The sequence below is a fragment of the Porcisia hertigi genome, chromosome 36, assembly GCF_017918235.1.
Source record: "Porcisia hertigi strain C119 chromosome 36, whole genome shotgun sequence".
Classification (NCBI taxonomy): Eukaryota; Euglenozoa; class Kinetoplastea; order Trypanosomatida; family Trypanosomatidae; genus Porcisia; species Porcisia hertigi.
Window position 1 is genome coordinate 1,655,890 of NC_090595.1, and position 107,540 is coordinate 1,763,429.

General features: G+C 52.9%; 28 protein-coding genes across 28 annotated transcripts; 22 read left to right on the forward strand and 6 right to left on the reverse strand.

Annotated features, from left to right (window-relative positions):
• Positions 1 to 3,118: 3,118 nt before the first annotated feature.
• On the reverse strand, positions 3,119 to 4,366 carry JKF63_00433 (uncharacterized protein; the record flags this gene model as incomplete). The annotated part of the gene is made up of 1 exon (XM_067896484.1): positions 3,119 to 4,366. The coding sequence occupies one exon, from the start codon at positions 4,364 to 4,366 to the stop codon at positions 3,119 to 3,121; it is 1,248 nt and encodes a 415-aa protein (XP_067752641.1).
• Positions 4,367 to 6,949: 2,583 nt separating this feature from the next.
• JKF63_00434 (uncharacterized protein) lies at positions 6,950 to 8,149 on the reverse strand (the record flags this gene model as incomplete). Its single annotated transcript, XM_067896485.1, has 1 exon — positions 6,950 to 8,149. The coding sequence occupies one exon, from the start codon at positions 8,147 to 8,149 to the stop codon at positions 6,950 to 6,952; it is 1,200 nt and encodes a 399-aa protein (XP_067752642.1).
• A 3,412-nt stretch (positions 8,150 to 11,561) lies between these two features.
• JKF63_00435 (uncharacterized protein) lies at positions 11,562 to 13,331 on the reverse strand (the record flags this gene model as incomplete). The annotated part of the gene is made up of 1 exon (XM_067896486.1): positions 11,562 to 13,331. The coding sequence occupies one exon, from the start codon at positions 13,329 to 13,331 to the stop codon at positions 11,562 to 11,564; it is 1,770 nt and encodes a 589-aa protein (XP_067752643.1).
• Positions 13,332 to 15,076: 1,745 nt separating this feature from the next.
• On the reverse strand, positions 15,077 to 16,837 carry JKF63_00436 (uncharacterized protein; the record flags this gene model as incomplete). The annotated part of the gene is made up of 1 exon (XM_067896487.1): positions 15,077 to 16,837. One exon carries the CDS (start codon positions 16,835 to 16,837, stop codon positions 15,077 to 15,079), a length of 1,761 nt encoding a protein of 586 aa, XP_067752644.1.
• A 498-nt stretch (positions 16,838 to 17,335) lies between these two features.
• Positions 17,336 to 17,491, reverse strand: JKF63_00437 (uncharacterized protein; the record flags this gene model as incomplete). The annotated part of the gene is made up of 1 exon (XM_067896488.1): positions 17,336 to 17,491. The coding sequence occupies one exon, from the start codon at positions 17,489 to 17,491 to the stop codon at positions 17,336 to 17,338; it is 156 nt and encodes a 51-aa protein (XP_067752645.1).
• A 934-nt stretch (positions 17,492 to 18,425) lies between these two features.
• Positions 18,426 to 19,787, reverse strand: JKF63_00438 (uncharacterized protein; the record flags this gene model as incomplete). Its single annotated transcript, XM_067896489.1, has 1 exon — positions 18,426 to 19,787. One exon carries the CDS (start codon positions 19,785 to 19,787, stop codon positions 18,426 to 18,428), a length of 1,362 nt encoding a protein of 453 aa, XP_067752646.1.
• Positions 19,788 to 21,324: 1,537 nt separating this feature from the next.
• Positions 21,325 to 21,945, forward strand: JKF63_00439 (uncharacterized protein; the record flags this gene model as incomplete). Its single annotated transcript, XM_067896490.1, has 1 exon — positions 21,325 to 21,945. One exon carries the CDS (start codon positions 21,325 to 21,327, stop codon positions 21,943 to 21,945), a length of 621 nt encoding a protein of 206 aa, XP_067752647.1.
• A 400-nt stretch (positions 21,946 to 22,345) lies between these two features.
• JKF63_00440 (uncharacterized protein) lies at positions 22,346 to 22,900 on the forward strand (the record flags this gene model as incomplete). The annotated part of the gene is made up of 1 exon (XM_067896491.1): positions 22,346 to 22,900. The coding sequence occupies one exon, from the start codon at positions 22,346 to 22,348 to the stop codon at positions 22,898 to 22,900; it is 555 nt and encodes a 184-aa protein (XP_067752648.1).
• A 407-nt stretch (positions 22,901 to 23,307) lies between these two features.
• Positions 23,308 to 24,399, forward strand: JKF63_00441 (uncharacterized protein; the record flags this gene model as incomplete). The annotated part of the gene is made up of 1 exon (XM_067896492.1): positions 23,308 to 24,399. One exon carries the CDS (start codon positions 23,308 to 23,310, stop codon positions 24,397 to 24,399), a length of 1,092 nt encoding a protein of 363 aa, XP_067752649.1.
• A 592-nt stretch (positions 24,400 to 24,991) lies between these two features.
• JKF63_00442 (uncharacterized protein) lies at positions 24,992 to 26,110 on the forward strand (the record flags this gene model as incomplete). Its single annotated transcript, XM_067896493.1, has 1 exon — positions 24,992 to 26,110. The coding sequence occupies one exon, from the start codon at positions 24,992 to 24,994 to the stop codon at positions 26,108 to 26,110; it is 1,119 nt and encodes a 372-aa protein (XP_067752650.1).
• Positions 26,111 to 28,740: 2,630 nt separating this feature from the next.
• Positions 28,741 to 29,544, forward strand: JKF63_00443 (uncharacterized protein; the record flags this gene model as incomplete). Its single annotated transcript, XM_067896494.1, has 1 exon — positions 28,741 to 29,544. The coding sequence occupies one exon, from the start codon at positions 28,741 to 28,743 to the stop codon at positions 29,542 to 29,544; it is 804 nt and encodes a 267-aa protein (XP_067752651.1).
• A 2,469-nt stretch (positions 29,545 to 32,013) lies between these two features.
• JKF63_00444 (uncharacterized protein) lies at positions 32,014 to 34,269 on the forward strand (the record flags this gene model as incomplete). Its single annotated transcript, XM_067896495.1, has 1 exon — positions 32,014 to 34,269. The coding sequence occupies one exon, from the start codon at positions 32,014 to 32,016 to the stop codon at positions 34,267 to 34,269; it is 2,256 nt and encodes a 751-aa protein (XP_067752652.1).
• Positions 34,270 to 37,972: 3,703 nt separating this feature from the next.
• On the forward strand, positions 37,973 to 39,211 carry JKF63_00445 (uncharacterized protein; the record flags this gene model as incomplete). The annotated part of the gene is made up of 1 exon (XM_067896496.1): positions 37,973 to 39,211. One exon carries the CDS (start codon positions 37,973 to 37,975, stop codon positions 39,209 to 39,211), a length of 1,239 nt encoding a protein of 412 aa, XP_067752653.1.
• Positions 39,212 to 45,379: 6,168 nt separating this feature from the next.
• Positions 45,380 to 46,312, forward strand: JKF63_00446 (uncharacterized protein; the record flags this gene model as incomplete). The annotated part of the gene is made up of 1 exon (XM_067896497.1): positions 45,380 to 46,312. The coding sequence occupies one exon, from the start codon at positions 45,380 to 45,382 to the stop codon at positions 46,310 to 46,312; it is 933 nt and encodes a 310-aa protein (XP_067752654.1).
• A 1,352-nt stretch (positions 46,313 to 47,664) lies between these two features.
• JKF63_00447 (uncharacterized protein) lies at positions 47,665 to 48,534 on the forward strand (the record flags this gene model as incomplete). The annotated part of the gene is made up of 1 exon (XM_067896498.1): positions 47,665 to 48,534. One exon carries the CDS (start codon positions 47,665 to 47,667, stop codon positions 48,532 to 48,534), a length of 870 nt encoding a protein of 289 aa, XP_067752655.1.
• A 3,496-nt stretch (positions 48,535 to 52,030) lies between these two features.
• On the forward strand, positions 52,031 to 52,999 carry JKF63_00448 (uncharacterized protein; the record flags this gene model as incomplete). The annotated part of the gene is made up of 1 exon (XM_067896499.1): positions 52,031 to 52,999. One exon carries the CDS (start codon positions 52,031 to 52,033, stop codon positions 52,997 to 52,999), a length of 969 nt encoding a protein of 322 aa, XP_067752656.1.
• A 1,098-nt stretch (positions 53,000 to 54,097) lies between these two features.
• Positions 54,098 to 56,230, forward strand: JKF63_00449 (uncharacterized protein; the record flags this gene model as incomplete). Its single annotated transcript, XM_067896500.1, has 1 exon — positions 54,098 to 56,230. The coding sequence occupies one exon, from the start codon at positions 54,098 to 54,100 to the stop codon at positions 56,228 to 56,230; it is 2,133 nt and encodes a 710-aa protein (XP_067752657.1).
• Positions 56,231 to 59,162: 2,932 nt separating this feature from the next.
• On the forward strand, positions 59,163 to 61,769 carry JKF63_00450 (uncharacterized protein; the record flags this gene model as incomplete). Its single annotated transcript, XM_067896501.1, has 1 exon — positions 59,163 to 61,769. One exon carries the CDS (start codon positions 59,163 to 59,165, stop codon positions 61,767 to 61,769), a length of 2,607 nt encoding a protein of 868 aa, XP_067752658.1.
• A 1,047-nt stretch (positions 61,770 to 62,816) lies between these two features.
• On the forward strand, positions 62,817 to 65,423 carry JKF63_00451 (uncharacterized protein; the record flags this gene model as incomplete). The annotated part of the gene is made up of 1 exon (XM_067896502.1): positions 62,817 to 65,423. The coding sequence occupies one exon, from the start codon at positions 62,817 to 62,819 to the stop codon at positions 65,421 to 65,423; it is 2,607 nt and encodes an 868-aa protein (XP_067752659.1).
• Positions 65,424 to 67,172: 1,749 nt separating this feature from the next.
• Positions 67,173 to 68,777, forward strand: JKF63_00452 (uncharacterized protein; the record flags this gene model as incomplete). The annotated part of the gene is made up of 1 exon (XM_067896503.1): positions 67,173 to 68,777. One exon carries the CDS (start codon positions 67,173 to 67,175, stop codon positions 68,775 to 68,777), a length of 1,605 nt encoding a protein of 534 aa, XP_067752660.1.
• A 1,173-nt stretch (positions 68,778 to 69,950) lies between these two features.
• On the forward strand, positions 69,951 to 70,994 carry JKF63_00453 (uncharacterized protein; the record flags this gene model as incomplete). Its single annotated transcript, XM_067896504.1, has 1 exon — positions 69,951 to 70,994. The coding sequence occupies one exon, from the start codon at positions 69,951 to 69,953 to the stop codon at positions 70,992 to 70,994; it is 1,044 nt and encodes a 347-aa protein (XP_067752661.1).
• Positions 70,995 to 74,867: 3,873 nt separating this feature from the next.
• On the forward strand, positions 74,868 to 76,343 carry JKF63_00454 (uncharacterized protein; the record flags this gene model as incomplete). Its single annotated transcript, XM_067896505.1, has 1 exon — positions 74,868 to 76,343. One exon carries the CDS (start codon positions 74,868 to 74,870, stop codon positions 76,341 to 76,343), a length of 1,476 nt encoding a protein of 491 aa, XP_067752662.1.
• Positions 76,344 to 78,022: 1,679 nt separating this feature from the next.
• On the forward strand, positions 78,023 to 80,056 carry JKF63_00455 (uncharacterized protein; the record flags this gene model as incomplete). Its single annotated transcript, XM_067896506.1, has 1 exon — positions 78,023 to 80,056. The coding sequence occupies one exon, from the start codon at positions 78,023 to 78,025 to the stop codon at positions 80,054 to 80,056; it is 2,034 nt and encodes a 677-aa protein (XP_067752663.1).
• A 3,382-nt stretch (positions 80,057 to 83,438) lies between these two features.
• Positions 83,439 to 88,001, forward strand: JKF63_00456 (uncharacterized protein; the record flags this gene model as incomplete). Its single annotated transcript, XM_067896507.1, has 1 exon — positions 83,439 to 88,001. One exon carries the CDS (start codon positions 83,439 to 83,441, stop codon positions 87,999 to 88,001), a length of 4,563 nt encoding a protein of 1,520 aa, XP_067752664.1.
• Positions 88,002 to 90,731: 2,730 nt separating this feature from the next.
• On the forward strand, positions 90,732 to 92,333 carry JKF63_00457 (uncharacterized protein; the record flags this gene model as incomplete). The annotated part of the gene is made up of 1 exon (XM_067896508.1): positions 90,732 to 92,333. The coding sequence occupies one exon, from the start codon at positions 90,732 to 90,734 to the stop codon at positions 92,331 to 92,333; it is 1,602 nt and encodes a 533-aa protein (XP_067752665.1).
• Positions 92,334 to 93,571: 1,238 nt separating this feature from the next.
• JKF63_00458 (uncharacterized protein) lies at positions 93,572 to 95,434 on the forward strand (the record flags this gene model as incomplete). The annotated part of the gene is made up of 1 exon (XM_067896509.1): positions 93,572 to 95,434. The coding sequence occupies one exon, from the start codon at positions 93,572 to 93,574 to the stop codon at positions 95,432 to 95,434; it is 1,863 nt and encodes a 620-aa protein (XP_067752666.1).
• Positions 95,435 to 96,225: 791 nt separating this feature from the next.
• On the forward strand, positions 96,226 to 97,563 carry JKF63_00459 (uncharacterized protein; the record flags this gene model as incomplete). The annotated part of the gene is made up of 1 exon (XM_067896510.1): positions 96,226 to 97,563. The coding sequence occupies one exon, from the start codon at positions 96,226 to 96,228 to the stop codon at positions 97,561 to 97,563; it is 1,338 nt and encodes a 445-aa protein (XP_067752667.1).
• A 4,070-nt stretch (positions 97,564 to 101,633) lies between these two features.
• Positions 101,634 to 103,397, forward strand: JKF63_00460 (uncharacterized protein; the record flags this gene model as incomplete). Its single annotated transcript, XM_067896511.1, has 1 exon — positions 101,634 to 103,397. The coding sequence occupies one exon, from the start codon at positions 101,634 to 101,636 to the stop codon at positions 103,395 to 103,397; it is 1,764 nt and encodes a 587-aa protein (XP_067752668.1).
• Between the last annotated feature and the right edge of the window lie 4,143 nt (positions 103,398 to 107,540).

The window sequence follows — 107,540 nt, forward strand, 5'->3', positions numbered from 1 at the left end:
AGACAAGATGTGTAGTGCCTCCATGCGGTGGGCGAGAACTCCCTCCCCCCCCCTCCTCCCACTTACAGGGTCATCAAAGGCCGCAGATGGCAACCCCCTCCGATGAGGCTAAGATATGGGCGATAGATGAATGCCGCGACGCGGACACAGGCGGCCGCGAACTGTGAATCGGCGAGGGTTCTCGGACCGCTGTACCAACCTCGTGCCCGCGGTGATCCACCTCTACCTGAATCCTGGCATGGAGTGAATCGGATGAGAGAGATGCGTGACTGTATCCATTGACAGAAACGCTTTGGCGCATACTAGACTCCTGTGCCCCCCCCCCTGTCGACTTGCGCGTGCGAGTTGTTGCCGAGCAAGGTGCTCCTCCGCGCCCCACGGAGTACCATTGCCCCTGTGGCGTCAAGCTCTGACGCGACAAAACGTAATCAGCCTCGGCAGCTCCAGAAAGGACGCCGGTGCCGCCCCTGCGCTGATATCGCGGAGCGGTGACAGCGGCTAGTGGGGTGACGAGCGGCTGGAACGGCGTTGGCCTCACGCCACGCCGCTTCGCGCTGCAAACGACGAATCGCTTCTTTGTAACTCTCCGCATGCAGCCGCTCGCCAACGCTGCCGGCGCGACGCATGTTGGCGGCCTGACGAGTGATGGAGGGACCAGCCTGCATCTGAATCTCTCGCTCAGCCTCAGCCGCCTGGCGAAGCTGCACTGGATGCTCTTTGCACTGGTCGACCCTTCTGAAGGGGCGCCTCGTAAATGGGGAGCGACGGCATGGTAGACGAGACAGCACTGCTCTTAGAGGAAGGCGCACCGCGAGGTGTGGCAGGTCACTTACCGAAATGCCACCCTCTTCACTGACAGACACGTAGCCCGCTCGAAACGACGAGTTGCCTCTTGATTCGACCTCGAAACAACGTGGCAGGGGTGCTGCAGGGAGAGCGGTGATGCGTTCTTGAAGGCGGCGGCAAGAGGAAAGGGTGGCAGTACCGCCAACAGCGCTATTCACTCCCTTTACATCCATAGAGCTTGCCATGGTGAGGACGAGGTGAAGAGATTTGTTGTGGTTCGTTGGGAGAGAGGCACCAGTGTGCCGTATCGTCGACCTGCATGTGCAGGCGCGTTAGTGCGTGAGAACAGCGTAGGTATCGTCCCACTTCGCCTACAACGAAAACGCAGTGCGAGAAAAGAGAGCAGCAGAGATGTACTGTGGGAAGAGTTTGAAAGAACATATGCGCACTGGGTTTTTCCCCACTCCCTCAAGCAAGCGAAGACAAGAAGAGGCAGGGGCAGCTGAACAAATTCGTGAGCTTGTTGCCCTGTATGCATCAGCCTCCCCCCCACACACACACACGCACACGCACACTCCCTCATCTGAAGAAATAAAAGACGTCCATACGGTAAACACGAATAGCACGAGATCCCTGTGCGCTTTCATGAATGTGGGTATGAGTGTGAGAGTCTCACGCGCCGCTTTTTCTCCCCACTGCTAAAGCCTCCAGCCCCCCCCCTATTCAGCCCCAGTCTCCTTACGTCTATTGCGCTCTCCTCTGCCTGGGGACGATCAGCGGCCAGAGTCGCAGTCACCCACCACGCTTTACGAAATCAGCGGTGATCAAATGTGAGACTATATGCGGTACTTCTTTGTATTACATCGTTTGTTCTCTGAAATCTCAGCTCCGTCTTTTGCCCGTTCACCCCATACTCAACATAGAAAAGCACACACGCACACACACACACCTCCCCCTGCCCCGTCCCGAGACTTGCATAATTTTTTCACTTCAATGAAATCTTCACTGCACGGTTTCCCCGGGTAAAAAAAAAAGAAACACACAGAGAAGCAAACAAAAGGTGCAAAGCTCCGTGTCAGCATCACGAGCAGCTGCAGTGAGACGAGCAGAATAGAGAGAGGGAGAGCGACGGAGGGGGGGGAGGGGGGGGACAAGAGAGAGAACCAAAGAGAAAATTACGTGAATGCTCATGTACGTACAGACGAGGAAAAACAGCAACAAAAAAAATGAAAAAAGTCTCACATGAAAATATTGGTTGTTCCACATGTCGATATAGGCGCATGAAATGTGTGGTATTTCACCGCCTTCATTAGACCCATCACGGCTGTATTGCGTCATCTCAAGCAGCAGCCAACATGCACAACCAGGTCCGGTCCATCAGTGCAGCACAGCCTGTCTCAAACCCCACCATCACACACCCTCTTAGCAGATCAACTTAAAGACCGACCCCCCCTCCCCCACCCACAGAACGCCTGCTGGGGCGTACTGAGGCTCTCGGGGTGAACCAGGTTCCACACTGATGGGGAGTGAGGCTAGGGCTCGATGCATCCGAGTCAAGTTGACACCTCGCTTATCATGCGCATGACGCAGACCCGCCCAATATCGTAGGCGGCTCCAACACGACACCGCCCAGGACCTGGCCGCTGACGCCTCCGCGTCGTAAGTCTTTGACCCTCTCATCACCACTAGTGGCTTGTCAATGACACGAAGATAGAGGGGGCGGACTGGACTCGCCGAGGAGAAGGCGGTGAACACACACACACACACACACACACACACGGGTGCTCTCCTCGTCATTGTGGTGCATAAACGTACGCATTCTTAAGTACAGCTGAAAGCGAAGAGCACTGCCCTTCAGGAAGAAGACGCATGCACGGGAGAAAATGTGTGTGTGGAGGACACCGGTGCACATTGAGAGCACGGAAAGGAAATTGATACGATACTTTTACCGAAGAGCGGCAGAGGTGGCATCGCTTGACATTGGCGCCAACTCCGCGTGTTAGAGACCAATTACGTCACAAGACCGGTATTGCAGCAAAGCGAGTACACATGCGTAAAAAGCAGCAGAATCTATGTCAATCGGGCGAGAAGAAGGGAGCAGAAAACGGAGAGGGAGCTCACTCACCACCACGAGCGAAAATCTTCTGAAGCACAGCAAAACCTCAGCGCTACGAGCATGCAGAGCGAGTTCGGATGGAGGAGGGGGGGAGGGCATGTATGTGCATCTACGGGGAGGTAAAAGGTATGTACAGCATCGAGCTGTGCTCAGACCTTGGAGTCACGCCCTTTCACTGCCCCACCCCCACATCAGACCCTCGACCTTGAAACTCTCTCAGTGAGTTTTCTTTCGCTCTGCGAAGCGGTCGAAGGCCTCCTTATAGTCACTGAACGATGCGTCGCTGATATTTTCTCTCAGCACTGTCGCCATCATTCTCTGGCAGTGACTGGCGTAGAGTTTGGGGTCTCGTTTCTCCTCTTCGGTTGGGTAATAAAGGGGGAGAATACGTACCTCAGCGTAGTTGACAAATTGGCAGCAAAGCCGCAGAATAATATCGAATGGATTGTGGCCACCGACACCGCGCCCCGTCCAGGCAGGATTGAAGTGCTTGTAGGGAAAGGTGATGCACACCATCTGCACCGGCACGGCAGCCTCAAACACACCCTTCTTGAACATGAACAGGGCGTTCTGATTTCCCGTCGTTCCCTCTGGAAAGATCATGAGCTGTGGCGCGGTCGGGTCACCGGCGCGCTGCAGAATCGCTGCCATGGCCTGCCCTCTCGAAGCTGCCGCGTCGCGGTCAACTATGATGCTCGAGCTTGCGCGGGCTATGTTCCCGAAGAAGGCAAAGGAGAGATTCTCCTTGCGTGAGACAAACGATGGAAAGTTGCCCATGAGGTATACCCAAACCACCTCCAGGACACAGTGATGGTTCACGACGAGAACCTTGCACTCAGAGCGGGTAGCAAACTGGCCGTACTGTTGAACACAGTGTATGCCGAGGACTGAAAAGACTACAATGGTGATAAACACCGTCAGACGGGACCAGAAGCCAAACCACCACGGATGAGAATAGCGGTCGAAGTAACCTGCCACGCTAGCCGTGAAGAGCCCTAAAAAGATACCTACTACTGCAGTGATAATGCGCACAAATGTCACGCCAGTCACCATAAAGCAGAACATCTTCACACGCTCGTATGTGTCAGCTGGAGTGTCATACTCGAAAGCAGCTATTTTTTCCACCTTGGCGGGGTTGCCTTTCTCGTAGTCCTCCGTCAAGGAGAGTCGCATAGGCTTTTGGCTAATGAGACACCGAATGTTCTCTCCAATAAACAACGTCACCATCAAAAGTCCATTGGCGTATAGATACGCATAAGCCCATGGAAGAAGGGGCGACCAAGCAAAGGGGTACGACCCCACAGCGACTTCGACTGTACTGCACAGAAACGGCGCGAGGGCGCCACGCATAAAAATGCACCACAGCAACGCCGCACAAGGAATGCGTAAATACTGCTCCGCCTTGCCGTGGATCATGTAGGGTGTGGCGACCCCTGCTGCTTTAGTCTGTTTGCGCTGCTTCATCGTATGGGGCTGTGAACCACAAAAAAAAAAAGCGCCCTGTAACTGTTGGCAGAGAGGAGAAGCAGTCAATGGGGGGAGAGCGTAGAGACGGGGGTACACAAAGCCGTAATCCATGGAGGAAAATGGGTGAAGTGCGCCGGTGTGACGAGGAGGGAGCCCCATTGCACCTCCGTAAGCGAGACTCAAAATCCGAGCAGTGCGCACATCTAGACGAGTAGTGGTACACCAATAGCGCTTTTTTTCCCCTTCTAACATCTTCAGAAGACTAAAAAACATATTTTCAAAACTCGAGAGTATACCCCCCCCTCCCCAAACGCTCGCAGACAAATCGCGCGGCACGACGCAGCAGCAGCAGTAAATACGACTTGGGGCACTGCCCCATGAGTCATCTCAGGATGACCTCCTTCCCGAAGTCTGCCCACACATATCGTAAGCCGCCCCAGCGGCCGCTCTTAGCAGGTGGCCGCAGCCTCGTGGTGCATCCCTCGGAGTGACTTAGACCCACCGTCGACAAGTAATGAGAATAGGGTGAGATACCCTCCAGTTACTTCAACACTTCGTCGAAGATACACCTCTCCTACCCCTTTCACCCTTGCATTGTGGAAAGTCACTCCGACACAACGGCATCCAAGACTAGACCGCAGACCTCAGCAGGGATGTCATCACCTTGACCTCCCCAAGTCGCAGGAGCTTCACTGTAGCACCATCGCGAGTGATTCACCACTGTAAGATAAAATAAGTACTCTTGGGAGCTCCCCGCCCCCGCCCCCCTCCCACACACACACACACACACACAAAAGCACACGCCCTCTCTCTCCCGCCCTGTCGTCAGGAAGAGGTCTCGAAACACGCTTGAAACGAAAGGGTAAATCACATCGACAAGGAAAAGAGGGGAGCGAAGAAAATAGGCAGCGGCAATCACTAGGCAAGTAAATAAAAAAAAACAAGGGGGAAAATTAATAAATTGAGGAGGGAAGAAACGAGGGGGGTTACGATTTCTGGCAGAGCTGTTTGCGCGCGCATGCGTCTGTTGTGCCACGACAACTACTCATCAAGATCCATCAAACGGCCCACCACCTACCTTTCTATTTTTTTTACATACGCGATTCCTCTGCTGAAAGACAAAGCGTAAGAGAGAGAGCCTGTAAACACCGAAGAGGAAGGGAAGATAGCGGGAGAACACGTCATGTGCAGAAGAAATTGGTGACAGAATAGGGAAGAGGGGGAGGAAAGGGAGAGCGGCTGCGTGGTACAACGTTGTCTGCTGTTAGCAGGCGTTCTCTTCGCCAACAAGGAAGTCCAAGCGCACACACCTACGCCTCCCTTTCTCTGATGTGCCTTTGTCGATAGCAACTCTGCTCTCCAACCCCTTCCCTAGTCTGCATCAAGTGGTGGCGACATCAAAAGAACGGCTCTCAGCATCCAGCAGAGACAAGCACACACACGCGCGCACACAGTCATATACATATATACAAAGAACTAGTATCCATGGTGAGAAAGAAATCAACCAACTAGATGAAAGGAGATGGGTAGCAGTGGTACCTTCGGCTCAGGCTCATCAAGAACCGAGAGCTCAAAGGAATCAGAGAAACGAACTGAGGGGAAGAGCAAAGGGAAAACTTTGAGAGAAAGGCAGAGAGAGGAGGGGGTGAGGGAGGGAGGGAGGGGAGTAAACGAAAAGACGACATAAGGGAAACTCTGCTTTTAGTACGTCAGAAATTAACCGGTGTTGAGACAAAGGAGAAGAGCAAACATCCCCGCGGAAGTAAAAAGCAAACAAGCGAGAGAGAGGGGGGAGGGGAGAGGAGAGGAGGGGGAGGGGGGGTGAAGGAAAAAAAGGAGGAGCAGAAAGACGGGTGTGGAGAACACAAAATTACATTTTGACGCAGCAGCAAGAGTCCTTGCAACAGGCCTCAGCAGAGAATGGAGAGGGTTAAACGAAGGGTGGAAGTAGAGAAGGGCTCGTGGTATGGGGCAAGACTGAGGAGAGAGAGACGGCCACTTTGAGAAGAAAGGGGAGCCATATATATATATATATGTTATAACAAACACTTTGGATGCAGATGATGGAACAAGTCCATATCGCAGGGGGGGGGGGACGAGGAGGGGGGAAAGAACACCGACAGGCGCAAAAGGGAGGGAGTGAGAACGTGGAGCCCCGGGGGAAAAATATCCCACCACACTACAAAAAAAAGAGGGGAAAGGCGACCGATGGGCGTTCAGTGAACACCCACAGTGAAGAACTATACGTCGGTGGGGAAGTGCAAGGGCAACTAGAGCCCACATCAGGAAACAAAACAGCACACCCCCCCCCTGCCAGCAGACAGTCAAGCTCACACCTATATACAAACATTGCATACGTGTACGCAGCGTGATGTGTGGAAAAAAATGAAGAAAGAAACCACGCAGGGAAGAACAAGGTAAGGCGTAAGCGGGCCAAAAAAAAAAACGAAAGGAAATACCCGATTCCGGGGGGAGAGAGACCATGGCGGACAGCACGGTCGCCCCCACACCCCCCTCCTTTCATTTTGTGAACTGCAAGCGCGCCGGTCACGCCGCCATGAACCACGCGATGATCACACTTCAAACGGCAGTGAGGACATTGAGCTCGAGAGAGCCGCCCCGCTCGAGTGGAATGAGTTGCTGGGAGATGTACTTGCTCGCTAACACGTCGGCGGTGCATGGGGCAGCAAAGCGGCTGAAAATATGCTCAAAGATTTCAGCCAAGACCAAAAGGGTATTCTCCTGTGTATTGGGCGCTTTCCAATACGGCACAATGAAGTCTTTGACTAGAAGGGAATTGTGTGGGTTTGCAAGGAAGACGCTGGGGGTATTGTCTATGAGGATAACTCGATCCATGGGGCGGCCTAGGAGACGAAGGTCCTTTGTGCAGCCCACGTCACCCGACCACCAAATGGAGTGACGATAGATGCAGTACTGCACGGCCTGGACTGAGTCGATAGTGCGAATTACCCCTAGCGCGTACTCCCGCGTGCCAGCTGTCCACACAATTAACTCACACTTTCCCTTGAGAACCTTCAGCAGCTCGAGCAAACCAGGGCGTTTGTAGACGGTGACGCTTCGACTATACACGAGCGTCTCATCGAGATCCAGTACAACAACGAGTTTGCCTACATCCTGAGGCTGGGGTGGTGGAATCAACGTACACGAGGGCGTTAGCTGTGGCGAAGACGGGCACGCTGTGGTGCCGGCACTCTTCGCGCGTTTGGGCCTGACCGGTGGGCCGCGCACCGCGATGGCGTCAAGATGCGTTGTTGAAAAAGACGCACCCTGCACGGTATACTTCAATCTGGCGGAACCCTTGATTGACCCTACGGGTGCCGTGTTAAGGAAACTGGACTTTGTATTTTCCCTTCCACCACCCTTGGTTGGATGCCTGTACCTGCCTGAGTGGGAAGCAACCTCCGGAGGGTCGCTGAGCGCTTTGCGTGCGGTTGGGGTATACTGACTATGCAGTATAAGTGGCGTTGGCAATTTGAGGTCTCTGGAATGAGGGGCGTTTGTAACGCCGTAGGCCGCAGCAGCCGCACGGAATCGAGTGACGATAGAACCATCCACCAATGCAGAATACGAATCCCTCTCTGTGGGCGGCGAGGTATCATTGAAAGGGGCTAAACAACGGCCACGAGGCTGTGTGAAGGGGGCCCTGCACACTGGCGTAGTTTTTTGTCGGCTCCAGCGCCAGCCAAGACTATAGAGAGACGCGTCTGTCTTGAGCTCCTCATCAAGCTTGCAAGAGAAAGAAGAAGTATAGGGACGCATTGCGTAGGGGGTACACGCCACAAAAAAAAGGGAGAGAGACAAAGTAAACAGCACTGCACTTACTCAAACAGAGCCATATCACGTACAGCCTTGTGAAATGCCTCTGCTCACGGAATAGTGCAACTCGGGTCTTGGGGAAGGGGAAAGAAAAAAAAAAGTGAGCGCTCAAAAACAAAAATAAATGAGTGGTCTCTTGTGGAGCACCCTTTAGTTGTCTCTACCCCTAAGCAATATAGATGCACTCGGAATTTTACTTGTCAACAAACATATATAAGCTGGCGTGCACAATCCGACAGTTGTTTTGCTGAACAGAAATGGAAGTTTAAAGAGCGGGGGGGAGAGAGAAAGAGAGAGATGGTGAGTACAAGACAAGGCCGGTGGGGTGGACGAGAAAGAAAACAAGAAGAACAGCGAAATGCAGCTGATGAGAGAGAGAAGAACAAGTCAGACCGGAAGGCGTCGATGATCTTGAAGCGAATCAGCAAACGAATGTGAATGCTGCCCAGAACCACCCACGCACACCTACTCTCGAATATGTTTGTATGCTTATCAAGATGCTTGCCTTGCCGGTTCGCTCCTTTTGTTGTTTTGTCGTGGTGAGGAAAAAACGGAGGTTTCGGGAGGAAAAAAATGCGAGATGGAACACAGGTGAAAACGCACACGCTCGCGAGACAAAAACGACGCGAGGAAGCAGAAAAACGACAACGAGAGAAATACAGAGAAAGTGGAAAGAAGGGCGGGGGGAGGGGAGGGGAGGGAGGGAGGACAGAACAAATGGAACCCTGATCTCACACGTGTGCTGGGACGTAACGGGAAGTAGACACAAAAAGTTAGGGGAAAAAATGGGGCGTTGTCCAACCACCGCCACAAAAACACAAGGTCTAGTGAGATACAATTTCAAAAGGAATATGAGCACAAAAAGGAGACCCACATAAATACACCAAAGAAGGTGGAGAGGAGTGTAGCCAAACTCCCCCTAGCAGAAGAGGTTATGGAGACGTTTCTCTGTATCGCAAAAAAAAGGGTGAGTAAATACTGTAAATTTGGAGAGAGGGAGAGGGGGGGGACAAAACGGCAGAGTCCAAGACAAGCGGCAGACAAAAAATATGTGAATGCAGCAGAAGAAGCACAGAAAACAAAAACAAAAAAAAGGAGCAGGGGAGGGGGGTATCGACAAACAAAACCAACGTGCAAATAAACACAAAAGTACACGAAAGTTGAGAAGAGAGCAGCTAAGCTGAGCAGCACTGTGTACAAAATCAAGAAAAATCCATCGAAACAAAAACTCGAATGGCCTATTTAAATGGTACTCTGCAGTACCGGTGAAGCAGTGTATATCTGTGCAACAGTAGAGGTGTGCTGTGCGTATTTGTGAAGACAATGTGCGCGCGCAAAGACACCTTACAGAGCCCGTTGCCTTCTCTCTCGCGCTGATGCACTCGTAATGATGCAGCGAAGAAGCTAGACAAGACTTCGGGGAGGGGGAAAAAACACAAGATCAGCCGATATGCAGGGAGGAAAATGAAAGTCGAGGCTTCGCACACACACACACACACACACACACACACACACAGACAGAGACTAGACAAAGCGGGGATATATATCCACAAGGAAAGACGCAGAAAAAAAGAACCAGAAAAGGGAAAGGGGGAGAATAGGCACAAAGGTGATATACCTCCTTGTTTTCTCCCCTTCCCTCTTGATGCAATGTGCTTACCCCTCAGTCGCTGTTTTTGTTGGCTTGAGCAGGACTTCCGAGGAAGTAAGAGATGATTTTCTGGGGGCGTGTGTGGGTGTTGTCTGTTCAGTGAGCCGGTACTACTCTTCTTTTTGTATCGGCTTTCTGACCTCTGTGGGGGTGTATGACTCCACTTTTTTATCGAGAATGCTGAAGTCCGTGTAAAGACTTTTCCGCTGTACCAATGCAATCCGAAGAAATAGTATACTTTTTTGTGTTTGTGTGTTTGTGTTTGTGTGGGAATGAAGGGGGCGGCCGAGTAGCAAGATTGTGTGCGACACACAAAAGGAAAGTCGTGTACATGTGGATATGAAGTGTGCACATGTGCGTGGCGAATTCCGTTTTGAAGGATGTTCAACGTAAAAGATTTACATGAAAGAAGTCAGAGGGAAAAAAGTGAGAAAGCAGACAGACAGACAGACAGGGTCCGTTAAATAAGAAAACATGTCACAAAGCCCAGGACGCTGTGTTGAAGCATACCGACAAATAGGAACGCTTAGCGCAGTATTTACACGGTGCCGCACGGCTTGCAATGAAATATGCGCTGCAGCCTCTCCTGTTTCGTTTTTGACATTCGGGGAGTGAGTACGAAAGATCAGGATTTCAAGAAAGTGGTGCCGCGAGACGACGCACACGCAAGAAAACCGCAATGCCCACTATTCAGTCGTAGCACGCACACACCTCCTCCATCACATGCCTTTACTGTCTGCCACTCCCTCGTGGAGATCTTTACTCGCTGAATCACCGGCACCAGCCACTCCTTTTTGTTTCCTTCTGTCTTTGTAAAAAAAAAAGTGAGCCAAAGGAAATGAAAGAAAAAAAGATATGTGCGAAAAAAAAAACGAAAAATGTACGAGTGAGAAGGGAACAAAATAACATCAAAAAAAAAAGCGTGCAGGACACCGATGAGATTAACGACACCCTCCCATGAAAGAAAAAAAAGCGCGCGTAGTTTTCGTGAATACTTTGTTCGCCGCCTCCTCCCCTCCATGCGAGGCGAACACCACTAAAAGACAAAGATGGGGGAACGGGTACACAAGGCGACAAACTCAACAAACAACACTAACATGTCGAGTAGTACAACATACGAATAAATAGAGGAGCAAGAGGGAGGGGAGGGGTGCATAAAAAGCGTGGAGCACGGAGCGAGGGAAACGCAAAGAAAAAGCGAGCAGGGGGCAGTGACTCGGTATTCTCCCCCCCCCCCCAAAGGGGCGAGGCAAGCAAGCTACAGTGAGAGACGGGCAGACAGAGGGGAGGGGGATAAAAGAAAAATCGACAACGAGCACCACAACACCACACGACAACACATCCGTCAAGAAACTACCCCACAAAGCAGGCGAAAATAGGGGAGAGTGGCGGATACAAAAGAGAAGGAAAATGTGGAAAGCGTCAGGAAAACGTCAAGAATGGGGGAGGGAGGGGCAGGGGCAGGGGCAGGGGGGGGGGTCTGGACAGGAGCTCGAGAGGCAATGCACTCAGGAAAAGATTCTCCAAAAGAAAAAAGCGCACTCACAGAAAGGACACGCACAATGATCCACACGAACAAAAGAAAAAAAAAGAGCGCACGATTTCCTTTGCCCTACGTAAAGTTAGTGCCAAGATGCAGTGCGGCTCGTGGTGCACATGTAGGTCCCCAACTTCGCTGTCTCTGACACACACGGCTTCCCTCTGCTACGTACTGAAGCCGAACACCTCAAAGGTGAACAGATGATGAGTGCTGAAATGCGCAATCACCTCAGGTGAAAGTTGTGGCAACTCAAACTGCTTTGTGAGGTTCCAACACGGGCTTGCTGTGTCCTCTGCGGTGCTCGTGGTAAAGTAGCGGTCATCCTGGTCGAATAGCAGAGAGAGTTTGCAGAAAGAATGTCGACAGAACTGCGGTGGAAGACCCTCTGCACCGACTATGCGCAAACAAAACTTGAGGCTGTGACCTACCAGCTCCATCGGATCCTCGCGCACCGTACAATCATCACCCAAAGAGAACAACTGAACATTCAAAATGGAAGACGTCAGCTGACCGTTCTCGGCCAGTAATGCGAGCCTGTATCCCCGCTTTTCACCCCGAAGCACGCTACGCAGCGAGAGAGCGCAGCGCCCTTTGTAGAAGAGAAACGAAGCTTTGTTGTCTAAAGCCCAAATCATCCGTCTTTCAGCAGCCTCCACTCGACGTCGGAGGGCTATGTTACCCAGCTGAATATGCTGCAGGGTACTTTGCAGTCGCTGTTCGGCCGCCTCCCGCGAGCGGGCAGTATGCACGGCAAGACGAAGTGCGTCGCGCTCCTCCTGCATCCCTGCCACCTCCACCTCCTTCGCATCCCGCGTCGCTGCTAAACCGCTCAGCTGCTTTTCTAAGCGTGCTACGACGTTCCTCAGGTCTTTTAGCCCCATTCGCTTGAAAGCACTGTTCACCTGCGCCTTGTTCGTGATTGCCATCGCGTTGGTGGCGTAGTCCAGAGTGGAGATGGACTCTGTCAGATTGAACGCCGTTGGCGACACCGTCGCCAGCATCCACGTCTTGCTGTTCCCGCCGAAGCTCTCGGACAACAACCGCGTCAACTTCGACTCGCGCAGAGAAATGAAGGTGTCGCTGCTCTTGCGTTCGCTGAGCGAGTTCAGCGCGCGCCCCAGCATCAGCAACGAGTGATTGATCTTTTTTGCCTCCTCGAAGTGTTGCCCGCTCGACTCCGTCTTCGTCTGCCGCTCGCTCCCCGCTAGGTCCACCACTGACACAACGCACTCCAGGTCCTTTTTCTCCGCAGACGCGAACTCCTGAGACAGCGTGATCTGCATAATCGCATGCGACCGCGAGCTCGTTTCATTCATCCGAGTCTCAGCCGTCTGCCTATTCGCATTGCCCTTCCGCAGCAGCTCCGTCATACGCTCAGCGCTCAGCACTTGATGCACGCTCGCGCCACGCACGTACACGCGCCGGTTCGGGTCCTCGTGGATCTCCAGCGATTCCGGCTCCTGCCCGCGCTGCCGCGGGGCAAGCAGGTCGCGCACCTTCTCCATGTACACCTCGATCATCGACAACGACACCTTGATCGTCAGGTCTGCGTCCTCGTCTACCATCCGCTGCGCCTCATCAAACAGGCACCGTACAAACCGCGGCGCAACGCCTGCGCGCTCCTCGCTCTCCAAATCTCCGAGCAGACTGTATGTCTTCCCGCTCCCCGTCTGTCCGTACGCTAACAGGCTCACGTTAAATCCCTTGTATGCCTCCTCCAGCATCGGCCGCCCAATCGTCTCGAACACCTCCGCCTGGTCACCGCTGAACACATGGTCGAACCGGTAAGTGCGCTTTGTCTTTTGCTCGTCATCTATGATAACGCCACCGCCCTCAGCACCGCACAGTACAATATTTTCATTGCTCTGATCACCTTTACCCAGGGGGCGGATGCGAACAGACACCTGCACGCGGGATTTTCCATCGTCAGGCATGGTTTGATTCAATCGAATTATTTTTGATTTCTTTTTCGATTTCGTGAGGAAGGAGGGGGAAAAGGGAGGGGGCGATTAAAACAAACTTTCCGGGATTGAAAGAGCGTGTGTGTGTGTACAGACACGTGCCTATTTTTTTTTCGAGTCTCACAAGAGGTCCACAAATGAAACGTGACAAATGTGTGGGGAATGTACAAGAAGCGAAAAACAGCAGCAGCAGCGGTAAAAGCCGAAGAGGGGAGGGAGAAGAGCGGAAGAAAAAAAAGTGTTGTACAGGCCTACGATGACAGACTCACTAGAATAGTGCGCATGCACCAAGGCCGCCAGGCGGAGAAGAAAAAAAAGAGATGTGGTGGTGGTGACAGGGTTTTTTGTGTGTGTGTGACGCGTGGAGACGTTTATCACCGATAGTTTAACATATGCCTGTCAAGTGCTAAGGCTCTTCGACGCGGTGGGAAAGACCAGGGTTTACTTGAATACCACAGCCGGATGTCTCGGAAACCACCAATGCACAGAGAGAGAATTTAATGAGAGAAGCACTCGTGTGGCTACCGGTGCAGAAGTCTAATGTGAAAAAGTGAAATCGTAGTGTTCCCCAAAAGAACAGTGTTGTATGGAAGAAAGAAAACAAGGTAGACAATACATATGCATGTTTGAAGACAAAGAAACAGCGGGGAAAAAAGTCGGGGAGGAGGGAAGGAGGGGGTGCCTGCCTCTCCCGCTCTAGCTTGAATATGCCACCTCGGTGGCAGTAAATGTGCGGTAGTGGTGATCAACTATGGCTGTGTGCTTGTATGTGGAAAAAAACGTCGAAGCTATTAGGGGAAAAAGCTGCAACTCGAAGTGGGTGCGTGTGCACAATTATATTTTTGTACAAAAAAAAGCGGTACAGTAGGCAAAAGAAATGAACGGGCGAAAGGGCGAAGAGACTCCACCTACACAAGGCCACAGCGCCATGAGGAGGGGAGGGTGGCAAACGTACGCATGACCCCTTGTGTGAGCTGCTCTCCACTGCTGTGCCCGCGCGTGGGTGACGTGCTGCTCAACAGAGAGGAGGGGAGGGGAGGGAGGAGAAGCGAGCAACACAACTTCAACAGAAACGAAACACCACAGTGCGTGGCGCCTTCTGTGTCGCATCGCCGCCTGACCCGACTACCGGAGAGTAGTACAAAAAGCGATGGGACACAACAGGGGGGCAAGCCTACCGAAAAGGAAGCCCAAATCGACTCCACTTATTATTCGCTCGGCTGAAATTCGTCTAGAGGCAAAACTGTACGTTGGCAGAGTGGTGTGCACAACAGTGAACGAGTGCGCAAGCATGAAAATGAGAGCAATCACAGGTGAAAAGGAAAATAAAGTCAGCTTCGAATGCCGCCTTGAGTACGCCAATCACACGAGCAGCGAGAGATCAGCGCCTTGCGCTGGGAAGAGGATTTGAAATATAGATACCGTGTTCTAGGTACTTGGAGTACTGGTATGCAGAGCAAAGCACCAAAGCAGCTGAAGAAGGCAGAGAGAGGACTCCTAACCCGGGCATAGCGGTCGTGTTATGCAAAAAAATAAAAATAATAATACACAGGAACAATGTGAAGCAGGCGCATTCCAGGGGCAATAAGAGGCCTCACGAGACTCTGGGAGTTGCAGGCAAGTTATTTGGAACGCAGGCTCAGCACAACGATCATGCAAGTTAGCTGTTGTCAGCTGCACAAAACTGTAAGCAGGTGCTCCTATGACTCAGAAAGGCACTACGCCTCCGCATTGTCTCCTCCGAGCGAGTTCTTGGCAATGCTGGTGATGCCCTCTACCTGCAGATATAAAACGTCGGCAGAAAAAAAGCGCTGAAGCTCATTTGACATGGGGCCGAAAATGTACACCTGTTTGAAGTTGAACTTTGGGTTACCGCCGTTTGGAGAAACAATGGGTGTACAAACACGACTACACGCCTGCCCTTCAAACCAAACCGATACACGCACACCATCCGTGGCGAAATCGGGAAGGTGATGCAGCTCCACAAGCTCTACAACCACCATCACTTCACTAGTCTCGGTAAGCTGCACGTGAAGGTTGCACTGCAGCAACGGCGGTGGTCCGACAAGATCGTACAGCGGCACCACGAGCGTATTTACTTCGTAGGAGCCCACGGGGATAGAGCACAGCGAAGTTTTGCACGTGCCAGAAAAGCACACAAGCGGTGCGCCTCCTCCCTCCCGAGTAGCGCCCACAAGCTTCGACACCATATCCGACACGAGCACATCGCGCTCCGCAAGCGCCTCCTGCAATTCGACTTCCATCTGGGAATCGTTGAGAGACATTAACTCCTTACTCAGGGCAGCGATCTCGGCATTCAACTCAGCCGCCTCACCTTCGTACCTTTCAATCAAACCTCTTTCACGCGTAACAGCCTCATCTAGGTACTCGCGTAACTTCAGAAGATCACCATACTCTAGGTCTCTAGAACTCTTGTTCACCTTCGCCTTGTTCGTGATTGCCATCGCGTTGGTGGCGTAGTCCAGAGTGGAGATGGACTCTGTCAGATTGAACGCCGTTGGCGACACCGTCGCCAGCATCCACGTCTTGCTGTTCCCGCCGAAGCTCTCGGACAACAACCGCGTCAACTTCGACTCGCGCAGAGAAATGAAGGTGTCGCTGCTCTTGCGTTCGCTGAGCGAGTTCAGCGCGCGCCCCAGCATCAGCAACGAGTGATTGATCTTTTTTGCCTCCTCGAAGTGTTGCCCGCTCGACTCCGTCTTCGTCTGCCGCTCGCTCCCCGCTAGGTCCACCACTGACACAACGCACTCCAGGTCCTTTTTCTCCGCAGACGCGAACTCCTGAGACAGCGTGATCTGCATAATCGCATGCGACCGCGAGCTCGTTTCATTCATCCGAGTCTCAGCCGTCTGCCTATTCGCATTGCCCTTCCGCAGCAGCTCCGTCATACGCTCAGCGCTCAGCACTTGATGCACGCTCGCGCCACGCACGTACACGCGCCGGTTCGGGTCCTCGTGGATCTCCAGTGATTCGGGCTCCTGCCCGCGCTGCCGCGGGGCAAGCAGGTCGCGCACCTTCTCCATGTACACCTCGATCATCGACAACGACACCTTGATCGTCAGGTCTGCGTCCTCGTCTACCATCCGCTGCGCCTCATCAAACAGGCACCGTACAAACCGCGGCGCAACGCCTGCGCGCTCCTCGCTCTCCAAATCTCCGAGCAGACTGTATGTCTTCCCGCTCCCCGTCTGTCCGTACGCTAACAGGCTCACGTTAAATCCCTTGTATGCCTCCTCCAGCATCGGCCGCCCAATCGTCTCGAACACCTCCGCCTGGTCACCGCTGAACACATGGTCGAACCGGTAAGTGCGCTTTGTCTTTTGCTCGTCATCTATGATAACGCCACCGCCCTCAGCACCGCACAGTACAATATTCTCATTGCTCTGATCACCTTTACCCAGGGGGCGGATGCGAACAGACACCTGCACGCGTGATGGATTTTCCGCGGCAAGACTCATTCTCTCGTTGTAGATACTTCTCTGTCGTCGTACGGATCACATCTATTGACGATGATGCTCCTCCCAGTTAGGGTAGAAGAAAAACTTACCGCAACAAGTAAAGGTTTTTGCATTGAGGAAAGGGTGGAAGTGGAAGTGGAAGACATTGCATTTGGAAACTAGAATTGCAAACTAGGGAGCCAGTCACGTCCTCGGGAGAGTTCAGCTCTTCCCAAATCTCTATACGAAAAGAGAAAAGTCAAAAAGACTACAATGCCTAGGGCCAACGCTGACGCTCAGCTTTTCCCTCTTGGAAGAGGCCGCTCGGGTGCAAGAGAGCCGGAAAGGCGGGCAAGAAACAACTCTCTTGATTTGTGAGAAGCAGAATCCTGGGGATAATAGAAAGTCCTGTATGTTTTGCTGTGAAAGATAGTTGTTTTTCTTGAATTCAGTTTAAGTCAATCACACGACAAAGAAAAAAAAACAATAAAACATATTTGTTCCCAACGCTGAAAAACATTAGTAGTTCAGCTTTGTGCGACGCCAGTGGCGACGCTTCTCGTTCCATTTGATGCGGTTGCCAGTACGCAGACGAATCCAGTAAGGAACTGGCTTGTTCTGGTTCATCTTCTTCGCGTACTTCTTCTTCACGGCGAGAGGCTTGAAGCGGCCCATTTTGTCGAGCTACTAGGAACTGTGATTCGCAAGTCAGTGATAGTCCATTTTTAGTGGTTCGATGTGAGCGTCCGGGGGGTTGAGTTTGATGAGGTTGAATGCAGTGTATTCAAGAGTGAAGAGCCATTGGCGTGTGAAGTGAAAGAGGGCAAGTGAGAAAGAAAATACGCGGTCTCCAGGGGAAACTTCCAACGACGGAGTACAAAAATTTTGCAACGCAGACGGAAAAAGTTCGTGCGTTGAACTTGAATTTCAACAGTTGCACTTGCCTCCTCCAACAGAAACAGCTGCTTGATGGGAAAAGAATACTCCCTGTGTCACAAGCAGTCTCCTGTCACACAAGCATGACGCTTTGGCTCGAGGTCATAGTGATGATGGCTCGCGCCCTCCTCTGCCTTGCAATTGAGCAGCCTTGTTCCATGATATTTGATTAGTCAATTGTATTGCGTGATAGATGAGTTGACGGTGGTGCAGCACGTCCAAAAAAAATGCGCTGTGAGAAGCACAGGGAAGGGGCTGTAGAGACCAAAGCACAGCGATACAAGAGGAAAAACAAAATCCATCGCAGCATGTCTTAAGAACTCATCCAAACATTTAAAAGGGAGCTTGTCGACGCGGATAAATTCTTTATAGATACCTGAGATTGACAATATGGAGATGAAAAAAGAAAAACACACCAGAGGAAAATGTGCAGCAGAATCAGTAATTCCCCTGTAGCGGTTACGGTTGAAGCTGTCGCTTTTCATCGAAGGTTGAGAGGTGTGAATGGAGTCGATATGTCATGGCCATCCAACGAAAAGCGCAAAGTACGCGCAACCTTGTGGAGTCGCCTACGACTCGGTCATGACGATAAGAGGGAAAAATAAATATGCATGAATACGTTACGCAGTTGAAAAAGCCCCCTGCCGAGGTTTTCGGGATGCTTTTTTCGTCTCTATTCGTGCAGATTCTCGTAGTTGACGAAAAAAGACTCAATCAGCTTTGTCATGTAGTATACGTCAAGAGTACCACACATCTCTCGAACGCTGTGCATGCTGAGCATAGGATTGCCAACATCGGCTGTTTTTATACCTGAAAGTGACGATAGGATGGGTCCAATGGTAGAACCACATGGGGAATCGTTGCGCACCACAAACTCCTGGACAGGTACGTCAGCCTTCTTCGCTAAATGTTTCACTACAGCGGCTGTTAATCCGTTGGTTGCGTAGCGAACATTTGCATTATATTTGATGACGGGTCCTCCATGAATAGCAGGTCTGTGAACATTCTCGTGCTTATCAGCATAATTCGGGTGACATCCATGTGCACCATCAACGGACAGGAGAAATGAGTTTGCGACCAACGTTGCACGGAGGGTCTTGCTTTTCACAAGGTGCTCAATAACATCAGGAACAAGCGTTCCGGCAGCACCCTGGGGCGAGTTGGAGCCGCACTCTTCATGATCAAACAAGCACACCATGCGCACCATGGTATCATTCTCTAACGAGTCTGCATCAAGAATCGCCCTTACAGCGCAGTAGCACGAAATCAGATTATCGAGGCGCGCTGAGAAAATAAACTCATCATGAATGCCACCTATCACTGCTGGTTGTGTGTCAATAACACTCAAATCAAAATCGACAATTTCGTCTGGGTTGCATTCAGCAGCGCTCGCGATTGCTTTGATCAACGAAATGCAGTGATTCGACTTTGAATCATCCTTGTCGACACACTCCGCAATTTGGGCAGCCAGCTGTGTAGAGATGATAGGGATTAAATGGGACTCTTTGTTTGGTGAAAACGCTTCACGATCAGTGGCAGAGGTCAAATGAATGGCGAGATTAGGGATGCGCATGATCGGCTTGTCGATCCTGATGTTTTTCTGCTCCAAGCGTTCTCGTGAGACGATAACTCGGCCAGCAACTGTCAAATCACGATCAAACCACGAATGCCACAAACCCCCACCGTAGCACTGCACCGCGACGCGCTGATAATCGTGAGCAGAAGATCTCGTCCGCGGCTTGAGCAGAAAGTTTGGTGAATCTGTGTGAGCACCAACTACTTTTAGACCGCTCGCAGGGTCGAATTTTCCGCCCACTGAGAACGCAACTATACTTGAACCATTGCGTGTCAAGTAGTACTTCCCGCCCGGAGCGATTTCCGGCCAATCCTTTCCCTCGTCGAGCTGAGTAAACCCAGCATCCCTCAGCATAGCGGCAACTGTTTGCACTGCGTGAAATGGTGTAATGGCACGATTCAAGAAGTTAGTGAATTCCTTCGCCATCTTCACAACATGATCAGACATGATGGTGGACATTTTGCTGGTGGAAAAAAAAATGGCGTATGAAAAGAATGACAGGAAAAGGGAGTCTGCTTCAGTGTGCTGTGGGTCAGAAGAAGAAAATACTACAAGAAAGGTATTAGGTAGAGGAATTCACCTGGAGAGGATTAGTAGACGTGTTAACAATCCGAGCCGAAAGATTTACATACCTTTTCTTGCTTTTTCGCCTGCGTATAGATGGTTGCATATACACATGTTTCTAGTGTGCAGGTAGCCGACAAAACGGTGTACTTCAACGAGAATAGGTAAGGATAGCGCTCTCAGCGGTCAGGATGACCTATGGATTCGCTGAAAAAAATAGTAAGGTGGATACACAAGCACTTGACAGGCTGAAAAGTACGCAACAAGGCCCTCTTGGGGTGGGGAGGGGGCCTTGCGGGCTCTTGATTAACGTCGCTTTTTCGTTGAGTTCATTGGTGGATTTCGTCTACGCTATTATTTTTATTTCTAGAGCAGTGATGTGTTGCCTGGTCATGAAATCCCTTCGAATCGACCGAGAAAGAGGGAGGCCACGCTGGATCGGAAAGTGTGCACCCTGAGGTTCTCATAATTGCGGCTACTAGAACCTGTGAGGTAGAACAGAGAGACCAAGGTCAGGGTATAAAGAAGCGCTTTAGAGATCGGTGAGGAGGCAAGGAGTGAAATTACGAAGAAAGCATCTGCGTCCCTGCGCTCAAGAAAAGTAACTTGATAAATGTGCCCTCTTCTGGTTCTCAACACTGCTCTACACCGTTGCCAAGGTGAGTGTTTTGCTTCCCCTCGCCGCAATTCATAGGTTTACTTGAAGTGAAAATCCGCCGGTGAAAAGGATAGGGCTGCTGTTGGGCAATGCTAATGAGCGTTATAGGAGCTGAACCCACGGATCAATCCATGCGTGGCTTTGCTTTTTGAATATACAGGAAAAAAAAACAAAGACCCTGCCTCAATTAAACACGTAGGGGGGGGGCGGCGGTCACGACGAAGTCGCAGGACGTTACTTCCCTCTCCCCCCCCCCTCGCTCGCTTGCAGATGCTTAGAAACGTCTTGTATCTGGTGAGAGTCTAAGGGGGGGGGGAGGGGGGAACGCGAACCAGGACTTATCGGCGTTGATCGGATTTGTGTCCCTTGTAACTTCAGAAGGGATGGACGGGGTGTCCTGCGTCTGTCAAAAAAGCTTCTTTTTTTCTGGGGGGCGACCCACGCTTCGATTCATGGTTGTGGTGAAGGCCGCAACTTCCTGCCTTCGCTTGAGATGGTCCTCCCGCGCCACCATATTCGGAACACACCTTTACAGATAATGGCTTTTGCTCTGCTGTGCTGTGCAGCGACTGTTTCACCGCAGCGAGCAGTACAGGTGTGAAGCAAGGGCTCATCAGCGCAGTGAGCCTCAGCTATGTCGCCAAGAAAACTAATGGGGGAGATTCCGTGTCAGAATCGACCTCAAGCGCAACCCAGTTACGCCTTTCGCTCTCAATGTATCCCATCTCCTGTTGGACTTGCCCTTTTTTCCTCGACAGAGCACATTCATTCTCAATGAGATCTTTTCTCCACCCCTCGCTCATGGCCCTGGGGCCTGTCTTTGCGATACCTCTCAAGCAACAGAAAATTGACGAAGTTATCCGTGTCGATCATGCCGGTGAGGTGGCTGCGGTGCGTATTGCAAAACACCAGCTTGCGTGGATGTCGCCACTGGACGATGCGGTCCCTATCGCACGAGAAATCCTTGAAGACGAAATCGTCCATCGGCGGGTGATGACTGAGCTTGCCGAGCGGCACGGTGTACGGACCACTTCGCTGGATCCCCTCTTCAAAGCTGGAGCTTTTGTAATGGGTGCTGGAACGGCAATCCTGGGTAAGGAGGCGATGATGTGCTGCCACGCAGCTGTTGAGATCACCATTTTCAACCACTACAACGATCAGCTCCGCGAGCTCGAGGTCCTGGAAGACACATGCTCCGAAATGAAAGAAAGCGAGGCAGAGAAGGAGGCCTGGACAGAGGTGAAAAACTACATTATGAAATTTCGAGATGAGGAGAAGCATCATCAGGAGTTAGGGGAAAAAAATGGAGCAGACCAAGCACCTGCCTACCCACTTCTCTACAACGGCATTCAACTCGCCTGCAAAATTGGTGTTGCGTGTGCCAAACGCATTTGACATCCTTGTAGAGGTTTCCAGTATCGTGGTTGCTCGAGTTTTCTCCCCAACTTTTTCAGCCGCACCTAAACAAATAGAGCACAGCGGAAGACAGACTTTGTTGGGAAGTGCATTGAAACTGAGTCAGATGCCTGTCATCCGAAGCCTATCCAGCTTACGATATCAAATCCACCATACAAGCAACAGCAAGATAACTCTGGGAACCACGCTGTTGAAAGCGGTTTCCAGAGAAATTGAACTGAAGGTTCTATGTACATTTTCTTCTCTTTATGCTGCATGTCTTCACCGCTGCACTGAACGTACACGCTACTCTCTTCTTCTGGTCTTTCTGTACTTTTCTTTTCACTCAAAGATAAACATTACCGGTTGCCCGATCCCCGTTCACCTCCTCTTCCCTGAAATGGAGCTTTCGCAGTCTGCCACGCAAGTCATCTCAAAGTTCACCGATCAATTGGTGAGCATTGATCGCAGGTGTGATGAGGAGACAAATGCTCTGCACCTCGACTACCGCAGCAGGATGGAGCCTCTCCTGGAGGAGCGCTGTGATCTTCTCAAGGGCGTCCACAACTTTTGGTCAGGTGTGCTCTCGTCTCCCGAGACTCCGATTGCAGCGCTACTGAACGGGACTATTGATCCCAAGATTGTTCGCGCTATCACCGACTTCAAAGTGGTGACCCGGGTCAGCGAGAAAAATCTCTACCGGAAGATCGTATTTACTTTTCGTCAGAACATGTTTGTTGAGGAGGGCGAGGTTTCACGAGAAGTTGACACTGAGATGAAGACAGTGTCTCTGCAACCCCTCAGGTGGAAGTCGGGTACCGAGCGTGCGCACACCGACTCGTTTTTCACTTTCTTCACGGAGAGTTTTTCTCCAGACGCGAAGGATGTGAGTGAGGTCACTGAGGCTCTCGACATGATATATCAGAACCCGTTTTTGGCGGTCGAGGCGGATTAAACACTGTAATATGGGACTAAGCTTCACGAGAGGAAAAGTCAAATAACAGAAGTTCGAGAAATAGATCGAAAAGATAAGCCGCGCCTCTTGGTATCTCTGCGAGCACATGATGAAAATCATGAAATATAGTGGCTTTGGAATTTTTCTGTCGAGCATGTGGAAAGAAAGCGTGGTGGTCAGCACTTCACAGGTTCGATTTCGAGCTGCGTCTCTTCATCACCTGGCCTTTCATCAGTAGCTTGGTTCTTTATGCAACTCAACCCATGCACGTCCTTCGTCCCCTTGACGCTCTCTGCATCGTCTGTCTCTCCGCAAAAAAAAAAGAGTTGAAAACCCCTCAACTGTGAAGACGCCTGGAGGAGCTTACATCTCTCAAGTATCTTTGCCTTACAACACGAACGGACTCGATGAATCTTCAACAAGCTTCGCGAGGCATAGAGGAGTGGGTTCACACGCTTGGTGTTTCTCTGAATAGGTTCAAGGGTGCGAGTGGTTTGCAGCGCCTAGTGACGACCGGGGAACTATCTCTTTTATCGCTTTTTGGCGAGTTTGAGCGCACGAGAGACGAGAATTATGAGAAGCGCTCAGAGGCTGTTAGTGAGACTCGCCAATGTCTGCTGCAGCTGGCGGACGACTTCGACGGGGTCGCTAAGGCTACTGAGAAGCTGATAAGCAGAATGAACCTGCTGCTCGGCACACTAGAGAGGTTCCACCGTTGCTGTGACACAGAAGTCGATGACTGTCTTGATGCCAACGATCCGGATTTCCAGCAACAAGAGCGAGATTTTCAGCAGATTCGCGGGGCCATCAGTCAGCTAAAGAGATCTTTCGAGAGCTTCAACGCCTCAAAAGACACTTGCACAGCCCTTACACGCGCCGCAATCACGCAGATGGAGGACGCTAGCGCCGCCACGTCGTGTGATGTGGCGGCCGCGCTCACCGATTTCGACCGACAACGTCGCCGCGTAGAGGTCAAGGGGAAGCAAGTGGGGCGTGCAACGTCTTCCGCTACTTCACGGGAGGACTCGACTGTGCAGCTCGCAGAGTTCAACTATCTGAGGGAATCGCAGGCGCTGGAAGGATTGGGTAGGAAGTACATCGATTCTCTCGGAAACGCCATGAAGGAAACTCATTTTGCCCTTGAGATGTCGTCAATGACTGGCTGGGCTTCTTCCAACGTCTTTTTCGCCCATCTTGGTCAGCTTTTCAACGAGATGTCAGAAAGTGGAAAGGCGATCGCAGCGAACCTGTTGTCCATCAAGAACTCGCAGAAAGTATCCCATAAGTTGACAGAGGAGAAACGAAGAAGGCTGCGAGGGCAGAGAGCGGCAGCAACGGCCACCACTGCGACTAATCCCTTCGGTGAAGATGCAGGGGCTTCATCCAGAGTATCATCCCCTCTTGTCATTCCACCGCAACTGGCGCCATCTACCACAACGAGGTCATCTACTGACGGTCTGGGTTGCAGGTCCGTGGATCTTGACAGTTTGTTTGAGTGAGGAGGTTTCTGAGAATCCTGTTGCGGCTCTGCAGTATTCACTGCTCTCTGTTTTTAGAGCTCAGCCTTGGCCTCCACTTGGGAGGAGGGATTTTCCTCTCCGAACTTCTCATTTCCTCTATACTACCTTGCTGTATATTCCTCTCAAAAATGGAGGAAACCGACCACTGGTCTGCTTTCTATGGCTTTGAGAGACCTCACAGTAGTCACTTGCCTGAAACAGTATAGGTTGCTACCCTTTCTGTCTTTAGTGCGTTCTTCAGTGTGTATCTTCAAACATAAGGTATCTCTTGTTATCCCGGTCGATCTCGACGGAAAGGTCTGGGTTACGTTTTTGTTCCGTGCCCCATTCACCCAGGTCAGGCAAGTGCGGAGGGTACATACACTGAACCCACACAGCTCGCCCGGTCCCGAGAAAAAGAGACAGCTCTTTTCTTTTTGACAGCACTGGATCGTGTAGCGATGATCGCGCATAGTCGCTCAGAATTTCTCTTCCCCCCAAAAAAAAAAGAGTATTTGTGGAGTCTACAGGATTTCCAATTACAACATCGGGATTTACACGAATCAACCATAATAGCTGAGTTTCAATAGCAATGAAGAATCGACCGACTCTCGCGCTGGATGCGGCCATTGTGGAAAAGTTCCAGCAAGACACGAGGTCCTACCAAATTCACAGCAACAACTCTCTACAGTTCCGCGCGTTTCTCTTCAATGAGGCCGGAATGTACACAAAAGACGGCCGTGAGTTGCCGAGCAGCGTCAAGAAGGATGACATCGATTACTCGTCCAAGCGCAACGTTGGCTCCGGTGCAAGTGGCGATGTCTTTTTTGCGCGTCTCAAAAATGGTACATCCATTGCTTTGAAGCGTATTCCCATCTCGTCCAAGACGCATCGAGACGAGGTAGACCGAGAGCTTCAGGTTTTCATGGCCCACGGGGACTCTCTGCATGTAATGAACAACTATGGCGCTTTTTGGGATGCTGAGGATGATGCGATTGTGATCCCCATGGCGTGGATGCCGTACACAGTGAAAGACCTCGGACTTTTTTGGGGCGGCCTCAACGAGTCGCTCTTGAAGGCGGTGTTTTTCCAAGTGGTGTCCGGCATGGTTTACCTGCACGATGTCAAACGAGTGCTCCACCGGGACCTGAAGCCGAGCAACTTACTTATCAGCGAAAATGGCTACGTGAAAATTGCTGACTTTGGTGTATCGAAGCTGATCCAAACCCTTGCTGTATCGTCTACATATGTTGGCACCATGTGCTTCATGGCCCCCGAAAGGTTGGAGCAAGGCATGTACGGTTTTAGCAGCGACGTCTGGTCACTTGGACTTACCATGATCGGCGCCGTCACCGGAAAGAATCCGTGGGCGCCACCGGAGGAAATGAACCTGTACCAACTACTGGGCAAAATGGCTAACGGAAGCATACCGACGCTTCCTGATTCCGGCGCGTTTTCCGACGACGCGAAGGACTTCGTGAAACGGTGTCTCGAGCGTGATCCAGACACCCGCCCCACGTGCGCTGAGCTGCTTCAGCACAGATTCTTCGCTGGGGTCACAACCGAAAGCGCTGTGGCGATGGTCAAGATGGCAGTAGAACAGATGACCCGTCTCATCAACAACAACGCACAGAAGGAGAAGAAAGTGACCCGATCGCAGGAGTCTCTGGAGGAGGATCTAAGGGCCCAACTGGATAGGCTGGTCTCGTAGTGGCCGAGTGCGATATGGCCTGTTCACGCCGCTGCCTGCTTTGTAGTTCCCTCTTGGAAGGTAAAGCAGTCTGTAGCGCTTTTTTTTTCTACGTGGGCTTCTCTTCTTCACCCTTTCTCCTTTCTTTCATTGTTTTTGCCGTGTGCTTGTTCCACATATTGCTGGTGTCTCGTGTGTGTTTTATGATTGGCCTCTCTTCGTTTTTTTTCTTTCGGTTTGATGCGGGCGGTTCCTGTTACCGCACTCCTTGTACAGCGCTGCAAGTTCACACAGGCATGACATACTCTCTCTGCCACGTGTGTGCCCAGGGTTGAGGCTGACTTCCCTTCCAATGCGACTGCTCACCTTTTGCCTGTTGTGTGCTTCGCCCTCCTTACCCTTTTTGCTGCGTGTGCACATGTAGGGTACCGGAATATGGTTTCTCCACCAGGGTTAATTGTGCGTTTCTTTACATCTCACTCGTTTTAAATCTTGGTGTGCAACCCCCACCTCCTCTTTTCCATTTCCTTTCTCTGCACCCTTTCCATTGGCGTCTGTAGGAGGGAGGAGAGGAGATTAATGGGGTTTTGGGAGAGGCGGGGGCTTACGTGTGCGCTTCTGTTTTTCCAGCATGATCATGCGCTCTTCCTCCCTCCCCCCGGTGGGTTGCTCTGGCTTGCCCTTTCTCTCCGCTAGGGGGGGGGGGGGAGGCTATTACTCCCTTCTAGCACATTTTCCAAGATTGTACACTCTGCTGTTTCCCTTTTCCGTTTTCTTTTTTTTTTTGGAGGGGGGGGGCGTTGGTTCACACAAATGCACGCACGCGAGAGCCAGGAAGGTGCGCTGTGAGGCGTTACGCGCACGGTGTGTTCACCGACGATCTGTGTAGATGTAGTGGACCGTATCATTACATATTTTGCTCTCTCTCTTCCAGCACCTTCCCCACTTCTTCTCGTTCGCTTACTTGTGTGATCTTTACGGAGCCTGGGGGCCCTGCCTGTGCGCACCACAACACACACGCACACACACTGAACGCACCACAAGAGGACTTGAAAAGGACCAGGCAGGAAGCCACCTGCAGGCAGCTGCAGAACGACCTACAAAAAGGGGCATCCGCACACCCGTTCTCACAGGTTCAATTCATGTAGGTTGTCACGGCCACACAAAAGGACGTGACGGCTTTACTTTCTTCCTACCCATTTTTTCTTATTTTTGAATATTTTGTTTTGTGAGACAGTATGGTAAATGCGCGGCGAGTTCTTGATCTGGTGATGACGACCAGCTCACTTCCTATCTCCCGTTCCTTCCCCCGATTAGATGTATGAACGGTTGTCTTTTTGTTTGGTTCTTTTTTTTTCTGCTTTGCCTCCCTCTATTCCCCAGCTTTGTTTTCCCCCTTTTTTTATTAAATATATAGATTTACCTCGGAGGTGGGGGATGGGTGGGAGGAAGAGGAGGCAAACACTTTGCTTCTTCACCGAGTGGAACATATCTTTCACCATCTTCCCCTTTCTTGGTCCTCTCTTTTTTTTTTTGGTCGTCTTTCTTCGCCTCTTTCTCCACATATCTACACACGTGCACAATTAGATATATTTACCAGGTTTTCCCTCTCCCCCCGTTTCGCTCTGTTGTACGGCCTTGTCTGTCTGTTTCTCGCTTGCTCTCGGTGCGTTTTTTTGCCCTTTACCGTTTGACCTTTGTGTTAACTTTTTTTTGTATTGTTTTGTTTGTTTCCTTTTTGTGTGTTTGCAGGTGTCTGTGTATCCCCTCTTTCCCCCCTTGTCTGCTTTTCTGATTTTTCCTTGGACGGATCAGCAGAAGAATTAAAAAAGAGAGGAGAAACAATATAAACATTCATGAACCAGATCCAGTATGCACCAGGCAGACACATTCTGAGAGCACGTCCCTCTTTTCTCTCTCACCGACGCCCCCCCCCCCCTTAGGGCACCGCTTTCCTTCCGATTTTCCAGTGTGCAATCGGCTGTGAGGGTAGATGTGTGCATAAGGGCAAGAGAGAATGTGGGCCTGGGACCTTTTTTTCCTCCCCCTCTCCCTCTCCTCTGTGGGGGGATGGGAGGGAGGGAGGGGGGGGAGGGAGGGAGGGGGGGACTGTTCCTTTCTCGTGCAAGTTTCTTTCAACCGAGATACTCTTCCCTGCGGCATAGAGGACAAAAAATGACTGGCGCTGCATCCTTGTTCATTAGATTTTTTTACTCTTCCTCGAAATACTCCCCGCAGCGGGTCTCCCGTCGCACATTCAACCTGTCTTCCCCTTACCCCCCCCCCCCCCACTCTACTACGCCTTTCTTTCTGCTTTCCCCCGCACTTGGCGTGTGTCCTTGCCGCCGTTGTACGCACTCAGATTTTTGTTGACTCTTCCTTTCTTGCTCTCTTCGGCACCTGCCGTCGGCACGCCTTTGTTTCTTTTCCCTCTCCCCATTTTCCATACATTTCTTCTCTTGTGCTCACTTCACTTCCCTTCTATCCCTCCACACCTGCCGAGGTCTGGCTCACATTTCAGGGGGCCTTGCCAGCAACAACAACAACAAAAAAGAAAAACAGACTCCTCCTTCAACTCGCTTTACCCTTCTTCATTTTGCACATTTCGCTACGCCTCATCGAAGGCTTTCATCTCCATTACTTACTCAGTGATGTTCCGTTACTCCCCCCTGATTCGTTGCGGTGCGCAGCCCGTGGTGAAGGTCTTGCAGGTTGGCCAGGTGGTCACGCTAACCATCAACCGCCCCAGCCAACTTAATGCTCTTAATAGGGCTGTCTCGGAAAGCCTCATGGAGAATTTAGAGAAGTACGATAGGGACTCGTCGTGCAGCGCGTTTATCATCACGGGCGAGGGCCGCGCATTCGTCGCAGGGGCTGACATCAAGTCGATGAAAGATCGCACCTTTTCGGAGAGCGTCATGTCAAACGACCTGTACGCACTCACCCGCATCGGTACCATCGGCAAGCCGATCATTGCGGCTGTCAATGGGGTCGCTCTCGGCGGTGGGTGTGAGCTCGCCATGTCCTGCGACGTACTGATCGCAAGCGAGGAGGCCAAGTTTGGACAGCCCGAGATTAAACTCGCCACTATCCCAGGACTCGGCGGCACGCAGCGTCTGACGCGCATGATTGGCAAGGCTCGTGCGATGGAGTGGGTGCTCACTGGGAATATGTACACAGCGGCCGAGGCAGAGCGCGCGGGGCTAGTGTCGCGTGTGGTGAAGCACGAGGAGTTGATGCCGACTGCGATGAAGATGGCGGAGAAGATCGCAGGCTTCAGCCAGATTGCTGTAAAGCTCGCCAAGATGGCCGTGAATGAGTCACAGGAGACATCACTTGCAGCTGGTTTGGCGTACGAGTCTATGTTGTTCAACTCCACCTTTTCTACCCAGGATAGGAAGGAGGGCATGACTGCCTTTGTGGAGAAGCGTGCACCTCATTTCCAGAACAAGTGAACTTTCCACCCCCCGTCGTGCACTTGAGCACTCTTTGCCCTTCTTGCTTCCTCCAGGCAAACAAGGTGGAGCAACGGCGAGGGCGCCCAACTTCACCTCCTTTGAGTGTGGAAAAGCAGTGCTGTAAGCAACATTTAGCATTTGACATATATATATATATACATATATACATATATAACGGGAGAAGCATAATGTGAGTCTATGGATATCTGCAGGCATTCATGGTGAAGACAAAAAAGGCAATGGGTAGTGCGTCTGTTTCCGTCCCTTTGTGGTGGCTGTTGTACATATAGATAAGCAGTGGGCGAAGACAATATGAGGACCACGTGAAGGTATAATCGCGGTGTTCCCCCTCCTCCCCACTGCTTGAGAGAGAGGTCAAATTGTTTCCTTGGCTTGTGTCTTGGGCGTGTGTCTCAGCGCTGTTTTATAATTCTATTCCTCTTTTTTTTTGATCTGCTTGGTTGTTGCTCACTTTTTGCCCCCGTTTTTTCCTGCACCTCTTCTTTTCACTCCCTCAAAAGAAAAGAAAAAAGCGTTCATGATGTCCTTCCTTTCCCCTCCCTGCGCATTCTAATCCCCCCCTCCCCACATTGTCCACGGAGAAGAGCCGTTCTCATACACCCTACTCGCTTTATTGGTGTGCTGTGAGTCCTTTTTTTTCATCCTCTTCTATTCGCTACTTCCACTTTTGAGTTAATTAGCTCTGCTTCTCACTCACTTCCACACACATGCTTCCCTGTTATTCCTCTCACTGAGCATCTTGTATTGGCTTATAGTCGAAGGTGTTAGAAAAAAAACATGAGAGGAAATAGGAAGGACAGATCATGCCGTGCTTTTTCTCTTGTCTGCGTATGCATTCAAGTTTGTCTGTCTGTCCGCTGGTCTTTCTTTCTCTCTGATGATTGTAAGCCATGTGTACTTCTTCCTTTTTCCAGGCATTGTCACGCATACCCCCCCCCCTCCCCCTCCCCCCCAGTTTCATACTTGAGCTCCTCACCCCTCTCCTCTCCTCTCCTCTCCCCCTCCCCTCCCCTTCCTCCTCCCTCCCTTCCTCCTCCCCTTTCTTAGGGCTGCTCGCACAACCGAGAATCGAAAACGCACTTGTTTCACTTTTCTTTCATTTTCTTGACTTACCGAGGACTATGCGAAGGGAGGGTTGCCGAACGGACGTGGAGCGGGTACAAAAAGTAGCACAGGGCTGAGTTGGGGAGCACCACAGAAAGCGGTGTATACCTACATACGTTGCTTTCTCCCTGATTCTCTGTTTACTCGTCACCACGCAATATGTTGTGGGCTTTGTGTAGCATAGCGGCTCCTCAGGCTAACCAGTCGATCCAACACTCCTCCCCCACACCCTCTCGGAGCTGCCCACCAAGATTGCGTATTCCATCTCTCACAAATCGAGGCCGTCGTTGCTTTTTCTTTTTTCTCCAAGCTGTTTTTTTTTTGTCGGTGTGTGCGCGGACGCCACTAGCAAAGATCGAATAAAAAGTACCGCTTGTGGCGCTCATATCAATTCACTGCTCCCGCCATGTCCTGAATCCCTGCCACTCCCTTCCCTCCATACCCTGTTCCGCTTTTGTTTGCCTTTTAGTTCTCTCTTTTTTTTTTGTTTTTGTACCCGTTTGTGTTTCCTCCTTTTTTTGTGGGTAATGTGGTTGTGGCACCCCATTTACATCATCTCCTGTAATTCCCCGAATCCTTTGTTTGACGACTCCACATGCCATCGTTTATCTGTTCCTGTCATGTCCACGCCTTTTGCCCCTTATTGCCTTTCACACTTTTCACACACACAACACACACACACGTCCGATCAACACAATTTGAGCGATTCCTCCTGAGAGCGTTCGCGCTTGGCGCTATTTTGTTGCGTTTTACCCCCCCCTTCCCCTTCCCCTTCCTTCCCCCACCCTCTCTCTCTTCTTGGTTGTGTTGGGTGGTCGCTCGCTCATGTATACAAGTGAAGCGAAACGGGGTAAGTTCACCTCACAGGGGCAGCGACGGCAACGGCTGGCACTCCCTCCCTGGTTCCATAGGTTTGATGGCTCACGTTTTCGGGCATGTTTGTCTGCTGAATGTGCGCACGTTCACGTACTCTACTGTTCTCGGGCATCGGCATACCCTTCTCGTCTTCTTCTCGCGCCCCAAACTCCCACACCAATATGGGCGAGCTGCCGTTTATTCACAGCGACTCTGCATCTCTTCATGCTTCCTATGCGTTTGACGCACTTTCAATCTTTCAGCTGCCCTTTTTTCTTCTCAAATTCTCTACCACTGTATATGTGTGTTATGGAAATAGATTCTCTCGTTGCGCCTCCCACCCTCACCTCAGCCCCTCCTCTTTTTTTTTTCAGGGTTTGTATAATTCTCCCATATCCTTTGAGAGGGATTCATTCTAATTTCACATTTTATCGTTACTCCTGTCTCCCGCCTCTTGCGTGCTGATTGAGCCCCAGGACGCACAGGATGCCGTTCCCTTTGACAGACCAGCCGTGCTTTCACGCGCGGAGAGAGGGTGCCGTTGTACGCCCGAATCCCGCAGATGTAGTGCACCGTGACGAGTGCGCGTATTGCTGCCGCACGTGCTCTGAAGGCGACGGGATCTATGTCTGCATGGTGTGCTACATGGGTCTTTGTTACGACCATTTGGCTAAGCACATGGAGGAGTACGAAAAACACGAGATGTTCACCGTCATCAAGAGGTTGCCAGCAAAGGAGACGGAGGAGGTGAGGGATGTGAGTTATCTTGGTGTGGTGGTGGTTCCTGAGGAGTATGAAACAGCGGTATGCTGTGTGCGTTGCAAGGAAAAGTTTTCGCACGTGGCGGACACGTTAGTGGAAACGTACAACAGTATCGTCAACGCACCGCTGCCAGGCGCGCAGGAAAGCGCCGCGCAGGGCCTCATGGGCCGTCTGCAGAAGCATCAATGCCCCCATTTGGTGTGCCTGGAGCAGCTGGCGAATCCCTTTGCCCTTCGTCCGCCAACCTCTGACGACCTCTGCGCCTTTGAAGGGTGCGGGTGCCACGTGAACAACTGGATGTGTATGACGTGCGGTGCAATCGGTTGTCCTCGTCCCGAGGCAGGTGGCAGCGGCCATGCGCTGCAGCACTATGCGCAGACAGGACACCCGGCTTGTGTCAAGCTTGGCACCATCACCCCGAATGGGGCGGACTTCTACTGCTACGCATGTGATGATGATGTCGATGACGCACACTTCGCTGCCCACATGGCTCACTTCGGCATTGACATCCAAACAGCCAAGAAAACCGCCCAGACCATGGGCGAGCTCGAGTACGACTACACCTCACGGTTTGATTTCAACAAAATCACCGAGGCTGACGTCTCCTTGACTCCATCCTACGGCCCGGGACGCACCGGCATCAAGAATATCGGCAACAGCTGCTACCTTGCATCCGTGATGCAGTGCCTCATGTCGCTGGGTCCGTTTCAGGACTTTTTCTTTCCGGACGGATCAACGCCGCATCAGGACCACTGTAGCAAGGATCCGTACGAATGCCTCCACTGCCAGACGGAGCGCTTGGCGGCTGGCCTGCTCTCCGGTGATTTCAGTAAAGAAGGTCAGCAGCTGACTAACGGCATCTGCCCTCGCCTCTTCAAGAATGCTTATGCTCTGGGGCATCCCGAGTTTTCGTCAGGCGCCCAGCAGGACGCGCATGAGTATCTGCTCTACGTATTGGAGGTCATGGATCGATTTGTGTGCCTCACGCCAAGGACGCTCCACGGTGGGCAGCAGCGGATTCATCCCGCTGAGACCATGAAGATGGTGATGGAGCATCGCATGCAATGCAGCAAATGCCAGCGAGTGCGCTACACATACGAGATGAATCAGTGCTTGTCTTTACCGATCCCGATCGATCCGGAGTTTGCCGCGTCTGTTATGGCTGCTGCGGGCAATGAGAAGATACCCGATGCAGAGTTGGACGCTATACGTCCCCGGTGCTCACTGAGCGATTGCTTGCAAGCGGCCTTTTCGTCGAGCAGCGTCGAGGTCCGGTGCGAGGCATGCCTTGAGTCTGCCGAGTACATGACCACCACTCGTGTCGCCACCTTCCCTGATGTGCTGGCCGTTTACGTCCGTCGCACGTACTTCGACAAGGCTACCTGTAACACGAAAAAGATGGATGCGTATGTGGAGGCGCCGCAGCACCTCGTGCTGGAGGCGTACCGTGGCAGTGGGCTGCAGCCGGATGAGGTGCCGATGCCTGCGCATGCGGCCTCCTCCGCAGAGGGCTTGATATTAGATGGCTGCGATTCCACCTCTTCACCGTTTTTTGATGAGTGTACCATTCAATCGATGGTCGATATGGGCTTCGACAGGACGACCTCAATGTACGCCCTCAGGCAAGCATGCGGGAATATCGAGGTCGCGGCCGAATACATATTCAGCCATGAAAACATCGTTGCCGAGGCGCTGGCCGACAAGAGTCGGAGGGAAAAAGAAAAGCAGCATCTGTCACAATCGAAGTGCAACACCACCGAGGCAGGCATCCCGAAGCCGGCTACCGACGGGGCTGCCTCGTATGAGCTGAAGGCGATGATCAGCCACATGGGCGCGAGTGCGCGGACAGGGCACTACGTATGCCACATCAAGGATGCTGTAACCAGCAAGTGGCTCCTCTTCAACGATGAAAAGGTGGGTGAGTCGCAGAATCCGCCATTTTCCCTGGCGTCGCTGTATTTCTTCCAACGCAAATCCTAGGGCATTCATACGCTGACATTTCCCCCCCTTTTCATGCTCGACAACCACAATCCGCTGGTGACACGTGCGTGAGCGAAAAAGGATGTATGTGAAGGTGTGCGCACCGCACGGGTGCTACATGGCAGGGCAGCGTCTCCCTCGTTGTGGTTCGGCGAGTCTTCTTGTATACAACGCGCCCCCGCTTTACCTCCGTGTGTAACGTCTCTCCACCTTTCTCCCACCCCGTGATGTTTAAGTGTCTCGTGTTTCCCCCTCGAGGTTTCCCCTATCTGATTTTTTTTTGTCCACGTTCGGATGACGAAGGTGCATACCTCCGCACAGCTCCAGGCTTCACCGCCCACTCTCTATCGTGAGGCCAAGGAGTCCCCCAGCGCCTCCCCCCCCCTTCTTCTCAATTCCAAAGCGCTTGTGATGACGACATGACCCGGTGTCCGCTGCTTGGAAAGCTCATTGTGATTTGCCAGTACGGATATATGCGGCGGTGTTCTGCGTGTCGCTGGCTGTCGCGAGGTGCGCCGTGGCCCCGCACCCGCACCACTCGTATGGTAGTTGGGGAGTCACGGTGACTCGAGGGCCTCTCCCTCGTGCCCTCACTGGTCACTGGTCACTGGTTGTGGTTGTGGTTGTGGTGGGGAGAGGGGCGGAGATGAAGGGGCGGCACAGTCAGATGTACTGTGCGGCGAAGTGCAAGGCAATTTGTGCTTTATGTTGATGATGATTATTTGGAGTGGGGTTAGAGTTTGGGGCGGAGGCTGTGCTGAGATGACTGGGTGGGCATTGCACCAACGCCGCATGCACTGCCGCTTGACACTCCCCGATATGTCTGCGACATGTCGTGGTGTAATCGAGTCGAACGAATCTTGTATTAGTGTGTCATTTGGCACGCTGGAAGGGGAGGAGGGTGCGTAAAAATTCCCTCGAGCTTTTTTGTTGTCGATCTGCGCCCCCTTCTGCGCCTTTTTTCCCTATTTTTGTGCAAAACGACGAAAGGAAAACACCTGTTCTCGCGCTCTGACGAGGCCAGCGTCTGGATCTTCAGAATCCGCAGAGCTCGCACAGGTGCGTCCGCGCGTGCGTTTCGCGAGAAGTGAGCCCCAAGTAGGAACGGTGCGCCACAGCAGCCGAACTTCACAGGCGTCGTCTAGTTGAACTCTCGCGCTGTATTCCTCACCCGTTTCTACTGATGGGAGTATCGCGCGCTCCTGTGCGGGTTTTGAAGCTGGGCAAAGCCTCGGAGTTTTTCTCCGCGGACATGGACGACTTCAGCACTCTTACTCAAGACCCCACCCGCGCAGCCGTTAGACCTGGGAAGAAAAGGAGCACGGATGGCCACTGAGTCATGTTTCCCTGCTGCTTCCTCTGACGCGCTGAGATGTCTCTTTCCTTGTATATCAGCATGTCTTGCAACATCACGCCTTCTCCCCCCCCTCTCTCCCTCCTCCCCTCCATTCTGCTGCTTCTCTCTTGCACAGATATGGAGGAAAATATTGCATGTGGCAACACGAGGATTTTACTTCGCCATATATTTTATTGGCCCGATTCCTTTATGTATACGTAGATGTACGCACACATACACACATCAGCTTGGCAGTAGGAGAGTGCAACGTCCGTTTTGACGAGGGAACGCATAACCCCACAGAGCCGTGCGCCTCTCTCTTTTGAATTTTTACTATTGTTGTCTCGTATTCAGTTGTTCCTCTGAACTTCTATTTCCGTATATCTTGCGGCTCTCGTGCTCCATATCCTCGATTTGCCCCCCCCCCCCCCCCCCGCCCGCCCGCCTCCGTGGCTTCAACCAACTTGACGGAAAGTAAAGCTGAGCGCTTTTGGCGTCATGTCAGCGGTTTCTATTAGTTTACACCGTACTTATTCGTGTTTTTTTTGGTTTTCTTTTCTGCTTCATGATGGTCTCTGCGCTTCATCGCTCGGCCTTCCTGTGCCGCTTAAATGCTCTCAGTGTGCACCTCAGGCAACTATCTAGTAAGACACAAAAATTAGCTTTCCTGTTAGAAAGCAGCAACAAGCAGCATGCGAAATAGTCACACGCTGCTGCCATTGTGAAAATTGCTCAAGTATTTCCCCCCAAAACAAAAACAAACACAAAAAAAACGCAGACACAGACGCAGACCAGTTTTGCTTCTGTGTCTCTCTCTGTGTATGTGTGTTTATATATGTGTATAATCTAAATTTTCCCGATATAAAGTTTCGACGAGATCAGTGGAAAAATCGCATTTTCATTTCCTTGTTGTTGTTTCACGCGAGTGAATCTGAGCGGCTTAGTAGTTTCTTGATCGCTACCTCCTCCCCCCCCCCTTTCCCATCCCTCACCCTTTTTGGGCGAGGGGGGGGGGCGTACGGGTCCAGTAATGTCGTGATATTTTCTCTCTGGTGATATGTGCTGTTCACCTCTTCAAGTCTTGCTCACTCGATTTTCCCTTCGAGTTTTCGACCTCGTGAAGCGGGAAGCAGTAACTCGGGCACGTGGCGCTGCACCTTCGCAGGTACACAAACACAACATATGTACACACATCCTACCCTCTTGTTTCAACTGCACTTCTTCCGGCATGAGGGTAAATGTGTGCTGCACGATCGAGTCCGTTTCAGAGGTCAGATCCCTTGAGCCGAATATGCGGACTCGCTGATGGTGTCAGCATAACTGTTTTCCTATTCTTTTGTCTCCCCCCTCCCTCCCCCTCCTCCTCCTCATCTCCCCCAACGACCGTCGATGGGAGGGAAGTCTTTACGCGCGCTTACACCATCTTTCTCTGCTGTCATCGATAACGGTGCCGTGATATCTTTATTCCCCCTCTTTTGTCCTCTCTCCACATTGTGTGTTTTTTTTTTCTTTGTTGTGCGTCTGTGATACGGCGTTCACGTCGTGGTGGTAACGTATACATATACACACACACACACACACACACACGCATATATATACATATATACATACATATACATATATACATATATATATATACATATATATATGTTTTACAGGGGAAAAACAAGCGTGGTACACCGATAAGTAAATACATGAAGAACATAAGTAGTGAGCTATTGTCAGAGGAAAGAGAATAGACTATCGGCTCCCACCCACCCACCCACTGACACACAGACACACACACACACACACACACACACAGGCACAGGCACAGGCACAGGCACAGACACACGCACACACAGATACACAGACTCCGATACAACGACTACGAACGCTGACTTCATCTCCTTTGGGAACTGCCGTGGAAGCTCGTCTTCGCATTACTCGTTGACTGCTCTCTTATTTTCTCCCCTTCTCTCTGCTTCTCTTTTCCTTGCGCCGTTGATCTGTCTCAGAATCTCATCTCTTGTAGTTTTGTTTTTGCGCCTCCCCGTGGGACGCTGTTTTAGAAAAGCATATTCTAGATAAACGATTTTAGACAGAAGAGTAATTGGGGATTTCTTCCACACCGCCGCCGCGCCTTCGTTGCTCTCTCTCTCTCTCTGTTTTTTTATCCCCCCCCCCCTGCCGTCGATTTGGTGACTTTTCTTTGTGTGTTTATTTTTATTTGTTTATATAAAGAGAGAGGCCCCGCCCCCCCCCCCTCTTCCTCTTCCCCCTCGGCGCCCCGTTCTTATTGCACGCGCTTCACGTGCTTCTCGTCGTGTGGGTACGGGTGTGCGGCGTTAGAGCGTCGCGCTTTTCTTCACCGTTTCGCCTCTGTCCATGTTTACCCCATACAATCCACGAGGGGTGTACCTCGATCCGAACATGAGTGGCGTCTCCAATGCGTTCGCGTACGCATCTGTGACGGATTCTCCTCAGCCGCCGCTTGGGCCCAGGGCTGATGGTGGCATGATGTATCTCACGCACTCTTTTCCTTCTCGGGTGCCTGGTGGAACCTCATCCGCCTCCACCACAGCAGATTTCACAAACTCGCAGATGGTTGGGGCTCAGTCTGCGAGCCACAAGACTAGTGAGTCATCCGCTGCAACTGCTGTTGGCGCTCCAGTCACCACGACTGCACCCGTTTCCCTTGTGAGCATGATGCATCCCCCACAGCCACCGTCGAGCATCTCGTATGATATTTCACGCGTGGGCAACAACACAACGACGCCCTTCTCACGACTTCCAGCAGCGCCGCCGGCGTTCTCGCAGCCCAGCACGCCACTGGGAGCTGCGCAGCAGCAGATGCTGCAGCAGCCATTCGTGCTTCATGCCCACTCTTCCTCTCAAGCCTATACTACACCGAGCGCGGCGGTCCCTTCGCCAGCAGGCCGGAGGCTAATGCTTTTTTCCGGGCACGCCCCGACAACGTCGATAAGTCCCCTCTATCAGTATCCAGGCACCACAGCAGCGCCTGCTGCGGCCATGCAGGGCGGTCCTTCCCATCATCCACCCACCACGACCAACCAGCTTTTATCGCCACTGCTGACCTCGTCTTCCTCAAAGGGTCACTCTGGGGGTGGCAACTTTGCGTACGTGATGGAGCCCGGTTCCACCGCACCGCTTCTCACATACTCTGTGTCACAGTCATCTATTGTGTCTGTCGCCAGTCAGCCCTGGCCGACAACCGCGGCAGCCCCTATGCTTTCAAGCTCCACCGGGACGCCGAGTATGGCGCCCCGCGAGAGTCATTTGTGTCTTGATGCAGCCTCGGTGCAGTCTCCGACACAGCGGTCCTTTGCGACGTCCACTGCTATGGGATCGCAGAGTCACGGCCCCGCCTCCTTTCCTGGTTTCTTGCACTCTGCTCCCTCCAGCATGTCGGCTGCACGTGCTGGCGGCACGACGGCGGCGGCAGGCGACTCGCCGGATGGCATGCAGCCTGCGGCTCTCGGTGTACGCAATTTTTCTGCGCCCGAGCCAGTTGGGAGGTGTCTCTTACCGAACTTGCCCCTGGACCCTATTATCCCACAACTAGCCCTGCCCTGTCCGCGGTGGGGTAAGCTCCCACGCTCGTAGTCTGACACGATACACAACGTGCGGTGCGCCGCTTCAGCGTCGCTGAAGGGGTCAATTCTATCCACACCCCGTCTCAATTCACTGTTCAATTTTTGTTTTTTTCCCTGGGTTGCGTTCGGCTACTACTCGTCTTTAGGAAGAAATCAGCTGATGTGCTGTGTTTGTTTGTTGGTGTTTCTCTTTCTCTCTCGCTCTCTCTGTGTCGGGCGTGCTAAACTTCGCTTTTTTTTTTTCCGCCCCAGGGGAACCAAAGAACCCGGCTCCATACGCATTTATTTTAGAAAACTATATTTATGTATATATTTATATATATTTATATATTTATATATTCATCTTTTCCTCTCTCGGTACTTTTTTTTTTTGATGCGCCTGTAGGTGCGTGTGGTGCACCTGGCGGTTTGTTCGCTTCATTGGTATCGCCCACCACCCGCGCTCCAACCGATCACTGTTGAAACTGCTTCGTTTCTCCTTCTCGTTCCCCCATATGACAAATGACTGCTCACGTGTGTATGGGGTGTGTTCATGAGCGTACACCCCTCCGGTTTTGGTGATACGCTCCCAGACCTGTTTTCTGGGATTTCTCTGACTTCTTCACCTCGCGTTCTCTTCCCCCCCTCCCTCTGGTTGTCCTGCTTTGATGCGCATGTATGTATGGATATATGTCTGTGGGATATGTTTTTTTTTTTCCGTGTCCTCCCCACCTTGACTTCTCCCGGGAGATTTTTTTTCCACTGTCGCCCGCACGTTTTTCTCGTCTGCTCGCGTTTAGGTTTCTGTGCGCCTCTTGGCGGGTTTGTTTACCCCGTGTGTTGAGGTGCGTAACACCGTTTTTCGATTTGTCGTTGGTCCAAGTGTGTCGTGTGTGTTTCGAGGCGTGCATGTGTGTGTGTGTGTGTGTCTGTGGGTAGAGTCGTCACCTGTTTTTCTTTTTCCCTTTTCCTCCACTCTGCTTTGTCTGTTGCTTTGTATTCCCTCCCTACCGTTTCTTCTCCTCACTCTACCCCCCCCCTTTTCCCGACGCCTACGTGAGTTTTCCCTACTCTTTTTTCTTCTTACTGTGCGTCCATCCATCCTTCTCCGGCCGCTCTTCTCCATCACCTGCCCCATCCACTCTCAATGTACTCCCTCGTTTCTTTTGTCCTTTCCCTGTTCTTTTGGTCCTCCCTTTTATATCTTCTTTGTTGTTGGCTGCTAATATCTTTTCTGTGCTTTATCCCCCCCCCCAGTGTTTCTTTCGGGCTTATTTAGTGGGAATGCCTTCTCGTTTTCTTACGTCTGTGCGTCTATGCACGTGTGTGTGTGTGTGTGTGTGTGTGTGTGTGGGGGGGGGTATTTGTCTGTATATTGTGCGTGTGTGTTCTCCCCTTCTTTCCTCTTTTCTGTTTTTGTTTGTTCATGGGCGCATGTACTTTTCTCATCTCCGACAAATCGTTGTCTTTTTTTCTGGCTTACCACGTCCCCCCCCCTTTCTGCTGTGTTGTTGTTGGTTGTTGTTGCTCCCTCGCCTCTTCGCTTCCTCCTTCCCCCTTTTTCTAATTGTTTGCCGTGCCACCGTTTCTGCTGCCGATTGCCATCTTATCTGTGTTGCGGAGGTGGCGGACGTCTGAGAGCCGACGAGGAGGGGGCAGTCAGGGAAGGCAGGGAGGGGAGGGAGGTGAATAGAGGAGGCGAGGAGGAGGAGCGTACATCCTTCCCCACTCCCCACGCCCTTTCTCTTTTTTTCCCCCTCGAAAGTAAAAATGGCAACGCTGATCGAGATACAACACAGGGTACTAAACTTTTTCTTTTAACCAGACTCATTTGCCTCGTGCACCCCATCACTCACCTTCCTCTTTGCCCCGCCGAAGCACTGTCTTGAAATGGAGCCACCGACTACCGACCACAACATCTCATGGGCACATGCAGGGCGGTGTGCACGGAGGAGGCAGTGAAGCGTTGCAATCAGAACCCGATGTTTTTTTTATTATTCGACACCACCGTAAATGTGCGTGGATGGTTTGACTCCACAAATATAGTCTTTGTTACTCTTTTTTTTTGTCTCTTTCATTTCACGACTCCGATGATGGGTTGCTTTTCTCCCGCTTCCTCGCGATGACTAACCTCGTGGCGACGAAGGTGCATACCTCCGCACAGCTCCAGGCTTCACCGCCCAGTCTCTATCGTGAGGCCAAGGAGTCCCCCAGCGCCTCCCCCCCCCTTCTTCTCAATTCCAAAGCGCTTGTGATGACGACATGACCCGGTGTCCGCTGCTTGGAAAGCTCATTGTGATTTGCCAGTACGGATATATGCGGCGGTGTTCTGCGTGTCGCTGGCTGTCGCGAGGTGCGCCGTGGCCCCGCACCCGCACCACCCGTATGGTAGTTGGGGAGTCACGGTGACTCGAGGGCCTCTCCCTCGTGCCCTCACTGGTCACTGGTCACTGGTTGTGGTTGTGGTTGTGGTGGGGAGAGGGGCGGAGATGAAGGGGCGGCACAGTCAGATGTACTGTGCGGCGAAGTGCAAGGCAATTTATGCTTTATGTTGATGATGATTATTTGGAGTGGGGTTAGAGTTTGGGGCGGAGGCTGTGCTGAGATGACTGGGTGGGCATTGCACCAACGCCGCATGCACTGCCGCTTGACACTCCCCGATATGTCTGCGACATGTCGTGGTGTAATCGAGTCGAACGAATCTTGTATTAGTGTGTCATTTGGCACTTTGAAGTAACGAATAACCTCCGTGGATTCACTGTTTCACCCTCTTCACAGCATTTTTTTTTCAGATCCCTTCTATGTTCACTTATGCCTGTTCATGTATGTATATGTGTGTGTGTGTGTGCTCTCCTATTCGAGGAGAAGGCAGGTACGCTCTGGTGTTATTCTAAGCTTGTGTTAATCAGTGCGCTGGAGAAAGCATTAACAGAGAGAAAGAAGAATTTTAAACGAGTAGGAGACGAGTCGCTGGATTCAATTGCGACGGCGGTGGGAGAAAAAGGGGGTGTTGAGCTGTTCAAGGAGCGGTGCAGCAACACCAACGAAAACATTACGTCCTTCGATACAGCCTTTGTGGTTTCGAGGCTCGTGGTGTGCGCGTGTGTGTGTGTGTGTCTTTATATGCCTTTTGGCCTCTTGTCTCGCAAATGCATTCTTCTTTCCTTAGATCCTTTTCTTCTCTCCTCGTCTGCGACCGATTCGCTTATGGAACTGCAGCTTTATGCTGCGATGCGTTTCCTTGTTTTCGATTTGCTGCTGCCCTTCCCCCCCCCGCCCCCCTCCCTCTTATTCCCAGTGCATCACTTCTATGCGTGTGCGTTTCGACTGTGTAGTGTATTCATCAACAGAGCTGCACGGGACCAACCTTACAACTTAAGCAGCTTCCCATGGCCCTTTCACTGCCCTGGAGCAGGGCTATTCAAGTCTTCTCCCCCCACCCCTCCCTTCTCCTCCACCTGACACCTGGTCTTCATCTTTTCGGATGACCGTGCGGTGCTTCGCGAAGGTCTCTGTTTTTTTTCTCGCCAACATAGGCATTTGCAGCGCAGGCGTAGCACCACTTTCGTCTTGGCCCCCCCCTCCGTTGCGTACGCCGAATAGGCAACGGTGCCAAGGAGCGCAAAGGCGGAAGAGAGATGATCTGGAGGGGAGAGGAAGGCACATTCCCCCTCGCCCCTTCGCCCTCCTTTAGGTGAGAAGAGGGTAAGTGCGATGCCTGGAGTTCACGTATGTGTGTGTGCTTTTATTTGCTGTTTGTTCTGGCGTGCAGTGTTTGCCAGCGCGGTTTTCTTTTATTTCCCTCTTCCGCGTCGTCTCTCCCCGACAATCCACACGCACGTCCATACCCACACCCCTTCTTCCTTCCCTCGCTCTTCTCTCGCCACGTTTTCCCTCTCTGACCGTTTCGCTTCCCCTTATATTCTCTTCTTCCGATTGTGTTTCTTCTCTTCCATTGATTTTTCTCTCTTCGCGTATGTCAGTGTGTTTGTGCACATCACTCATTATGCTCTCTTGTGAACACGTGTGACCCTCGATTTCACTCATGTATCATTTTTTTTTTCGCTGGCTATTCTTGTCTTTTTTTTCTTGCTCTGTGCCCCCCCCCCCTTCCGGGGGCCTCTCCTTCCTTTTTATACGCCACGCTGACCCCCCACCTCCACCGCTTTTCGTTTGTTAAACTCCTTCCTCTGCTGTATCGCACACATTTTCACCTCAACGCATCTCTCTCGTGCGATGGGAAGCACACACACAGACTATATCTTTATTTATTGAATTCTATTTTCATATTTCAATTTAAAAAGTTTTTTTTCTTGTCGTCGCCCCTCCCCCACTTGCCCCCGTTACCCTTCCTCTTTCAAAAAGAAAAAGAAGCAATCCGTTTTGTAGTGGTGACGCGTGTGTGCGTGTGTGTGTGTGTTTTGGGTGATTACCCCTGCAGATCATCACAGAAGTGTGCGCGTGATATCAGAGGAAGGGGGGTTTCTCACTCGGAGATCGATGTTCCCCCCATTATCTGTGGGTAGGCAGCACTTGAAAAAAAGAATATGGGAATCAACTGCCCCATCTCAAGCTTTTTTTTTTGGGGGGGGGACAACGATTTAATTTTTTTTTGGTGGTGTAGGGCACTTTTTAAATCTCGGGAACACCTGTGCGTGCATGTATGTAATTCTCTTTGAGTGGCATGCATGCTTATAATTGAGTCTGTTTGTGTGTTTGTTTTTATTTGTGCGCGACGCATCTGCCGGTCCACATCTATGTTTTCACCTGACCCTTTTTTTGTTTCCCCTTGACCCTCTTATAGTTGTGGACACGCTCCTTTTTTCTGTCTACTCGCCTGGAGTCTTTGTGTGTAATTTTTTTTTTGCTTTCTTTGGTTTTCTGTTATTGTATGTGTCGTGCTTATGAAATCCTTTGTTTTCCTTTTTATTTTCTTCACCTCTCTCTTCTCTTCCTGTGCTGCTTTTCTCAATTCCTTCGCAGTTACACACACACACACACACACACACACACACGTACATAGGCAAGTTCAGGGGCTCTTTTTTTTTTTTTTTCCGGGTGAGGGGCTAACAGTGTGTGTGTGTGTGTCCATCTGTGACGCAGGGTCGATTTGAAAAATTCACCAACCGCCTCATTGGATGTGCGCATTACCGCATTTAGGTCAATGTGGTTCTTCTACTGTCTCGGCGGGGCTTTTTTTTTCCGAAACGCACATGGTCGAGGGTGTGTCGCTTTTCACTCCGCGTCAAATCTCGTATCTATTTTTACATTGTCTGTGTTTTTATTTTCTTGAATCGTCCTGTTTATGCTCTTCTCTCCACTTGCCTGAGGCAGATGATGGGGGCGGAGAGGGAGGGAGGGAGGGGGGAAGGGTTCAGGTAGGACTAAGTTGATGCGATGCTGTCGCACCGTCCCTGTCGCTTAAAAAATGACAACACACGATATGAGTAAAATAGAGGACATGAAGCGAAGCAAAAGCTTCGCGCTTACGACTGCGAGCGGCCACGATGAGAACGGAAAAGAAACCAAGAGCCAAAAGCAGGGAGGAAAAACAGCAAAACAGAAACGCGGACTGTGCCAAAGAGAACCCAGAGAGAAGATGTGACTAGGGAAATCCAGAGCAGTTGACTAGGGGCCTGCTTCGCCTCTTTCCTCGGCTCTGCTCTCCCCCTTTTTCTTTTGCTTCTCTTCATTCTTTCAGCGAATGTGCACAGGACACGTTCGCGTCTTCGTCACTTGACTTCACGACACTCGACATCACTTCGTGGATACGCAGACCGCTTTTCCTCATTATTTCCCCTCCTCCTCCCTCTTCCCCTTCCCCTTTCTGTTTTTTTCTTCACCCCTTTTTCCACTCACCCGCGCCCTTGGAATACGACTTGTGTCTCTCTACCGGAATGTCTTCGCCCCCCCAAAAAAAAAAAAATGTACGCCTCGAACATCAGCCAAAAAGGCGCATAACAGCATTAAAGAACACACGGCTCGTTTTATGTGTGTATACCGTACACATACACCTCATCTTTTTTCAGGTTTGCGTCACACTGCAGTTATTCTCTTGTGCACGTCCTCTTCTATTCATAGAGATATTATATATATCTTATTATTATTATTATCATATATTAGTTATTAACACGTTCTCTCCCCCTCTTTTTTTTTTCTGTTGGCGAATCGACATTTATTAGGACTTCAGCTTGGCAGAATGTGCGTTCTCCTTTCGTGGGTTGTCTTTGCCGTTGCCTACGGGGGATTTCTTCACCTGTTACGTCGCCGCAGAGTGGCCCTCGCAGTGATGCGAGTGTGGTTCACCTTTCACATGTTGCTATCTCTGATCATCACTTGCTTATTCGCTGTGTTGTTAAGCTTGTTGACCAAGGCGCGTCTCTTGGATACCGCAACATCGCAGTCTCTGGAGCGGTGCGTCTGTGCAACAACGTTCGGCTACTGGCTGCGGTTCAACAGTCCACACATTCACGTGGAGCACTTGCCCGGATCCCTTCCCTTTTCGTCTATTACCAAGCAGCACGATCTCTGTCTCTGCCACACCAGTTTCTTTGACACAATTCTATTTTTGTGGTTCACTCCCTACCGCTACATCTACAAGGCGAAGACGTTCGCCAAGGCAGGCCTGGTCAAGCTTCCCCTGTTGGGCACTATGATTACCGCGTGCGGTCACTTCCTTGTCTACTTCAATTCCACAGAGTCGACCTGCTTCTCCGTGAATAAAGACAAGCAGGCTGCCGTCGCCGCCGACGTTGAGGATTTCCTTAACAAGGGCGGCTTCCTCTCGTTCTTTCCAGAAGGCGCGCTGAACCACACACCCGAGGTGCTCAAAGACTTCAGGCTTGGTAGCTTCTACACGATCCTGAATCGCAAGTTGGAGCTCTACTACTGCGTTACCTACGGCAATCACGAGGTGTGGTCACCATCCTTGAAAGGCATGCCGGGCTATCCGGCTGATGTGTATGTTTACGTGGGAAAATACGAGTACGACGCAGACAAGGTGGATGCACCAGCGCTCGCCAAGGGACTGCGGGAGGAGATGCAGAAACATGTCGACAAGATGTTGGCACTGCGGGCGAAGCGGGGGTACAAGCCATGGTGGAAGGCGCCCGCCACCGCGCCTCGAGCGTAGGTGTGCGTGGGTGCACATCTCGATTTGAGGACAAGCAGTCGTCCAGGGAGGCGCCAGGCACATCTGCTTGTGCTGTTTGAGACGAGTTGTCATAGCTGACGAACTCGGATCGGTGTCAACTCATCGGCCCCCTAGCACGCACTGGTCTTCAAGCCTTTGAGGCGGGTTGCTCGCGAGGAGCGCACTTGCAGAAGCTCAGATGCCGCACTCTCAAGGTGGGAATGCGCACCACCCCCCACTTGCGATCACACTGGAAATCAGCGGCAGAGAAGGTGCCACGACACACACACACACACACATACACATACACACACACACACATATATATATATATATATATATGTATATGTATATGTACATACAAAACGCCGGGTTACGTTCCAGCAGCATAGGGCCAAAAGTAAAGAACACTTTTCTGTGTTTCTCTCCGAGACATCGTGAGAAAAAAAAAGAGAGTTTTCGGGGGTATTTTTCAGTGTACTTCTCTGATCGGTAGCGACTCCGCACGTCTCTCTCTCTCTCTCTCTGTGTGTGTTTGCGTCACTCTCTCCTTTTTCGGGCTGGGTCTGTGTTTCTTTCACCTTTTTAATGCTCTGCTGAGATGAGGTACCTGATGTGTTTTCATCCTCCTCCTCCTCCTCCTCCCTGCCCCAGTGTGTGTAGACCGCGTATCAAAATTCGCGTATTATCGAGCGAATTCTCTTCTGGTGAGCATCTCAAGGTAAACTGAGATGTTCACCTGGATATGGATGTGTGCATATATGTGTTTGGATACACACGCAAGATATATATATATATATGTATATGTATATGTATATGTATATGTATATGTATATGTATATGTATATGTATGTATGTATATATCCATTTTTTAGGGGAGTTTTAGCCTTCCACGAGAACGTATCATTTCCAGCGTCATCTCTCCCTCTCGCTCTTGAACTCTCTCTTCTTGACTGACAATTATTCAGCACTTGTATTTCTTCGGGCTTCTCTCTCTTTACATGACCCTTTTTTTTTCCGTCCCCTTTCCATTATCTCCGCGTCACACACAAGCACACGCACACACATTTTGTCTCTCTTACATGGTTTAGCAGCCGGCACGCGCCCCTTCTTCACCACCCCTCCCTCCTCCCCCAACAACAACAACAACAACAACAAAAACGGCTTCCTGCTCTTTCTTCTGAATAAACAAAACTGCTTCGCGGTGCTCCTTTTTTTTTTTGCACCAGGGCATCTCTTTGGTGCAATACTACACGCCTCTCCTTCCCTCATGCGTACACGCACACACTGAAAGGTAGACCTAAGAAATGCTCCTCCTTTATTTCTGTGTTTTCCTGGCCCTCTACGGGTGCATGCTGAAGTTGCTTCACCGACGCATGATGCCCGTGGGGCTGATGCGCGCTTGGTTTACACTGCACCTTCTCATCACCGTCATTGGGACTCACGTGGGCTGCCGCGTCATCTCTTTTTTCGCCTACACGCTGCACGTGATCCCCGCCCCTACCGCGCAGGCTCTCTCGCGGTTGTGGAAGCACGTCGCATTTAAAGTGTGGTTTGCAACCAACGTGCCACACTTGCATCTTGTACAGATGCCGGGATCACTGCCGTACAGCGTCTTGCAGCAGGGAGCCATCTGCTCGTGCCACTGCAGCTTCTTGGACTCCCTTCTCTTCTTATTTATCGCACCATATTCACTCTTGTGGAACAGCCGCACCTTCCTGAAAAGCTCCTTGCGTAACCTCCCTCTGTTCGGCTACGCACTGCGGTGTGCTGGTTACTTCCCAGTGTACTTCTCCGACGAGCGTAGCGCCTCTTTTTCTGTCAACAAGGAGAGGCAGATGATGGTGTCCGCTGACGTGGATGAGTGGGTGAGGAAGGGTAAGAGCCTTTGCTTCTTCCCCGAGGGCATGATGAACCGCACACCAGAGGTGCTCAAGGACTTTCGGCTCGGCAGCTTCAACACGATCTTGAAGCACAGGATGCCCTTGTACTACCTCGTCGTCCACGGAAACCACGAGGTTTGGTCTCCGTCCCTCAAAGGACTGCCCGGATTTCCTGCGGACATTTACACGTATGTTGGCAAGTACGACTACGACCCCGAGGAGGATGCGAATTCTCTCGCGGCAGGACTGAGGAGGGAGATGCAGAAACACATGGACGATATGCTGGCTCGAAAAAAACTTGACTACAAGCCGTGGTACGCTCCTTCGCCTGTGTGCTAAGGAGAGACCAGCGAGGTAAAAATGAGATCGTTGAGGGGCACCGTGATCCAATGCGAGTCTCTTTGAGGATGATCGTGGCTGAGAGAGCGAGTCCCTCCCTCACCTTCTCTTCTTCCCCTTCTTTTTTATATTTTTTCAGCTCTCAATTTTGTTTTGCTATCGAATCACGGGTGTTCTTGCGATGCACCAACCTGTACGTCCCCCCATTCGTACGTTGTGTGTGTGTCGATTGAACTGTTATGGGTTGTTTTTCTCCCGCTTCCTCGCGATGACTAACCTCGTGGCGACGAAGGTGCATACCTCCGCACAGCTCCAGGCTTCACCGCCCAGTCTCGATCGTGAGGCCAAGGAGTCCCCCAGCGCCTCCCCCCCTTCTTCTCAATTCCAAAGCGCTTGTGACGACGACATGACCCGGTGTCCGCTGCTTGGAAAGCTCATTGTGATTTGCCAGTACGGATATATGCGGCGGTGTTCTGCGTGTCGCTGGTTGTCGCGAGGTGCGCCGTGGCCCCGCACCCGCACCACTCGTATGGTAGTTGGGGAGTCACGGTGACTCGAGGGCATCTCCCTCGTGCCCTCACTGGTCACTGGCCACTGGTTGTGGTTGTGGTTGTGGTGGGGAGAGGGGCGGAGATGAAGGGGCGGCACAGTCAGATGTACTGTGCGGCGAAGTGCAAGGCAATTTATGCTTTATGTTGATGATGATTATTTGGAGTGGGGTTAGAGTTTGGGGCGGAGGCTGTGCTGAGATGACTGGGTGGGCATTGCACCAACGCCGCATGCACTGCCGCTTGACACTCCCCGATATGTCTGCGACATGTCGTGGTGTGGTCGAGTCGAACGAATCTTGTATTAGTGTGTCATTTGGCACGCTGGAAGAGGAGGGGGGCTGAACTCTTCAGGATTCTCACACAAACCTGTTTGGTGGCACTTTTTGCTCTCCCATTTTCCCCTTTTTTTCTCACTCGTTTTTTTTTTTGGTATTGATGCGTGCATGTGCGTTAAGGTACCCTCACAGGGTGGAGGTGCCGTGACGGTGTATGACGCCTTCGGGCACCTGTAGACTCGATTTTCTTCCTGCGCCTCATTCTCTCTGCCGTCTTCCACACTCACGGCTTCTATTTTTTTTTTTTTATAGCGACTGTTTTTCTTTTTTTTTCTGCCTCCCCCCCCGCTCGGTTGTGTGTGTTTCTTTCTTCCCAATTCATTTTTTTCTGGGGTTCGAATTTGGGAGAACGGCGGCGGCAGGGGAGAGGGAGGGGAGGGGGGTGGCAGTGCAATTGCGCCGCATACGCTGCTATCCGGCCGGGTAATGGAGTTGAGGTTCAAAGAGCGTAAAGACGTTGACTTACACACCGGCACGATCGGGGTAGGCGACGTTTTGTCCATCCCTTCCTCCCATTCTCCCATTCTCCCTTTCCTCTTCCCTCTCCCATTCTCCCTCAGCCTTGTGGCGGGGTGTGGTTTACAAAAAAAGGGAAAACCCTCACGCGTAGTCGAGGGACACACCTGCACCCGCTCAGCGCCGTGTTTTCAAATTCATGGGTTTCTTCACCTGCATTTTGTTCTACTTCTGTGTGTATGTGTGTGTGTGTGAGGATAACCTGCTTCACCTTATCGTTTCACACGATTGTCGGCGTGTACGCGTTGACGCACCAGAAGAGGCGAAACACAGATGGGGATGAAGGGTGCGGTTATGGACACAAGCCCGGTGCGATGCCCCTCTATACGTTTCTTTCTCTCCATGACTGCTTCTGTGCGGCTTCGTTGACTCTTTCTGCATAGTTGTCTGTCTTGAGCGGTTGGAGACTATGGTGGAAGCGAGGTTGCATAAGACGAAGTAACTGTCGACGGAAGAAGACGTGCTGCTGCACTTTCGTTCCCTTTTCAGAAGCCTCTGCGCGCATGTCGTCGGGGGTCTCCTCTTCTGCTTGTTGAACAGCCACTGCACAACCGCTCGGCAGCGTTGCTGCACTCGCACGGGATGACACCGTTTGACTTTACACTTCATCATAGCGGAAGATGTGTTTTCTTCAAGGGGTTGCTCACTCCCTATTTTTGGCAGAACTTGGAGGACTTTCTGGTGTCGCCCCTCTGCGTTTGTTCTGACGACTTTTTTTATTCCTCCTCGACTCACCGTACCATCTTCTGGCATGTGATCTGCAAATGCGACTCGGGTTCGAGGGGGGGGGGAGGGATCGCGATAAACAACCGTCGTCGTTATCGTCAGGGGTAGGGGGTAGGGGACAAGGTATCAACATTCACCTCCAAGAGCCCTGCCAGGGGGAGGAGGAGGGCAGGATAAGCAACGTATCACAGAAAAAAAACGAGATCTCGCACTCAAGAAGCGGGCGCCTACATATATAAAAAACGGGGAACGCATCAGTTCTTTTGGCGGCATAGCACAAGGGGGTTGTCTACCGCGCACAGGTGAGGGATGCATATTTGGTCTGTTTTCGTCTACGTGCTGTTTTTGCTCTCGTGCAGTGCGGTGGTTGTTCTGGATTGGGCGGGCGGTGGGGTGGGGGGGGGAGGAGGAGGAGGAGGAAGGAGAGGAGGAGAAGCGAAACATATGCGTGAGGTGTGCGTCACAGGGGCTTTCACCCTTTTCCCAGGAGAAGAGCGGGCCTTCTTTTCTCTCTTGGCATTTCCCTCTACACAAGCCCCCAGACAAAGCGCGGCGTCGTGCACCCACTTCTTTGCTGACGATAAACCCAGAAGCACATATCTGTGAGTCTTCTACTGTCACATGCAGCTGCACCATCTTGTACACACACTTCAATTCTGGCTCCCCCCCCCTCCAGGGCCCTGCCTTTTTTGATTCACCCTTTCCCTCAGAGGCGACCCCCCTCCTCCTCCTCCTCCCCCAAACAAAGATTACACTTCTCCTTCGTTTACCGTAGGGGGTTCATTGGAGCCGACCGTAACGCAACCGTGGTGCGTCATAGGTAGATGCGTTGCAGTTGCAGGCGTGTGTTATATATATATATATACAGGTTTAACTTGTTCGCAATAGAGCGATCTGTGGAAAGCATCGAAGAGAGGGAAGGGGGCGAAGACGAGGAGGAGGAGGAGAAGAGAGAGAGGGAACCCGTCTACTGCATCCGTTTCCTCTGTGGTGGCTTTGTGTGTCGCCTCTTTTGCACTACAAATGTAAAGGGCTACAGCTTCACGTTGAACCCCACTCCTCCCCACACCCCACACAGACCTCTCGCACTCATCTCGGCGTGATCTTCCCTCATTTCTATTTTCTCATGTCTAAAATTGCACTTGGCGTTACTGCGTTGTGTTGCACAAGTAGACGTGTGAACTGCTTCACAGAAAAGGAGAGGTGGGGAAAAAAGGGAGAGGGTGTACAGACCCACGCATTCGTTCTCGCCAATAACCCCCCTCTTTCCCCCCATTCCCTGAAGGGGTTTCGCCGCCGTGAAGCCTCCAGTGGATCTACGCATCGTTTTGTATTAGCATCAGAAGCAGGAAAACAAAGACACTCGCAATGTTCTTTGAAGAAAGCCTCAACGACACCGTTGGGGATGAGTCGCTCCTGCAGGATGGTGGCGCACCGCGTCGACTTCTCTCGCAGGTCAGTGACGGCAGGGCTTCTTCAGGTGCACCTTCTATTGATGGCACAGGCACTAATTTCGGGCTTGACAGCTTTTCCATGACGCCGGGTGGGCCCGACGTCGCTCCAGCGGTTACAGCGCAAAGCACACCCGCGGCAGCAATTCAGCTGCTGATGGAAGCCACTGCAAATGAGCGGTTCAGCCCCGAGGTTTTGCCCTACCCTGCGTCCACCATCAACACTGTTGTCGATCTCCTCCAGCGAACCCAGGAACGGCTGGAGAAGACGGTGGCGGAGGAGAAGCGTGAGGGGGCCGAACGCACACTCCTGCCTTTTCGTCCATCAGACATCATGGATTTGGAGATGCAGCGTGTTCAGTTTTTTTTGTGTGAGTTGCTGCGTTGTCGACTGCGCAAAATCGAAAGCCTCTCCATGTCCATCTTCTACGAGGGGGTCGTGGCTGCGCAGTCCCCTGCGTCGCTGCCAGGCCCAGGGCATGTGAATGAAACTGGAGAAGCCTCACCTGCCCCCACTTCTGCCCGCACTGTTCTACCAGAGGTGCGTGTACCGCAGCGGCAACACCTCTCACCCAAGGAGCAATGGGTTGCGGATCAATTGGCGCGAAGCGCCCACGCGGCGTTGATGGATTCTGGCCTGCGATCGATGCCGGCTGCGTTGCAGTACCTTGTTCCCCATCCGTCTGAGGCGGAGGGTATGGAGATACTACCGGAGCCAGACCTTGGGGCGTACGTGTTCGGTGTGGCCCTCGAGGATCTTGGTGTTGTGAACCTCGGTGAGGGTGGTCAAGACGCTTCGCGCGCCATCGACGCTGGGGAACTGTTTCTTACTCCGTACCACAATCTTCGTCCATATGTTATGTCAGGGCAGGTGCGGCTGGTGTGATCTCCACAAAGGTGATCAACGTACCCTCTTCCTCATCATGTAGGTATGTGGAACCTCGGCGCGCGCGGGGGGGGGTGGGGAGGGGGAGGGGGTCGCGTAAGTGTATCGTCTCAGCTCGTTCCAGCATCCAGGATATTTCAACTTATCGGGGGCAATAGTGGAAGGAGAGTGCGATGCAAAGGCGGCAGAGAGAGAGTGTTGTGCTCCTGTTGCATGGCGCCTGATCCAAAACATCGCCCATCCATGTTACACATAACCACTCAAGCGTTGCACGCGAAACCCCAATCCACGACAAGCATAAAAGACACACGAGTAGACGATCCTTTTATAGTAAATTAATAAAAAAGGGGTCACACACACGATGTGGGCGTCTGCTGGACACTTGCAACTTGGCAGTTTCTACGCGGCTCTCTGGATGACTATCGATTCTTTAGAAGAGAAGATGGTCGTTGCTGTCATGGGGTCTGGATGATACAGTTACTGGTGCGATAAGCCTTGTCACTCCGGCGGCCATGACGAGAGTGTGGGGGCTAAATCAAAGGACATTCGCTCCTCCTCCCCTCCTCCTCCCCTCCCCCCATCATCAAACCCCAAAGTTCACATGTGTGGTGTCGCTTTCTTCACTTCTTTATGACTTGCCCATGTATTAGCGGCAGGAAAAGTCTGCTCTCGTGTACTTCTTTTCTGTCTATCCTTTCGCACATCCGTCGCGGCTGTGTGCGTGCGCGGGTGCTTCTCTGGCAGTTTGCCTTTTCCTTTTGTTGTGACTGTCGAGTTGTCTTTCTATCAAGCGTGGAAAGTCGTACGACTTTTGGTTTCCGCTAGACCGCCCTCCTCCCCACCGCCCTCTAGAGTAGTAGATCAACTTGTGTGTTGTGCAACTCTCGCCTCAGGTATTGTAGGACCAACCGACTCTGCCCCTCGTGGCGTTTCCCCTTCATCGACCTAAGTTGCAGTTCCCCCTTCTCCCCCTCCCGTTTCTCGTCGTTCTCCTTTCTCCTTTTCGGGTGGTGGAGCTGGTCGTCGAAGGGCGTGCCACTTTGGGGTTGTGTATCCTGTTCTACATTCACGCGAACACACGAGGTCTAGTGAGTAGCGATGACCAGCAAAGAGGAGTTGGCCGCTTTAATGGCATCTGAAGGCGACTTTGAGAAGAAGATTTCGCTTCTCAAGAGGGCAGTCGTCAGAGTTACAAAGCAGAGGCAGGAGGCGGAGGCCCGTCAATCGCAGCTGCAGGAAGAGCTGAGCACCGCGACTCAGCAGCTGGAAGAGGCGCAACGGGTGAACGCTACACTCCAGCGAAAAGTGAAGTCTCTTGAGGCACAACGAGAGCACGAGCCCGGGAGTGGATCCGCTTTTGGTCAGAATGTGCTGAAGGGTTTATCATCGATTATGGGCAACATCGACAGCGCCGGCCGTGTTGACGGTCGTGGAGGATGCGGTGCCTCCAGGGAAAAGCTCTCCTTGTCTCAGGAGGACGTAGAACGTCTCATAAGCGAGAATGAGCAGCTGCACCGTCAAATGTACACCCTCAAGACAAAACTTGAAGACACGCAACGCTCCGCCACGAATGAGGCAGAGAGACTGAGGAGCGAGGTTGGACGCTTGCAGGGGGAGGTGCAGGAGCTGCGCAGCTCTCTAGAGACAACGACCACCACCCTCGACAGCCTTCGCGCCGAGTACCTCACCGAGCGCGCTTTGGGCGATTTCTGCCGACACTTCTTTGTAGCCTCGCTCCGCCAAGCGCAGCAAGAGCGGGCATCTTCAGTGACAGACACAATAGTAGAGGTGCGGTGGCCTGCCAGAGGGCCGTCGTCGGATCTGGCAGCCACGCCATTTTCGGATCCCTCACCGGCAGTAGTGCGAGAGAGGACTGTCCACACTTTACAGAGCTCTGTCGGTACACTCAAAACACTTCTGCACGGCATCTCGGCGCTTGCAGTGGTACTCAAGGAGAAGCTGCCCTTGAGGAAGCGGGCAACTGTGGGGGATTTGGAGTGTCTGCGTGACCGACTCTCCATATTTCTGGAGGCACACATGGTCAAGAAGGCTCGCCTCATGCACCTGCTTGAAAAATTGGACAGTCCGCTGTCGGCGCTGCAGCACGCTGGAGAGGAGGGTAGCTGCAGCGCTCTTGTCTCGACTGAAACTTTTGTGGAGGCCCAGGACGAGATTGTGCAGGCCGTGTTGGAGTGGGTAGGTTTTCTTCGGTCGCAGCTGCCGCTTCTCGTGGAGTGCTGTGTCTCATTTTTGCCCCATAGTCACGTCTACACTCTTCACACCGCCTACGTTAGTTGCGTTCAGGGTAACGGTGCGGCTGCGTCACCTCAACAAGCAATAGGGCGCGGCGAGTTTGTCGAAGTGATCACGAGGCACGGTTATGCCGCCCTGGCGTCCATCGAGGGCTCGCTAATGGCGATGCGCATGCTTGTGCAGCGCTCGCCCGCTGCTTACCGCCACTGCGACCATATCGAAGTCCTATCGGGGGTGACATCAGCACCGACCACCTCGAGGGAGACACTCACCCTCACCTCATCGTCGGAAACGAAACAGCCACCAATAGCGCTATCCTCATTGCTAGCGTTACAGCAGTTCTGGTGGGAGGGCTGCGCTTCAGTGCGCTCGATGCACTCAGCGATTCAAGTGCTCAACGGCGGTTTGGCGGATATCGCGGATGCGTGTAACAAAAGCGAAGTGCGGGACACCTTACACTACCTTCGCAAGTGCCTGCAGACCATGGCAGTAGATTCGGGGGAGATTGTGGCCTCCTCGGAGGCGGCGTTGGCCGATGCGGAAGCGGCTGTAGACGCTCTGTCACCTGGCACCATCGCTTCGCGAATGCCTGCCCATGCCTCATCGGGCGATGGAGCATTGTGGATGTCTCGCCCTAAAACTGAGTGCACCAAGTCCTCTTCAGTATTGCCGACGGGCAGTGTGCCAGGCGTCGTCTACCCTGAGAACTATGAAGAGCTGCTCATAGCCCTATCGGCTGCCGATCGTGCAGCAGCGAGTTACTACACGCAGATGAACCACCTGTACGCGGAGATGGCCGAGAAGGAGGATGCGGAGCAGACCGCATTGGAGGCTGTCACACATCTCCAGCAACTCATTGAAGCGGAACGCGCGGAGGCAAAGCACACGCACCACGCCCTGCAGAGTCAAATTAGCCTTCTTTCAACGCAGCTGGTCGAAATGGCAGAGGCGTCTGCCACACAAGCACTGCAGTACTGAAGCGTGCGCCTCTAAGGCCACGGCCACACACGCAGGCGCGTGATCTATCACTCAACGTATATATTTGCCTTGCTGGCGTGAGGACAGAGCGAACGTGAGTTTTGTGCCATTTCCTCTATTTTCTTCTTTTCTTCTTTTTTGGCGTTACTCGATTGAGCCTACTTCTCCCACGAAAAGAATGATCAACGGGCATTTTTTCTGCAAGAGGTTTAGGGGATGACAAGCCCCGATTTTTCACCTTGCTCTTTCTCCCGCTTCTTCCTTTACCTGTGACTCCCAAATCCCCACACTTTCTCAGGATTTTTCGCATCCCCTATTTTCTCTTCTTGCACCTCTTTGGCTTGGTTCTCCATCTCAACCGAGTGAATGGCGAACCCCCCTCCCCCTCCCCCTGCCTCCCTCCCCCGCCCTGGCTCTGCAGCTTCTTCCTCCCTCATCACCATACTCGTCTCCTGTCTTTTTTTCGTCATCCCCCCACTCCCGTTGCCCCTGTTTGTCTTCTTTTCTCACTTGTTTGTTTCGATGACATGTGAGTCAGTGCCTCCATTTTCCTTCTCCGGAAGCCCTTCACCCTTAGACATATTTTTTAGCTTCTCTCTCCCCCAGGGCCTCTACCGCCAACCCCTCCCCTTCCCTCCCTGCCTCCCTGCCTCCCTTGGTGTGATTATCGCCGTGCGCTCACTGTAATTACTTTGATCGTATTTTTCTTCTGTGCCTCTCCGCCCACCAAAACGGAGAAAAAAAAAGAAAGACACTGCAAGGAGTTACCAAACCGCAATTCCCCACACCCGCTCACCCACTCACCCACCACAGCCGCCTCCCCACACCCGCATACCCACAAAATGTCCACTACGGAGGTTTCTTATACTACCCCGGTTATCGCGATACATGGCGGTGCTGGTAACAACCTCAAGGAGGATATGAGTGCAGAGGGGGAGGCGGCTTACCACGCGGGTCTGCGGGCAGCACTGGAGTCTGGTCGAAGCGTTCTCCTTGCTGGTGGCACGGCGGTGGAGGCTGTGACGGTGGCGGTGATGTCACTCGAGGACAATCCGCTCTTCAATGCTGGCCGCGGCGCCGTGTTCACACGTGACCGAACACATGAGATGGATGCGGCAGTGATGTCAGGTGTCGACCGGTCATGCGGCGCTGTCACGGGCATTTGTGGTCCACGTAACCCCGTCTTGGTGGCGCGAGCCGTGATGGAGAACACAGAGCACGTCTTGCTCGCAGGTGAGGGCGCCCGTCGTTTTGCGGAGTCGTGCCAAAAGACGATGATGGAGCCGTCTTATTTCAGCACGGAGAAGAGTCTTGCTGCACTGGAGAAGGAATTGGCGCTTCGTGATGCCGGCATCAGGAACGATGGCGACATAGCACGTAGGCACGGCACAGTAGGCGCAGTCGCGCTAGATATGCATGGAAACCTTGCCGCCGCCACCTCAACGGGCGGCATGACAGCAAAGATGCCTGGTCGCGTTGGTGACAGCCCAATCATCGGTGCCGGTACGTGGGCGGACAACCGGACCTGCGCGATCTCCGCAACAGGACACGGAGAGTTCTTTATTCGCTACGCGGTCGCGCACGAAGTCGATGCGCGGATGCGGCTCTGCCACGAAACGCTCGAGAAAGCCAGCGCGGCAGTCATCAAGGAAGTGGGTGAATGCGGCGGCATTGGCGGTTTGATTGCCGTCGACGCGCATGGCAACGTGATGCTGCCGCTAAACTGCAGCGGGATGTACCGCGCGTGGATGGGCCGTGACGGAGTAGTTCACACGTCTGTTTTCCGTGATTAGCCGCATTCACCCGCTCTTGCCCCCTCTGTCAGGCTCAACTGACGTCCTACATCACCTCCAAAGCAGAGACCCGGCGGTCAGGGGAGCAAGAGGGTGATGGGCAAACCACGCGGGGGCGGGGGCGGTGATGCACAGATGCCGGAGGCATGACGGGTGCATCCCGAGGCTCTCCAGCGGCCCTCTTGAGCCCACCCGGCATGCACGTCGACCACTCCCTGTGGCCTGCACGTCCGCCACCACTGCGACTGTGCCAGTGCGGGATCCGGGGTGCGACCCGCTCGTGTCCTGGCGTGCAGCGCGCTCAATATCGGTCTGGCGCGTACCTGTGAATGGGACGGACACGTGCAAGGGAGGGGGGGGGAGGGCCCGTCGGGTGCATATCCCGACTGGACGGCATAGATGGCTGGTGCTACACGGACAGGGTGCGTAGCACTGGTGGCGCAGTTGCTGGTCTGCGCTGTAGGTTTATATATATGTATATACGCGTCCATGCTTGCTGGCGGTGCTGCTGCTAGCAGTGGACATACTCACCGTCCTTCTCGCTCCTCGCTCTCCCCCTCTCTGCCCCCGCCAAAAAAAAAGAGTAAAAGAGGAGGAAGTGAAAACGGCGGCACATCGTATCGCTCTCTCTGTTCTGCCCTCACGCAAATGTTTCGCTTCATCTCTCGAGGATTCCCTTCCCACCGTTGAGTGTCGTTTTGGCACTTGAATGGACCGCATCTCTCACCTTCCTCCAGAAAATCTGTTATCCATTTTTTTTTTCGGCGTTGTTTCACTTGCTTCCCCCCGTTTTTCTTCCGCATGCGTATATGTTTACACCTTGAGCATGTGCCCCACATCGTTGCTGTCATTCAAGATACACCTCATATCGCTCCACAACAACTCACCCACGCTACCCTTTGCTACGAAAAGAGAGAGATTCACCTGGTTTTCCGCATCTTCTGACATATTATTATTTATATGCTTGCGTGTGTATGAGCCGATAGCTTTGCTTGATCCTATCTCCATTTCTTGGTTTGGCGCTGTGTGTGTGGCTTTTTTTCGCCCTGTGCTCGCCTCTCTTAGCTCCTCCCCTCCCTCCCCTTTATCTTCCCTCCTTTCCTTTCTATTCGCCGGACTCCGCCATCGCGTTTACACTCATGTCGACAGCAAAGAGTGTCAAGTTGGAGAACCCCTATGTGCCTGCGGGGTACGACCTCAGCGTCACTGTGGATCTCTCTACCTGGAGCTACACAGCGGAGGAGGCCGTGCACCTGCAACGCTGTCCCGCCTTTCCTGATGGCGACATCATCCAGCTGCACGCGGCTCCTTCGATTTCAGTGACCTCGGTGAAGGGCGCCACGCTCATGCGGCGCGACGAGACGGCACACACGCTGGTGCTGAAGCTGGACGCGGAGACGACAGCATCGGCGGACCCAACGCTGCATTTCCGCTTCCAGCATACCATTAACAAGGAGCTGAGAGGCTTCTACCAGGTGCACTTCAGGCATGACGGAAAAGAACACCGTATGGCCTCCACTCACTTTGAGCCCGTGTCGGCACGACTCTTCTACATCTGCCACGACGAGCCGGCGCAGCGGGCAGATTTTACGCTAACCGTGACCTTGCCCAAGTCCCAGGAACACTACACTGTTCTTTCCAATGGTCCTCTCACGTCGAAGGTGGTGAAGGGGGACACAGTGGTACACGCCTTCCAGACGGTTCATAAGTGCCCGCCGTACTTGACAGCCTGCGTTGTTGGCGAGCTGGAACACATCAGCACTACTGTTAACGGTATTCCGGTCAGCGTGCACGCGACGCTGGGCAAAATGGGTCGCGCACAATTTGCCCTGGACACGACTGCATTCGCGCTACAGTTCTTTGAGAAGTTCTTTCAGTGCAGGTATCCGCTTCCAAAGCTGGACGTTGTGGCTATCCCCGACTTCCCAATTGGTGGGATGGAGAATTGGGGCTGCATTACGTGCGTTGAGTCAATCCTCGTGGACCCGAGGCAATCCAGCGTGGATGCGAAGCGCGGCGCGTCGAACTTGTTGTGCCACGAAGTGTCGCACAACTGGTTTGGCAACCTTGTCGCCATCAACTGGTGGGAGGGTCTGTGGTTAAAAGAGGGCTTCGCATCGTGGTGTGGATACGACGCCACATACGCATACGCGCCGCAGTGGAGCTCTCTGGATGCTGCTGCGCTGCAGGTGGCTTCAGCGCTCAACGACGACATGTACGAGCACAGCCACCCCGTCGAGGTTCCGATCCGAGACCCTGCAGACATCACCCAAATATTCGACAGCATTAGCTACAACAAGGGTATGGGTCTGGTTTTCATGTTACAGTCCTTTCTCGGCGACAAGTGGAGGCCTGCCGTGGGCCACTACATCCGCAAGCACCAATTCAGGGACACCAAGACGGTGCAGCTCTGGGAAGCGCTGGAGGAATCGTCGCAGCAGCCCATTACCGAAGCTCTCACGAGCTTCACCACGCAGATGGGCTACCCCATGATCCACGTGACCCGACAGGACAGCAACACCCTTGTGGTGGCGCAGGAGCCATGCCGCTTTGTCACCGCGACGGTGAAGTGCGAACAGACATGGTGTGTGCCGCTTGTCGTGGAGGGTGTCGATGCCACCACCGGGCGTTCGACTCCAATGCTGCGCTTTGACAAAAACATGAAGGTGGCCTTGCCGCCCGGCATCGCGAGCGGGGCGTTTGTCAACGTCAATCCCCGCCGCACTGGATTCTACCGCTGTCACTACGACAATCCCACCTTCGAGGCATGGGTCACCAACTACAGCCACCTTTCTTCCGCTGATCGTGCGTCGCTCTTCTCTGACACACTCGCTTCGATTCGCATGGGGTACGAGGACGTTTGGCGGCTGGCGAGGGTCGCTTCTGTCGTCTCGGAGAGGGAGCAGAACATCTACGTTTTACGAGAGTATGTGCAGACAATCGGTGACTTCCTTCGCTCGTTTGATGACACTGCCATGACGAAGGGCCTGTGCAAGGAGCTGCTTGGCTTCCTCGTCCCGGTTGCTGAGTCGCTTATCGAATGCAGTCCACAACATGACAGCGCGTCGCTGCGCCGTAATTTTTACCTCGACGCAGGTATTTCGACCGTGCTTAAGAGTTGGGCGCCCACTGAGGCCACCAGTCACCCGCTTATCAAGTGGGCGCTCCAGGAGGCACAGAGCTTCCTCTCCGGGGCCGAGTTCAATGCTGGCACGCTCAGCGCTTGCCTTCGTGCCTGGATCCGCATGGCCGACGCCGCCGAGCTTCCAGCGCGCAATAAACAGCTCTATGCAAAACTCCAGGAGATGGACGGCAATGAAGAGCTGTGTCGTTCTCTGGTTCTCGCTTTGACGAGTGGTGCCTCGGTTGACTTTGCGCTGGACATCATGAAGAAGTGCATCAACAACGATGGCGTTCGTAGCCAGTATGGCGCGAGCGTATTCGGCAGCCTCGCGGTGAATCCGGCTCTCCCCGGCACGGAGTTGTGGAAGGCGTTTAAAAACAACTTCGACGCCGTGGACGCGCAGTGGGGCGGCGGTCAGTTCCGCATCCAGGTGATTGTGAGTTTTGTGGGTGAGGCGCTCTCTGGCAAGGCCGCAGCGGACGAGTTCGAGGCCTTCTTCAAGACGCACCCCCTTCCCAACGCTCGTCTCGCCATAGGCCGCGCCATCGAGGACTTGCGTATCCGGGCGTGGTTGAACAGCAAGTGGAAGGATTCCCTAGTCGACACGATGTGTCGCCGATAGCGAACAGGTGCACTCAATGTCAAGGGGGCGAGAGAGGAGCGAGAAGGTGAGTGAGGCCAGGCGGGTGGGGGAGGTGGGGGCTGAGCCTAAGGGTTGTAAATGCGGCGGGGCAACGTTCACCCGCCCCTGCGTTTGATCTGTCTTTTCGCAGATCAAAACATTATCGAATTTGGCTTTCCTTGTCATGCCCGAGAACATCCGCGCAGCCGCTTGGGGATGGCTGCTTCATTGCCCCTACAGAGGTGGAGGATTGCCCACCTAGCCCCGTTTTTCTCTTTCCTTTCCTCTTGCAACTCTCCCTCTCCTGGTGCACAACTGGGAGTCTTTCCCTGAACATCTCCTCGAGGCGTCTCATATAATACATATACATATATATATATATATATAACGAGTCCATGCTTGCTGGCGGTGCTGCTGCTAGCAGTGGACATACTCACCGTCCTTCTCGCTCCTCGCTCCCCCCCTCTCTGCCCCCGCCAAAAAAAAAGAGTAAAAGAGGAGGAAGTGAAAACGGCGGCACATCGTATCGCTCTCTCTGTTCTGCCCTCACGCAAATGTTTCGCTTCATCTCTCGAGGATTCCCTTCCCACCGTTGAGTGTCGTTTTGGCACTTGAATGGACCGCATCTCTCACCTTCCTCCAGAAAATCTGTTATCCATTTTTTTTTTCGGCGTTGTTTCACTTGCTTCCCCCCGTTTTTCTTCCGCATGCGTATATGTTTACACCTTGAGCATGTGCCCCACATCGTTGCTGTCATTCAAGATACACCTCATATCGCTCCACAACAACTCACCCACGCTACCCTTTGCTACGAAAAGAGAGAGATTCACCTGGTTTTCCGCATCTTCTGACATATTATTATTTATATGCTTGCGTGTATATGAGCCGATAGCTTTGCTTGATCCTATCTCCATTTCTTGGTTTGGCGCTGTGTGTGTGGCTTTTTTTTCGCCCTGTGCTCGCCTCTCTTAGCTCCTCCCCTCCCCTCCCCTTTATCTTCCCTCCTTTCCTTTCTATTCGCCGGACTCCGCCATCGCGTTTACACTCATGTCGACAGCAAAGAGTGTCAAGTTGGAGAACCCCTATGTGCCTGCGGGGTACGACCTCAGCGTCACTGTGGATCTCTTTACCTGGAGCTACACAGCGGAGGAGGCCGTGCACCTGCAACGCTGTCCCGCCTTTCCTGATGGCGACATCATCCAGCTGCACGCGGCTCCTTCGATTTCAGTGACCTCGGTGAAGGGCGCCACGCTCATGCGGCGCGACGAGACGGCACACACGCTGGTGCTGAAGCTGGACGCGGAGACGACAGCATCGGCGGACCCAACGCTGCATTTCCGCTTCCAGCATACCATTAACAAGGAGCTGAGAGGCTTCTACCAGGTGCACTTCAGGCATGACGGAAAAGAACACCGTATGGCCTCCACTCACTTTGAGCCCGTGTCGGCACGACTCTTCTACATCTGCCACGACGAGCCGGCGCAGCGGGCAGATTTTACGCTAACCGTGACCTTGCCCAAGTCCCAGGAACACTACACTGTTCTTTCCAATGGTCCTCTCACGTCGAAGGTGGTGAAGGGGGACACAGTGGTACACGCCTTCCAGACGGTTCATAAGTGCCCGCCGTACTTGACAGCCTGCGTTGTTGGCGAGCTGGAACACATCAGCACTACTGTTAACGGTATTCCGGTCAGCGTGCACGCGACGCTGGGCAAAATGGGTCGCGCACAATTTGCCCTGGACACGACTGCATTCGCGCTACAGTTCTTTGAGAAGTTCTTTCAGTGCAGGTATCCGCTTCCAAAGCTGGACGTTGTGGCTATCCCCGACTTCCCAGTTGGTGGGATGGAGAATTGGGGCTGCATTACGTGCATTGAGTCAATCCTCGTGGACCCGAGGCAATCCAGCGTGGATGCGAAGCGCGGCGCGTCGTACTTGTTGTGCCACGAAGTGTCGCACAACTGGTTTGGCAACCTTGTCGCCATCAACTGGTGGGAGGGTCTGTGGTTAAAAGAGGGCTTCGCATCGTGGTGTGGATACGACGCCGTATACGCATACGCGCCGCAGTGGAGCTCTCTGGATGCTGCTGCGCTGCAGGTGGCTTCAGCGCTCAACGAAGACATGTACGAGCACAGCCACCCCGTCGAGGTTCCGATCCGAGACCCTGCAGACATCACCCAAATATTCGACAGCATTAGCTACAACAAGGGTATGGGTCTGGTTTTCATGTTACAGTCCTTTCTCGGCGACAAGTGGAGGCCTGCCGTGGGCCACTACATCCGCAAGCACCAATTCAGGGACACCAAGACGGTGCAGCTCTGGGAAGCGCTGGAGGAATCGTCGCAGCAGCCCATTACCGAAGCTCTCACGAGCTTCACCACGCAGATGGGCTACCCCATGATCCACGTGACCCGACAGGACAGCAACACCCTTGTGGTGGCGCAGGAGCCATGCCGCTTTGTCACCGCGACGGTGAAGTGCGAACAGACATGGTGTGTGCCGCTTGTCGTGGAGGGTGTCGATGCCACCACCGGGCGTTCGACTCCAATGCTGCGCTTTGACAAAAACATGAAGGTGGCCTTGCCGCCCGGCATCGCGAGCGGGGCGTTTGTCAACGTCAATCCCCGCCGCACTGGATTCTACCGCTGTCACTACGACAATCCCACCTTCGAGGCATGGGTCACCAACTACAGCCACCTTTCTTCCGCTGATCGTGCGTCGCTCTTCTCTGACACACTCGCTTCGATTCGCATGGGATACGAGGACGTTTGGCGGCTGGCGAGGGTCGCTTCTGTCGTCTCGGAGAGGGAGCAGAACATCTACGTTTTACGAGAGTATGTGCAGACAATCGGTGACTTCCTTCGCTCGTTTGATGACACTGCCATGACGAAGGGCCTGTGCAAGGAGCTGCTTGGCTTCCTCGTCCCGGTTGCTGAGTCGCTTATCGAATGCAGTCCACAACATGACAGCGCGTCGCTGCGCCGTAATTTTTACCTCGACGCAGGTATTTCGACCGTGCTTAAGAGTTGGGCGCCCACTGAGGCCACCAGTCACCCGCTTATCAAGTGGGCGCTCCAGGAGGCACAGAACTTCCTCTCCGGGGCCGAGTTCAATGCTGGCACGCTCAGCGCTTGCCTTCGTGCCTGGATCCGCATGGCCGACGCCGCCGAGCTTCCAGCGCGCAATAAACAGCTCTATGCAAAACTCCAGGAGATGGACGGCAATGAAGAGCTGTGTCGTTCTCTGGTTCTCGCTTTGACGAGTGGTGCCTCGGTTGACTTTGCGCTGGACATCATGAAGAAGTGCATCAACAACGATGGCGTTCGTAGCCAGTATGGCGCGAGCGTATTCGGCAGCCTCGCGGTGAATCCGGCTCTCCCCGGCACGGAGTTGTGGAAGGCGTTTAAAAACAACTTCGACGCCGTGGACGCGCAGTGGGGCGGCGGTCAGTTCCGCATCCAGGTGATTGTGAGTTTTGTGGGTGAGGCGCTCTCTGGCAAGGCCGCAGCGGACGAGTTCGAGGCCTTCTTCAAGACGCACCCCCTTCCCAACGCTCGTCTCGCCATAGGCCGCGCCATCGAGGACTTGCGTATCCGGGCGTGGTTGAACAGCAAGTGGAAGGATTCCCTAGTCGACACGATGTGTCGCCGATAGCGAACAGGTGCACTCAATGTCAAGGGGGCGAGAGAGGAGCGAGAAGGTGAGTGAGGCAAGGCGGGTGGGGGAGGTGGGGGCTGAGCCTAAGGGTTGTAAATGCGGCGGGGCAACGTTCACCCGCCCCTGCGTTTGATCTGTCTTTTCGCAGATCAAAAAATTATCGAATTTGGCTTTCCTTGTCATGCCCGAGAACATCCGCGCAGCCGCTTGGGGTGGCTGCTTCATTCCCCCTACAGAGGTGGAGGATTGCCCACCTAGCCCCGTTTCTCTCTTTACTTTCCTCTTGCAACTCTCCCTCTCCTGGTGCACAACTGGGAGTCTTTCCCTGAACATCTCCTCGAGGCGTCTCATATAATACACATACATATATATATTTATACATCTTGCGTGTCTCCCCTCTATGCGAATGGATGCGCCCCTCTAAAAATTTTTTTTTATTATTTCTGGTCTGCGAGCGTGCGTGTGCATGTGTGTATTCACTGGTACTCCGTTTACAGTGTCGGACTTTTCTGCATTTTCTTTTTTTTTGTCTCCCCATCTCAGTTTCTTGAAACAGAGCATATATATATATGTTTGTGAGAGGTCGTGTGCGTTCGTATGCGAATGTGGGCCTTCGTTTGTTGAGGCTTCAGGACTGCGTTCGCTTTCTTTTTTTTTACATATGTTTCTTCTCTCTCCGTTTTAACCCCCCTTTTCTTCCCTTCCCCCCCCCCCCCCCCATCCTTCGTTGTCGATGGAGCCATGCTGACATCACACGGAGAGGGTGTGCTTCGTGGTGTGGGCGTGTTTTTTGTTTGCCTCAACTCCCTTCGCTGTCTCCTCTCGCACTACTACTCTCTCTCTTCCCCCCTCCCCCATTGAACTAGTGAGGGTTGCATACACAGCACAGCGAAAGGGCACACCGGCCACCATCACCACCACCACTACCACAGCGAACGTTTATTCAGTCAGGAGCAGATGAAGCGTTTCCTACAAGAGTGTAATGGGAACAAAGAATAAAAACAAAGGAGGAGGGGGAGAGCAAGCTGGAAGATTGTTTGTGGGGGGGGGAGGGGAGGAGGATGAGGGGATGTGATGGCCTTGTAGGTGCTGAAAGAATGATGGGCTTTCGTAGTTCTGTGAGGTGCTTCGATTGGCAATAGTGGCACGATAAGAGCAGAGTTCATTTTCTAATCAGTGTTTTTATTCGCCTCTTTATTTCATCTAGCTGCATTGAATCCCCTCCTCCCCTCCTCCCCTCCTCCCCTCCTCCCCCTCCCCTCCTCCCCCCTGCTCTTCCTCCTCCCGTGTCATGCCTGGCAAAAAAAGGCATGGGGTAGACTTGGTAATACGCGGAAAAGAAATCGATCGTGAGACTACTCAGACAAAACCACGGTGCAAAATAAAACACGAGGGCTGAGGTACGTGTGCATATACATATATAAATATATATATATGTGTGTGTATGCTCACTCGTTTTGGCCAAAACACATGGAAGGAGTGCATCTATCTGAGCCAGACCCGTTTCTATTTTCCTTGTGTCATTGGTGCAACCTGCTTTTTTTTTCGTTCTTCTTCCTTTCAACTATTCTTCATCCTCTTCCTCCTCTCCTTTATGTGCTTCCACACACGTCCAACAATTTTCGTGACTCCCTCATAGCTGCACTTGTGCTGCATCGGTGCGTGCGTGCTGGGGCTACTTAACGCCTACACTTGTCTCATTGCGCAGTCCACCCTCCGCCCTCGGCGAAGAAGCGCGAACATACCATGAAAACGGCTACCATTCTTGGTGCTGGTGAGTTGGGCAAAGCATGCGCTTGTGCCCTGGCGGCAAACGGTGGTGTCAGCTCCGTCACTCTTCTGACGCGGGATGTTTCCATGGTGGCACCGGATAACGTGACCTCGACCTCGTCTTCTACTTGCAAGGTAAACCCAGAACAATCTTTGACTGGAGGGGGAAGCTCGTCCAGTGCCTCTCGGACCCTTGCTGCACCATCAACCACTGCTGCGACTCCGTGGCCGTCTGTGGTTGACCTCCAGGAGTTGAAGCGGTTCTGCAGCGATAGTGCATCCTTGATTAACCACCGGAGGGCAGAACACCCTCTGTTTTTGTGCACCCCCTCTGTTTCGTACTTGTCTAGTCATGATCCCTGGGCGCGCGCCGCCTTGGGTGATGAGCACTGCTCGACGACCCATGACATGCTCACAATGTGGCGCTCTTTGCTCACTGCGGAGGCGCCGTTGGGGTCAGGGCCTGCTCCGCTCCCGGGGTTTGTCGCGGTTTTCACCCGAGGCTTTGCAGCTGATGGCGCCGTCCCATCCCAGTTAGCCGAGGCACTTCTTAACGGCCCCCTTTCAGAGAGCTCTGGTTCACCTGTGTCGCGCTCAGTGCCGAGAAGCGAAACACCAGTGTTGGTGGCCTCGGGTCCGCTATTGGCGAAGGAGTGGGCTCTTCAGTCAACCCCACGGGCGGGTGGTGGGACATCTGCTGTTCTTTCTTCGTCTTCTTCGCCCCGGCCCCCAGGCGCGCTGTCGGAGACTGCCAGTGCAGACCGCGGGGTCAACAAGAGCGAACCAGGGGCAGTCATATTGCCAGAGACATGTAAGCAGCTATCTCATGCCTTTTCAGGTGTGGCGCTCACGTTCGCCGCATGGACGCCATCGGTCGCCGCGGACTCCGGCCGGCAAAAGGAGCTGGCAGAGCAGCTTCGCCAATGCTTTCCTCGTGAGTCTGTGACTTACTTGACTACCCCCGACGCAGCCGCCCTATTGGCAATCGTCAACGGTTGCGTGCCACTCTGCTCTTTCGGAGCTGGCTTGGTGAGTAGTGTCTACACGGGCACGAGCGTGACGTCGCTGGCGGCTTACGCACAGCACGCCGTCAGCGCTACGGAGAAGCTGGTGAACGAGCTCCTGGGCCGTGCAGCTGGAACACCGTTGCCGTTGCCAGCCGTGTCTACTCTCTGGTTTGCCTGTACTTGTCTCGTGTCGCGTGAGTTTGCTCTCGGCCGCAAGCTGGACTTTTACTTCCGCAAGCAGGATGCTCTTGAAGCTACCTTCCGTGGCCAGGCACACCACCTCTTCGCCGCCACGGTTGACGGGTTGCACACACGCATGCTCGCTGGCGGCGTCACTAGCCCCTTCTACGAGGTGCTCATGGACACGTACAACACCACGATTCGCGCGTCGCGGGTGGGCGAAGGGCTGGTGAAGGAAGGCTACTACGACTATCGTGACACCCTCGCCGAGGGCAGTGGCGAGTTGCTGCGGCACGTGACGCATGTGGATCAGGCGATGCTGTCAGGTGACGAGACGCAGTTCAAGGCAGCTAAGGAGCGCATAATGCAGGCATTCGCCGGCTCTGTTTTTTGAGTGGAGCATGCTGGGCGCCATAATGAGTGAACTTAGAGTAAGCGGGGGATGTGAATGCCACACACAACTACACGCCCGGCTCTGTGCATCTTTCTTCACTCTGCCAACTTACATACCTTCTAACCAATGGCGGAAGGGTCGGGGAGGAGGCGATTTTTTCTTTCGTCTTTTGTGTGTAGTGCACAGCGCGCATGCCTCAGGAGAGTCTGTCCTATTGCGCCATCTCGTGTTTTTTTTTGGGGGAGCTCTTTCTCCCTTCTCTGCGTGCGTGTGTGCGCGTGCAATGGTCCATGCGGAATGAGTCAACCAAAGAAGAAGAGGCGAACGGGAAATGTTCGGGGAGCGACCGAGAAGAGGACGACTACTCGATCCGTCGCTTTGGTGGGGTGGCATGCACACAGGTCTTCGTACAACGCCAGTACATATTTCCTATCACGCTTATTTGTGTGTATGCCTCGCTCTCTGTGCCCTCCTCCCCTCTTTCTCTCTGTGTGTGTGAGGGATGTGTTCACGAGTTGCTTGGATGCCAGCCCACCGCTATTCCCTCCTCGAAAGGCAGGCTGGCATTAAAGGCTTCTGCGGCTGTCTTCCTCCTCATCCTGTCTCTCACAGTCTCTTCCGTGAGTCCCTGGCGAGCGGTGGTACGCATATTAGCGTCGGGGTATCGACAGGAAGGGTCTGTGCACTACACCCACTCTCTGGAGGAAGCCAAGCACCCTCTTCCCCCCCCTCCCCGCCCCCACACACACTCCACTTTTACCTCCTCTTTCTCTTCATCTTTTTTTTTGTCTCATTCGTCTCTTTGTCTCACTTGGTTTAGCCTGCATTTCATTTTCTTTCGATTTCTCTCGTCCTTCTTGTCTCTTCCACTGAGACGGCCAGCTTTCAGGTGAACACACACACACACACACATACACACACAACGCAAAAATAACTGAGTGCGTGGGGAAAAAGGGGGAAGTGGAGAGGAGGGGAGTCACGAAAAAGTTGAGAGTGAATCGCTTCTCCATGATAGCTCTTCCTAGGGCGCACAGAACCGCACCCGGCCTCTCCCTCTCTGGATATTCGTACGACAATATTGAGCAGGGACACGAGGGTTTACGTGGGTCTGTGTCTGTTGAGCATGTTAGGAGTGCATCCATCACTAACAGACGGAGGTTATTGCATCGTTCCATGACCACCACCTTTTCCCAAGCGTCCTTGGCAGATGCAGAGGAGGAAGTGGAGGACAGCTCGTCCGTGGGTCCGAGAAGCACACCGCCCGCGCCGTGCGCGCTGATTGACGTCCCTGCTCCGTATGAACATGCCTTTTCCTACCTGCGCGGGACTTTTCTTTATTTCTTTGATCTCTCGCAGAAGGTTAACCGTATCGGCGTGTGCAACAAACGCGTGTTTTTTGTCACAGACTACACAGTCAATGTTGCTTCGCTGCAGGGGAGCGTTTCGCGGTGCGCCAAGGTCGAAGATATATCGGAGCTGATCTGTGAGGTCCGGTCACGCGCCATTGGCATCCGCATGGGAACTCACCCCTTCGCCATCGCATCCGATGACCTAGTTGGCTTGAAATGCTTCTACGAGATGCCAGTAGACATTTTGCTACACACGCTCTCTGCAGCGCAGTATGATACACTTCTCCACGTCCTGGGCTGTATTTATCGCAGCTGCACTGGCAGCGCATTGCCCTGCCGCCAGCTCATGAGGAACGAGACATGGCGTGCGTCGCTCATTCTGGCGCCTGACGGCTCACGCGTGAAGAAGAAGGCAATGCAGTACCACGCCATCACTTCAATGATGCCGAACGGACAGACCGGCATCAAAACCTGCGGCGCTACTCGTTGGCAAGAGACCAATACAAGCCCAAAAGCTGTTACTACACAGCGGGACCATTGCCTGCTCTCTGAAGTCAATCCCATTTCTCCCTCGGCGCGTGGACAAAGCTTGTCTCCCGCAGAGTTGGTGTCACAGGGATCGTTCTCGTGCGGTAACCGGTCCTCATATTCTATTGGCCTTGACGGGTACGATCAGCAGACAGCACCGGGGGCGACGAGGGTCACAACCCGTACACAGCTGCCGGTTTCACTGGTTCCGCTTTCACGTCGCAAAGAGGTTTTGCCTCTCCTCGCTGCGGGCTGCGATGTGAACCCGCTATTAAAACTCGACAGAGACCTCTCGCAAGACCGCCGCCACCCCCGCGGCGACGGAGGAGCTGTGCAGTAGGTCGTCTGGTTCTACTCTTTGCAGTTCAGTGCGCAGCTAAACTTGTCAACGGCGCAAAGCTAAGCGACAATCATAGGTCTCGAGGCGAACGTAATGGCGCAGCAGCACTGCGTCGCAGAGCTGCACCGTTTTCACTGAAGGGGTTGCAACCGGGACGACTTCCCGCGTGGCCTCGCGCCTTGCGAGTTCCTTTCCCATACTTCAGCTGCTGCCGTCTTCTTCATTCAACTTTGAGCTCCCTGCTGTCAGAAAGCGACACCTGCGAACTGACGAAAGGTGCAATAATATAAAAACGAAAGAAAAACATGTTCGCTCGAATCTTATTTTGTATATTTGCGCCCAGATCCGCGAATCCTCCTCTGGGAAAGAGGGGGGGGGTGCGCCGGAGTGCCCGACAGGGGCGTTGTTTGGGGTTTCCCGACGCGCCACCCGGCAGAAGGCAGCAGCAGAACTTCGATCATCATCATGAACGCAGTTTCTGTGATGCCCCCTCTCCCCCCTCCCCCCCCCTCCCCAAGGTGCTTCCACGCAAGCCCTAAAGCTTCCGACGTCTTTGTGGGGCTCCGCACCTCCATGTTTTAACAGGCAAAAAAAGACGATGCTTTCGCAAATGATTTGGGCTCTCCAAGCACGCTGAGATCGATCGCCTTCGACTCTTCTGTTCCAGGGGGGAGGGGGGGGGGGCATGCTCAATGCACTCTCTGGACGGTGAGTCACTAGCATTCGGTATTGGATTTGTGGCCTCGTAATCACCTCTTTGGTCTCTCTTGGGGAGGGACACCACGGCATAGTGTCAGAGTTCACTACGCACACTGATAAGAAGCCGGTCAGCTCCCCTTTCCAACTGCTACCGCCGGACTGCTCCTGGCGTTGAAGGGGCCAGGTACCTCGGAGGTAGAGTAGGTATGTTGAGGGGAAGAACGATTGAACGTGACTGATATCGGCTGTGAAGTCCTGGATAACGTCGCGCTGCAGTTGCCTGCCACAGTGGGTACATCTACGCCATCTACTTGCTAGACTAAGTGACGGCGCATCTGAAAGATATCTCACCCAATTACCACTATTTACTGGTGGCAGAGCCTGCACCTCCCCAGGGAAGGTACCTCTGACAACCCGCGTCATTGAATCTGCTTTGAGGCAGATCGCGAGGCTGTTGCGGGTAGAGGCTGCGCTGAGACGACGGAGAGGGCCTTACTGCAACGTGTGTGCGCCTCTGCTTTACATCACGCAATACGTGTTGGAAAGACACCGGTATGGTGGATATCGATCCGAATCGCAGGTCCAAGATACACGTGAACACAGAAGGAGTTTTTTTTTGGGGGGGGGGCGAGGGTTGCTGCTTTATTCACCCCGCCCCTCCCCCCTCTTCCCCCTCTCTCTTCCCTCCCAACTGCCTTCCCATGTGCGGCTCTATGCAGCCATCAGGGGTGCGCTCTGGTCTTCCTATCTCCCTGGAGATTGAGTGAAGGTGCAAAGGGTTAGGCACAGCTAGTTGGTTATATCATGAAGGCGCGAGATGAGTTTTTCTTTTGATTTTTTTTGTACTGCCTATGGCCCCCCCCTTCATGCACTTTGTTTTCTTTCTCAGATATTAACTTACGTAATGCATCTACGGGATCCTGTAAAAGATCTCATGCTCAAGATTCGTTACCTCCTCTCCCCCTACCTTTTCTCAGTGTCTGCTTTCCCTTGACCATCGATGAACAACGCTTTCTCCTTTCTCGCCTCCCACCTGAAAAACAACAACAAAGAGAGAGAGAGCAAGGAAAAAAAGATAGTGAGTACGTTATAATATTAGGAGCATCTGCTTTACCTATTTCTTGCTTTGCCTATTTCTTTTTTTAAAAGTGCACACACACACACACACACACACACACACAACCAAAGAAATTAGGGTGTGGGCCACTTGTTTGTATCCCTTCTCAAAGTCCGCATGTGTGTGCACGTGTGGTTTACCCCTTATTTTGTTGCGTCTATTTTTTTTCTTGATTTCTATTGCGGCAGGTGGGCCAGAACACACGGATGAGGGCATCGATCTAGGTGGCTCCGCTCGTAGGTTGCGCGTCTGGCATGCGTGGTGCGTCTCTTCGACTTATCACATTTATTCTCCCCTCTCTCTTCAGCCGCCCCCCTTTGTTTTAGTTGCTTAGGGGTCTCTCTAGAATGTTTCCAGAAAACGAGCGGAGGGGGGAGGGGATTACTTCGCATTTTTGTGTGATATTGTGGATCCCAAAAATCGATCTGTCGGAAATCCACACACGTTCGTCTGTTCACTCCCTGTCAATGTCAATACGCCTCCGTTAGCGGCAGACTCATCTACCTGCCACGCAGGAAACTCCGTGTATAAATATATATATATATATATTTTAACTGCTGTTATCCGTGGTGACGTTCTGAATGACATTACGTCGAACCAACCTGCTACAGTGCGCACGCCTGTGCTCTCCCATGGCATGGGTGAGAGGTGCTACGTTGACTCGAATGTGTCTCATTTTGCCTTTCCCCCCTCCCCCCTCACACACACACACACTCCACACCCATTGCCCACTGGTTGGAGGAACCTGGAGTCATCACGAGGGATTCATCGTAGGTGTGGACTACGTGGATCGCTTCTCCTCTGTGTTAATCGTTGACACGAGGGTGTGCAGAGTTCCAGGCTGAGGCTTTGCTGTAGTGCGTATGCACCGTTGCTCAACACCCGGCGACTGGCCTTCTGGACAGACCGATGTAGGCTGTAAAATTGAGCTTCTGTTGTATTGAGAGGCGGGCATGTTGGGGTAACACAACTGGTTAGGGTCTCCTCTCTCTTTCCGTGTTCCCTATTCGCAAAACTGAGCTTTATCCTGTCATGTTTTCCTTCACCTTGAGCCCCGCTTTCATCTTCACTGTGTTGCAGTGTCGGTGTGTTGAAGTGTGCAGGTGTCTGTTGTGCAGATCTGCGCGCCTCTTTGATGCCACAAGAAATGAGTCACCCTCACCCTTGACCAACCCGCAGAGCGAGAGGCACTGTGTAGTGACAGAGTCGTCATTGGTCGGCCAGAGGGGAGAGACAACGATGGCTCAATGTGAATTCATGGTAAAAAGCGCACACGTGACACACACACACACACACAGATGCAGATATATATATATATATATGTATGTATGTATATGAACCGCCCACGATGACGAGTACGTTCCGTCGGGTAGATCACGGCACGGTGTACACCGAGCGCCACGTCACTATACGAAAAAACGAGTGGGCGTGGTAATTAAGCTCGAGTAGACGGGAGGGGGCTTTTGTATGTTTGTCGCTTCCTGATGCTCAGCCCCCCCGTCTCCCCCGTCTCCCCCGTCTCCCTCCCCCGTTCCCCGTCCCCCACCACCCGCTCTTCTCTTTGTTGTTGTTGTTGTTGCCTTTCCCCTTGTATCTCTTCAAATGTCAGTGCTCAGAGCAGTTTGCGACACAGTGGACCGACATACTTCTCAGATCTTTTACACCCATATGAAGGTGTGGGCGGGGGTGAGACAGAGATACAGAAAAAGGTGGCGGCGCTGATGTTATCAGGCTGACTGCCGTCCGTAGGCAGTGGAACTCGTTACTCTGCGTGGGCGAGAGCACCTGGTCATTGCCGGCAGAGCCTACGCGCTGTCACGCAACCCCTCTAAACTTTCATCACCACACGTTGCGCTCTTCCACACTGAACCGATCGATCTTCCATCTCTCTTTTTTTTTTTTTGTTCCCCCCACACCTCTCCCCCCACCCCCTCCCACGCCACCAAATCAATTTTGGTACGGTTTCTATCGCTTCAGGATGTTATACATCCCTCCCTTTTACTTCCCCTTTCTTTTTCCCTTTACTTCCACATACACCAAAGAGGCACACATACTTCATGGCTCGCATTACTGTCGAGCTGCTTCGTCGCCGCGCAGAGCACAACGAGGGCTGTCTCTCAAACCTAAAAGAAATCGCTCTTCATCAACAGGATCTTGAGAAGATAGAGCTCATCGGTGACGCATGCCGCCAGCTTGAGATCATCTATCTGTGCAACAACTACATTGGTGTTATTGAGGGACTGCGGCATTTGAAGTGGCTCAAGTACCTCAACCTCGCCGTCAACAACATTACGGTCATTGACGGTCTGCAAGGGTGCGAGGCGCTGGAGCGGCTGGACCTCACCCTGAACTTCATCGCAGAGCCGACTTCAGTGCAGACGCTGCTCGCCAATCCGTTTCTCGAGTCACTCCACCTGACAGGAAACCCATGCACCAAGACCGAGGGCTACCGCGCATATGTCATTCACACGTTGCCCCAGCTAAGGGAGCTGGACGGTGATGAGATCATTAAAGCTGAACGCATCACTGCGCGGCAGGCAGAGGATGTGGTCATTGAAGTAGCACAGGAAGAGGCTGTGCGAGTGCGGGAGGCGGAGCGGATCAAACAAGAGTTGCTGGCCAAGGGGATTGACCCTTTTCCACCAAAGTACAACGACAAGGGCGAGCGTGTGTACGGGCACACTCCCGAGGAGCGGCTGCAGATGTTGCAGGAGCAAGAAGAGACGGAGCGGAAGAGGGCGGAGCAGTCGATCCCGGCGCCTGGCAGCATCGCTGCTCTTCATCAGGAGCTGCGTGGGCAGACACAGTCGTCAGTGCGACTGACTACAGAGGAGGAGCGAAGCAAGTTTGGTCGCCTGCTGCTGCGCAACGAGGGCCGGGTGCCGTTCCACATGAATCAGGACGACGCTGCAGAGTTTGTGCTTACTGTGGAGCCCGGCAAGTTTATTTCCACCACGCTGCTCTCCGTGCAGGTTGAGGTAGATGTGGTGAGGGTGTTTATCAAGGGGAAGCTACTCCAAGTGCCAGTCTCAGACGAACTTGCCGCAGACTCAGCGCAGGTACAGCGCTCTGCCACAACTGGGCAGCTGAGGGTGACGGTGCCCTATACACCGGAGGTGCAGGAGCGGCGCGGGGGCGTGCGTGCGCGCCTCAGAGGACTGCGCGGGACGGATGAAAACGTCCTCAGCACAAGCGGTAAGGGTGTGTCCAGAGCGGCCCCACTGTCGCCAGCTTCACCCCCAAAGGCCGTGGGCGCACCCTCGCGTTCCGCGCTTCTTGAAATCGAGAGTGGAATGAGTGACATGTCTCCCTCTTTTTGGGCGAATGATCGATCCGCAAACAAGGCAGCCAACTACAGTTGTGGGAGCGCCACGTCCTACAGTAGCACCGTGAAGCATGTGGAGGAGATATCGCCTGTGCGGTCTAGCAGGACGCTAGTCGAAGATGCGGCTACATTGACATCGCAGCCTACGAAGGCGGTCTCGAATTCTACCACCGCTCTTACTCAGAATTCATTAACCGACTTGGATTAGCCAAGGTTGTACTGCACGGAGTGGCGGAAGAGAGGCCAACTGATCAATCTCCCCCTTTCGCATGAATTTGGCGCACGTCTTGTCGCTTTGGTGCTCTCGCCCCCGCTGCTACAAAATATGTTTATACTGTTCTGAGAGTGGCGCAAGCAAGTATTTTAGGAAAGAGAAGGGGATATGGACAGCGTGGCGTTTGGTGTCTACTCACGATACACCGCCTTATGTTGCATTGTAGAAATGCGAGGGACATCCCATTGGTGAAGGACAAGACCTCCACATCTCCAGGCGAATGGCTTTTCTTCACTGGCGTTGATGCTGTGCGTGGCAACGATTCGTAGGAAGTGGAATCCGGCCTGGGGACATATACGTGTGTGAGGTCATATCTGTGTATATTTGTGTGTGTATAGGTCGGTATGCACACATTTTTTTCCTCTTTCCCGAACCGCGATCTCTAATTTGATGAACTCTCATCGCTCTTCAAGCTCGTCACAGGCGTCTCTGTGCCTACCTCTGCGTAGTCAAAAGGGGGGTTGTTGTGGTGGTGGGGGTTATGGCTCTCTCCCCCGACGCGGTTTCATTTTTTTTCTCTCCTCCGATTACTGGTTACGAAGGGTTTCGATCCCTGAACACAATAGCACACAAAGCCTCCTTCCCCATCATGAAAAAAAAACAAACAAGGGATAATTATGGGTTTTTCTTTTTATCGGATACCAATTCACAGATTCACGTCTCTGCATTTACCCCCCCCTCCCCTTTGCTGTGTGTGTGTGTGTGCATATGTGCGCGTATGCTGGTGTGCTTCATGGAGCGCAGGGGCGGGAGGGGGGGGGGAGAGAGACGAGGTAGGTTTCGTGCATCGCACTTTGGACATCTCGTTGCGACATGTTCTGCTGGGCACCATTGCATACCCCACTTTTCGGGCCTGTTTGCAGGTTGTTCCTGGTGGGCTCCTCTCTTTCATTTCACAGCAAAACTTCGTTTTTCTCGCCCCCCCCTCCACACACACACGCGACTCTCTCTCTATTCCATCTTTAATTTCTTCGTACCCCAACTTCATATCTCTATCATCAACGGCTCATCACAACGCACATGGCGCTACCCGCTTCTTTTTTCAACTCCCCCCTTTCCCCCAGCGCTCTTTTGTGTCTGGTCCCGACTTGCTTTATTACTCCCACCCTTCCTCGACATTCAGTTTTTTTCTTAGTTTGCGCTTTGTTTACCCATCAACAGAATTTTTTTTATTTTCACACGACGCACGTTGTCTGGAAGTGTATCCGATCTTCCTGCCCTTCCCCCCCCTCCCGCAAACTCGCCCCACACCCTTGCTCGTTTGTCTGAGACCCTCTGCGTATCGGGGAGAGAAGTTCAAAGGGGTTAACGCAAGCATATTATCTGTGACGTCGTGTTTGCATTAATTTCACAGCGGAAAAACAGCGCTGGCTGTCACATCGGAGAGCTTTGTGTGTGTGTGTGTGTGTGTGTGTGTGTGGTCTCTTTGACCCCCTTTGTGGATAATATACATATTTATATATATATATATAGTGAAGCTGTGTTTTATCGAGTAGTATACCCGGTCTTCTCTTCTACTATTATTTTTCCACACTTCTTGACCCCCCACCCACCCTCCCACCCCCACCCCTTCATTTCTCACCACCCCACCCAGACAACACAAACTCAGTGCCATGGACCAGCTGATTGGCGTGATCAATGAGCTTCATGATGCCTTCGCGGGCGTCAAGATGAATATAAAGCTCAACCTCCCTCAGATTGCCGTCGTAGGCAGTCAGAGTTGCGGTAAGAGCTCGGTGCTGGAGTCGATTGTCGGCAAAGACTTTTTGCCTCGTGGCTCGGGTATCGTCACGCGGTGCCCTCTCGTGCTGCAGCTCGTGCAGCTGCCCAAGTCAAATAATGACGAGTGGGGCGAGTTCCTCCACCTTCCAACGAAGAAGTTTTTTGATTTCAGCGAGATTCGAGAGGAGATCACGCGCCGAACCGTTGAGTTGGCCGGTCCCTCTGCAATCACGGATAAACCGATCAACCTCAAGGTGTACTCGAACATGGTGCTGAACCTCACTCTCGTCGACTTGCCCGGGTTGGTGATGAACGCTGTCGGCGATCAGCCGAAGGACATTGACCGCCAAATCAAGGAGATGGTGACGCGCTATGTCTCGCCCAAGAACACCATCATTCTGGCCATTTCCCCCGCCAACACAGATCTGGCCACGAGCCAGTCGCTGCGTTTGGCAAAGCAGTTGGACCCGGACGGTAAGCGCACGGTCGGCGTGCTCACAAAGATTGACTTGATGGATAAGGGAACGGACTGCTTCGACATTTTGAATAACCGGGTGCTGAACCTCCATCACGGCTTTATTGGTGTCGTGTGCCGCAGTCAGCAGGACATCAATGACCGGAAGTCCATGGAGGCTGCACGGCAAGCCGAACACGATTTCTTCGCGAACTCCCCGATCTACTCCTCCATCGCGGATGAAGCAGGCACCGTCTATCTTACCAAGAAGCTCAACATGGTTCTGCTGGATCACATCAAGGCAGTCATTCCGGACCTGAAGTCTCACGTGGACCAGCTCATGGCAGCCACCAAGAAGCAGATGGAGAAGTTGGGCATGTTCGACCAGGACATAACCGAGCCCAGTGCGCAGCTGCTTTCCCTCATAAAACTTTTCAGCGATACAGTGAATCACACGATCGATGGCGGTATCACGGACGCAACCACGGAGTTGCTCGGTGGGGCGCGCCTGGACTATATCTTCCACGAGTGCTTCTCGACCTACGTGACTAGTTTGACTGCCAAGAAGAGTCTCACAGACGACTACATCCGCATCAATACGCGCAACATGGCTGGTATGCACGCCACCCTGTTCCCCTCTGACCAGGTGTTTGTTGCCCTGTCGAAGCAGCAGATTTCCCGTCTTGAGGAGCCGTCCGTCAAGTGCGTCACGTTCGTGTACGAGGAGTTGATCAAGATAGTCGACATCTGCGCTTCCAAGGTAGAGCGCTACCCGCGTCTGAAGAGTGCCATCGTTTCGATTTGCCAGAAGATGCTGTCCGACTACCGCCTCCCGACTGTAGCGCACGTGCGCACCATCATCAGCGCCGAGCGGGGATTCATTAACGTGAAGCACCCAATGATGGAGGAGCTGGCGCAGCGGGCGTTTGTGAACATCTACGGCACCTCAGAGGTTCAGTCGAATGAGCCGAGCGCCTCAGCAACTGGCGGTGCGCAGTCGGATCCAAAGCACACCAGCAAGGAAGAGAAAAAGCAGGAAAAGCAGGAAAAGCAGAAACATCAGAACGGCGCTGACACCGTCCCGAACGCGGGCAGCAAGTCCGATATGACCGATGTTCCGTCGCGTATTATGCTGGGTAACAACATGACAATACACGAGCAGCACATGAACAATGCCATTCGCGAGATGGTGGAGGGATACTTTGCGATTGTGAAGGGCAACATTTCTGATCAGGTTCCGAAGGCAATCACGCTGCTCATGATCACGCGGTTGCGCGAGGAGGTCTATGCCCGTTTGGTACGTGAGTTGTACTCGGAGAAGACGGCGGCGGCGCTGGTTTCCGAGTCCCCAGGCATGGAGGCACAGCGCAAAGCAGCCAAGGAGATGCTCGAAGCCCTCAACAAGGCGCAGAATGCTCTCCACAGTGTGCGCGACTACCAATTGACCCCGGCTACTACTCCGGGCATCTAGGGGGAGCTCTTGATCAAACATAAAAAAGGAGAACTCGCTTCAACTCCTCCTTCCCCCCCCTTCTCTCCCCTCCCTCCATTTCTTCGATTCTGTTGTTTGGTGCTGAGCCGTTCCTCGCTCAACACATATGCGCACTTGTCTGACAGTGTCCAGATTCTTTTGCCCCCTTCTCTCTCTATGGTTTGTTGTGTTGCTGTTGTAGCCTCCTCTGGCGTTGTAGGGAGAAGAAGAAAAAATAAAGTGTGAGAGAGAGAGGAGGGTGCGGTGGAGATGAAACAAAAAAGGGGGGATATCTCTGGATAAAGGTAAACAAGAGAAATAATGCGCGTGTGCGTTTGCGTGTGAGTCAGAGTGCAGCTGAGTGATTTAGAAAGAGCGAGATAGGCGGATCCGAGGGGGAAGAAAAGGGCTTGTGGACGACACCGATGCCATTGTGGTTGCCTACTCTTCTGTAGCGATTTCTGATGGTGTTCTTGTTTCGTTTTGCTATGTTTATTACACGTGTACACATACACATATATACATGTATATGTATATATGTGTATCCCTCTTTTCACCCTTCGGTGGTCTCTTAGTTACCGCTGGCACGTCGATCAGGTGTCATTGTGTTGCTGCGCGCAACGTTTCTCTCAATCACGTGTGTGCACAACGATGCCAAACGCAGGCGTCCCGACAATCCTCTTTTTTTTCTTTTTCGCTTTTAAAGCGGCTTCTTTGCGCATCGTTTCTCAGGCTCGCTCTCGTTGTGTATACGTGTATGTGCTTGTGCTTATTTTTGGCTTTATTTTCCCGTTCGCGCGTGTGTGTGTGTGCTTGGCTGTTGTGAAGTGCTCTATGCTACCCGTCTTTTTTTCTCCTCTCCCTACAGGGAGAGGGCGTGGAGGAGTCTCACTGGCAGCGACACTGGGTTGCGCGATAGGTGCACCTGGGCAGTTTGAATACTAAAATCGAAGAAAGGAAGAGGGTAGCCCACAAAGCATGTAGCGAACAAGCGAACCAATAAACGTGCGCGGGGCGTGGAGGGGGCCACGCGAGGTGATGCCTGGCTTGTTTACTTGTGCTCGCAATCAGAGATTGAGGCTGGGGAGGGGAAGGGTGTGGTGGGGTGTAGTCTAGTTTCAAACAATGAGAAGGTTGAGTCTTCTCCGCTGGTGTGTGTTGGTGTGGGCGGATGGAGGAGAGCACAATGCTCCATCGCGTATACGTTTCTTTTCATGACTCTCGCTCGCTCTGATTCTCTCATCTCCACTACCTGTGTGTGTCCGTGTAGCGGTGGCCTTCACTTCTTCCCCCGATGTTTTCTGTTTTTTTTTTAAATCTGCTTTTGGTCGCGTTCGTTGCCTCCCCCCATGTTTTCTGTTTTCATCTGTTGTTGATAGTGTTCGCTGCCCACTCCCTTCCCTACTCTTTGTGCTGTTCTCTCTTCCTCTCCACCAGTTCTTGCGTCATTGCTGCCCATATATATATGTATATATATATATAATCCAAGGGGTATCTGCGCGAGAGGAAGGAAAACAAAAATAGAAGAAATCATAAGTGACCATCACGATCGCATAGCGTAGTGCAAAGTGTTACTACATGTAACGCAGCCTTCGAGGGGGAGAGAGAAACGTGTCTCGCTGACTTCAAGGGGGACCCGTTCGCTTTCTCTGCCCCCCCCCCCCCCACACCAAACCCTCATTTCGTTTTCAAAACGAATTCCCTGGTGACATGAATTCTGCCGTCTCACTCTCATGTTCATGTGTTCTTCACCACACGCCTCATGCACATCCTCGCACATACACACACACACATACACACACACACACACGTGTTTACGCAGCAGAACACGTTCAGAACTCCTCCTTAGTTCGTTTTGACGAAAGCTGTGTTTTCTCCACGTCCCTTTTCTCGTTGATGGTTTCGTTTTTTTTTCTTTCTACTTGCCGTTTTTTTTTCCCCTCCCCCTCCTCCCATTGTGGCTGTCTCTTCCGTCGTTGTAATTAAGATTTACATAACATTATCAATTTTTCACCTGTTCCCCTCTCTCGCCTCCTCTCACCATCGGGTAGAAAGTTGGCACTTGTCACGCGCGCGTGTAGGTGTGTGTCCCAATTAGCTGACCTCCTGTAGTGCCAGTAAAACAAAAAAATACTCAGACACACCGATCTCCATACTCGTCTAATTCTGCGAAAGCACACCGGTGGTCTACAGTGCTTCCATCGAGGTGCTTCCTCACACTTTTGCCACAGCGCGGTCGCTGTATCGAATCCACCAAGGCTGTCTATATATATTATATTATTATATATATATATTCCTTTTTGAAGGAGCGACTGTCAGCTCAGGTAAGGGAGGCGCCCGAGGATCGGAGAGGAGGGGGAGGGGAGAAGGGGGAAACCGACTACCCCAGAGCGCACGACCGCAGTTGAGCGTGATTCACACGAAAGTGTTACTTGCCTGTGCTTAACGGTCAAATATCAGGAAAATCGTGTCTACATTTTATTTTTCCAGTGCTTTCATTCGGTGCATGTGCGTGTGCCCACTCCTCGGTCTGTGCGCAGCTTGTGCAATCTCAAGTGAATACACATCTTCTCCCAAGAGGCCATAGGCTTGTTGATCTTCTCACACCCGTCAGGTCTGTGTGTGGGGTGCAGAAGGACTTTTAGTTCTATCGTCTTTTTTTTTCGTGTGAGTGTTTGTCTCTCATCCCTTGCCCTCGGTTTCGAAGTCCGGCACACAACGAAAAAAAAAAGGAAGGCTCCAGGGAGTGAAACAAAGCAAAGAGAGAGAGAGAGGCCGTGACCTTGTACTCCCTTCTTTACGACTCGGGTGTTTCGACTGGAGGACAAAAAATTCATTTAGGTTATTATCACTCTCTGTTGCGCTGCTCGTTGTAGCGTTGCTCCTGTTTATCCTTTCCGCCTATTTGATTCTTCCGCCTTCAACGCTTGTTGTATTGCTGTTGATCTCAACGTGCGAGTTTTCGAGTTAGTTGGGCTTTTTGCTGATTTTTCTGCTCCCCCTTTTTTTTTTGGTCCCCCCCCCCCCCCGCAAATCCCCCAGGAGGGGAGAGAGAGAAATTGAGAAGCAAATAGGTGGGTGTATATCGAGTGAGATTGCATAGTCTTTGCACTTGTATTCTATTCTATTCTCTCTTTTTTTCTTCATCCCTCTGGTTTGTTCTGTGTGTGTGTGTGTGTTGCCTCTCTACTGGTTCGCCTCCGCGTATCTGCGCTGGTGGTTTCTTGTGTACGGAATAAAAGGAACACCAGTTATAGCCCTCTCCTTCGCCTCCTCCTCGCGCGTTGGTGTTACCCGCGAGACCTTTCGCCTTTCAGTTCAAGGAAAATTCTCAAGAGATAAAATGTCACGTCATTCCACCTCTCAGTGCCATGTAGCCATCATGGCGGCTATGGCTGTGATGCTGCTCGTAATAGTCTCCACCGCGCGGGGGCAGAGCACTGTCACCACTGCCCCCCCTCGCTGTGACGAGGATGGTTTTAATTACCGCGACATTGCCGATCAAACAAGCACTGGCGTGCTTTTGTATGATGGCCTGAGCTTTTGTAAATCCGGTGGCAACACTTCAGTTGTGGTGGCCAAAAGTCCTGCGCCCCCACACTCGGTAGTGCCATTGAGTGGTTGGTCCTACCTGGTGGGCTTGAATGGGCCGACAGTGGCAACCTTCTCGCTTAACGCTGTGTGTGACGACACGGTCGTGTGTCAGTCAACCATCACCTACAGCGCGGCACAGACAGAGGTACCATCTCCCGCCGTCCAACCGTCATCGTCGCCATCGCCGTGGTCCTCAAAGTCGGACTCCTCTGAGAATGCGGAGCCCGAGCCCATGTACCCTGTGTGCTCGCGTGCCAACAAGACGCGCTTCTACGCAGCCGACTCGGCGCGAGTGGATGTTTTCCACATGGATGCACCGGTCAGCAACTGCTCTTACACGACGTCTGTCTTGACCGGGCCGTCTGTGGGCCTTATCATGCCCGGATCCACCGGTTTGGGCTACATATACGTAATGCCCAGTAACGTCTCTGTCGGAACCACCACGGCATTCAGCTACGCCGTGAAGTGCAATGGTGAGGTGACGTGTGAGGACCAGGTAAAGGTCACAGTGGCAGCGACCGATAAACGGATCTACCCGCTGTGCTCGAACGCCTCCAAGGTTCACAGCTATCCAGTAGGGGAGGTGTCCACTGACCGATTCCCGTTGGACATTCAGAATGACAGCTGCACCTACACGTCGAGCATTTCTGTTGGTCCGTCTATTGGCACCATGACACCGTTCGAGACTGGTCTGGCCTACGAATTTGCCGTTCCCAGCACAGCCACTGTCGGTCACAGCACCGCGGTGGGCTACACCGTGCAGTGTAATGCTGATATCGTCTGTGCGGACGTGCTGATGGTGGCGTTAGCGCCTGCATCGGCAACGAGCGCCCCACCTGCGTCGTCCCTGGCCCCGACAACCGTGCCGCCAGCATCACTGCCCGCATGCTCGCAAAACACTCAAGTCAATACCTACATCATCAATAGTCTGTACAGGGGTAAGCTGCCACTCGACGTGCAGGAGACTGAGTGCGTATACACGGCGGCTATCCACAACCTGTCTGTGGGCGCGGTTGTCACCTTAGACCCTTCGGATCCCTTGGGCTACCTTTACTCCACTGATAATAGCACGGCGCCGCAGGACACGAGCATCCCATACACGATTGCGTGCAACAGCGTGGTCATCTGCCAAGGGGCCGTGTTCATTCAGTTGACACTCGACGCCGCAGCCTGTCCGGCCAGCACCGCCACCTACATTGTGCACCCCGGCGCAGTCGTGAACGGCACGGTGGACAGCGGCGCGGTGTGCAGCACCGGCGCCGCCCCGCGGGCTTCGCTTCGCTCCGCCATAGAGGGGCTTATTCTCAGAGCGGACGGCACGTTCTCATTCCAGGCCCCCCTTACCGAGGCCGACGTTGCGGCGACGGTGCTACTAGAATGCAATGGGGAGGTGGTGTGCCAGACGAACGTTGTGTTTGTCGTGGCTGAGAGAACAGTGGCACCCCCTACGACGTCGACCGCAGCGCCAATCCCGATGTGCCACAAGTTTTTTCAGTACGAAATCCCCATCTCGACGTCGACCACGGGCACTCTCGACGCCGTTCCCACCGCCTCGTGCGAGATCATTACATACCTGCTTGAGAAAAGCAACAACACAATCCGCGGCCGTCTCGTGGTGAACTTGCGTGGGGAGTTTCAATATACGGCGCCCGACTCGCAGGGGGTGGACTACGCCGCTGTGGACGTGTACTGCGCCAATAGTTTCATTTGCCGTACGCAACTGGTGTTCTTGGCCTACATTCCCCTCACGACCGTCTCGCCGCTGCAGCCGTGTGCGAATGTCTACTACTACCAGGTGACTCCCGGCGTAGGAGCCAAGCTGTCGCTGAATAACATGCCCGGGCAGGATGCGTGTCCGCACGGTCGCCACTTCACACTCACCACCGGCCCGCAAGCGGGGACACTCGAGATGGAGCCGATCGGTGACTTTCTATACCGCCCGCCAATGCAAAAGGGTCAATTTTCTTTCACCTTCACCATGTACTGCCTAAATCAGCCGCACTGCGCTGGAACGGCATACCTTTTGGTTTCCCATGAGTGGACCCTGGACCCCACACCGACATCATCATCCTCAAGTAGCCCAGAGGAAGGCACGTCGAATATCACTAACGAGCAAATCACCTGCCGCGGCACATGCAACGCGAACGCCTGGAAGACATACCCGAGCCGAAAGGTGTGGGACACAACACCTGACGCTGGTTACGCACGCAAGGATGGCCATCTGGTGAACGGTATGACTGTGACGTGGCGTGAGAACTCGCTCGTTTTCATCGTATATAGTTTGATTGGCAACCTTGGCGTGCGTTTCCCCACCTTCGAGCCCATCACGTCGGCTGAGAAGGCATACATGGAGCCCACAGACTTTGCCAGCAGCGTTGCCCCCGGCTCTACTGGCTTTGAAATGAGTTGCCTGGCTCAGCAAGGTCGCAATGGTACGGGCGAGGATGTGTGGAGGTGGACTGGCTTATCCAACGCTTCCGGCACCGGCGGCGTTGGTGCGTACTACAGATCCGGCGAGTCGTGGTACCAGAAATTCGGTGGCAAGCACGTGGGGTGCGACACCTTCTCGGACCCGTGTGCCTACGCCCCACTGCTGACGCCGGCGAACTACACTAACAGCTCCCTTGGTCGCTGGACGATCGACGTGAACGACTGCGATGCCACATGGACGGGCGTGTTCCCGTACCGCTCAGTGGAGAAGATGGTGAGGCACGACGGGCTGCCAGTGTGGGAGTTTGTTGGGCATCACCAGCTGCAGGGCACGCTCTACTCTGAGTCTGTGCAGGCACATTCGTGGCTAAAGCCTGGTCAGTTCGATGCGCACTACGACGCACACAACATTCTCATTAACCTAAACCAGTTTGTCTCAGTGACCAAGACAGGCGTGGAGGAGTCGCTCATTTCTGTCGACGCGGAGTTCTTTACGTATGTGGACAAGGAAACGCATGACCAGGCGTTCGGCATCAACCTGCTGCTCTACCCCTCTGTGGAATCATTCATGGCCACAAGTTACGCCAGAGACCGTCACGTAAAGGGCTTCAAGTGGGTAACGCAAGAATGGATGTCGTTGGACACCGAGCAGTGCCCCACGTGTACAGGCTCGAAGTCGAAATGCTCGGCATCCCACGCGGGAGCAGAGGCATCCTACACAAGTTCTAGTTTCCCTGAGGGTGACTGCGCCAACGGCACGAGCCGTGTGCACCTGTTCAAGGGGCCCGCTATGATGCCCAGCGAATGCCCGCAGAACCCGATGCACGTCTTCAACCAGTCCGGTTTCTCCCCGACACGAAACTGCAAAACAACGTACCAGAATGTGACATTGCGCGGTATCGTGCCTGGAAGCAGCGGCCTTAGCGAAGCCCACTTGCGCGCATTGAACTTCGAGGGTACGGTGCAGCTCATGTTGCTCATGGACGACAACAGATACGAGAGGCTTGACGTGCACTTGTCCATGTACGTCTCTCGTCTCTCCAAGGATGCTCATCGCATGCAAGGGGAACTCAGCACATGCCGTAGCGGCAGCTACTGGCCTGTTCTGGATCCGCTCGGCTCGTCGCTGCCCTCGAACCCGTTCGCGCTGAGCGTCGCTGAGGCGACGCCGTTGTGTGTGGATGACCTCAGCTCCACTTATGGTCTGAATGACTGGGCGCTCTTCACTGTCAACATGCCCGGCGTCAAGCCAAACGAGGTGGTGGTGCGCAGTGTCTACGTGCTGTATAACAACCTGCGTATCTATCTTGTCTACAGGAATCAGAGCACTGGTGCAACGGTGATCCCGGAAAAAGATTTTGACGGCGTCTGGTGGCAGCACGGGTATCCCTTTCTCGCGTTCCGTGACTTGAGGGATAACCTGCAGAACATTAGCACCACCTTCAGCACCGAGATGCAGACGTCCGCGGTGGCGGCGGATGTGGTCTACGCCTTCATTTTTATCCCTGGCTCGCTCGGTACGGATGCAAACATCGAGGTGGTGGTGGAAGCCTCCAACGAGTCCAGTGGGCCGGCGGCGAGCACGACAGAGTTCCGCCGTGTGCTGCATATCGATCCGCTCCTCACACAGCTCAGCCGCCAGGGCCCACCGCCGGCGTCCTCCTCCCCAAAGCACGAGCAGGACAGGATGGACATGTACGCTATGGGCGCCTCCGCTGGCGTCGCCGTCACCCTGGTGATGACTGTGATTTTCTTCATGCTAGCGGACAACAGCCGCCCTTTGCCGAAGTGGGTGCCGCGCGGCAAACTAATCAAGGAAACGGTGCTGTCGGTTCTCCCGGCTGGTTTGCACAGGAAGAGAGAATCGAAGCCGATGGCTCACAGAGACATGTACGACGCCATGAACTCTGGCTGCTACTAAAAGCGATTGAAGAGGAAGAAACATGTTTTTTCTCCACACACACACACACACACACACACACACACGCGCGCGGATATATATGAGGGCGGCATGAGGCCACGCAGTCCCATTGACGAAAAAGAAAAGCGAAAGAAAAGCAAAAAAAAAAATAGCTGCAAGGCAATGCACTTAATTTGCAGCTCATGGCGTAGTCGACCCCCCCCCCCCATTGGTACGTGGTTGTGGCGATTGGTGTAGCACTAACAGATAAAGGGGATGAGGTGGAGATTGAGGGAAGGTGGTGGTAGCGAAAGGAGACAACGAAGTAGCGCACATAGACAAGGAGGAGGATTGGAAAAAAAAGAATTTGGCGTGTCTCGCCATCTGTGTATGTAGGTACCGACTTCTTTTGTTAACATTATATATATATATATATCTATACATACATACACTCATAAGTATGCTGAGATGATGTTTGATGCGGTGCGAGCGAGCGAGCGAGCGATCTACGGAGTGTGCATGTGATGGATAATGAGATGAGCGGCATAACGAGAGAGAGAGAGAAAACTAAGCAGTGCATCGAAACAAAGGCTGCTGTAAGGAGATAATAGGCTACTTGAAGCTGTTCTCTTGTGGGTGTTGTTGAACATTTTTTTGGTTGGCGTTGCAGAGGCGGGCGCGAGTATTGCTGTGCATGCGTGCGTGTCTGCGTCTCGGTAGACAATCTAAATGCGCAAGTATCCCGTGGCACATTTTCCCCCTTTTTTCTTTGGTGTTTTAGCCTGTGCTTGAGTATGTTCACGCTTCGCGAGTCCAAAGGCAGAGGGGTTTGAGGCAGTGGAACATTCTCTGTTTGGGTGTGTGTGCGTGTAGTTTTTTCCATCCCTCTTTTTTCTCTTTTCCCTTGTCGATACGTTGATGAAGATGTGTGTGTGTGTGTGTGTGTGTGTGATCTTTTTTTTTGGGGGGGGGATGAGGGGATGTATTTCTCGGGAGTGATGAGGGCTTATTGGGTTTCGTGATGGAGATAGCAGCGGTACTCACGACTCTCTGCGAAGTGCACTTGCGCGCCATCTCGTTGGTCTTTTTTTTTTTTAGTACGAACTCTGTTGGCGTTTCTATGGAGTCCATACAGGGATGAAAGAAGACGCAACGCGATAAGCCACATACGGTGGATCACCGAAACGAGATAAAAGAAAAAGCGGTCAGAAAGACGTTACGCCCCCACTAATGCGAGGAAATAGATGATGCTCATATAGGTGGCACCGTGCGTGTGGGGCGTACTTTGTTCAGATATCTACTGGCTTGCCTGGAGGACGGCCGTATCTCAGCTTCTACCCCTTCCCCGACAAGGCACAAGCACGACTAGAGTGTGTATCACTGGGCTCGCACCACACTTCTCGTCTTTCTTCATGGCTTTCACTTGCACTTGTCACTCTCCCACCTTTCTACTCTCATCCTTCACCCTCTGTAAGACACTCGTGTGCACTTTTCGGTTTCGCGGAGAACATGCGCGACTTCTTTTCTTCTATCTTTCTCATTCCTTCCACTGCTCTCGTGTCCCCGTTGGGGGGGAGGGGAGGGGGGAGGTGCGCAGGCCTTTGATCGAAGCAGAGCCTTCCATTTAGCAGGTCTTTGCTCGTTGCACTGGTGCCCACCAAATGTCATCGTTTTTTTTTTGTCTTTCTTGACTGGCGTATTCACGTGTTTATTTTTGCGTCACTCTCAACACAACACACCATGAAGCCAGAATGACGTCAGTGAACTTCTTTATCTCATGTCCTCCTCCTCCTCCTCCTCCCCCACTCCAGTGCATTTGGATAAAAGTATTATCCAACACAACCTGTTACCCCCGACACGCTCTTCGCCACTTTTCTCGATATCACTGCATTTATTTTTACACTGCCACGGTGTTTCGCTGCCGTGCTCACTCTACCCGCGGCCACTTTGAGCGATTGGCATGAGGGCGTCTCGACATGCACCGCTCGGTCTCTTGTCAATGTGCGGTGACTACCGCAGGAAGAACAGCAAGACAAGAAGCCAAGTGCTGTTGGGGGTGGCGGCAGCAGCAGTAGACCGAGGCAGCTGCCGGTCCCCCCCCCCCCCTCACAGCGCCCCCTTTGAGTAACGTATATGCTGCCCCAGCGATGCCTGATGGCGTCGACTGCGATGACGAGGCCATCGGGATGGGGGAGCTGCATGAGGAGGAGGGGAGGAGGGGGGTGGCTACTGAGGGGCGTAGTGCATTATATATATATATATATTGCCGATGGACCTCTAGCGCCCTCAAGCGTTTTTCTTCGTTTGTTGCCTGAACGAACTTGACTATCACCCTTTTACCCCCTCTTCCACTTTCTGCGCTGTATTATATGATACACACACACACATACACACGTGCGCGTATCTGCCCGCGTGTGTTCCCCACCCCACCCTACCCCAGTAGAGAAGAAAAGGCGTGGGTGCTGACTTAAGTGGCGTGCAAACTCTTTAGTCAACCTCCCCCTCCCTCTCTCTCTCCCTCCTGCTTCGCCATATTTTTCCTTTTTTTTGGAGGGGCATTGCTGTTTTCTTCTCCAATTCTGAAGAGAGGATACTCGAGGGGATCAGCGAGCTGTGCACACTCTCTCAATCTTCATGTGTATTTGGCCTTAGCCGCAGCAACGAAACACTGCAGCTATCATCACAGGGCTGCAAAAAGTTACACTTTATACAGAGAGAAGTAGCTCGGTGGCTACGCTGACTCTTGAGCCGATGTTGCGTGCTTCAAGTGTGGTGCAGAAAGTTGCGTACCCGTGTGTCGACCACCTCTTGTCCTCGTCTCTCTTGCCATGCGCCGCTGTCTCCTCTTTCGCAACACCGCCCTCTGGGAGGTGCTGCTCCTCGTCCAGGAGTTGCGGAGGTCAGACGTTCATTATGGACGGTGGCGCGACTGCGCTTTTGCTAGCGCGTCGCTATGGCTCGGCGATGGGCCGGGCCGGCAAGGCAAAGTGCGCGGGAGGGGCAGCCAAAGGGAAGGCAAAAGAAGATGTGACGGACGGCAAGGCTCCCGCTTCGCCGCCGCGAGCGCAACGGACACTTTTATCTTCTCGGCGGAAGTCGACCTCATCGTTACCCCCCCACCATTTCACTGCAGATACGCAGTCGGAGAGGACGGAGGCATCTCTTAGTTCAGCCAGTTATCGGCGAGAGGAGGCGGCAGTGTCCACAGAAGAAGATGCACGTCCATACGAGGAGGTGCACTCATTGTCGTCCGTACGACAGAAGCGCACGAGTCCTCGCGCACTAAGCAGCAGCGGTCGTGCTCGACAGCTTGCAGCGACCAAGGCGCACGATGACGCAGGCGAGACCGAAGCAATCGACGACGACTTCGAAAATCTCAAATTTTCAGAGCTACCCACAGAGGACCCCGTTGGCGCTACTGGGGAGGACGAGTTTGGCGGCGGCGGTGGTGATCCCAAGAGGGCAGGCGGCGGGAGAGGCGGAGACAGGGACACGGAGACACGTCTGGACGGCGCTGGCGAGGTGGAGGAGGAGGAAGGTGTGAGTCGGCAGGCACAAATCCGCAGCATCAAAGCGTCGGCTGTGGACATATATGTTGGGGACGATTGCATGTCTGACCCACTCTCTCCATCAGGAGGAAGCGATCCGGACACGGCGGACGCGGCGGCCATTGATGAGGAGGTGGCCAACCGCTACTTGGCTATCGCATTCCCCGAACTGGCAGCCGAGTACGCTGCTGCAGGCGACAGTGTCAATACCACCCCTGTAAGCGAAGTCTTGACGGACTCGGCGGTGGTCGCGGGGTGGCGCTGCGCCAAGTGCGACCAAGTCTGGCGTAGCGCCGTGTTTGTGCGATGCATTCTCAAGAACGGATGCCCTCAGTGCACTGCGAACCGGACGTCGACGTTGGCGAAGGTGCGGCCTGACCTCCTCCAATTGTGGGACTACAACCGCAACAACCCGTTCCTCAAACCCCAAGAGATCGCTGCGGACAGCAAGCAGAGTGTTTTCTGGAACTGCCCAACCTGTCGTGAGAGCTACGCCGCTCGCGTGAAAGACCGAGCCCAGGACAAGGTCCGGTGCCCCTCTTGTGCGCTGCTGCATTCTCAGTCAGCTGGTGAGCTAGCCTCGGAGGAGAGCGTGGTGCTGCAGGAATGGCATCCACTAAAGAATGGAGATCTCCGCATAGAACAGGTGTCGCCGACGGACACAAGGACAAAGGTGTGGTGGCTCTGTGCTGGGTGCGGACATGAGTGGGAAGCCTCGCTCGCCACTCGTCTCTCACGCTGGCGGCATCGTAACAAAAGTCTTTGTCCCGCGTGCCAGGGAAAAGGCGTGACAGAACTCGCGTAGGGAGGAGGGACCTCAGAGGAGGAAAGGCAACGCCGAGAAAGAAAGGGAAAAGGGGGAAGGGGGGGGGGGAGTGAGCGCGTTGGTTCAGATTCTGTATGGATGCATGCCAGCGTTTCTTCATCGATCTGTGTCTATGTTTATGTCTGCGCCTGTGTGTGTGTGTGTGTGTATGTGTGTGTGAGACTGTCACTGGTTGCGTTCTTCTTCACAAAGTTCCTTGCCCCGTATAGTTTTGTCTTTCTTTCGCTGTACTCGCATGTTTTCAAGGGTACCGGAGTGATCACCTCTGGTGCTATCATTCCTGGGTTGTCTACCTCTCGTGTACTTTCCAACTCCTACCCCCCTCTACTTTTCCGGGGGTTCTCGCATTGGCTCTAGACATTGAGAGGACCGCCTTTTGCTGGACGCCCCTCCTCCTCCCCTCTCCGCCATCTCATCATTATGAAGCCGGGGGCTCCCCCCTTTTTGTTTGTGTGTGTGTGTGTGTGCCCCTATAGACACACCAGATTGTCTTCTTCGGCATTCGAACACCAACGGAAGCACAGAGGCCTTAATAACAACAGAAAATGCACATCAAACGGAGAGGACATTCTTAAGCGGAGAAAACGTGTAGCGGATGAGGGGAAAAAAGGCATCTCACTTCAAGCGCCTCAAAGCACACTAATCAAAGAGGCTCGGATGCTGAGTCGTGTGTCGCTGGTGAGCTGCTATTTCTTCTTTTTCATGCCTTCGGTTTCGCCAACGCGCCCATCGCAGTGGATAGCAATAATATATGTATGTGTATATATGTATATATATTTCTTTCCACCTGCACGCGCGGAGCGCACTCTGTGCTGTACTCCGATTCACGTCGTTTCGTTTGACAGTTCGGTCCAGGTGTCCATGTTGTACGGTGGCTTATAAAGGTGACGGATGATGCGCACCGATGCTCGTCTTTACAGCTTCAGGTGCATTGCGTAATAACTCACGCTAAAACTTCTCCACCGTTCACCAACTTTGTATTCCCCCTCCTCCCTCTCGTCCACACCTGAGGGACACACAATGACGCAGAGGGGGGTGGGGAGTGTATACACGATCCTTGTCATACCGTGAACTAAAAAAGGAGTGTGGCAAAATCTTTCGAATACAACCCGGTTTGCATTATCATCTCTACATACATATATATATATATATACAGACACACACACTCAGCTCGAGCTCCAGACAAGTGAGCCTTGGGGGCGCGTGTCCACGGCCTCATGATACCCGCCACTTCTCCAACCTCCGCTGCGGTACACTCGCTTAGTGAGCCACTAGTTTCTTCATGTGAAGCTACTTCGAACCCTTACAAGCGTTCGATGCTGCGCTTGCTGGAGTATGTGGGGCTGAAGCATTACGGCACCCCGCGCGCCACGATGCCCTCGCGCACCAGCGAGCAGGCGGATCGCATTGCTCAGCACCTCAATACTGTGACGGAAAAAGTTCGTAGTCACAAGGAAAGTCTGCAACGCCGTAACATACACATTAACAAACGCAAGCTCACGAATGATATGATGCGCGTCATGGAGTGGGCAGCGACTCCTTTGGGGCCAGCAGTATCTGCCGGGGATCAAATCACTGTCAAGGATGATTCCGCAGCGATGTCCAGCGGCCAGCCAGAAGAGTTGTTGCCCACCATTTACCTCAGTTTCGAAGAGTCAGTGGAGTGGAAAGCGTTTCTTGCCAGCGTCAAGCCCGAGGATCGTCACGCCGTGACGGTGATGCGCCGACTCTCTGTTGAACTTTGGCGCGCTCATAAGCGTGATCTTTGCTTGTGGTGCTGGTTTCCTCGAAGTATGTGCATGTGCGACGAGCTGGACGCATACCGTGCGACATTGCCAGCAGGCATACTAGATCAGCATGTGGAGGTGACCATGCTGCTGCACAGCGAGGAATTGATGCGCAGCACCAACTCGGGCCACATCGCCGCCTACCTCTTCGGCGCACCCTTGCGCGTTTGGGGACTCGCTGATGACGACGTCTACTTGCGACAGCTGCTGCCAGTGGAGCACCGCCCAGCGGGGTGCTCAGCCGAGGAGTCGGCCACGGTTTACCACGTTTCCCTTTACCCGTCGTCGGACGCCGTCACCATCCACGACTATATCTGGAGGGCACATCTCCGCCGCAGCCCCCTGGACAGTGTGTGTGGGGAGGAGGAGGAGGCAGAGGAGGAGGAGAGAAGCGCTGGAGATCAAGCTCCTGTAATCGATCTCGGCGGCGATGGTGATGGGGCTGATGTGCAGGTGAACGCGATCCACACCACACCACGTTCACTTGATGCTGTTGCATTGGGGAACGTCAAGGAGGGGTCGGTAGCGCCTCACGTCAGACCGTCTACCACCGCAGGCGATGCTCTGCATTCGCGACGCAAGGTGCATCTTATCCTTCTTGACAGCACATGGGGCCAAGCACTCTCGTTGAACCGCCATATCACCCGTCAAATCCCCCGTGTTTCTCTTGAAATCTCTGAGGACTACGACTCTCTCTTCCAAGCACTGCGTAAGCGCACCCGCGAGGCCTGTGTCAGCACGTTGGAGGCGACCAACATGGCAGTGGTGCAGTGTGTACGGGCCATGGGCTACGCGGAAGAGGCTGCTTCCACCTCTCAGACGCTCATAGACGCCATGAAAAGGTTTGTGGATGCGCGGTGCCTTCTCAAGAACGCTGACGCGCAGTTCACAACAAACGTCCAAACTCTTCACGAGCTTCGTGACCGGCGCGACGATGTGTGTCGAAGAGATGCCGCCCGTCGACAGGAAGCTCTTGCCGTCAAGATGCAGTCAGATGAGGCTGCCCGCCGTCTGCGTCTCCCACCTGTGTTGAATTACTGTTACTGCTGCGACCGTGTGATTGGCTGGCATCGAATGCCAGAGCATGTGATGGGGCATAAGCATCGCACGGCGCTCGAGCTAAACCCTTCTTGCACCCCCTCTGCCAAATCAGCCACAGTGGTGGTGCCCGATTTCTCGCGTCCGCGGCGCCTAGCAGGGAGAGGGGGGGGGGGTGATGAACGAACAGCAATGTCGCTTGTAGACAACAAAGCGGAGGCGGCTAGTGAACAGATAGCTGGCGTACTCGCTTAGGAAACGGGGCTCTCGCTAGTAAACCCGAAAAGAAAGACGAAGGGAGTAGAGAACAAGTCGGTGACATCCGATCCTTCATCTCCTGCAGAATACCTACTAGTGCACATTTGACGCTTTCTCTGTTTTACGGTCCGCTTCGCCAGATGTCTGCCCCCCTCGCTACGAATTCCTGTGTACGTGGTTTGCCGTGAGACACCCCCTTCTTTCCTTTCTTGTGTCTGCTGTTGCGCGACATCGTAAGTTCTGTGCCGTTCTCAGTACCCCGTGGCGAGGCAGCCCCCCCTCCCCCCCCCTCCTCCTCTTTTCTTGGCCGAGACTGCTGGAGGCCGATCTACCACGTCTCTTTCTCACCGCGTCTGTGTATCCGATGTTGTCGCGCTCTTACTGACGGCATCGCTCTCTCAACCTTCATGTTCTCGCCGCTCGTTCTTTGTCTTCTCTGAAGCCGACTTGGTCCTGTTATTCTTCATTTTTCCTCTTTGCTCTCTCACATCATCTGCTACAGCTGTTATTAGCTGCCTTGACACCCTATATACTCGCACACGTGCACGCTTTGTTTTCTTCGCTTCACCCAGACACAATACCTCGCCCGCTGTCTTGGCCGCTCACGTTGCTCTTCACCACCTCCCCCTCCCTTTGCCACATCCCCCCCTCCTCCCCTCCCACCACCAGTTCCTGCACAAGAGGTATTGGGAAAAAACAACCCTGGAAACGCTGCAGCTCAGGTGCTTGAGATTGCCATCGCAAGCAGGGATAAAGGACGCTCAGCGCCAAATAAAGTACACACCGCCATGGAGGAGACGTATGATGCGATCGTGTGTGGGACAGGCCTGGTGGAGTGCGTGCTGTCTGGCCTGCTGTCCGTGAACGGCTACAAGGTACTGCATGTGGACCGCAACCCATACTACGGCGGTGAGAGCGCCTCGCTCAACTTGGAGCAGCTCTACCAGAAGTTTAACAAGGGCACGCCGCCGGCATCGATGGGCCGCAGCCACCTCTACAACATCGATCTGATCCCGAAAGTGCTCATGTGCGCTGGTGAACTGGTTAAGATCCTCCGCGCAACCGTTGTGGATCGCTACAGCATGGAGTTCATGCTGCTGGACTGCTCCTTCGTGATGAAGGACGGTAAAATAGCAAAGGTCCCTGCAACGGAGATGGAGGCGCTGTCCTCATCGCTGATGGGCTTTTTCGAGAAGCGCCGCCTTCGGAATTTCCTCCAGTTCGTGTCGAGCTACAATGTGGCGGACAGTCGCACCTACAAGGGCTATAATCTACAGGTCATGACGATGCAGCAGCTTTTCAAAGAGTTCGATCTCGGCAGCGACACCATCACGTTTGTCGGGCACGCCATGGCACTCCAGAACAACGACGACTACCTGCACAGGCCAGCCCTCGAAACCGTGATGCGGTGCAAGCTCTACGAGGATTCCTTTCTGATGTACAGCCGATCTCCGTACGTGTACCCGCTGTACGGTAGCGGCGAGCTACCACAGGCCTTCTCACGTTTGTCGGCCGTGTACGGTGGCACTTACATGCTGCAGACACCTGTTGACAAGGTGAACTTCGACTCCAACGGAGTGTTCGAGTCCATCGAGAGTGACGGCAAAAAGGCGTACGCGAAGCTGGTGGTGGGCGACCCGACCTACTTTCCGGACCGTGTCAGGACATCTGGTAAGGTCGTGCGCTGCATCGCAATCATGGACCACCCCATTCCCAACCTGAAGGTGACCGCCAACGCATGTCAAATTATCATTCCACAAACAGAGCTTAAACGCAAGAATGACGTTTACGTGCTGCAGCTGTGTGAGGAAGACAAAGTATGCCCTGAGGGAAAGTTTGTCGTTATCATCGGCACCGTCGTCGAGCATCCGGCGAACCCCCGGGAGGACCTGGAGGCAGGCCTCCGGCTTATCGGCCCCACACTGGAGACGTTTATCTCTGTCTCTGACCTCTACGAGCCACTCGAGGATGGAAGCACCAGCCGTTGTTTTATCAGTAGGAGTTACGATGCCGCCACGCACTTTGAAAGCGCTGCGGAAGATATTCTCAGTCTGTTCGAGCGCATACATGGCAAGCCGTACAGTTTCGAGGCTGTCAAGCGCGCCGGCGAAGAGGTTCACGCGTAGGCACCGCTGTTTGGCGTGTTTTTGAAGAGTGGTGAGTGGGGGAACGCGGCTGCGTCCCGGTTCTGGCCCCGGCCCCTGTCCCCCTTCGCTTGCCCCCCCCCCCTCCCCCCGCCTTCTTCGCTTTTTAGAAACCGTTTTTGCTGCCTTTACTGTTTTTCCTTTTCCTTTGAACAATGGCGTACACGGAAGGGGGGAGGTGAGTCTTGGGTGGGCGGCGGCAGTGGTGCGGTTTGGCGTACTTTTTTTTTGCTATCAAACGTGATCAGCGGCATTTTGGCGAGCAAATTTGTGTCTCTCTGTTTGCACGCCTGCGTTTTCGTTTTTTTTTGTACACCACCGTTTTTTTTTTATTACTGGTTATTGCTCGTTTTATGCATTCCCATTTGTGGAGTCTTTTTGCTGCGATTTCTTCGTTGGTGCGTATCTGTTTAGTTTTCTTTTTTCCCCCTTTCTCCTTCGTGGGGAAGTGTGGTTGCCATCGTTTGATGGGGTAAAGGATGTAATTTATAACCCAAGCGGGGGTGGGGTTCGGGTGCGATGGGGTGAGTCACGAATAACCAGCGGATACAACAGTCCGGAAGATGTTAGGCTGCAATATCCTTTTTAGAGTCTCGGTTGCCTTGCCCCACTGCACACTCTCCCCCCTCCCCCCCATCCCCCCCCCCCCCCCTCCCCTCCCGCGTCTCCGCAGCAGCTGCCGCCGTTTGTTTGCGATGAAAATGGAGTTTGGTTCCTTACGAATGGGGAAAAGGGGAGAGAGAGGGGGGTGGGGCGGCGGCACACAGGTCAGGTTGTTTGGGTAGTCAGCACTTCGTCCCTTCATCTGCTGCTGCTGCTTCATCAGCTGTTTTCCTTTACGCTTCCATCGCGGGACACGCTAGCCTCTTTTTTCTCTCCCTCTTCATTCTGCACTAACTCCACTCTTTTCAAATATATATGTATATATATGCATATATATACATATTTATATATTTATATATATATTTATGCTGTACTCGTCTCTCTCTCTGTGTTGCTTCTTCGGTTTACAGCAAGGTGAGTACATTATGAGCTGTGTTTCATTGGCACACGTGTGTGTGTGTGTGTGCATTGGATACTGCCGTTTTTCTTTAATTTGTTCACGTTTCTTTCTGAATCGAATATCGTCATGATCAATTGAAGCTACAGGCGAAACAATTCGAGCATGTGTGTGTGTGTGTGTGTGTGTGTGTGTGTGTGTGTGGTTGAGGGGAAGGGGGAAGAGGATATATGCCGTTGTGCAAAGACAAAGCGAGAAGGCGACAAAGCAGAGAGCGGATGGCGCACGTCATCACCACCATAACTGCCCCCTCCCCCTTCATCTCTCGGACCTCACCAAGAAGTGTGCGTGCTCGAGGTTTTTTTTTCTAGCAAGGCGCTTCAAAAACAAGAGGGAAAACGGCAACAACAAATACGAGGCGGGGGACGATTGTGGAATGGCTGCTTCCACGCCAGAGTCTTTGGAAGAGAGAGGTGCTGCGCTTCGAGGCATGTGTGTGTGCGCGTCGTCGCTACTTCAGGACGGAAGGCGCGCCCTGCAAATGTTCGGAGGGCAGGAATGAAACCAAAACCAGTGGACCTATAGAAGCGCGCGAAATGGGGGGGGGGGGGAAGAGGTGAACCCCCTCCCCTCCTCCCCAATTCCTCTCCTACCAGTGGTGCACCAAACGCGCCCGAGGATGGATGGACAGACACGCACGCACACGTTCTTCATATCAGTTTCTGCATGTGTCCTTTCAAATTTCATTTACATCCTCCCTAGTTTGCGCTCGTGTCACTCTTCGTTGCGCACGTCCGCGCCGTTTTGGCTGCAGTCCATGACTGACATTCTCAGTCCACACGCCCGAACAACAAGATGCCCCATGCTCTACTCCCCCTTGTCCCTTGGTCTATTTTTAGGTCGTCTTCCCCCTCCTCTTTCTCTCTCCCCTGTCTTTTCTTCAGTGAGCTCATCTCTCGTCGCATTGGTATACAAACACAAGTTACACGAGCACACGAATGGGAAACATCTGCGGCGTGCGTGTCTTTGCTGTTTCTTCCCTCCCCCCCTCTGCAGTGCAGTACTCACCATTTCGCTCTCCTCTGTTAGATCCCCCCCCCCCCCCAAAAAAAAAAAAGAGAGTGAATAGAGACGACCAAAGGAAGAGGTGTGCTTGAGAGTCTCTCTTGTTGTTTTTTTTCTAGGCTGTTGTCGTTGTCGCTGTGCCCCCGTGCGTGTGTGTTTGCCGGTCTACGGTGGCTGGTGCCGAGGGGAGGTGTGCTGGTTTTCGGTGCCACCCCAGAATATTGGCAGACAGCCACATCACTCCCTCCTTCACTTTCCTTGCCTTCGATGAGCATTTTGCCCGGCCCCTGCGACACCTCTTTTATCATTATCCCATACTTCCCATTTCTACTCCCCTCACCTCGCTGTCGCTGAAAGGTTTGCAGGTGTACAGGTTCAATTAGACGGTTTACTCAAAGAGAGAAGCATCTGTGCTCCCCTCCCCCCTCCCCCTCTCGGGTGTGCTGTCGCCGTTGGAGTTTTTAGCTGCTCTTTGTGTCTGTGTGTGTTCAACATCTTTTTTTCTCCACTCGCAAACACCGAGACTCACATTTTTTTCTTTTGGTCTCCGTATACTTCGTGCTGGCCATTTAGTGCGCTCTTTTGTGATTAAGGTCAGATTGCGGTTCCTCAATCATTTTCTCTCCTTGTTTCCATTCCTCACAGCTCGCTTTTTTCTCCCTTTTCTGCTCGCTGTATTGCCTCCTCACGTGTCGCTTTTTTTTTTCACTCTCCTGTTGAGTGGCCCGGTCTCTTCCCCTCCTTTTTTCCCCCCCCCCTCCCCCTCTCACCTGTCTCTGTGTTGGCACGCGTCGAGCTCTGCCAAGACCCTCTTCGCACGTCTTCTTTTTTTTGCTTTTGATTCTGGTGTCAATTTCATTAAAAAAAACCGATTGTCTTGTTTGGCTGCCTCAGTTTTCTCTATCTGTCCATTTCACAACCGTCCGAGCCGCTACTTTCACACGCCGTTCTCACACGCTCTCCGATTAAAAAAAATATATTTTTCCCCAATTTTCTTTTCCCCTCTTTTCGCGTAGTTGCGGGGGTTTCGTTTTGCTCCTTCTCCTCCTCGTGGTGGCCTTTGACCTTACATGTGTATGCGTTTCTTACTGTCCCCCCCTCCCCTCCCTCCCTCCCCCTCCCCCTCTCTTCACCCTGTGCCCTCCATCCTCATCGTGTCGTTTCTGCAATTTGCTCATCCCTGTTTTATTCCAGGCCTCGTGGTGTGTGTGTGTGTGTGTGACTTGTGGTTTTTGCTGATTTTTGTATCCCATTTGCACCCCCCCTTTTTTTTGTATTCCCCCCTCCCCCCTTTCTTCTACGTTCCACATAGTCTTGATCTTTTTCGTTGGTTCTGTACGTTCCCCGCACCTTCCCCCCTTACACCCTTTTTTCTTGCTCCCCCTTACCCTCGGTTAGCAGTTCGTCATCGGCCATCATCAGTTAATTATATTCGAATATTTCACAGGCGTAGTATTTTTTCCCCACCGGTGCGTGCGTGTTCTATTCAAAGAAAAAAATCCCTCACCTCCTTAGAGGTCATCTCGCCCCCCCCCTCTCCCCCTCCCCCAATCGCTTGTGTTCTTGTTTGTGGGTGATTTTTTTATCTCTCGCTTCTTTGCGTGTGTGTGTGTGTGTGTGTCTTCACAGGGGTCCCCCTCCCCCCCGCATTTCTCTTTTGTTGTGTGGTTCTCTGTTTTCGTTCTGTTTTATCTCTTTTTCTCCCCACAGTTCTGATCTCTTCATTCGGGCTTCCACACCTGCTTGCCTTTTGTTGTTGCCCTCAATTCGCTTTTCTTTGCGCCACTGCTGTTGTTTTCCATTTCTTGGCTTGCTTGCATATAGTTTCTTTTTTTCTTACTCTCTCCCCTCTCGGCCCTCCTCCCCCACCCCCAAGCAAACGCTCGAGTGCTACCTTCACGTATAACTCCATTTCGCCATTCTTTGTGCTTTAGTGGGTGCTTGGTCTCCACGTGTGCTCGTTGAGCCTCTTCACCTAAAGCCAACAATGGCACTGGTGCACCACGAGCACGAAAGCAGCACGCTGCCGGAGAGAAAAGAGGGTGGGGCAGCCAAGGGTGACGTGGACGACACACGCCTACCATCTACTGCCAAGCGCATCCAGCACTGGTTTTCACCACAGAATGACGCAGGGGAGGCAGCTGGTGTCGAACCTACCAGATCGGCGGAGGCAGCGTCGGGATCACCGCCTCCGCTGACGCACACGCTAGCGAGCCAACAGAATGAGCTCACCGACATTGAGGGTGCGTCATGCACGTATACCCTTCGGAAAGAAATTGGTCGAGGTGCTTACGGTCGTGTGTATCTCGCAGACGCAAAGGTTCACCCACCTCGACTGCTACCCCCGCAGCAGACCCCTGAATCAGTCTCGAGGCTGCCTTCCTTGCCCAACGACCTGCTGACCGAAGCAGGATCTAAGGGGCATATCGGATCACGCAGTACCAGCAGTCGGGTCATTCGTGTGGTGCTGAAGCGCATGGAGAACGGTAGTGAGGGGGACGGGCTACAGGCAGCCACACTACGGGAAATCATGGTCCTGAGCGAGGTGGGCGGTGGAGCTGCCAATTTCGATCGTGTAGAGCGGGACGCGTTTCGCTTCGGCCGGGCGGTGTTTCACCCAAGCACGGCGGCGTCACTGCCGCCTACTCGCAGACACGATAATATGTTTTCCTCGTGCATGGACCAAAGTCGTTACAGTTTGGGTGGTGCAACGGAGGATGAGTGGGATGAGATGATTTCATGTTCACCGAGACTTCCGCGCGGTGGGGTGCTCGACTCGCGGTCTGCTCAGCAGAGACGGCGTATCATGCGTGGTCACCAGCATCTCATTAGAATTTTGGAAACGCTACCGCGGCCCCGCGAGAAGCTTGTCTATGTGGCAATGGAGTACTGTGAGGGCGGCGACCTGTGGCACTTCATGCGAGACTTGAAAATATCCATGCGGTCGTCTGCAGCAAAGTTCGGCGACAGAATGCCCCCGCAGGTGTTTCGGCGGTGGGCAGTCGAGCTTATCTTGGCACTGAGCTATCTGCACTCGCGCAACATCGTCCATCGCGACCTGAAGCCGCAGAATTTGATGCTCGCCAAGCGCACGGACCCGACGACGCCCTTGTTGGTTTCTGCCGTTGACAGCCCTGATGACAGCGAGTCACGCGATACCCAAGGCGCCCTACCCGGCGAGTTGTATACCTTGAAGGTCGGTGACTTCGGCCTCTCTCGACTGGAGGGCATCCCGTACAAGAAGTACGTGCACGAGGCTGTCACGCTTTGGTACCGCAGCCCCGATATTCTTCTCGGGAACACCAACTACACCTACTCTGCAGACGCCTGGTCGATGGGGTGCATTTTAGTAGAAATGGCCTCCGGCAGTGTTCTCTTCAAGGGCAAGGATGAGGCAGACGAGCTGCGGCACATCTTTACGCGCGGCTGCCGCCCGTCTCTTTCGACCTTCCCGCATATGCGGGACTACCACCACTCCGAGCGCTACGCGGAAGTCCTGAACCGGTATCAGGAGACAGACGCGGAGAACATGACCGCGGAGGAGCTCATGCAGATGCAAGTGGATCGCCTTAGCCGCCATATTCGTGCGCTTTTGAGCGAGCGTCACTCCCTAGAGCTGCTTGGTGCTGCAGGGGTTGATCTGGTTGCCCGGCTACTGATTCTTGATCCGGAGCGCCGCCTCACCGTTCTGGAGGCAATGAACCACCGTTTCTTCACGACCGCGTACGCTGAAGTCTACGGCGCCGATTGAGAGCTCCGCACAGATTCGCTTTCCCTCCTTCTCCCCCTCTTCGCACTTCCTCGACTCACTCGATCGCTCGAGGGGTGGTGTGTGTGTGTGTGATCCGGCCAAGAGTTTTTTTTAACCACTGCGCACCTCCGCCACGACTCAGTATACGTTTCCACGCATCGAGCCGAGTACACTGCACTGGGTCAGGAGAAAAAAAGGAAGGCAATGTGGTTGTGGAGGCGAGAGATTATCCAAGAATGCAACGCGTACGAGGCAAAATCGGCGACTCAATGAGAGGGATGGCGGCGGTCGCAACAACAACAACGATCGAGAGTGGAATGGATGTGGGTGGTGTAGTGGCCGAATATGCACAGTTTCCCAAAGGGGAGGGGGGGAGGGGGACGAGTGAAAAGTACGTGGTTCGAGCAAAGACCCGGAGAAGAGCAGTGCTGCTAAGCAGGGAGGGGGGGGGCAAGGCCATAGAGAGGCAGCGCAGGTACTGGGGGCTGGAAAGAATCCGGGGAGAGAGGTACGTGCGTGGGCTACTTGGAAAAAGAAAAACGCATCTGCCAGCCACGGTGCGGAGGGGTAGTGAGAGAGAGGTAGAAGAGGTCGTTGTTGGTGGTCGCATCACCAAAGCCCCTCTGCCGCTGTTTCCCACGTTGCGCTTGCATTTTGAGACTTGCCTGCCTTCTTTCATCTCCCCTCTTTGTCTACCGCTCCGTTTTACACTTCTGGTTATTCGGGGCTTACATTCTTCCAAATGCATAAAAGAGGCACAGAACAAATGAACATCTATTCATCTGCCGCACACCATACACGGGGGAGTGGACAATCAGGGAAAAGACGACGAAAAAGTAAAAAACAAACCATCACGGATGTGCGGGTGTTATCACGGTAACATATTATATTATGTTATATTGTATTTTTTTTTCCACACCGTCTTTTCTTCTTCTTTTTCCCCCCTCCCCTCCCCGTTCCTCGCTCTCTTGTGAGCTTCACGCACACGACGACAGAGGACGAAGCGTTAATGTTCTTTTTTTGGTGCAGATGTGCGGATGGACTTTGTCATGTAATTTGTCGAAATGGAATGCACACACACGCACACAGAGACAGACATCGACACTTTCGGGTGGTCTCATCGATTGTGCATAGTCCGGTACGTTCCCCGCTCTTCCTCCTCCTCTCCCCCCCTCCCCCCCTCTCTTGACCTTCTGTTTTTTGTTGTTGTTGTTTTGCATCCCTTTCTTTTGCCCGCCTTTATGCGTGTATGTATAGTTCTCACGGCTTCCTCTCTGTTTGTCTGTTTTTGTGCGTGCGTGCGTGTGTGTGTTTTTGGATAGCTTCAATTGTTTGGAAAAGCGGAGTCGAAAACGGGAAAGAAAAGGTGTGGTAACGAGCGCATTATGGTTGACCTGATAGAGCCGTTGCCGCCCTCCCCCACATCTCCACACCTTCCCCCCTCCCCCCCTCTTAACTCCCGCCTTTTTTTTTCTTACCCCGGTGAAAAGTTTTGCGTGTTTGCAGATTTCTTTTTACAGTATTTCCTTCTCGCAGATAACATTCTTCCCTCTCCCTTTCTTTTTCTTTTCTCCACCCCTCACCCCCTTCTCGTGCTCACACATATCTGTGTTTTCTCTGTATGGGCTTGTCTTTGTGATAGTGATGGTGTTCAACCACCATCATATCCATTTATTTTTGTTTCTCTATTCTTCTCCTTTTACCTGTTTTCTTCTTGTGTCTTCAGTCATCTTTTCCTCGTCACGACTCCCTGCTCTTTCACCTCCCATCCTTTTGTTTTTGCTTTTCTCTCCATTTTTTTTCTAACGGCTTTTAAATTCTGTTTGTTCTTCTGTCTGGCTCTCTCCTTGTTTCGTTTGTGTGTGTGTGTGTTTGTGTGTGTGAGCACTCTTATTCGCGCTTACCTTCTTGCTATGGCACTCCTTCATGCAGAGTTTTTTCTTTCTTCCTCCCCCCTTTCCCTGGTGTACAACACGGCCGTGATATGTTTTTATTGACCTCCCATGTCTTTCTTGCACTCTCATGCAACGTTCTCTCCTCCCCCCCCCCTCCGCCGCGGTATCATTGCTTCTTCTTTTGTTTTTTTTTTATTTTTGGCGGGGGGTGGGGATCTCTTTCGTCCCTAATCATTGTTTCTCTGTTTTGTTTTGTTTTCCCCACTCCCTCGTGTTTACTCAGCTTTTCCGTTCTCCCTCTTCATATACATATCCAAATGTTTGGACGGGCAGATTTCTCTCCATGGTGGTTTTTAATCCGGTGTCGCACTGCCCTTACCCCGCCGCCCGCCCGACCGTGCCTCTGAGAGCTACAGAGGCAACTGGAGCGATGTTTTTCTCGTATCATGTCTTTAGTTTTTTTTTATTGGCGTTGTTGATGCTGCTCGTTTTCGCATCCTATGTATGTATATGTATATATATATATATGTACGCGCGTGTCTTGTGGATCCGGTTTCCTTTTCCAAAGAGGCATTCCCAAAAAAAAAACGGCAAAAAAATGAACCACAATTTAAAAGGAGGGCCCCCCCTGAAGTGAAAAGGTAGACGGACCTTCACGATATGGGCCGTGGGCCGTTCCCCCCTCCCCCTTATTGCAACCTGTGTATAGAAGCAATTTTTTTTTGTAGAATGAACTTGTTCCTAGGTGTTATGTCGCATTTTGGACGATGCAGCCACTACTCTTTTTTTCTGTTTTTTCCCCCTCTTCATGTTTCTCTTCTTTGAGTCTTTGCCTCTTTTTCGTCTTTTTTCCCCTTCGTGTAATCGGCGATGAGGATAGGGGGAGGGGAGGGAAGGGCAATAGCGTTGGTGCAACATCGTCTAGTAGTGCCCTGAAAGGCGGTAAATATCGACATAAAATGTATTTTCGTTAAAAAAGAAAAAACATTTGACCTGCATTCATGTCTGTCGTGCGTGTGTGTCTGCGTGCGCACCACCGCACATGCTCGTGAGGCTGTTCCCTTCGTTTTTTTTTGGGCTCGCCTTTTTCCCTTTTTGTCCCACCCACTCTTTTTTATACTTTCCCGAAAGGTGAAAAGAGGGGAAGGTGATGGTCCTGTCAACAAATTATCGATGAGTATATTATACACATGGATGTTATTATTATTTTTTTCCCAGTGTAGGGCTACTTTTCTCTTTTTCTGTTTGGAAGCACGGTTGTGTAATCCTTCTGTGCTCTGATGATCCACACAAGGGATCGATTCCCCCCCTTTTTTTGTTGTTTTTTTTTTTGCTCAGGCATTACACGTCTCGACCCTCCAATTTATTCCCCCACTCCTCTTCCCGTGCATTGAGACTTTCACTCTCGTCCTGTACATCTCATTCAATTCCAGAAAGGGAATTTTTTTTTCGCTCGCACTCTCCTCCATCTTCCCTCCTCCCCCACCCTGTTTCACTCGGTGTCTGCTCGTGTGTTTGTCCACCCCCCTCTCTCTCAAAGCTTTTTAGTTTGCTTTAGTGGAAAGAAACCGATGTAATATGAGCGTCTTTTCGTATTTGTCCGTTTCTGTGTCTCTCTCTCTCGTGCCGTTGGGGTGTGTCGGCTGGTCTACAAGGAACTGAAGAATACACGATGCGAGTGCCTTCACCTGAAAGAGTGGGGTACCTATTTGTGAACAGCAGACAAAGAGCTAGTGAGTTGGTGGGAGGGGGTGGGGTGGGGTGGGGGTCAGGCAATGGAACAAGACAAGGGGGGAATGTGGTGCGAACTGCTCTTGTATGCATGCCACGGTCGTGGAGCAACAGGAAGCAGAGGAAGAGTGTTCACCGGCTTGCCGATTGTGTTCTTGTGTAGCAGAACAGGATATATATATATATATGCCCATGTGTATATATCCATCCCTTGTTTTTTTCTCTCGTGGGTTTCGAAGAGTTGTTGATTGAGGGGATCATGCGTGTAAAGGAGGGATTGTGCCTGCGATTGTGGGTGTGTGTGTGTATTGTGAGTGCACCACAGTCCCGCGTTATAGCTGTCTGTGCCACGCTTTTCCCATTCTATCTGTTTCTTACGTTCATCACCATTTTCACTGCTCTGATGTTTTTTTTTCTTTGGCAGTCTGTGTGTCGTCGTCCAGTCTCCTCTACTTTTCGGACCTTCACCACTGTTCTCTCTTCGTGTGCGCGTCGTGCCTCTCTCATTCACTTCGCA